We start from the raw sequence: 144,179 nt of genomic DNA on the forward strand, positions 1-144,179 counted from the left end.
GTAGATGGGTGAGAGAGATTACATATGCAACATTACTATGCCTTTGATCCACAAGGCATATAATGAAGTCCAAGCCATATTAGATGGTGGAGCAGGTGTAAATGTCCTATCAAAGGAGCTATGGTTCATCAGGCCAAAAATGTAAAATTCCACATTTATTGGATATAATCATCAAAAAAGAGCTACAAGAAAGAGAAATGACTCTGCTCCAATCACCAAAACCAATTGAGGAGTTGGACATACCCTTCTCACCAATATGGGAGACGTCACCAACTTCTCCTACTATCACATTAATAAGTGCAGATGCCTTAGAAGAAATACCTATTCTGGAGATCAAGATTGAGGAATTTCCCCATGAGATGCTACAGCTCGGTGCACAACTGCAACCAATATATCTCCAACAACAATAGCAACCAGAGCTCGAGGCAAGATTGGCACCAGAACCTGAGGAAAGGTCGGCACTAGAGCCTGAGGCTACATCATCACTAGGACCGCCCATTGATGCCATGCCAGTCGATGAGCCACAAGGGGAGCTAGTGCCATATCAACAGTATGACTATTGTCACACAGAACTGAAATACCATTGAAACAACCTCCCCCAAGTGCTACAAAATCATCGGGATGGCTACATGGCCACCACTTGTATCAACAGTATCACAGTCCTCATCACCATCTATCATTCTCCAACATCAAGCTAGCCAAATGGTCCAAATGTCAGAACTATTCAATAGCTTGGCCAAAGAAGAATATGCAAGAGAATTGGACAGACAGACTGCAACAGAAATCGAAGACCAATTCCAGGCAATTGCCATAGAGGTCAAGGCACTTCAGGCGCAGATAGATGAGAAGGAGGTAGAAGAAGTGCGCATGAACCAAGCTCTTCAAGCTCAAGAGAAGGCAGTGATGGATGTGACCTCCAACCTCCACCAAAGTTAAACACAGCTGACAGTAGTAGTACAAGCAATGGTAATCCTACAGACCTACTATAACTCCTTGACATCCGCTCATGCTTAGCAAACAGAGGTAGTGGCAGACTTACTCTAATTCACAAAGAAGAAGAGCTCCAGGATTGCAAAGACAAGCTTGAAGACATGAAACAATCTTTGGCAGTACGAGCCTTCAGCATTGACGAGCTTACAAGGGAATGCAGAATCTTAAAGGACCAACTTACTACCGCACCAAGTCTTGGACCAATGGTCCAATACCACTGAAGACATTCCTCAATAGGCAAAGGTCACCTTGCAAATGAGAAAGCTTAAGGCGGCATATAAAACCATCTACCAGCAATAAAAAAAGCATGAGATGCACTCCCAAAAGATAATTATCTCCAAGCTTGAACTCCAATTGCTAATGCACCGACATCCCACCCATGCAGTTGATGATCCCATCCCACTAGCAAAAAGAAGTGTTGGAAGATGATAGGGCCTATCTCACATCCAACTTCCCATATCTAACCACTCTCTCTGCCAACCTCATAACCTCACTTACCCTTGCTACTACCACCCTCTTAACCTTTCCCGAGCTCCATCCTAACATCTATTCCCTCCATCGTCTCTTTGCTCATGCCTCTCACCATTTTCAACTAACCCAACAGTCACAAACTTACGAGCCCCTCACACCTAGCTTCTTCCCCTCCCTTGCTAATTCTACCCGCTCCCCCTTCTACAACTAACACTCTTCCATATTTCTCTCCCATGTCCCTAGATTCCCTCCCTGCCCCATCATCACCTCCGACACTACTTGTGCTTCCATCAGTCGAAAATGACACAATATTTGATTTTGAATATCAAGATCTAGATAATCCAATTCGTACTCCCATGCCAAGTTCCAATGATGGGTATGATTTTGATGAGATACCACTTCCCAGTAACCCCATCAAGGAATTTTGGAGCAAATATCCTGATATGAAAACTCGAGGTGGATGGACCCTAGAGAACTTTCCTACCAACCTTCATCAGCGTCAAATTAGTGAAGGTTGGATTAGCAAGTTGGATCCACAACCTGATTGGTGCCATCCCAAGCTCTTTGATGTAATCTTCTTGAAGGAGTACCTACGTGCACCTCCATGTCTCAGAACCCATCCCAAGTTCTATGCAGTTCCACAACATAAAAAATGGGAAGCCAACATACACACTTTGGATGAAGATCGAACCATTAATTAGCCAATGATCGAACCATATTCTAGTGTAGAATGGAATATCCAAGGCACAATGATCCGAGCACTTCAGCAGCATGAGCAAATAATGCATGGCAACATTGATCGCTTCCTTCGCCTAACTACTATATTCTGTAAAACATTGGAATTCATTCTGGAGGTCCCATGTTACCCCTCGATACCCATTTGCCTCCACTCAGTTTCAATCCCAATGAACAGGCCGATGCTCAGATTACAAGCCGACTCTATCAAAGAGTGATCTTCTTAGAAGCACACCACATATCTCTGTTCGAACAAATGGTGGATACAAGCTACCTAGAAACTGAGCAAAAATCGTATGGTGCCAAGGCTTTATAGTAGGATCGACTGGTTCCACAGCCACTGGACTAAAGGCATGGCGATCTAGGTACGTGCTTGCAATAAGCCATAACCTAAGGACAGGTAATAAAATGGATCTGAGAGTATGCTGTCTCTGTGCCAACATGGACTTAGGTAGAACAGAATGTGTGTGTAGAGTAGCAACAAAGATCCGCTTGTATTTGCATAAGGCTAGAAATAATCCCTCTTAGAAATCCAACTTGCATGTTCTACATGCAAGTTCTACATACGATTCCTACATGCAACTCCTACATGCGAGTTCTACATGTGAGTTCTACATGCAACTCTTACATGCGAGTTCTACATACGAGTTCTACATGCAACTCCTACATGCGAGTTCTACATGCAACTCCTACATGCGAGCTCTACATGCGAGTTCTACATGCCACTTCTAAATGCAACTCCTACATGCGAGTTCTACATGCAACTCCTACGTGCAAGTTCTACATGCAACTTCTACATGCAACTCCTACATGCGAGTTCTACATACGAGTTCTAAATGCAACTCCTACATGCAACTCCTACATGCGAGTTCTACATGCAACTCCTACATGCGAGTTCTACATGAAACTCCTACATGCGACTTCTACATGCAACTCCTACATGCGAGTTCTACATGCAACTCCTACATGTGAGTTCCACATGCAACTCCTACATGCAACTTCTATATGCAAGTTCTACATGTAGAGAGAGAATGTCTTACAATTCCTACATGCAGAGAGAGAAGCTCTCCAACTTGTACAAATACCCCATAATGAAATGAAGCCCACACTCTTTGGGGCATTGTGTTGAATTCTACTTTGGTATTCCAAGCAATTGTCTCAAGTATCCATGCTTCCTTGCACTCCACATCCCATGTCCTAACCTTGCAACTCCTCCTTCCCTCTCCTCCAACCTTGCAACCATCCCCTCCCTCTCCTCCTCCCTCCTCCTCCTCCCCTCTCCTCCAACCTTGCAACCCATCCTCTCCCTCTCCTCCTCCCTCCTCCTCCTCCCTTCTCCTCCTCCCTCCTCCTCCTTCTCCTCCTCCTCCTTCTCCCTTCTCCTCCTCTTCCTCCCTCCTCCTTCCTTCTCCTCCTCCCTCCTCCTCCTTCTCCTCCCTCCTTCTCCTCCTCCTCCTCCTCCCTTCTCCTCCTCTTTCTCCCTTCTCCTCCTCCCTCCTCCTCCTCCTTCTCCCTCCTCCTCCTCCTCCTCCTCCTCCCTCCTCTCGCTTCTTTCCCCCATGCTCTTACACCTTCTTCCTCTCCCACTCCTATGCTCCCCTAATCCCTTAGTTCCTCAAGCCTTAACCTCCATGATCTATGAGGGAGACGAGTTCTCCAACCATGTACTTTATCCTAAACCCAGGGTAAATTTTAATGGCGAATTATAGCCCAAAGGTGAATTTAAAGCAATTAAAAAAGTGGATGGGCTATTTTGCATGTAAAAGAATGTAAAAAAATTAGCCCAAAAAACTTACATTTAGTTAAAAACATGGATGTGTTAAATCGTCTGTTCTTTTCTACTTTCTCCCCTTTCACGAAGAAGTTCGCCCGACTCTCTCTCCTTGCTTAGATGTATTTGTCATGCATTCACCTGGGTGGCTTGGCCAATGCACTATTAACTTGCTTCTCACGTTCCAAGCAACACGCTGAATCGCTGATGGTATTAACGTCTACATTCTATAAAAACTTCGTGCGGCTTCTGTTGTTGCTGGCCTTGCCTCTCCATTTTTTGGATTTCCATCCAAGTGAAGTATTGAAACAAATGCTATCTCATTGCCTAGATCTATTCCTGCACTAAATGTTGTGAGTAAATTACATTTTGATGCCTATGAGAGGTAGTTGCTATGTTTGCTTATGTCATGGAGCGACTCATAAATGACGTTTGATATCAACTAACATCTAATTGCTCTTGTAGATCCCTACCTTCTACATAAGCTTGAAGACTTGAAAATGTAGAATGAAGACTTGCAAACGTAAAACAGTAAAACGTCACTTTTTTATTGTCCTTCAAAAACTATGGAGATGGCAAAAGCAATCTTGTAAGTTATAGCATGACTCTACGAGGGAGAAACGAGTTCCACATCTGATAGCCAACACATTCACGTATGCCTTGTGCCATTTCAGATTTAGGTATGCCTTGTGTGATTTCTCTCCCCACATAATATAAAGCCCTCCTTGTATCACTATATCTTGTCCCATGTGTTGAGTAACTTTGTGTGCCTTTCACATTGACATGGGTAGCTTTTTTTTTGCTTACATCTAGTTCATCAATTTGTGAATATTTCATCTCACGTAATCTCAAAACTAATTTCTTTGGGTATTTTTGTAATTGGTTGTTCCATGAGTGAGTGCAGTGCTATCATGTTCTCAATAATTTATAGGAACACTCTATTACATTAACCTCCTCTTTTTGCCTATTTGGAGATGTAATATCAAATCTCAGGTACCTCTACTTTTGTAGACAAGTTAATTTTTGGTGTTTTTGCATTTTTTACATAGGGGTTACTTAGAAAAGCTTAACCACCCTTCAAAAGAGCTGTGGCCACTGGCCACATAGCTCAAAATGACAACCCTGGATCTATTCTAAGTGATGCACCCCTGATGTTGACTATTGCTGCTCTGCATTGGAGAGGATTGTGTAGTCAATGGAGAGCCATGAGTGGAGAAGACGGCTGGCCATAAATGGCTACTTTATGAGAGTCCAAAGATGGCAAATCTAAGGCTAGTTTGGGAGGGTAGCACCCACCCATAGGGAGATGTGGGGTTGAAGGAGATGAAGTAAAAAGATGCCAAATAATGAAGGGAAGCCAGCCCTTATAGGCTATGCATTGGAATCTAAAAATTGGCAAGTTTCATACATATAAGTAACATCAAGTGTGTATCAACCAAACAATTGGCAAGTCTTCCTCCAGCTGACTAATGGTTAGTTGGGGCTCATTTTAGGGCCTTTAAGGTTTGGAAAGATAGGTTCTCAACCAATGGGATGAGGTCCAATGTTACATAGAAAGAAGTAGAAAAAATAGGAAAGATTCGTGAATATTATAATTAATATTTTATGCATCAGCAACTATCGAGTACAAATAAAATGGTCTTGTCAAGGTGACTCGATAGGCTTTCGAGGGGGGGGGACTTGCTGGGCCACTAGTTCCTAGCTAGAAGCCACCATATCAAAGTAGATGAACTAGAAGCTCACACGGGAGGAGAAGAGGCTGATACTGCGAAGAGAGAGGATGGAGATGAAGGTGGCTCAGCCCGGGGGATGGGGGAAAAGGTGGAGGCGAAGGTCATTAATGTCCTGTTTGCCACCTCGCACATTGTCAAGTCTGGAAGAAGGCAGCTCGCTGAATATATGTGCGGGCAGAATGCAGCAAGGCCACTTTATGCCCAACAGTCCACAATCGTGCTGGGTAGGAGAAGCCATGGGCAAGATCAAGTGTGAGCAGAAGCACGGGATTCAGGAGCAGCAATAGCACATGGGGGGCAAAAATTGTTGCAGCTATAGGTCCACGAGGTGCATGACAAGGGGGAGAAGAAGGAGATGAGGAACGATGGCGGGAGGGGAGAAGAGGAAACAATGGCCCGGGGGGGGTGCAACGGCACACAGGAGCTCGCAGGGAGAGAGAGAGGGGGAGGTAGCTTGACAACAAGAGGAGGAGGGAGGAGTTCTCAGTGCTGTAGGCAGGAGGCCCAAAAAAATGTACGAGGTCTACATGAATCAAGATAGTCAGTATCATCATCCAATCTTAGGATTCTCACTGTGTCTCTGTACCTCGGGGACAAACTCTTCAACAATATGGCTTTCCTATCATCTTCATCCGCCTTCGATTCTAGTTCTTCAAGTTGCTTCAATAGGGACTGCATCCGATTAAGAAATGTTCCAAGGTTCTCAGTTTCATCCATTTGCAGGGTGTATAATTCATCCTTTAGTGACACCTTTGAGTGCTTCATTTTGACTCCGAAGACAGCCTCCAGCATTGACCAATTCTCTGTTGTAGTTAGGGTCATGTCAAGATGATGAAAACACTTTCTCCCAATGCAATTCCAAGTAGAAATCAAGTTTTGATGAAGAATGATATGTATCAGACTTGCAATGTCTGTGTCAGAAAATGTCTGATGATCTAAAGGAATCTGAGTTCTGTCAGCCGAGTGCAACTCCCCATACATGTAAAAAATCTTCGAGTTTGCAGACTGTGATCCAGCTAGAACACTTATATCCAAAGTAGAGCAGTGACCTATTTATGTCAGAGATACAAATTGCTTTCACGTTTCCATAACAGAAAGTGTTCTTGTGGGAGCATTGTAATGGTAGCATTTAGTCCTCTTACTTGAAATATAAGGTGAGGCAGACTTAGACCAAGAGGTTGAAATGCTGAAAGTGAGTTGGGATCGGTTTGGGTAGAAATTTAGTCTTGATTTTCTTCATATCAGCAGACCTCAAAAGATTTTAATCCTTGCGAAGTACAATGTATTGGAAATATGATCTTCGAAGGTGCTTTTTCCTGGTGGTGATGATTATCTATGTGGCCCCTTGCATGTAAGCCACGTAGGAGTTATGTGGTGGACTGATTGACTCTCTACAGCAAGGTTACCTTGGTAGTGAAATTATGGATGATAGTAGTGAATTTGAGCGTGGGATGATAGTGATTAGTTTCGTCAATTATACCTCTGGACACACAGTTGAGGATAAGTGAGTCAATCGCCGAGGATGAGAGTCTACTGTCATGGATATACCGCACATATACTGAAGCACTTTTATGGTGATGCTTAGTTATATTAGTTTCATAGTTGAGGTTCTTCACAATCGATGGTGTAGAGAGTTAGAGTTTCCGAACAGAGCAAGGCCAGTAGGCTTGAGTTGATTGAATCAGAATCCTTGAGCAGTGTTTTGTCGATACTCTTGCATCACAATTTCTACATACTATGTTAATTGTTAATTTCCTTTCAGTTGGTATCAGACTAGGATGTGAGGACTCTATAAGCATCTGTGTTGCCGCCACCATCTTTTCTTACAAATGTTGCACCCACGTCCAACAATCTTTTTTCCAAGGATAGAAAATTTCCTGTCCAACAATTGTTTCCACAATGTCTTCAGGTTTGGTACCCTGTCAATCCTGCAATGGGCTAGACAACTTTCAATGGACTTGAATGCATAAAAGAGGCAAGTTATCCTTGTAAGATGGAAGTTTAGTTGAGATCTAACATCAACAAAGTTGTTGAATTGATGATTTTTAGTGCACATCATGTTTTATGCTCTCTGGTAAAGTATGTTTCTAGTTTATCCTTTGGAAAAGCGTTATACATGGCTTGATGTGAAAAGATTTCATTAAAGCATACTTCCTAAGCTTTCCTCTTATTTGATTGGCTTACATCTTCCCTTACATTTTATCTCCAACCATCAACATGGAAATGTACATCTTTCTGTAGGCCAATGCCTAGAACATTCCAAAGGGAAGATTCTTTTTGTACTGCATGGTTTCAGGCATGGTGGGTCTTCCTTTGCATTTTGTTGATGTCTTCACTAGAGCACAACTCGAGAAAAGTTAGCTTTTCAAAAAGGTTTAAGCTTATTCCCATTTGGTGATTGACATCACACCTTGTACACCAAGACATTGGCACTACAAGGTAATGTATCAATAAAAGCAGTGGTTAGCAATGTAGGGATATAAGGCTTCTTTCTGAGTGGCATGCTTATGCTTTGCTACTCTTTATAAGAGCGTGGCTATAGATTATTGCGGGAGTTTAGTGTATTGACACCTCTAGATGGTTTGGCTTGGACTAAGGGTTGCATTTTGAACTGTTGAAGCTACAAAAAGACAACCCATTCAACCCCACACAAGCAGGAAACATGCACAGCCCAATACATTTTGCTGGAGCCAGCAAATAACGGAGGATAAACAACCAACTCTTAGGCCAGGAAATCATCTTAAAATGAGTTGAACTAACAGCTTGAATTGACAAGGTAGATGTCTTTGGCTGAGTTCACTGATAATACTGTAGAAAATTCAAGCATGGAAATAATCCTATGGTGCTTATGAATAAATAAGCCAGAATTGTCATAAATGGTGAGACTTGAAAGAAACAATGTGTGTGGTGGTTTTAGGAAGATCCTTGGGGATGGGCTTTGGTGGAATGGTATGCTAGAGTTATATAGGAACATGCTTGTGGGAGCCTCAACTCTAGCAAGGCCCGAGTGGATCATGGTAGCTTGCATATGTTCTCAGCTTGTTTTTGTTCATGTTCATGTTACTACTAACTAAGTTCTAGTTTGTCTAGGGTTTGATTGGGCTAGGATTCAATAGCAAGTACAAGCAATAATGGTCAGCTAGAATAGTAGAGTTGTCACCAAGTGTAGTAGGGAATTATGTCAAGTAGCAGGGCTTAGCTGAGCATATGACTAGCAGAAAGGGCATATTCTAGAACATAGAATTGGAGCAGTAGGTCACTTGGTTGGCAATGTTTCACATGTGATGACCCATCTGAATTTCAGCCTGTTGGGTTGCCATTAGAGCCAATCAGAAGCTACAGTTGCCCGCCAACATTGCTGCCCACTACGCACAAAGTAGAACAATGATTACCAATGAAGAGAAGGCTCAACCATGAGGAAGAGTAACTACATTCTATTCTATTTAGTATACAATTATTCAGTAATAGATAGTCAGTAAACTGTATACATTGTATTCAACTACTGATTAGTTAGTAACTAGTAATGAGCTATACTAATTGTCTATTAATGAATGTATACTAACTAGTTAGTTGATCAGTAGATCAAAGGTCAATAGATGAGTAGTTAGGATCTAGATCTAGTCTATATTTAGTATCTAGATCCAATTAGCATCTACATGTACAAGTATGTATATAGTATAGCTCCTGCTCATGCTCCCGCTCTCCTCCTTACCCCATCTACCTTATCTCCTCCTCCTCGTCGTGCCACCCCTCTGAATGCGACCCTCCAGCTGTCACCTGCTCCAATAGGCTCTAGCTTTTTCCTCGCCACCCCTCTATGCATCACCTGCTCAGCCCTGCCATTCTATTCGTCGTTGATAGTTTTGCCCACCATTCTGCTCGTCATTGATAGTTTTGCCATTCTGCTCGTCATTGACAGTTTTGCCCGCCAGTCTATTTGTAATCGACAATTTCACCCTTGTCAAGGCCTGTGCAAATTTGCCCTCGGCTTGAAGTTCCCAGACTATGCAGGATGTCTATCTGCATGACTAGACAAACCACTTTGCGCGTCCCCCATCAAGCTGTTCACTAGTGACCAGCTTATGTTTCTGTTCTTGGCCTGAGCGTGCCCAACTTGCATAGGGTGTCTACCTGCATGATCAGACTTCGTGTGCCTCCTACTCATGTTCAACCTATGAAGTGGCTTGCTCATGTGAGAACAGATCTGCATGCTGATATCCAAAGTATAGGCTGTTGCGCAAGGACTCGTGACTTGTGGGCAACTCCTGGTAGGCATCCCTACTCGTAGCAGGTTGTTACCAGCGTGCCTACAGGTAGGCAGTGACTCAGCCCCTTCATCTCTGGATTGAGCCATCGCCTTCATCACCTCTTCTCCTCACGGCTTCAATCCCTTCCCTCTTGCGAGAGCTAGAGTAAGTCTCCCCTCGATATGGCGGCTCCCAACTAGGAACCTATGGCCCAGTAGGATCCCCCTACATCTTAATCTTATCGAGTCATTCTGACAGAGCAACAGACCACCATGGGCGGGTCATAGGGTACTCCCCTTCACAAGCAGAGGTATGGGATTGGCTCGAAGAGACCTTGCTTCTGGAGGATAGTCACATAGAGGATGTTGCCCTCATGGGCCGTGGCATCATTTGGCTTTGACTTTCCCACCCGAGAGCCACAAGATCCTTCCTAGACTGCTCTCCGATTGCCGTGGATGGAAGACTCATCATCAACCTAGTCCTGTGGTACAGGGGCTTCAGTGCAGCTGACTTCGACGAGCGCTTCCACATACCTCACCATCCAGTCACGTTATAGTCCCAAGTCTCGTAGCGGAGCTAAGCCTTATTGTCAGAGACTTGGGGGCACATTTCGGGTGGGTCATGCAAGATACGTTCGTAGATGTGGTGGCTGCCCTAGGAGTCCCTTGAGTCAGAGTAGTAGTCTTAGACCCACATAGTATTTCTTTAGAGCTAGAGATCATGACGGATGCAAGCATTGTGACACAGTCTTATAGTCACAGGCCTTCCTAACCAGTGCTTGAGATGCCATGGTTTTGGACACCAAGCACGGTCTTGCCCATGTTTCACCAGATCAGAGCCCTTCACTACCCCCAGCCCAGCCCGACTTGCAACATAGGATTCCACCCGCCACACTTCTACCCCGCCAAGGGAGGAAGGATGGACAAAGGTGGAAAAGAAAAAGAAAAGACCAAAGAAGAAAAAGGGCAAACCACCTCAGATGGATACCCACCTTGAGAGTGAAGAAGTGGGCCATAGCAGGCAGCGGCAGTTTGGAAAGGGGAAGGAGAAGGTCAGCCAGATGCCACAGTAGAAAACCCCCCCTCATCATCCTCCTCTCCTTTGCTGCCTCCTCCCTCCCCTCCTCCTATGTCCCCCCCTCCTCCGTCACCCCCATCGCTCGTCGTCTCAAAGGAGGCCGGGGCCCAGGGGACCCCCATGCTAGCAACTAATAGTATCTAGCATCTTATTACTAGTGGTTAGTAGTATCTTGTTACAATAGTTGTAGTTATAGTAGAATTAGTAAGTAGTATTTACTAGTAGATACTAGATAGGAGCATCAGTAGTTAGTAGAGTTAGCATTGAGTTACTAACTACTAATGACTGAAGGAACTGTAAACATGGTGGGGATTCTAGGAGGTTGGAATGGTAGAAGCGTATTGACAAGAAGATGGGAAATTGAGTTATCATTCCATGAACAAATTGTTACATATATAGACTTCCAGTCTTGTCCACATGTTAGTCATCACATGATAATCACATGGGTACACATGGTGTGTTCAGATGTCCAGGCATGTGTCCATTCCATACAAAGCAACAAATGCCTTTCAAAAAGTCAACATCTTCTAGAATTCAGGAGAATCTCTCCCTAATCACACACACCTCTAGCATATGAACAACACAAAGGATAATGCTTGCTCCAACATACCCCCCCTCAAGCGTTATCCTAGTTCATGCTCCAAGATAAATCTAGGTTTATGGTTTCTCATGCCTTTCCACTTAGGTCAAGGATAAATACATGGCTCTAGTTTCACAAGGTGTCATGATTGGTTCAGTCCTTGGGGTATTAATAGGTGTTAGTAACTACTAATGACTACTAATGTTCCAACTATTGTCAATTGAACACTTTTCTAATTACTAACCACTGATCAACTAGGTCTATTATTGACGGTCCATTACTTACTAATTACTAGTTTGAATATTAACACTTTGAGTACTATCAAGTGCTAATGTTCTAACTATACTAGTTCAAATACTAATACTAGATACTAGATAGTAGTTCAAATACTTTGAATACTAGTTTGAATGCTAATTGTTTGAAAACTAATTCAAATACTAATTCTTAATACTAGAACAGTAATAGTTTGTACTCATCATTTTCAACTAGTATTTAGTATCTATATATATATATATATATATATATATATATATATATGCTGACTAACAGTTTGTACAGTAACAAAACTGAGATACAACATCTATATATGATTGCTTGTTTCTTTAATCAGTTTGTGTCCATCTCATGTCAGAGAACTCAAACAGGGAGTGCGGCCTTTTAATTTTCACAAGACTTGTGCATCAGTCCAGCCAGCCACATTACCACATATTCAGTGCCAGCAGATATTCAGCCAAGAGCATTGCCACATTGAAATTCTGCCTACCATTTTCAACTATTGTTCATGTAAAAAAGCATGCTACATTTCTGCTCAACAGCAAGGACAACAATGTCAAATTTGTGCTCATTTAGCCAACATAGAAGTGCACATTTTTTGGTTCTTAATAAGCTACAGTCTTCTTGTGTGTGGAGGTCAATGGCTACCATTCTATGTATTCAAGCTATGTGTTCTAAGCATGCATTGAAAGAATGTTTTGAACCTTCAAAGCTGAGAGAGAGAGAGAGAGAGAGAGAGAAAGAGAGAGAGAGAGAGAGAGAGAGAGAGAGAGAGAGAGAGCTCTAATCATTGTAAATTTGTAATTGGGAATTTTCAGCTCCAGGTTTATTTTCATTTACATATGGCTCCAAAAAAGAAGAGTGTTGGAACAAGTGCTAGATGTTTAACACAATATTTTAATTGCATGGCAGAATCCTCAATGGGTTCAAGTAAGTTAACAAGACTTGAGCAAGCTGATCATGGTCCAGATTGTTTATCTAAGGAAAGCCTTGGTAGCAATGAAATGTTACACTCATTGAAATCAACTAAAGTTGTTCCATCAACACCGTCACAAGATGTCCAAAGTGTACGAGTGGATGCAACACAGTCAATTGCAAGGAGCAACCACTTGTCTCCAACAAATCCAAGAGAAGGAGAGTCAATTAGAAAGGAAAGTAAGAGGAAGAGAGGTCAATGGGATATCGGGAGGACATTCCAAGCTGATTGGGTTTCAAAGTATCCAATCATACAACCTTTGGAGTCAAAAAATGAGGAGTCATCAAAGTTTGCTACTTGTATAGCTTGTAGTTGGAAGCTGGGTCAATCTATCAAGCTGCAATTAAAGCTTGACACAATAGAGAAACACCTTGGAAAAGTTTATGAGAAAGAGATGGTTGATGGAAATACAAAAATTGTTGCTCGTTGGAAGAGTAGTGGTGAATGCAGGCATATACAAAACATGGCTGAATATGAAGCTCACTTATTACAGTTTGAAGAGGATAGAAAGGCTGGAGCAACCATTCAACACTTGTATGAGAAAAGGGTCTTGAAGGATTGCCAATCCACGCTTGCACAATTTGCCATTGTATTGCACATTCTCTCCATAGGGAAGCCCATGCCAGAATATTCCAAGTGGGAGAGCCCATTGAGCTTCATTGGACTTCGTGTTCCACATTTTCCAACAAACCATTGGAGTGAAACTGCAGGTTGGGAGTTTGCCTACTACATGGCAGAAGTGGTCAAGGGACGCTTACAAGAGAAATTAGCAAATGCCAAGTTCATTGCTATCTCACTTGATGAGGTAATCACACGAGATAATGGCTCATGGGTGTGTATAAATGCATATTTTGTGGAAGAACATGTGAGAAAGGTATGCTATGTGGGAGTCTCCAAGTTGGAATGTAGTGCGACTTCAAATGGTATATTGAGGTTGCTAATTAAAAGCATGACAACAAATGGTGGGATGAGCTTGAGAGATTTGTCTCAAAAGATTATATGTGTGGGTGTTGATGGATGTTCGGTAATTCATGGGATTCGAGCTGGACTTTGTGTCCAATTGAAGAGGCTTTATGCTCCTTACATGGTTGGCATACATTGTATGGCTCACTGTACAAACTTGGCTTATAAGATTCTCCAAAGTTTTGATTGTGTGCAAAAGATAGAGGATTTGGTGAGAAAAGCATATGCTTTTTTTTCAAGGAGTCCTAAAAGATTCAATCAGTTTAAGGTGTTTGCAAAAGGAGTAAGCCAAGGTAAGAAGCTCTTGAAGCAAGTTGATACTAGGTGGATTTCACTCATTGGTCCAGTTCAGCACCTATATGAAGAATATAAATCAATCATTGGGACTGTGCATGCACTTGCTCTAAAGAAGGGAAAGGGGCGAGAAAAGGCCATAAGGCTGTTAGATCTCCTTAGTGATGCAGAAATATTTTTACATCTTGGTGGATTGCTTCCAATGTTACCAGAGATGAATCATCTAATAAAAATACCACAAGCGCAGGACTGTTACATTATGGAGTATACTATAGCGCGAAAGCTCGCATGCTTGCAATTAATTACCCTCTATGGAGAAAGCTCAAGCTTCTCAAGCAAAGAGTTTGAGGAATGGAATACCAGTTTGGATATTGAGAATGAGAATAGCTTTTTATGCTATAATCAAAAAGGATGTTTGTGCATGAAGTCAAAAGGAAACTTGATAGAACTTCATCTCATGAGAAAGGTGAAGGGAGTTGAAAAGCATCAAAAAGTCAAACAGTCAACTTTTCCACAACTCATAAGCTTTGTTAGGAAAGAGCTTATTTCTGTGTGTGCCACTCTAGTTGATGAGATCCAACAATGGTTTCCTAAAGATGAACTCTTTGAATCATTTGCAATTGTTCACCCCATATATTGGAACAATGAAAAAGACAAAAGAGTATTGATGATTGACTTCACTAACAAAGTTCAAGTCATTTCAAATCAATTTGGTCAAAGTGTGGAGCCGAATGACAATAGAGTGAATGCATTAATCTGTCCCAAAGAGCTCATAAATCAGTCAAGCATCTTTGGGTAGACTATGTGGGAGCAATATAGCAAGCTAGAAGAACCATCAAAGCGTGGATCCATGACTAGATTGTGGAGGAAATTAGAGACAAACTTATATCTAAAGGAGAGAATGTCTGAGTACTTCAAGCTTGTTGATCTATGCCAAACAATGATTCTTGGTTCAGTGGAAGATGAGCAGGTGTTTAGTAGCTTGTCCTTCATAAAGAACAACTTGTGAAATAGACTTGAAAAGGATTTGGATACATGTTTGAGATTGTATACTACCAAACATGACCTTAGCACATTTCCATTTGAGGAGGTGTATGCTTTATGGGACTCAAATTGTCATAGAAGGACTATTAACAAGAATGCATTACAAGATGAAAAGGCCAACCCCAGGACTATTCACGATATGAGATCATTCAACAGTTTAGCTTCCTTTTATAGGAGCTTCATAGAAATGTACTCAGCCATCACGGCTCCCCTCATGCATTTGATGAGGAAGGATATGGCATGGAAGTGGGCAGCCAAGCACGAGAAGACCTTCCAGGATCTCAAAGACGTAGTCACAGCAAAATGAACCTATCTTGGTGTTACCCAATTTCTCTAAGATATTTGAGGTATAGACTGATGCCTCAAACTTGACCATTGGAGGACTGCTTCTACAAGATGGCCATCGGGTGGCTTTTGTGAAAGTAGGATGCTGATAGACCAGGAAACGAGGTATCCAACACATGATAAGGAGATGATAGCCATCATCTATTGCCTCAGGACTTGGAAGCACTACATGCTAGGTAGGTTGTTTTCTATTTACACTAATAATGTTACTACATCTTACTTCATAACGCAATCTAAGCTTAGCCCTAAGTAAGCTAGATGGCAAAATTTTCTAGCTAATTTTGATTTCCAGATCAAACATAAGCCAGGGAAGGAAAACATAGTGGCCAATGCTTTGTCTAGATGGCCATATTTGTCAACCTTATAGTTGCTACAAGGAGCGACCCTCTTAGAAGAAATCAAACAGGGATACATGGAAGACACCCTTGCCAAGCGCATGCTACAAGAAGACACCAAGTTGGCTCGTGGAAATTTGAGATGAGGTGATCTTCTACAAATAGAATAGAGTCTACGTTCCAGCCACTTAGCGGTCTGAGGAGGTGACTCATGAAGGAACACCATGATACTACTTGGGCCGGACATCCGAGTCAAGAGAAGACCTTAAGCTTGTTATCACGAAGCTTTTGGTGGTCTCTTATGGAGAGAGACTATGATGCCTACGTTCGGACCTATGTCACCTACTCACAAGACAAGGTTAAAAGGAGGAAGCCTGCTGGTTTGCTACAACCTCTACCGATTCTTGAGTGTCCATGGGAGAGCGTCTCCATGGACTTCATCACTTGCTTGCCAAATTGTGACAGGTACAAAGGTTTGCTCATAGTGGTTTGTAGACTAACTAAATTCGTGCACTTTATCCCCTTTAAAGCACCTTGTGATGCTTCTAAAATAGCCGGGCTATTCTTCAAGCACATAGTCAAGAATCATGGTTTGCCCAAGGAAATAATCTCAGATCTATATGGCAGATTCACAGGTGCCTTTTGGCAAACCTTGTTTGCTTTGTGTGGAACAACTCTGCAGTTCACTAGCACATATCATGCTCAGGCCGATGGCTAAATAGAGAAGGTGAACCAATTGGCAGAAGATTATCTGTGACATTTTGTACGAGCTGCGACTAGCGAGCCATGACCAGGCCGATTTACTTGGATGCGGCAGAATTTCCATACAATGCATGGCCACACTCATCTACCATATTCTCTCCATTCGAGATCACATATGGCTACCAGCCCCTTGCACTAGGAGAGTCACTGTGCTAACCACAAGTGTTGAAGTGGCTCCAATTGGAGGCTCATTTCATGAGTCATGGGTACAAAGGTCAATTGATGCTGGCAAACGACTAAAGAAGGCCCAGAAGCATATGAAGAAATACTATGATGCCAAGCATCGCCCATAGGAGTACAATGAGGGAGACAAGGTCTACCTAAAGCTAGATCCCAAGCACTTCGACTATCCTAGTGAGATCACTCACAGATTGTTGGCTAGGAGGAATGATGGACCATTTTCCATCACTCACAAAATTGGGTAGCTCACCTACAAATTGGCTCTACCCCCTCACTACTACCACATCCACCCGATATTTGAGAGTGCTCTCAACAGAAGCAAGAATAAAAGAGGGAGAGAGAGAAATAGAGAGCCACACAAGTTTTGGTGGGTGCAAAACACCCTAATCTTCTTTTTCATTCATTTATATATGTGTTTGAGTAGTGTACATAACTGGGGTAAAGGCACATTGACCTTTAACCCCCACAACCTCCCACTTAAAGGACAATGTGCCTTTAAGGGAGAACAACTAGGGAGCAACTATCCAATGCCCATCAATACATGACAATACTCAAACGGCTGACTAGGTAGACTCTTCATCAGCATATTTGAAGGGTTATCATCTGTATGAACCTTAACAAGCTCTATGTGCTTGTCCTCAAGTACCTCCCTGATGAAACGGTACCTGACCTCAATGTGTTTGGTCTTTGCATGAAAGACCGGATTCGGTGCTAGCTGAATAGCACTCATAGAATTATTATGCAATGTCGGTATGCCTATATGAATCCCCAAGTCTCCCACTAGCCGATCAAGCCATATAGCCTCCTTGCAACCCTCTATGGCTGCAACATGATCAGCCTCTGTGGTAGACAAAGCAACGCACTTTTGTGTGCGAGACATCCACGACACTGCACCATCTACAAAGGTGAACACATAACTAGAAGTGGATCTCCTACTATCCACATGCCCTACATAGTCTGAATCTATGTATCCAAGTACATGCATGTCTCCTCTACCAAAGCAGATGCACATCTCCTTGGTACCCTTCATGTACCTCATGATGCACTTAACTGCCTCCCAGTGCCTCTTTCCTGGATTAGCCATATACCGGCTAACAACTCCCACTGCAAATGTAATGTTTGGTCTAGTAGCTATCATAGCATACATAAGATCCCAACCACTGATGCATAAGGAACCTTCAAATGTGACAATTTAACCTATGACAATGTTAACCAAGGTAGTTAATGTGGGAAGGTGAAAAATGTGATAATGTTAACCCCCAGGGGGGTCACTAAGAAATATGTAAGATAGCATGTGCAATCAATGGAAGGGGTTTTATATTTTTATGGAGTTACATAAAATATACATGCATAAGGGGTTTATTAATTCAAAAAGAAAAAATTCCCATACATAAGGGATACTTTAATCATCTCAAACTTTATACAATGGGTATATATAGGCTATAAAAATCCATAGGTAGGGGTTTTTTTTAATACCCCTCGATCGCACATGCTAGCCCTCTCTTCATCTGATTTGGGACTATCTATATGACTTAGTTTCACATATGGAGGCAATGCAGTACTCACTGCCTTTCCCCCCTCCATATTGAAACGCTGCAATACTTTTGTAACATACTCCTTCTATGAAAACCAAAGGAGTTTCCTACTCCGATCATGCGTGATGCGCATACCAAGAATATGGCCTACAAGTCCCAAACCCTTCATATCAAAGGCCTCATGCAACTTGGCCTTTGATGCATCTAGCTCATATATATTCTTGCTAGCCAATAGCATATCATCCACATATAGTGCCAGGATTATCATGCTATTATCCTTAGCCCTTTTAGTGTAGAGGCAGTGATCAATTTCACTCCTTCTAAAACCCTGGGACCGAATGAAAGCATCAAACTTCTAATACCATTCTCTAAGCGCTTGCTTAAGACCATGGAGACTCTTCTTCAGCTTGCAAACTAAATGCTCTTTGCCCTTTTCTTCAAAGCCTTCTGGCTGCACCATGTAAATTTCCTCATGTAGATCCCCATGCAAGAAAGCTGTCTTGACATCCATCTACACAAGCTCCATATCCTTTGCTGCCACTAGTCCAAGCATGCATCTAAGTGTGGTCATCTTCACAACTAGAGAGAATATCTCATCAAAGTCCACACCCTTCTCTTGCTTGAACCAAGAAAGTTGTCTTGACATCCATCTGCATAAGCTCCATATCCTTTGCTACCACTACTCCAAGCATGCATCTAAGTGTGGTCATCTTCACAACCAAAGAGAATATCTCATCAAAGTCCAAATCCTTCTCTTGCTTGAACCCTTTAGTGACCAAATGGGCCTTGTACCTAGGCACAACATCACCTGTGACCTTCATCTTGTAGACCCATTTACATGGCAATGCTTTCTTTCCATGTGGTAAAGAAACCAAGTCCCAAGTCTTATTCTTCATAAGTGAACTGATCTCTAATTGCATAGCATACTCCCACTTGCATTGATCGTCGCACATCATAGTCTCTCTGTAGCAAGAAGGCTCCCCGCAATCAATAAGCATCACATAGTCTACCCCTGGAACAAACCTATCAGGCGGTCTAGACACTCTAGATGATCTTCTCAAGGGCATTTCAGCTTGCTGTCCCACCTACATATTAGCCACATTTGGCTCATCATTTCCATCACTAGATGATCCATCATCTACCCTTGATTGTATACCTGTGGGAGTACTTGGTGATACCATTTCTTGCACATTTGGTGCATGGATAGCTTGCTGTCTATCAACATATGCAGGTGGATTCACATCCTAGAAAGTGATTCTCCTCATTTCCACATCCCTCATGGGTGCCTTATGCATCTTCTTCTCATTGAAGATAGCATCATGGCTGTGTATGATCTTCTTTGCTTCTGGATCCCAGAGATGATAGCCCATCTCTCCACTTTCACCATAACCCAAAAAGATGCATTTCCTAGACTTAGGATCTAGCTTCTTTCGAAGCTCTTTTGGCACATGTGCATATGCCTCACACCCAAATATATGCAAATGAGAGTAAGAGGGCTTCTTACCACTCCATGCCTCTTTAGGAATACCACCATCCAAACTCTTACTAGGTGATCTATAGATCACATGCACTACAGTCTTCATTGCCTTAGCCCAAAAACCACCAGAAAGACTTGCATTGGAAAGCATGCATTGCAACCTTTCTTGAATGGTACGGTTCATCTTTTCTGCAATTGGATTTTGCTCTGAAGTATGAGGGGATGTGAGCTGCCTCTTAATTCCATATGTATCACAAAAATGCTGAAAGTCATGAGAGAGATACTCTCCACCATTGTCAGTCCGTAGGCATTTAGGCATTCTACCTGATTGATTCGCAACCAAGGCCAGCCATTTTTGAAATACCTGGAACACATCACTCTTCCGAGCTATAGCATAAGCCCACACTTTCCTAGTTGCATCATCAATGAATGTCACATAGTATTTAGCCCCGCCTAATGACCGTGTAGGCATGGGACCACATATGGCTGAATGCACCAAATCAAGCTTTTTAAACTCTTTCTTTCCCCTTCTTTTATGGGCTGATTTAGTCTACTTCCCATAGAGACAGTGCTCACAAAATTCAAAATCAGAGAAACTCAAATGCGGTACATAACCCAAACGGCATAAGAGTTTCATCCCATTTTGGCTCATATGGCCCAACCAGCAATGCTATAAAGAAGTGCTTGGCTGCTCGGTTATCGCAACAACATGAGCAAACACCCCTGATACATGTAAGGGATACAAAGTCCCACACTTGGCACCTCTGGCCAAAAGCATAGAACCCTTCTAAATTTTCCAACTCTGAAAGCCAAAAGTGGTGTGAAAACCAGCATCATCTAGTTGACCCACTGAAAGAAGACTCTTGGTCAACTTAGGCACATGTCTCACATGTTTTAAAACAAATGCAGACCCATTTGCAAAAGAAAACTTTATGTCACCTGCTCCCACTATGTCACATGCATAGTCATTTCCAAGATGCACACAACCTGTCTTTCCACTGTCATAAGTGGAGAACCATTCCCTATGGGGAGTAACATGGAATGAAGCACCAAAATTCAAAATCCAATCCTGGGAATATGCATCATCTGAAGTGGTAAGCAACTCTATAGATAAATTAGACATGAAGAGAATGTCATTGTCACTATCATGTGTGACTGCATTGATCTCCTTGATCTTCACTTTTCCTTTGTCCTCCCTTGGACTCTCTTCCTTCTGATTTGCACCCCAATTTGCATTCTTTTTCTTATCCTTTTGCTCTCTTTTTAGCTTGTAGCAATCCTTTTTCATATGGCCCTTCTTGCCACAGTGGTAACACTCAATGTTTCGTGCCCTGGATTTGCTACGAGACTTCCCTCTTTCTTGGGACTTCCCGTTGAACTGTGATCTGCTACCCCTTTGCACATTTAAGGACGCATCTTTCTTGTTGCCGTCCATAGACTTTTGTCTAATCTCCTCGGCCAACAAGATACCCACAACATCATCAAATTTTAGTACTCCACCAGGTGCAGAGTTACTGACAGCTGTACGGAAGGTATCCCATGAGGATGGCAATGAACATAAGAGAAATATTGCCTTAGTCTCCACATCAAAATTCATCTTCTGAGCCTGAAGCTGGCTGAAAATAATATTGAATTCATTCAAGTGAGAAGCAATGGAAACCCCTTCCTTCATCTGCAGCTCAAACAACCTCTTCATGAGGTAAACTTTATTAGAGGCAGTTTCCTTCTCATAAGTGGCACACAGTTTCTTCCATAAATCTTCCGTAGTTTGCTCATTTACTATTGTGAAATAAACTAACTCTGCAAGATGAAGTCTAATAGTAGACTTTGCTAATGCATCCAACTCATTCCAATCATTCTCATACATATCTGTAGGCTTAGCTTCAATACCTGAAGGGTTTAATCTGCTTCTTTTGAATAAGCACATCCCTTATTTGTTCTTTCCACAAAGAAAAGTTTGTCTCATCAAACTTCTTAATGCTGAAAAACTCCTTTTCAGACATGGAAGAGGATGCCATGATGCAAATGAAGCAAAATCCCAAATGCTAGTGCCTGCAAGAGAGAATCATGCCAAATACCAAGTGCACTTAAATGTGTATGCCACAATAGAGTGAAATGTCACCAAAACTCAAAGCTCAAAGCATCAAAAGATACAGCTGACTCATGTGCATGTACTATGCATCCATATGAGCAAATATGGTCCAAAAGAAAATGCCAACTACAATGGCAATCCAAAATGCCAATAAGTGCCAAATGGCTCAAGCATAAACACCATCCATGGGCATATGCATCAATAATATCTCATCCAAGAGAGCATAACACTATCAGTGCATCACCTGCAATGTGTCAAAGCTGTCCCTCAGCATAAAATAGCATCCATGTGCAAAGCGTCCATAAAAATAGCATCCCACAAGGCAATCTGGGCCTATCAGTGCATCCAATAAGGATCACAATGCATCCAAATGGCCTATAAATCATAATCGAACCCAGTAAGAAAATCTACAAATATCTCTCTTCTGCTGGAACTCCAAAATCCCAACCGATGAGTGAGAAATGGGAGTCAACACTTATCCACTGCCATGTGGCATAAATCTAAGGTTTTAAAACCTTAGAATGAAAAATGCATAACAAAGAGACGAAATCCAATACACAGAGATCTATAATTTGAAAATACTCCACCCAATCGCACAAGAACTGATAGGTAGGGGCTTTTAAGCGTCCGAAACGCAATGGGATAGACGGTTTTGGAAATCGTGGTCCCAATCACTGGGTCCAACACATAGACTGAAAAAAGTTTTTGGAAACTGAACTATTTGTAAACTCCACCAAAGTGTGAATGATGACCAACATAGAAGTTTTAGAACCTCCTGAGTCCACCAGAACTGACAGATCTACAAATGGTTACTCCAAACTTGAGTTCCAACACCTAGGTAGAAAAACATAGAAACTGACACAGTGAGACAAAAATCTAATGAAATGATCCCAAATTCAAGAATGAAGGAGTTTCCAAGCTCCTAAAGTAAAATGGACACCAAAAGCAGGCAATAGTTGCCTCTACAAGTTAATACAGAGTCTCTATCATCAAAGGAACAGGGAAAAGCTTAAAAAATGACTTTTTCTTTGAAAACACTTAACAGGCTCTCAAAACCACTTTGCAAAGCCAAAGTTACTTTTCCAAAGGTTCCTCCAAGGTCTCTACACACTTGGATGCAAGTACAATCACCCACAAAGCTTCCCACAGAGCTTCTCCTTCCTCCCACAGAGTTGTTGAGCTTCTAGGCATTCACGCACGCTCAGCTAGATCACTCGGGCTCTGATACCAGTTGAAAGTGCTCTCAACGGAAGCAAGAACGGAAGAGGGAGAGAGAGAAACAAAGAGCCACACAAGTTTTAGTGGGTGTAAAACACCCTAATCTTCTTTTTCATTCATTCATATATGTGTTTGAGTATTGAACATAACTAGGGTAAAGGCACAGTGACCTTTAACCCCCACAATATTCCATGTCTTTATGTTAAAAATGTCAGTGAAGAACGATGATCTCGAGCGGCTCCAGAGGACCTGAGGATCGGCCCTCATTGTGGATAGAGGTGAAGCTGAGGAGCTCGAGTAGATACTCGTGCATAGAGACCACCTTGATCAGTTTGGTGCTAATCACATCTACCTGTGCAAGTGGCTTGACCAACTTTCCACCTCGAACTCATGGAGAGGAGAGGCATCGCTGTGGCACTTCCAGGTGGCCGTGGATGAATAAAACCATCAACATCCCTTCCCTCGACCTCAAGGAGGTTGGAAATTAGGGGGGGGTAACAGGAACCCCTATTGAGAAGTGAATCCTAAAGGCACCTGGGCCCTTGGATTCCTCCATGATATTGACGGCTAGGACACTATCCCTTCAAACTCCCCTCGAGTCAATCGGATGCTCAAATTTTGGTGCGAAGCCATTAAGGCTCTCTTTGCCCTAACCGCCACTACCAATTTGAAGGCATAGCGGACCAACCAATCCGAAACATCGACCAACTAGCAAAGGATGCATGGGGGGCCTCATGATGACCAGATGGCCACACTAGCCCTAACACCTAATGTGGCAGGCCACATGGAGACCCAACCCGGCCACGACATGTAGAGTCCATAGGCCCAAGTGGCACATAGGTGGCACTTAGGCGGCATGGACAATGCTAAGTTGACAATGGATAGACGGCGTGGCATGGGGGCACACATGCCCACAAGATGGATAGGTGGCCACATTTGGTTTGACCGCAGCACTGAGGCAGATCCACAATGTGACGGCTAACCAAAAAACTAACCGCGTGGGACGAGGTCCACATCCAATGGTGAGTCCCCATTGGAGGAGAACTCCACCTCAAGACCCGATGTGGATCCACTCGTAGGCAACGTAGACAAATCGAAAGAGGACCGGATGCTCAATGAACCGCCGGCACACATGTGACCAGGACAACACGAAGGACGCGAGGTGGAGCACGTGCTCTCGAGCCAACCTAAGGGTGACACTCGGCATACAACCAACAGTGCGTGGAAGTCAGAGGACCAACTCGAGGAGAATGTGTGGCTGAAGATTGGATGGTAGACAACCGGATCCAATGACTCTTGACCACACAAGGCTATAAGACCCTGCGCTATGCACAGGAGTGGGGTTGATCAACCAAGGGATGCACAAGAGAGCGGTGCATGCCCAAAGGTTGCAGCAGGAGCTCAAAGGGACAACAAGGAGACCAAGAACAAACGGTGAGGGTCATGAGGATCCTAGCTGGGGAGCGGCTACTTCAACAAACCAACAAACCAAGAGGAGATGTAGTGTGCATGGGTGGTGCTTCGATAGTTGTAACTTGTGAACTGTAAGGACCGCCCTTACAATAGGCGAACTCCTCTTCCAGCCCTGTGTTTGTTTAGTTGTCTGTGGGTGTGTGTGTTCTGAGCATGTGAGTCAGTCGAGAAGTCTGGTGATCATTGCACGCATGTATGCTTCGAGACATTTGCCCACGTGCTCTATGAGTATGTGGTATAGTATAGGTTAGGCTTACAACGGCGAAGGATTAGTTGGTGTCGAAGAGTTCATCTGTGTGTGACCCTCCCATTGGTGGAGAACACTGTCAGCCAGATACCTGAGCAAGGGCAAGGCTATAACTGGCATGGGTGCCTCCTAGACCAACCAAGTCGGGGATGCCTGCTCAGTTAGCCCACCCGCTTGACGTTGGCCACGTCACGGGTTTGAGTCTCAGTTAACCCCTCCTTGCGCCATCAAAATCTGTGCAGTGGAATACAAATATTCCAAAGGTCTCGCCTTGAACCGAGGTCCCCCAATGAGCAAACCTTTATTGGAGCACATATATAATCAATATGTGATCATATCCCATTGCATATATCTCTCATGTGCATATCAAGAGGTCACAGGTTCGATCCGTTGTGTGGAGGTCTACGAGGGAGGTATCAGTGGTGGAATATTCTAGGATGCGTGGCGAACCGCCAATGGTCAGGTGCTGAAGACTCTTTTGCCATGTGCCAAATCCGTTAATTGTGGGCGGTTCTAAAGGGGCTTGGGAGTCCGAACCCTGAGGCACACGGAGGTTAACTTTTAAAGGTCTCGTCAAAATTGGATGGTCGAAGTTCAAAGGGGTGAGGTCCATGGCGTGGTTCAAAAGCGGAGATCGGGTGATGAGGAGATCTACCCACTTGATCGGATGGCTGGGACATGCTCAAAGGACTTAGCCATTTTGAAGGCTCCTTGCAAAGGTCGAGCCTGACCAGAGGTGTGCACAGAGTTCTATGAGTGTAACCAAGACAAACGCCTGAGTGGTGGGCAATAGATAGCGGGATCTCAGAGGGGACGCACGTGAGGGTGTGAGTTTAAAAAAAAAAAAGAGAAATTTTTTTGAGGGTAACTCAGCCCCTTTACAGGGGGCGGTTAAATGAATACATAGTAACTACTCTGTTTAATTGAATATAAAGTAACTACGAAAAAGAAGGGGGAACGTGCCGTTTGTGGACACCTACATCAAATACTGTGCGAGGGAAAACGTGAGGGGCACAGTCACCTGAGACCATGCGATGGAGTAAATTCCAAATGGAGGCTACAATGGGTAGCGCGGTAGAGAATGGGCAGTGCGGCAATCGAGGCTAGAGTAGTATATCGGGGGCAGACTACAGCGGGCCATCGATGAAGGTCATGGTAGACTTGCCATGAGCACACAGCGTGTGGAGTACCAGGCAGAGAGCAGGAGCTCGAATTGGGAGAAGGAGGCCTGAGAAGAGACAACTACAGAGTAGGGGGCTACGGGGTAGACAGTGGGTCCTCGTAGTGAGAGGGGAGTGGGTATGGGTAGGGGAGTAGATAGGGAGTGGGTAAGGGGCTTAAGTAGGAGGAGACGGGGAATAGATGGGAGGATTGGGTTGGCGAGGGGCACGAGGCCCGAGACTTTTGAGAAGGCAGCAGTTATGAAGACTAGGATTTGAATATAGTGATTGAGGAGTCGGGGGATAAGAGTAGTAAGACATGTATGGAGAGTGGGATAGTAAGAGTAGAGGGTAGGGTAGTAGAGGCAAAATTGAAAAACTAAAATAGGTTTAGAAAAATTAATTATTAGAAAATTTAGGAAAAAGAATTTAATAGGAAATAAAAGGAGCAAAGTAAAAGATTAAAAAAGGTGAAAGGGAAAATTTGGAAAAGAGGAGGATAATTTACGGAAACATAATAATAATAATAAAGGGAATAAATTTTAAATTTTAAATTTTAAAGGAAAATAAAGGGGAAACTAAACAAATAAATTTATAATAGTAAAAGGAGAAAGTAAGGGATAAGGAAGGTTTTATTACAAAAGAAAAAAGAAATTAGGCTAGAATAAGAAAAAATTAAAGGAAAAAAGAAATTATTTAGGAAAAAGCTAGGAATTTAGGAAGAAAAAATATAAAAAATAGGGGACAGTAGGAAAAATTAGGGGAAAATGGGAAATTTAGAAATGAGGGAATTTAATAGGAAGGTAAAATTAATTTAAAAATAGAAACATAAAATTGAACAGTAAAAAGAATAAGAGAATAAGGGATAAGGAAACAATTATTAAAAAAGGAAATTGAGGGGAGTTTAATGAATGCAAAAAGTACAAATAAAATTTAAAATTTAAAAAATTAAAAACTTTAAATTAAATAAAATTAACTAAAAATTAAAAAAGTGAGGGGGGGTAAGGTGGGAATATAAGGGAGCCAAGGTTTAAAAAGGGAGGAGAGGAAGGGGTAGGAAGTGTGTGTGTGTGTGTGTATGTGTGTGTGTGTGTGTGTGTGTGTGTGTGTGTGTGTGTGTGTGTGTGTGTGTGTGTGTGTGTGTGTGTGCGTGTGTGCACGTGCGTGCACACATGTGCATGCATGTATGTGTGTGTGTAGGGGAGGGAGAGAGAGAGAGAGAGAGAGAGAGAGAGAGAGAGATGGTGATGCAACGATGGATCATCTGAACAAGATAAAGTTCCCTAATGATAAACTAATCACACTTGGTTTTAAAATAGAATACTTAAAATTGTTAAATCCTTTAAGAGCCACCAAGTTTAGTAGTGATTACCAAATGTATGGCTATCAAGTTGAGTGAAGTGATTAGCCTATCGACCCAAGAGGAGAGTCAAAGAAAAGGATTAGGGGAAGATTATGTTGAGGGCACACTTATAGCAAAGGCACATCATCTGCAATTTAAAGTAGGAAGCCTCATAAGAATTCACATCATGTTAGGAGTTCTTCATCCAAGCTTGGCTTGATTTCTTTGCTAGACCTACTTGATCCTTTGATTGATTCAGTACCATATGTAGTTGAGCTTCCATTATCACTACCCTTGTCAAAGTTAAGCATTTCATCTTTTATATTGATTTCATCATCATGACACCCTAGTAATTTTCATAGCTTTAATGGACCATGCGATTAGAGGACTATCTTCAATACTTCAATAGACCATGTGATCAAATACTTATTGTTTGGCCAACTCCCACATTCAGCAATGAATCTCTTCCTTCCTTGTAAGGATCTCCTTACCTTTTCTTGCCTAGTTTATGTTTCTTAAATGAAGTGTCTCTTCTTCCTTGTTTATGCTTCTTACTTGAAGTGTAGGGTTGTCCTAAGGCCTTTTTGCTTGAAATCATCATATGAACTATGTAGACGATTTTGAGGTTGCTCTTTCCTTGATTATTAAGCAAACTTGGTAATCTAAAATGTCTTTACTGAAAGCCATCAAGGCCATGCTAACTTTTTTTCATTATATTAATTACCATGTCTTGGCATAAAAGACTTGCAAGAATTTGGTGAATCACCATTGTGATTATACTTTTTGGCCTTAGTCCCACCCTTTTAAAATTACCAAAGTGTCCTAGTCCTCAGGTAAGGCAACCTAAATTTCATAACAAGGAAAACATAATATGAATAGAAGGCTCCAACATGTTACATCCCCCATTTCACTAGCTATGCACTTAAGATTACTTGCAAGGCAAACACTTCACCAAGTATAAACCTTTAGTGTTGCTTGCAAGGTAAATACTTTCACCAAGTATGCATGCCTTTTAAGTTCTTGACATCTAAAACAATATTGCAACTAAGATTACTTCAAATGACATGCACACAAGTGTATGTGTGCGAGCGCACACACAACATGCACACATATGCATGCATCTGCTCATGCAAACATATGCACACACATGCATGCATGCACATGCACCCCCCCCCCCCCCACACACACACACATGTGCGCATGTGTGCATGCATGCACACATGCATGTTGTCTTTTAACAGGTTTTATATTTCACCACCAACTAGTACAATGGGTTAGCAAACAATGATTTGTGGACTGATTGTTGGAAGAAGATATACCAAATTTGGGCAATGTTACGACCAAGTCAAATGCCTTTACATTATTCGTGCCATAATAGTCTGCCACCATGCTATTTTCTTCAAAAAAAACCTTGCAATAGGGCTTTATTTCCATGCTCATAACTATGCCGAAGTGTATGTCTAAGGCCCAATCCATCATTTTTTAGACTAGTTGTGCAAGAACATACGTATACCTACGTAGGATGAATCTAAGAGCCTAGCCATCATGTTTATCTTAGTAGACAGGTCGTGTCAAACTCTTCATCCGAGATGCACAAGACATTTTATGCCAAAAATAATTTTTGCAAGGCTTACTTCCAAAGGATCGTCCATAGACAAAGTCTGTACGCCTATCAGTAGGAGGCCCATACCTTAGTCTTGACCATTCTGAGATAACAAAGACTTTGTGTGTGTGTGTGTGTGTACTACTGAGGCCCGTACCTTAGTCTTGATCATTCTAAGATAGCAAAGTCTTCATGTGTATGTGTGTGCATGCGTGTGTGTGTGTGTGTGTGTTTCCTAACTTTTCTATCTTCATTTCTCATTCTTTCCCTTTTTCTAATTCTTTTTCTTTTTATTTATCTTTTCGATCCTATTTCTAATCCTCCATTTCAATTTCATCTCTCCCTTTTATAAAATCAAGTATCCAGATCTCTTCTATTTAGTATAAGGTATCTTCCATATGCATAATATGTTACTTGTGATAGTAAAAGTTTAAAAAGTATCATAAATAGGGGGAACTTAATAAGATTCCTATTGAGCTCCATTTTTAGAGCTTCTCGTATCATAGCAAACCTATCTCTATAAAAAAGATATATCTCACTCTTATGACCAATAAGTTGAGCTTTTTGGTCCATATACATGCCAACTCTTTCCAAAATTTTAGAACATCCATGCAGTCTCATGTATCTTGCTTTCATAAAAAATTCATAAGCTGTATTGTAATCTAGTCATCTCAAAGTTCTAGTAAACTAAGTTTTCCTTAGGAAAGAGAGTCTACTTCTATTTCCATATCAAGTTCAAAAAACCAAAACTGTAAATAAAGGTCTCCATTCAGCTCCAAAGCTGGTAGCCTAGTGGAGTCATGTGATCATGGTTGACGTGTTTTCATTTCTTCTACAAACATCAAATCATTGGGACAAGTGGCCAAAATCACCTGCATCAATCAAAGTAAAAACAAGAGTTAGGAATGTTGTCTTTAACTTGTAACTGTAGGCTTCATAGCTCAGCCATGGTTGTCATCCTTGTCATTCCCAACAATTCAACATCAGTTTTACCAAACCAGAAGTATTAATATTCATTCACATAGTAGGGTAATCTTTGAATATTGTACATATCCAAGTCATGATGGATTATAAAACCCATCTAGACCATAAAGTGTATGGGAATCAAGAAAATGCAATATGTAAGCAATGATATCTTGTTATCTCTGCATTGAGAGTCTACAACATTGTTGTATAATTAAAATCTATGAATGGCAAATGTATAATTTCAAGCATAATAGTAAATTAGATTATAATCAAAGGAAAACTGTTACCAATTTTTTATCATGTTCAAGCATGTAATTGATGATTACTGTCAATGTAATTCCTACACCTAGCAACAGTTTTGCTAGAAAGTGCAATAGTATTAAAAGGATATCATTCCATTCTAATAGCATCTTGATAAATTATATATAAATGATGATTTTCCATCTAAACTTGTGATGATTTATCTACAGCGCGTGGGTCATTCGTTCATTAAACGGATTAGTTTGGCTAAAAAATTGTTATTGCAAAAGCATGTAACTCATTCCATTCCAAATCTGCTTGGAAAACAAGATGACAGCATCAATATTTGCCGAGAATTTTTCTAGCTGAAGGAAATGCATTTTTACTTTAGCTTTTTCATTATGCTAAATGCTTTTTTACCTTTTGATTTTTTCTTGAAAAAGCTACTCAAAGTTTATCCTTAGCTAAGCTACCCTTTAAGAAAAGAGGTGAGTTTAAAGGTATATCGAGAAGGCTAGTCTTCAAAGGGGACTTGTAGAGGCCAATAGTGCTCTGAGACCCGGGAAATCCAAGTATAGGTAGTGTAGCCAAATAACTGTTGTAAGTAGGCTTTCATGGGTGGAGGCACAAATGCCTTATGATCATATAAGAAATTTTATCAAATCAATCAAGTGGCTGCTATCACTGCAGGAATAGCAAGCGTTCAAACTATCACTTTCAAGGACCAGTTCTATCCATTTTGCATGGCTGCAAAGGAGATGATCTACCACAATACATTACTGAAATTTTAAAAAGGCAAACACTATGTAAGTTATTTAGTTTACATGGACTCTTAAAGCAAGTGAAAGTTTCAATGCATACGCTCCCAAATGATGTTTGTGATAGCCATGAGTAACCTTTAGGAGCATGTCCTCGTCAGCCTACTAATCTCCCTCAACGTTCTACGACGGAGTATTGGTGATGCCATGGTCTAGTCCTCGTCAGCCTGTTGATATTCATAGTGGACAAGCGTGGAACAAAGGAGTATTAGCTTAATGCTCTTATGAGGATCCTAGTCAAATCGGTCAACCAAGGTCTACGTGATTCGTCCATGCAATATGTTTCTTAGTAACATGGGATGGGACCTCGTGCAACCTTGCGCTTATCAAGAGTATGTGGTCGATCGTCCAACTGGAGCAAGTCAGTGCTCAATGTATAGCAAGGGTACCGTGGGACTTCCTTCGAGTTTTACTATGGCTAGCGATACCTATTCACATGGGTCGTAAGTATTCGCGTTGGAGAACAGCTCTCGAGAACCATGCTTATTATTAGTGAGGACAATCAAGGGAACAACCAGGTCCTTGTAGCTATTCAAGAGTTACTTACCATCCCTGCATGTATTATTTAGCCATACAACATATCGCACCATGAAGGAATAATAAAGTGATAGTCCAGCGAAACCTGCTCATCATTCATCCCCTAGCTTTGCAACTAGTCCTGGGCCCTTACGTATGTATGTATAATGAAACACATTCGCGGGCTGATGCTAAGCGACCTACTAAGATAAATAGTTCATTGTGGATGCTAAGCAACCTACTAAGATAAACAGTTTGTTGCGGTAAAGATCTGCCTCTTATTTTTGTCAAAAATATCATATCTTTCCTCACTACATTCAAAGCACACTATACAATATCTAGTAGCAATAGGAGCAATAGTTTTTTCATCGGACAGATGCACTTCACTAGCGATCCATGGTTTGCTTCCTGCAGCCAAGAAAGTGCCGAGACAAGGGGGGAAATACTACTGCAACTGTACGCAACATCTTGTTAGAATTCGATGATTCCAAGAAGATCAAGCTTTGTGGAACAGAGAAGAATTAGCTTACAGAGCGCCCATCATGTGAACTCTACCAAAGAAGAACGTAGAGACTGTAGTATTTCATATAAGTCTCGACAAGATGACTAACATGTAGACTATATCAGTGCACAGTCTCCTTGCCACTTCTATGAGCTCGTTTTAGTGCTTAGTGGAAGCTATTTGTCTCAAGGGAGTGAAAATGTATCAAGGTGTGGAAGAAGGTGTGGGTGAAGGGTTGGTGAGCTAACTTCAACCGAGTTTATCCAAAATTGGAGGGAGGGTGAAGTGCAGCTATGGGTGCTCACCCGTGTTGTCTCCATTTCTCGTGAGGGTGTTAGAAGTTATTCTATTGGTGTTGTTCCCAAGCCTCTGCCAGGTTCAGGTACCTGCCACCAGAATCCCATGTACCTTCATGCATGTTTCTTCTACCCGCCGTTAATGCCTTCTAGACTAATACTTTCGGGACGTTCCTCGAAGGTCGATTTCAAAATACTACCGATGGTGCTCCACCCAAGATCCCTTAGATCCCCTTGGTCTCAGTGGTACCTCTTTGCTGTGGCTGTCTTGTTAGTGTGCAGCTTAGTGGGGGTCTTGGATTTTAGGTGCCTTTCCAATGACCGACCGAGGTGGGAACCATTGGTTTCACTGTGCTCCGATCTTGTTCACGCTGTCTTTGTGTCGCTCAAGGTTAGGGGATCTTTAATGTCATTGCATTCCAGGGAAATGGGCATTTTACACCCCATGTCTACCATCCTGGCTGTAATCAAATCCTCGAGATATTTCTATTTCGTGCCTATGGCTTGGAATCCCAAGTGGCCATTGCAATCTATTCTCAAGGTTAGGAATAGAGGTATTTTATGCTGGAAGGCCACCAGGTGTCTTTGCATCTCCACTAGCCCTCATAATACGCTACTTTCCAAGTAGTTCAGATTGGGGTCTTATGTACTCGAAGCTATTAGTATTGGAGGGCTCAAGGAAAAAGACATTAGTTCCTCCATGATTCCCCCTTTTTTTTGACTTTTTTGTTCTTTCTTTATTTTTCATCTTCCATCATTCATCCAATGTCCTTATGTATCTAACATATTCCTTCCTCAAGTGTAGTATATCATTTTTAATATACTGCTCTAATAAAGTTTTTTTTGTCCATTGTATCCCTTTTGATCTTTGCCAATGTGTGCTATCCTAATAAGTTCTCAGCATTAGCCTTCTAGTATAAGTGCATGTCTTCATTTCCCATGGTAGCGCCCCTCAGGATAATTCCAAGCAATCGTTGACGATCATTTCTGAGAGTGGGAGAAGGGTTTCTAATGTTGCAATTTGCAAGGTACAACATGTTAGAGTTAGATGTGCTTTCTTTTCCTATTTTCTTTTCCTTTCTACCATCCAAAGTCTACTGTTTGTAATATATTCAAAAGTATTAAAGGCTCGTGTGCATGCACCATTTCCTTATTTTCAATGCCTTCCTTTGTCTTTTCTTTTGCTTTGAAATATTACTTCTAATCTTCATTCTCTTATTAATAAAACTTCAACAACATGTACCATTTCAATGCATTTTTTAGTGATAACCATCTTTATCATGGTAACTCTTCCCAATGCATATTAACTCTCTTGGGGTCTCCTTGTTGGTTTATTCTCCAAGGTGCCTATTTTTGTTTTTTATCGGACCCCCCAATTGTTAGGGTGGGCCCTTATCCCTCAAGTGGTTTTTTTCATCCCTTTTAGGAGGCAACTTTGTGTGTGTCTATGTGTGTCTGTGGCTGTGTCTATCTATGTGTGTGGGTGAGTGGGTGTGTGTGTGTGTGTGTGTGTGTGTGTGTGTGTGTGTGTGTGTGTGTGTGTGTGTGTGTGTGAGAGAGAGAGAGAGAGAGATAGAGACAGAGACAAAGAAGAGAGAGAGACAGAGAGAGACAAAGAGAGAGAGAGAGAGAGAGAGAGAGAGAGAGAGGGGGGGGGGGTTATGAATGTATGCACTTTCTTCATCGTATTCAACATGTTGCAACTAATCTTCTTAGCATCATGTGCCTATGGGTTTTAGGTATGGTTTAATGAGGCTCCTTGTAATAAATACTATACTTGATCATGAGGGGTTTTGTTGGAATGGTAATAGAAATCATGAAGCTCTATCATGCTACCTAGATGTAATAGTTGGTTCTAGGAGTCATATTTAGAGAAGTGCTTTGCCTAAGGTGATAGCTAGAGTGATAGCCAGAGAGTAAGCGAGCTCATGTATGAAGTATATGGTTGTCAAGACCTAAACGCTTTGGAGTAGCTCATCATTAGTATCTAAATGAATGATAGGACTCTCCTTCAATGGTTTGGCATATAGATAGATAAAAGATGAATACATGATGTATGGGAGGTTTTGGTTTGACGTGTGGATATTCATCATGATTCTTGAATGTGGGCATGTCCCAACACTTTCTTTAGGGATATATGTTATATACAAGGAGACTTGATCCCTCATCATATTGTTTAGCATTTGAAATGGATGGTGAATGAATTAATGTCATGAGAACTATTGTAGGCCAAGTGGAGAATTGAGTATGAGAGGTAAAATGGGATTGAGGAGAGTGTTATGTGGTGTGGGAGGAGTTATCCCACATGTGATGTGGTTTGTAGTGGCCTTTCAAAAAGTGGCTATGCATTCTATTTAAGCGGGACCTTCTTTTTGGAATGGAACATGTAGCTTGTTAGTATTCTATTCATATTTTATTTTCCTTCTTTCCTTCATTTTAGGACTCTCATGTTTGGGATTGTCTTCCAATCACTCTCCCAGTCCTTTCCCCTCTAGTCACTCTAAGGGTTTGAGTGTTGAGGGGGTTCATATAGGGTAGGGGAGGAAAAATGTAAGTAAATCATCAAAAGGTTTCAAGTTTTAGAGGAGATATGAAATGAGACGGTTGACGAATAACAAAGGAGAAAGGTTGAGGGAGAAATGCAAGTAGAAGAGAGGGAAAATATATGATGCATTTTAAGTATGAAGATAGCAAACATAATTAAAGGAATGTAGAAGAATACCAAGAGTTGAGTAAACTGAATTGAAGGAGTGTAGAAGAATGTCAAGGCTTGAGAAAACACAATCACAAAGAGTGTGAGTTGATTTTTTTTAAAAACTTTTTACAAATGACATACAATCTTCTCACTATAGACTTAATTTTTATCTCTAAATTCCTTGATCTAAAGGCATAACATTGACTAATCAAACATGGAGAGTGTTTACATTGTGCTTACGTATTGCTTTTGTCATTTTAATTGTGGTAGTGTCCAACTTAGAATATGTTTTAGAACTGGAGAGATCCTACTCGATGCACAAAAATATTTACAATGCATACGGCCAACCCTTGCAATTTGGTTGCCTACTATGGAAGGTTAAATTTGTTTCTCTTTTGTTTCCAACTTAAATGGGGTCATCCTTGCATGGATCCCCTCGGGATGCCATTCTAGGGACCTTGGCGGAAGTAGCCTTAAAACCCAGGGAGCTTGAAGCTATGGGTGTGGCATAATCAAAGAGTCGGAAACTCTGGATCTCTATGAGTGAGTGTCCATCCAAAGTGTTCTTCCATATGGTAAGGAAGAAGTAAGTTAGGGAGAGAATAGATTGGGTACTGGACAGGCAAATAAGATGGTAACTATGTTATGGCATGCTGTCAAGGTGGTTCACTCGGAGCTGAGTGTAGTTATAGATGATGCTGGTGTTTGTGATCAGGTGTGGAATGATAGTTTGTCTGGGATGTTGGAGGGTGTTTAATGGAGAGTTTCAGATCTGCAAGGATGCATGTTGGCTTCGCCTTTCTATGTGGATGATCTATGGGAAGCAGTTTCAATGATGGAGAAAAATAAGTCACTCGGGCTTGTCAAATTCATATTGGAATTCTTTGTCACCTTTTGGGACATGATAAAGATGGATCGTATTGAGATGAAAAACTATGCACTGATGAGTAGCTACATTTTTGAAGATGTAAATGCCATTCTAATGAAGCTCTTCAAGGCTGAAGGTCAGGGATTAGAGACTAATCACTATGCTTCATACCTCGTATAAGGTGGTGTGGCTAAGGATTTAGCTCTAAGGATATGGGAAATTTGCTCTTAAGTGGTGGTACGAGAGCAGAATGGGTTCATTAAGTCGAGGGACATTTTTTAGAACATTCTTAATGTCTTGAGTGCTTTGGATTATGCATGTGTTGTTGGGGCATTCTATATGATATTGAACTTGATAAAGCATATGATAGGGTGAAATGGGATTTTATGCTTTCAGTGTTGCAAAGTTGGGCTTTAGTGATGCTTTCTACTAAATGGTGGTGACTCTATTGGAAAATGCCTCTACTATTCTTTGTATTAATGGTGGAGTGGTCCGAAGATATGAGCTGAAATGCTCAGTGAGACAGGGTTTCAGGCTAGCACCGTTGTTGTTTGAAATGTGCACAGTGCGTTTGATGGCTCATATTAAAAGGCCTTTGAAGACAAGGCCCTGAAGGGGGTATTCCTCCCCTGGGTAAACAATTTATGCCTTCATATGTTTGTAGATGATATGGTCACAATTTGGTAGGAGAACAAAAGGTATGTGGAGCCCTTACTTAGCATAATGCTATAGTTTTGTATTACTTTTGGGTCACAGTGTAGCTGGTGAAAACATTTGCTATTTGGGTAGGCCCTTGTTTCTCATCCTGTGTGGGAGAATACCCTTCTAATTCAATAGATAAGGAGGGGGGAGATAGTTAGGCATTTGGATGCACCACTTGGTTTGGGGTTTCTCTTAGATAGAACTTTGAGTGGGTGAAGGAGAAAATGAAGTAGAAGTTAAGACAATGGGGAGGTCTCTCACTTGGGTAGAATGCCAAGTTTTTGGTTCAACAACATGTGTTAGTGATGGCAATGACATACATTGCATCAGTGTGGAACTTCAAAAAATCTCATTGGCAAGAGATTGAGCATCTATTCTAAGCTTTCTTGTGGGCAAATAAAATTGACTAGAGAAGAGTGCACTGTATCCCTTGGAAGGCTCTAAAAGTGCCCAAGTAGCAGGGAGGGCTTGGCCTTTTTTATGTGGTGCCAAGGAACACATCCCTCATATGTAAATGGTTCCCTAGGCTCTTTGCATTGAAAACACCTTGGGTGGAGCTCACCCCATGGTTTGTTGGGTAGGGTAGTGACAAGGTAGTGAGATCTTGGAAATACTTGTCTTGGTATGAGAAAGTTTGCACATTGTTTCCCTTGATGTTCTAATTTGGTTGCAAGTATGGTGATGGCGTGGAGGCAATGTTGTATGAACTTGTCCTAGAAAGGGAGGAAAGGTTTACGTGGTCATGGGAGTCTTGCTAAGAGCATATTGTGGGGAGTTGCAGTCAGATATGAGAATCAGCCTCTAGATTTGCTAAGGGCAAGCTTCCATTAGATGAAGGGAAGTGAAGGTTTGCCTTAAATACCTGAGAATCAATTTAGAGCTAGGGTGTATAGCTTTAATTTAAAAGATGGCCCTCAAATGTTGTATGCTCAAAGAGCTCAATGATGAATGAGTGGGTGCTTGGTCGTACGCCTTTGAATAGAATTCTTCTAAAATCATCTACAAGAAGTTGTTTGCTATGCCAGGTTTGTATAATGAATTGGGCACTCAAGAGGGGCTACAAATTGTGGTTGGCCTGAGAGGGTGTAGAAAGAGTGAAAGGTAGGTATGGCTACTTTTCTATTTTGGAAGTTGATGCAGTTGTTGTTGTCGGTCTAAGCTAAATTGACTAAGTGGATTGCCGTGACTCCACTATGCCCGTTATGCAGTTGTGTAGTGGAATCTATTAAGCACCTCTTTTGGTCATGTGTGGAGGTTCAGGGGGTCTGAGCAAAGATGGAGGCAACAGTAAGGTAGTCTGGGCTGATTTTTAGGTTCTACATTCGATCTAGATGGATGTTGATCTTGATGGGTGAGATAGTGCGGCTTCCATCGACTCTAGCGACCTATTGGCTATATGTTCAGGTAGCGTTGGAGTTATTGGTATGAAATATAAGGAATTTGTGGTAATTTCATTCATTTGGTGGCAATAGTGGTTTTAGAATAGAGGCAGGTGTTATCATGAGTGGCAATGTATATGCAAGATTGCGGGGCTCTGTTGAAGAAAACTGATGACCCGGTTGCTTTTCACTTGAAGGATTGGGGCTATGTTTAATCTCTGTACATGTGCGTAGACCCTATGTGCTTACCAAAGTTGGGTCATCATTTGGCTAGGGTCTCTAAACCCCCCCTCCCCATTTTTTGATGACCTATTTAATTTAAAAAACAAACAAATATATATAGTCATGCATGAATGTGAAACACTAGTGAATGTGTAATCATCACATATACAGCATAAGCTTATGTTCTCACCCTTCTGTGATGTTATGTAATCACCCTCGAGTAGTGCCTTTGAATTATTAGGGCCTCACGAGCTATGAACTCATTGCAAATATGGTAATAAGGGAGACATGGAAAGATTATAAGCACAAAACTTGGGTCCTATGAACAATCCTCTTCCCACTGAACAAGCCCGTATCCTACTCCCCTTCTCTCCTACTCTTAGCTAGGCTGAACTCCATGGCCTAGCCAAGGGGGTTAGTTCTCATCTTGGAACCTCCAAGAAGATGAGTTTACTTGAAACAAACTTAGGAGGTTCCTCTTTGACTACCATCTTCCTTAGCTAAACCCAAGTTCTGCCAGGCTATTACTCCTAGCTAGTTTCTTCATGGACAAAGAAATGACCTTAACTTTCCAAGATTTGCTCGGATCAATTTGAAATAATAGGAAATGTTATCCATATAAGATCAGCTACATCTTTGTCTTCTAGGTCAAGGATTAAATCTGCATCATTTGGTTACTACATACATCACAAGAAGTCAGGGTCCTTGTAAATTCCTTTTTTTGATGTGATGAGTGACAAAAACTAGGGAAATAGTATTCCTATAATACATAGCATCACCTCTACATAACACTATGTTGAATGAAGTCATACTTCTTCTCCATCCACAAATTCTCCTTCTCCCAAAGAAGAACAATGAGCTGGAGCACAAAATTCAAGAACTAGAGGAGAGATGAAAGCTGTTGAGCTCAAATCAAACAATCCAACTCCCCCTTAGCTTTCTATGACGACTTAGTCTCTATTCAAATGGAAGAGATTCAAATGAAACTTTAAGGGGGAGATTAAACACAAGCTCAAAGGGCAAGTAAAATACTCCTTAGATGCATAGCTGTAGAAGGAAGTAAAGGAGCAACGTAACAGCAGGTAGCTCAACTCAAAGAAGATAAGAATTGGAGGGCTGCCAAACATTGACTTGAAAAGACTCTAAACTAAATCTTATCCATGCAACAACCTTCAACCTTGGAATTAGCCACAATTTCAACACCATTGAATCAAATATTGAAATGAGAGATTTGAGAGTGTGATTATTGCTCGATGATAGAGCTCTAAGAGATGACCTTTGAGCACAAAGGGTTCATGAATGGAGTAGAGGGTCATGGGAGGAGAATTGCAAAAACCTTAGTAAAGATTTACTAGGCGTTGAGTGGGAAAATTTGACTTTGAGATTGGTCAAAAGGAGTTCATGGAATTCTTCCTTTCAAACCAAGAATGCATATCCTTAAATAGTCCAACAAGTTCAAAAGATAATGTAGATACTTAGATGGTCTAACATGCTGAAAGGACTACTGGCATGGGTTGCAAGGGAACTCACAAAAACTCAAATAAAGAACAAAGCCTTAGAGCTTGCAAAGGTGAATATGGCTATAAAAAATGGCAAATGGGTTGTCTATCAAGATGAAAATTAATTGATCAAGGACTTCAAATCCAAACCAATAGACCCTTGTTCTATAATAATGTATGGTTTTTGTTTGGTTTATCAGTCTAGTTGAACTAGTTGTAATTGAAACTTCGCATGGTTATCTTTTGTTTAGACATAATACTGAATACTTTTCCACCCAAAACAAGATGGTAAGAAGTACTATCATTATTCACCAAATAATCTAGTCCTTCTCCTCCATATATCAATATAACTCTAATCTTTGCAAATCTTACCCAACACTAAACACATGCATTCCTCTAATGACTCCTCACCAAAATTTGTCAAATGATAGCCATCGACCCTCTTTAGCAAATCCTATATATATCCAACAATTTTTTTTACTCTTAAAAGAGTCAATGTCCATAAATTACTCAATAAAACTTCAAAATTTATCATATGATAGCTAGCAATCCTGGTTAGCTATCCAACATTGTTTTTTAATCTTAACAGAATTAATGCCCATCCAATAAGACTTAAAAAATAATACATATTTAAGCATTTCATCATAACAATTTAAAATCTTAATTAAGAGTTTATCTAACTCATTATAGTGCAATTGCTCTATTGAGATGCACACCTTTAACTTTACATACAAATATGATACCATTAGATGCAATGGTCATGGTGAGATTGACCATTTGAAATCTTAAAACATACATATCCCAATGATGAGTTTCATCATGCAATGCTATTATAATGGATACTGGCATGATCTAGCATTTACTTTTGTGAGATATTCCATATGGCTTGATCTTATGGGCTTGCACATGTGTGCTTGCACTAGAAATCATGACCTCATGGCAACATATAAGTCATGCTATAAGTAGAGAAAAATAACTTTTATAGTCTTTTGAGGCCACCTATATTTTGATATACACATTAACCAAGAGCTATAGTGAAATTTAAATTGTAAAGCAAGTATGTATTTCATATTCACTATCCAACATTGTATTTTTTACTTTCTTCATTGTAACCCTCAGGTTTGATTGAGAAGGTGAAAGCTTATAGCAAGAAGCTATGTATTTAAGTACAACGGGAACAAAATGAGCTTTGGCAATTGAGAAATCAATTGCTTGCAATTTTAAAAAATATAGTTTCAGCAAATATACAATTGTTGCATAAGCCATGCTTCGGCGAGTGTAGAAAGCCTTGAGGCATGTTTTGCTCTCCTTCAAATATAGTCATTCTCTTTCTCATCCTTTTCATCCTAACCCGTCACCTTTCAAAACTCTCATCAAGTCTTGATGTGTTCTCAAAGGAGGGTAATCTCTCAACTCATGCTCAATTTCAAGATCTATGCCTTTGCTATTGAAGGTAATGGTAGTCACATCTCGTATCTCGAGAATGAAGGGATTTGAAATCAGGCTCTACAAGTAAGATGTAATGGAATGTGATTGATTGGTTCCTAATGCCCATGGCAAGCAAGAACCAAAGAAGTTACAAAAATATCGACGGTAATTTCGATCATAATATTAACAAATACAAATTTGAGTAAATGCCTTGATGTGATGATTATATTTCTCCAAAGCATAAATGAAGAAATTAGACTTGTTAAAGTTGAAACCAACTCACATGCAGTGCACTAATGATGCTGTACATGAGGAGAAATGGTGCTAGGGGTGTCACATAATGAAATAAACATATAAACATTATAGGTGTTAAAAAAGCAACGATTCCCATCTAAAATTTGACCATGGGGATGTGCTCCTTTATTTGTATGCAAGTTGAATGATTTCAATCCCACATCTTATGTATGAATGATGCATAAAGAATTTATAAGTACCTTTGTAATATGAAGACAATTTGATGTCAAACTCATGGCCATCATTATCCAAGAAAAAAACCCATAAAAGTTTGCAACTGTGTGCAAACGTTTGTATGGTAAATTCAAAGAAAATAGCAATCAAAATGTAGATATGAGTTTTTCCAATCATCAAGGGATGCCCTCCCACCCCACATTTACACCCAATCTTAATACTCATGTTAATGAAGTAACAACAATGGCCGGTTTCTATGAATTTACGTTAAGAAAACATAACAGATACAATATATTTGAAATGTCAACTAGTGTTAAGGATTTCCAAGGGGGTGCACAACTTGAAATTCACATTTTATTTTTGTTAACTGATTTCTAGGTGCTTAGGACAATTTTCCATTATTTAATTAAACATATCCTAGTTTTAAGGCCTAAGCAATTTTCATCTACAATAATATACAAGCGTATATATGAAGCTTCAGAGATGGTGTCCATTTTGAAAAAGGTATACGATAAAGAAGAAGAAAAAGAGCATGTACAATTGGTTTATATGGCATATATTTAGTGCACACCTCAATATGTTAAGGCATGGTAAGTGAGGTTTGTTGTTCAATGCCTGTGATTCATACTTTTGTAGTTTGAAATTTTACTCGCATTGTTTAATAAGTACATGTACATTATTTTATAAAAACTAAGGACATTTGCATGCATTGAAAGCTGAGTCTTTTCGAGTTAGCATCATGAGAATGACAAATCTAGCGCACACTTTAATACACGACATGCGATTAGAGAAAAGGTTAGGTAGCTCACCCCACATTGCCCACATGCAAGCTCATAGAATGAAGAGTAGGTCATGCATTAAATATTAGGAGCATAAGAATTTTACAAAAACAAATGAAAGGGATAAGTTTCACTTTGTGAATAGGATTGCATGCAATAAAGTTAAAACTAAAAGCAAATCAAGTTAGAAATTGGATGATAGATTAGGGAAAGAGGCAAACTTGGAGAATTGTATACAATCATGGACCATAGGTAATGGCCATAAAGTCACAATCAAAACTTGGTGTCCCCTACTCAATGAAGGGGGATGAAAACACATGATGCATGGAAGGGGTTATGCAATAGTGATACCGAAACAGAATCGCAAGGCTAACAAGTGAAAGAAATGAATGACGTTTGTCATTCATAAGGCCCGCTCACCATGTTTAAAACAAAGGAGGTACTGAATGGAGAGAGAAATGGAATGACAATAAAAGCGAGGGGCCCTAAGGTTTGAATGCTCACTGCAAGCTCGTCTCAAAGCCATCAGTGCACTTAACTCCCACTTGATGGCCACCCAATCAAATCATCACAGTTAATGTGGAAGCATATTAATCCTAAAAATTCCAAATTTCCGAGTTACAAAATGCGAATGATTGCGAAGGCTATCCAGAGGGCAGGCCAATGATTCTAAAAATTCCGAATTTCAGCGATACAAAATGAGAACAATTGCCAGGCTAACAAGAGGGCAGGCCAGCAACAAAAAAGCAACCGGGTAGGAAAAGGGGGGGGGAAAGGGGGGGCGGTTGACAACGCGGCAGGATATTATCCAGCTGGCAATGTGTAATGTGCACTTTTTGTGTTCTTCTTTTTTCTTCTTCTTCTTCTTCTTCTTCTGCTGTTTTTTTTGTTTCCATTTTTCTTCCAATTGCCATTCATCACCTCATCCTTCCATTTTTTCCTGCATTCTGCTCGCTCTATGTTTGCAGCTCCTTCTTCCTCTTCCCTTTTCCTCAGTGCTTCCTTTCTTGCATAATGCACAGCCAAACCCCTGTTGATGACCTTCCTTCTCTCACTCGCTGGAGTTTTGAGGTCCCCTCCCTTCCCTTTATCGTCCCCTTCCTCCCCATCTTTTCTCAGCCTGCTTATGTGATTTGTTTCCTGGCCATGCTTGCAGGACTTTGAATCGATGTACGAAATGAAATTCGGAAGGAAATTGAAAAACGGTTCCGTAGCCACGGATGCTGCGACTTGGAATCTTCACGCAAGTGCCGAGGGCACTGAGAAAGATCCTCCTCGCAGCACGACGACTAAAGCGGATATGGCTGTGTACGAGCGATTGATGACTAAGGTGGATTTGTTTTGGAGGATTGATTTGTAGCTTATAAAGAGCAAGCGTACGTGAAATCGATTTGTAATTTTCAAATTGCTTATGTGAACTGCCGCCGTTTGCAACCTCTCTAGGCTAACGGAGGTGCAACAGAAAATTCTGGGGCAGCGAACGGCTCAACGGACAAAATGTAAGTTTGTCTCAAAGATCGGCATTTCATTTCATTTTCCGCTCAACGGACGAAATGTAAGTTTGTCTCGAAGATCGGTTTGTCATTTCGTTCCTTTTAATATAATCGTATTGGCAATTGAAAACTGTTGGAAACTAGAAGCTTTAGTTTGGTTTTCAGCTGTGGTACTTCAGGAGATGCTGACGAATTGTTGTCTTAATTCCTTACAAGGGAGTGTCTAACGTAGGGGATAGAACTCTTCTTTGGATTAAGCTTGAAAATATGCCTGGTTGAGATGCAGCATGTATAGTTCCAAGCTAGCGTATGGGCTCATTAAGTGAGAAAACTGTTGTACGTTATTTCAGTTTTTGTTTGCTATTCCAAGCTGAGGGTCAGCCTTCTGGTAGCCTATATGCATTTTTGAGCTAAGGTGGGTAGAGTTGGAACTCCTTTGTTCTATCATCTCTCTCTCAAGAATTCAATTCTTTATTAGATAAGGTCTCAAGCGGACGGTGAGTTCTTCATCAGTCCTAGAACGTCTCTAGGCTATGTTTTGGAGGTAGTATGTCCTCTTGACACTTTGATGTTCCAAACATGGGCCATCATGGCATTGTTGAATGATCTGCTGCTTGAGTTCATTTTGACTAAGTACTACTATCTTGCCATTTCTTTTAATCATACCACCACGATCTATGGTATATATTGCACACCATCGGCCCTTTGAGATGCCAGGTCATCTACTATTCTAGGGTTAATCACAATAGTGTGTGAGTATGGTTCGCTTGTATGGAACTGAAACTGGAAGTGAGGAGCTGCATAGTCATGGACCATAGATTGAGGATGCCTTTGACTTGTTCTTGAGAGCTTTTTCTTTGGGAGTTGATGGAGCACTTGCTTCGATGCGTGGTGTTGTGGCCCACATGGGATTGGTGAGAGGAGTTGTTGGGATAAGGGGAAGGGGGCCTCCACTGGTCTTATAAAATCCTACATAGTGTAAAAGGAAAGGAAGTAGCACGTAAAAGGTTGTCAAATTTAGCTATCTATTGTGCTTGTACGGGGTGAGCGAGGGCATTTTATTTTTGTATGGGTCGGAGCAAAATGCAGCTAAGAGGGTAGTGCAATGGGAAAGTTAGCAGCCTAAGATTACAACTGTAACTCCAAATCTGAAAGGTGTCCAGTCTAGAATTAAGTATCTTCAAGCTGTATCTATCTATCAGTAGATATTCTGGACTAAATCAACTGTTCACGTTAACACTGGATGAAGATTTAAGCATTCATGGAAACATGCTTTTATGAGCCTTATTAAGTCCTCTCAGCTTTCGAAGTAACACATTATTGTTGGCCTGTACATGTGCATATGCTAAATGGGAATTGCGTGTCTGCTGGTCAACTCATGAAAAGCTTTGCATTTTGATACTCACATCAGCAGATGCTCATTAGCAATGGTGTCTTTGATCATGATTGTCTGGGTGTAATGTGTTATGCTCAGTTTTCTACAGCTGGTGGAACTGTGCTTTGAGCAGTGTCTTTTTTAGATCCCAAGCGATGTCAAATGATTATTAGTTCGCAGAATCACTTTTCTGCTCTTTTTTAAGTTTGTGCTGTAAAGGTAGCTATTTGGTATCATGTGGTTGGCTCTCTTTAAAATATATGTTTTATTCTGTCATGATGTTTCAGACTGAAAAACCTTATACCAGGTTTTGAATCGGTAGAAATGCGGGCATTAGCAGAAAGTATTAGCCGGTATGTTCACTCTAGGCCATTTTGTTGAGCTCTGCCGCTGTTACTAATTCTCTCTTTCTTATTATATATGAAAATGTTTTGCATCTTCCTTTTAATCAATATAAATGAGGATAAGACTTGTAAAGAGCATGTCCTATTTAAATTTAGTATGATATTTTGATGTTGATGTTGTCTGGCTCATCTCTGCAGAGATATTCTCCAAGGAAGTCCTGACGTGCGGTGGGATGAAATTAAGGGTCTAGAAGATGCAAAGCGACTTCTGAAGGAGGCTGTGGTGATGCCCATCAAGTATCCTCAGTAAGTCTTGGACAGATTTTGAAGTGCATCCGACCTTATGGAATGACTTTAGGAAATAATTAGGAAGTTTGTGAATGTCAGTAATCTGCAACAAACAAGTTTTGGACTTCATGAAGTATCTGTATTTATGTTTATGTATTTATGTGCACGCATGTACAAAAAGCCCGCTTCAATTGTTCTATGTCGTGAGGTCACCCATACACACATGCACACATGCACGCACGCACACGTGCATGCCGCACATGTGCGCAGACGTGCACACACATATATGTTGTACCAGAGAGGGCAAGCATACTTGAGAATATAAGTGTAGCTTTGCTTATTAAGTTAATTTTCTTGTTTACTCTTGGTTTTGTTTCATGCCCCTTCTAAACCCTGTCTTCCCTAGTCTCTTTTTCCTCTCTCCTTTGTTCTTTTGCTCATTCAAATAAAATTTTAATATATAAGATTGAAAATATTTAAATTTTATGAATGTATATATAAGCATACCTCTTGGGGAAGCGCAAGGGGTCATTCCAGGACCAGCTTTGAAGAGTCTCACATACATGCATCTGTTGGGATATAGTAGTCACCCCCCACCTGTGAGCCAACAAATGAGGGGGATGTGGGGAGGATGTGCCGCAGTAGGATTTGGGGTCAGAGAGATGCCACGTGGGCAGAAAAGAAGGCTGCCACGGGGGCAGATATGAGTGAGAATGGGCAGCATGGAATGGCGCTATGTGGGCACATGTGGCTGCATGGAAGGGCTGCCTAGGAGCAGCATAAGGCCGCTGCTGAGGTGCTGGCAGCAGTAGACCCTGCGAACACCTTCTCTGGCACTCACCATTGCGCACAGCTTGATCTCGGGTTTAAGGAGTGATTTGTATAGCAATCTCATTTTCAGGATGGGAATGCAACTGACATGACCATGCTTATGGATTTGAATAAAATCTAAGCATGCTCTGTGATAGCAAACTCTGCAGTGCCTCTGATATGTATATAGTGCTAGGTCTATTTTTTTGTATTCCATGTATAAAAAAGCATCAAAGGAAAAATATCTATCTTAAGTTTAATGAATATAAACAAGAAGCTGTGAATATGAAGGTATTAAGAATCTCATGCCTGAATGGAAAGGTCTCAAATGTTATTTTTCATCAAACAGATATTTCACGGGTTTGTTATCACCATGGAAGGGGATTCTATTGTTTGGGCCTCCAGGAACTGGCAAGGTAAGTGCTTCATTGCTCATGCCATCTTTGTTCCATGTGGAGCTCTACATAGGATATAAGAGCATATACAAAGCTTCATAGATAATTGTAACTCTGTTTAGCTGTATGCAGAATTTGCAGCAGTTTTTATTTAGAAAATTTGAATTTTTTGATTCAGCCAATCCTTATTTGAAGTGTGATTCTGTACTTTCATACATCTCAGCCGTAGATTCAGTTTCATGTTTGGTTGTTCAAAAAGCAGAGCCTACATCGAGCGAGCATGATTGTCATGTCAACTGATTTTGAGGATCCTTTGAACGTGCTTTATCCAAGAGTTTAACCAAGGGAGAATTTGATTATTCGTTTTGGCCTCATGTGGCAATAACTTAAGACGATATCCAAGTTCTATGATCACACCCTTTATTCATAGTGGCAAATAGGTTTTGCAGCCTTTGCTCCATTCTCAGATTGTTGAGGTTGATTTCATTAGTTAGCTCCCTAAATTCTTGGACTATAGGGCCCAAACAACTTTGTATTGATTGATTTTGCATTGATTGCATTCGTTCTTGATGGATGGCTTCCATGAAGCCCTGATTATGGCCTTCAGGCTCTTCACTCCTTCAGCCCGTGTTGCTGCAGTAGATCCCAATCCCAAAATGTAAATGCTTTGAGACCTGAGGGGGTCCTTAATTGCCTCACCTTCCCTCTGGGGTCTGATTCCAATAAGCCCTGCCTTCTGGACTTTCTGGTAGGCATTGGAATGCAGAAAAAAACCAGAGCTAAATGATTTTTACTGTTCTGCACACTGAATTCAACGATTCCCCAAATTTTCGATGTACTGGATTCAATAGAACATAAGCAGAGAATAGAACTGTAGATTTCTAAAGTTACTGGGAATTAGCTGAGATTGTAAGAATCTGACAGTTGTGCTTGTCAGCAAGGGATTGGATCCAAAACGATAGAAACATGGTGTTGAGGGGGGGAGAGAGAGAGAAGGTAGGCTAGGGTGAGAGGAAATGGTACACAAATGAAAACATAATGGAAAGGCTTTCATTCATTCAATGATGTGACAAGTGAAGTACAAGCCTTTATAGAGAGTAGGCACACACTCTAGTACCAAATGTATATGGGATAGCTCCCAAAGTGACACGTGGCACTCACACATAGAACCACTACTAGAACTCCTAGTACAACACACCAAAACACACTCTTTGGCTATGATTTCTCCAACACCCCCCTTTAGAGCAAAGAGTGTGAGACCCAATAAGTAAGGAGCAGACCTATCCCCCCTCCACCGCAATATTGCAAAGAGCAAGTCCGCAATATTGCAAAGAGCAAGTCCAACTATTCAACACCTTCCGTGTGATAGTGACTTCTCAGTTAGCTTGCGATTTGCAAGGGTAGACCATCACTCGTCACCCGCCCTTACTCCGAACTGGGTGGTCATACAATCATACCAACGTAAAAGATAATACAATCATTTTTGGGGGACTACCCAGGGAAGAGTACCCTTATTGACTCCAAATACATTCGTTTTAGAGGGACTACTCAAGGCTGAGAACCTTTATTGACTCAAATGAAACACACACATCATATAGGGCATAGAAAGCCCAAGAATCCCAGTCATAATGTTCCTCAAGAGAGAGGCCGTGAAACTCATCTGTGGCTGCATGTATCTCCTTAGGGGCTCTTTAGGTTTAGCTTGATCTTTAGCAAGAAGATTGGAATTGTGCTTTGTCATTGGTCTTTGCTTGGTCGACTCTCTCATTCATCATGTGGACTTCAAGTCAACTGCTAAGGGGATTTGGGATCGCTTTGAGAGCTTATTTGGTAACAAAATCACCAACTTTAAAGACTTTTTGAGACTCAAGTTCTATGGTTTGAAAATGGAACAAAGTGAAGAGTTGAGTGATCATTTAGCAAGATTTGAAATCTCTTGTTTAATAACTCTCAAGCTTGAAAAGCCCGCCTGATGATGAGGATAAAATGGTTGTCCTTATGAAGAGTATGCAAGGGATACCTCGTATTGAGCAGACCCTCCAAGCTCTAGGGCTTGTCACTATCACATTTGATGATATGGTGGCTCTACTTATTGAAATGCCAGCCTCGGTAGCCTCTAGCTAGGCATACCTTGTGTAGATATGTCACTGTCTGAAAGATGGCATCAATTTGCAGTGGTGTCATAGTGAACTCTGCTGTATGATTTGGTGAGGAACCGATGGCTTACTCCTGATCAAGTAAGACCAACAGCCATGTATGCAACACCTTCTCGAGATGTGATCTACCGGCAGCAGCCAAGTGACAGAGATTCAAGAGCCTACAGGTGACTAGGGGAGCTAGGAAGTGTATCAAAAAGGCATCCCTTCGTCGAGGAGTCCGAGAGAGAGTGTATTTCTTCGTCGAGAGAGAGAGAGAGAGAGAGAGATTAGAGTCTTCGGAAGACCGATGGGCCTATGAGATTGTGAAAGAGAGAGAGAGAGAGAGAGAGAGAGAGAGAGAGAGTTTATTAGAGTCTTTAGAAGATCGATGGGTCTATGAGACTGTGAAAATCCTAGTACAAACTAGCTATGAGGGTGGAGCTACTAAATGAGCATCCACACCAATGCAGAGTGCAAAAAATGCAAAATGATAGTACTAAGTACAACATAGTCATGTCAGTGGTGGGCTATATATCAATCTCCTTCTCCTCCTCCTCCTCCTCTTCATCATCACTAACATCAGGACATCATGGTGGGTGGGGGCAATGGAGACATGAAATCAGCGATAGAGTGCTGTCGGCTGCTCACAAGTGTGGCCCTGTGACATCTCCTGGTTGTAGCTTTGCGCCTAACAAGGACTACAGTAACCTCTATCGGCCGGGCTATGACCCTAAAAAGAGAGGGGATATCCCCAAGGGTAATCTGTGCGTCAACGCTCTGTTTGAGCTGTCGAGTCACTGCCTCTGGGTCATGATCATGTCGAGGCCTCGTATCATGGGGATCCCCTGATTGCCTCATGGATGAAGGCTGCCAGGCATCCCTGGTCTGGATAGGAGACAATACCAAATGTGAACTGCTCTTGGTGCATGGTGGCTCGAGATGTATTGAAGACCATAACCTTGGTTTTACCAAGGTTGACCTTCAATTTTCAAATCATGAGACTCATAAAAAAACTGTAGGGTGTCAAGGTGTCTCTGGAGCCCCTCTACTAAGGAATACAAAATTGCCACTCATATGCATACAATAATATCAAGATCAATGTGCCAGCAAGAGAGGCCATTTAAAAGAGCTGCATATAAGCATAGGAGACAGTTAGATCTCAAGGAAGGGGATTGGGTACTTTTAAAGTTCGAGAAAGCTAGGCTCCGCAAGTTGAAAGACAAACAGAAAGTGTATGCAAAGTTATCTCCCAAGTACTATGGCCCTTTCAGGGTTACAGAAAGAATAAATGAGGTTGCATACAGGTTAGCATTGCCAGAGCATTGGAGGATTCACAATGCATTCCATGTGAGTCTTCTAAAGAAATTTCAGGGGCCAGAGCCTACAAAAGCAATATTAGAGGATCCACCAGAAGTGGATGAGCTGGAGGAGGTTCTTCAACCAGAGCAGATGGTGTACCATACCGTACGCAAAGGCCCTTAGGGCAAAGAATTTTATAGGTACCTTGTAAAATTCAAGAATTATACGGCATTGGATGCCAAGTGGATGGATGAAGACATGTTGTCTGATCATCCACAACTTTTGAATGTTTACAAGGAAGCTTTTCAGTTGAGGTCAACTGAATAGAAGCCGAGGGGATGTTACCACAATGTAAATACTTTTGCAAGACAACTCTTTGCAGGGGGGTGTATTCCTTGGACATGCATTTGCACTTTTGCAGCCCATCTTTGCAGAACATTTTTGAAGCCAGCCTTTTGCATTTTTGTTCAATGTTTGAGCAGCCCTCTGTGGCATTTACACTAGTAGACGTTGTTATTTTTTGAGTTTACATTTGCAGATTTGCAGTCCACTCTTGAGCAGCCAGCTCATTGCATTGTAGCATTGAGGCTTTAACATATGCAGGGCAATTTCTCTTGGGGAATTTTCATTTGCAATGGCAATCCATGAGTCATTTGGAATGCTTGCCATTGAGGATAGACTTGATGGTACCAATGATCCCATGTGGTCGTACTTGGTGCACCACCTGTTAGTATCGAGGAATTTTTGGGGAATTGTATCCGGATTAGAGGCTAGACCTGTCTCCTCAGCAGAGGCATCTGCTGCCACCTAGCCACTGCAGGTGGTGCTATGGCTACCATTGCCACTTCTGGTTCATATACCCCATTCTGTTCGCAGTGCCTGCCACAGTGCTTCCCACACCTGAATAGATTCGTTGGGATGAGAGAGTTGCACAGGCACACGCATTGATTGCTATGAATAGCAAAAGGGAGGTTATACCTCACATTCGGTCTTGCAAGACAGCCAAGGCTGCATGGATATTTTGGCCAACCTCTATCAGATTTGGAATGAGGCTAGGGTTGCCTATTTGTGTAGGCAACTCGATGGTGTTAAGATGAACAAAGGGACGGCATGGATACCTACCTCATACAGATTAAGGATTCTAGAGAGCAGCTCATCGGTGTTCATAAGATTGTCCTAGATTCACAAGTTGTGTCTACGACACTTGGTGGGCTTCGTGAGTCATACCAGGGATTTGCTACGACAATGAGGCTAGTGGCAATGGGTAACCTCAACCACTATTCTTTCAATCAGCTTGTTTTCCTACTTATGTAGGAGGAGCAGAGTCGTCAAAGTCAAAATAGAAACATGATTGCTTCTACTCATTTAGATCAAGCATTTGCCACTGATCACAGGGGCAAACACAAAGGGGGGAAAAATAAGAGCAAGCCCCAACCTTCATCTGGCACCTCATCATCTTCTGTTCCTACTGATGGGGAATAAGAAGCGCTGTATACAATACATGCTCCTACTGCCCATCATCACCCTTATGAGGCAGCAGACTTGGCTCAAGATGAGTGGGCATTTGTTGTGACTGGCCACTACAATCTGGAGATGCATGCTTCAGCTTTATCTATTTCAGATTGTAAGTCAGCCTGGTATTTTGACAGCAGTGCTTCTAAACCTGCAAATCTCTATTTCATTCATTGAGTGATGCTCCACACAGGGGCATTTTCACTCATGCAAACAATGCAGCTTATCCCGTAAAGGGATTGGTTAGGTGCAAGTCTAATCAGCGTTAGATGATACAGTGATACTTGTGGAAGTTTCGTATGTTCGAGGTATCAAGAATAATCTGATTTTCTATTTCAGCCATCTCCACACGGCTTCAGAGTTCCTTTTGACGGTCATCCTTGTGCCGTGTATGATAGCCGCCGGCACAATAATTGTATTGTACTCATTGGGACACTTGTCAACGGGCTGTATCACCTTGATATTTATTGAAAAACAGGCTGCTATGGAGGCTAATGCCATTGCTGAATCTGTGATTTTGATACTCACTTATGCCATGAGAGTTTGGGGCATCTAAACTAAACAGTTTGGTGAAGATGCATTCAAAGGACGTGGTGGTAGATCTCCCACTCATGCATGCAATTACAAAACATTTATGTGAGGGCTGCTTATTGGGGGCAAAACATCGGTTCCCATTTCCAAAAGATGGGACCCTTTGGTGCATCAGGAAGCTGCACCTCATAAAGTGATGTATGTGGGCAGCTACATGTTGAGATATCGAGCTCCACTCGTGATATGCCAGGGTGACCGTTGTGCATTTATGTCACCGACTTGTTAGCTGCAGATGCGGTTGGTACACCGTCCCCGAATAATAGCTGGATGACAACTATCCTTATCTACTCTAGTTCGTGGCTCAGTTAGTATGCCACCTTAGTTAGTTGAGTTTGGTTTGAGACCCATATATAGGGTTCTTCTATTTCTTTGTACTAGAGTTCTTTTTGGCTTTCACAACTAAGAAGAGGAAAACTGTTTTCAGCCTCCACCTTTGTGTGTATTTTCCCATTGTGTATGTGAGAAAGCCGCAAGTGAGACTCCTTCCCTCTCTCCCACTATCTTCACATGGTATCAGAGCCTGGTTCGTGGTAAGGAGCTCAATAAAGCAAACCAAGTTTGCGGTGTCCTGGTAAGAGGACCAGTGTTGCTTTCCTTTTTCGAGTTTGGGAGCAAATCTCTGCAGGAAGCACAGCCGGAAGTGCAAGAGTGCTCTGTCTCAGATTGAGACACCCTTCGCGGTGTGGCGAGATGGCAGTATATGCTGCGGGTAAGGGCAGTATATGCGCTGAGATACTGGGAGTTGCAGAATCATCCTTGTTGCCTGTTGATGCAAAATCGTCACTAGGAAGTGACTGTGTGGTCAAATACCACGTTCGTCAGTTTTGCAGATTTGGCCGTGTGAGGCAGAAGCTGTGTTTTTTTCAGTGTCAGAATTTTTTGCAGTGTTCTGTAATGGCGTCTGATTCTCTTTCACAGATTGTCACTGAAAAGCTTGACAAGAACAACTTCCAAGCATGGAAGTTTAGAATGACAAATTTCCTTATGGGAAAAGGCTATTGGGAGTTCATTACAGGAAATGAAGAGGAACCAGTTCTTCCTAATGTTCCCAATCAATAGGAAACGCAGGCATTTAAAGGATGGCATGAGAGAGCCAGAAAAGTTATGTACTGGCTTTCTATCAGTATTTCGGATTCTATGATTGTGCATATTCAGGATGCAAGTACGTCAAAGGAGGCATGGGATACTTTGGCAAAAATGTACAGCACAAATACGCAAGCCAAGAAAATGCAGCTCAAGCAGGAGTTGCACAATGTGCAGAGAGAAAATATGAGCATTAATGACTATCACATGAAAGTGAAGAAAATTGCAGATGCACTTGCTTCCATTGGGTCGCCAGTGGAAGATGATGATCTAGTTTCTGTGACCTTGAATGGTCTAGGAAAGGATTATGCACAGTTCCGGACATCCATTGCCGTCCGTGAAAAATTTCCTGATTTTGAGGAGTTGTTTGCTCTTCTAATTTCTGAAGAGCAGAGAAATGGTGGTGCATCTTCTTCAGGAGAAACTTCAAAAGAAACTGTCTTCTACTCAGAGGCAGAGGCAGAGGCAGAGGCAGAGGCAGAGGCAGAGGTAGAGGAGGCCGATCTGGAGGCCGTGGTAGAAATCAGAATATGCAGCAAACTCAAGAAAACCAGTCCTATGGAGGAGGACGTGGTAACTCTAGATGCAGGGGGAGCCAAAGAGGCCGAGGTGGATGGCAGAGAGGCCAAAATGCAAACAGCAATATTGAATGCTACTACTGTGGTAAAATGGGTCATATGGCTAAAGATTGCTACAAAAAGCAGAATGACATTATGAATGAAAAATTGTAGCAAGGCAATTATGCATCTTCTAGTAGACAGGGTGATGACAGAAATGAGCATCTGTTTATGGTGCAGCACATGATCAATTATGTGACAAGTGCAGATGAAAGAAATGATGTGTGGTATGTTGACTCAGGTGCATCAAACCACATGACAGGTCATGCAGAATGGATGCAGGATGCAAGGAAAATGGAAAGACCAGGATTTGTGGAGATTGGTGATGATACTGCACATCCTATTGTGCAGATTGGTAAAATTCATTTGTCTATGCAGGATGGAAAAAAGAAATATCTGTCTGATGTATTTCATGTCTTGAATATCACCAAGAACCTGGTTTCTGTTGGTCAAATGGTTGAGCAGGGCTTGCAGGTCAGATTTAATCCTCATGGATGCTTTGTTGAGGATATGAAAAATAACGGTCGCTTGATAGCAAAAGGAAAGAAGAAGGGCAGGATGTTTACGTTGGATGTGGACATGTCTGAATTGAGTGTAGCAATGTTTGCACATGGGACCGGTGTAGTTGCAGATATTGATATCTGGCATAAACGCATTGGTCATGTTAATATACAGCGACTTAAATCAATGCAAGCTCAAAATATTGTTGCAGGATTGCCTAAATTCGAGGCTGTCACTATTTTGTCACTTTTATTGATGACTACATTAGAAAAGTTTGGGTGTATTTTATGAAAAAGAAAAGTGAAGTGTTTGGGCACTTCAAAGCTTTTAAAGTTATGGTTGAAAAAGAAACATGCCTGCAAATAAATGCCTAAGGTCAGATGGAGGGGGAGAGTACCTCTCAAATGAGTTTGCAAGGTTCCTGCAGGAGCATGGCATAAAGCAGCAATATTCATGCAGTCATACCCCACATCAAAATGGACTTGCAGAAAGGAAAAACAGGCATATTGGAGAGGTATCTCGGGCCATGCTAAATGAAAAAGACCTTCCAGATTATTATTGGGCTGAAGCAGTTGCTACAGCAGTTTACGTAATGTGAACAGGACTCCCACTGCAGCAATACATGGCATGACGCGAGAGGAGATGTATACTGGTAGGAAACCAGATATTTCTCATCTGAAAATTTTTGGTTGCATTGCCTATGTTCATGTGCCAGATGAGTTGAGGTACGTGATGTTGGTCTCCTTGTACTATCATAGGTTGCTATATCCATCTTGGACGAATATGTGCAACCATGATATAGTTTCTAGGTATACTTGAGATGTATCCATGATATTTCAGCCATATCATGGAGGGGGGTTTGTTAGCACTTAGCCTTGGTATGGCCTTGTAGGCCAATTAGGATTCAGTCAACCCTTGGGTTGACTTAATTGGTCAACTCTTTGGTGGACTTTGGGTCTAGACAGGACACCACATGTAATTTCTTCATATCCATTTGCAGATGTTGTTGCTCCCTTGTATTCCTCCCTGTATCCAACAAAGATACCTTTTCATATAGAGTTATTGAAGCATGCAATCTTAGATGCTAGGTTTGTGTTACAATGTTTCTTTCTACTATAATTAAAAATAGGAGGTTCATCGAAACAATTGGTATATTCCTTACACAAGAGGTATAATCCAAGAAAAATAATGAAAAAAGTACGCACAATCTTAGATATGAAGTCTTTTGCCTATGGTGTATCAGCCTTAGGCATGTTTAGAATGATTGAACGTAAGTTGAAAACAAAAAGCGGGGAGCTGAATAGCCCGTTTTTCTTTTAGTTTCAAAAGAGAGTTTGATTGAGCATGTGCTTTTTGAGAGAGGAATGTAATTTTGCATCTTTGTAGGAAGCGGTACATAAGTGTAAGGGGTCCATTTAGTTTTTATTGTTTTAAATGAGAGAGAGAGAGAGAGAGAGAGAGAGAGAGAGAGAGAGATTTTATTCCTGTTTTTTGGAAGACTTTGTTTCTTGATTCGCTTGTTTATTTTTACTTAGTCACCATGGTTGCCCTCGTTTAACATACGGAACGTCCTGTACGTTCCGTACTGTCCCGTCCCATCTGATCCATACGTTATTATTATTATTATTTTAATTTTTTAAATTTATTATTATTATTATTTGCGTTCATTTGTTTTGGATGGCTGGTTTTGTTATTGGTGGTGGTTCTGCCAAATTGATCTTGGGCTTCCTAAATATGGAACCCCCTCTCTCCGCAGCATGATCTCACACTAAGCATCTACCTCCGACTTTGAGCCTCGACTCTCCCATCTCCATCTCCAACAAGTGACAAGGCTCAAGCTGCATCAAGCATCTCCATCTCTCTCAGTCTTTATCTCCATCAAGCACCTATATAACATGTTTGTACAAGTTTTAAAGCTTGTACAAGTACCTACTCCAAAACTCTAAAATCTCTGTCTTTTTTTTGGGGTATCAAACGTACCATTGGACGTACGCCTAAGATTTTTTAGTTCGTTTAGTACCGCACTAATATCGAACGGCACGCATCGAATGTGATTGTACGTGTCAACCATGTTAGTCACCTTCTTCTTTTCTTCTTTGTTTCTTGCTTTCTTTCTCTTTTGTTTATTTGACGTATTTTAGTAAGCACTGGGTTTGCCCAAGAGACTCTGCGGGTCTTTAGAAACCCAATATAGCTGCTGCTTATGCTTGGGCACTGATGACGACATAAGTGTTGCTTTGGTTGCTAAGTATGTCTTCCTTTTGTTTTTCAAAAAAGTTTTTGTTACCTCTTTTTTCTTCTCTTTCGTTTTCTCTTTTATTTTCTGTGTAGATTTTTGGACTTTAGAACAACAAAAAATCTAAATTTGTATGATTGGATATATTCTAGTCTTACAAAGGTATATATATATTGCTTATCTTTTTGTGGTCTATTTTGACTATGTACAGACAATGCTAGCTAAGGCAGTTGCAACTGAGTGTAAGACAACATTTTTCAACATCTCGGCCTCCTCGCTTGTCAGTAAATGGCGTGGTATGTTTCTTATTCTTAGCAATTTTTGTTACACTATGATATTAGGCTTTAATTTAAAACAATGTTCAATTGTATGAGAATTTGGATTGCCTAGAATAATTTATTTGTGATACGTGTTCTTAAATTTTGAATGGAGGCTAAGCAAGGCTCCTTTTGTTTGTTTGTTTTTTCTCCTTTTTCTCGACGGGGTATGTTCTTGCTAAATATTTAATATACTTGCTTTAGAATTCTTCTTTCTAGGGAAGGAAGAAAAATCCTCGTTAAATGTCTAGGAGAGGCGAAAGTGGTTTGAGATAATGTTATGTTGATTTTTCCTGGGAAGAAAGGAAAATCCACGTTAAAATGTCTAGGAGAAGCGAAAGTGGTTTTAGATGATGTTATGTTTAAGAAAGTAGTTTGATAATGGGAACCTTTGTTTCAACCATTTTTTATGAAGGTAGCTTGCATGATTAGGTAATAGCTCAACCATTGTAATAAGTTTCGGATACATCTTTATATTTTCGAAAAGCACAACCCATAGTTATCGTCGGTGTATGCTTCTGAGAAGTATCACCATGCACACATGCACGAACAATGGAAGAAAATATTGACCAAAGAAATGTGTGTGTGTGAGAGAGAGAGAGAGATGATGATGATTGTATTAAAGTCCGCGTGAGACACTTCAGGATCTAAGGGGAGATCACTATTAAGTAATAGTGATCCCTTACATCCAGTGAAGAGAAAAATCTTACAGCTTTGTCATGTAGTAAAGTACTTGTTGGGCTAGCTTGTGAGCTAGACCTAGTACCTTGTTGTGATGTTCAATCTCTTTTTGAGTCGCTTTGTTTGGTATCCTGTTGTCATTCATCTTCGCAACTTTGTTGAGGTATGCCATGAATTGACACAATGTTTTCCCTTCTAGAGGTATCATATCTGTTTCAGCCAGCAAGATGGGGTGGGGTGTCTATGCCTTAACCCCTAATTCCCCTATTAGGAAGCGTTTATGTAAAGTTTCTATTCTTTCCCAGTGAATCCTAGATAGCCCAGGTGCCCAAGCGGGGCATCCGTAAAGGATTACTGTTTGCACAAGCATGGCGTACATAAACTTTATCATTCCCAATCCCACAGATGTGCCTTCGTGCATTTATTGTGGAAGCTATATAGAGCTTTTAAACCTCCCAAAATCCTCCTTTCGACGCATGCATTCCATTTGTAGTTGTCGGTGAAATCCAGCCCTAAATATTTATATGAGTTGACTATTTCCAGGGGCTCCCCTCCAAATGTGACATCCACTTGTTTGTTACGTGTCCTGACGACCATCACCTTTGACTCGTCTATATTAACCTGCATTCCCGAGTGTTTGCAAAACTCTCTCAGTGCATCCGAATGTGCTTGTAGACTCTCCTTGTTCTTTGCAAAGGATACCACATCATCTGCATATATAAGCATTAGCAAATCGTATCCTGCGATTTGCACACCTTCTTTGCTATGTATTCTCATCCGCTCTTCCTTTTCATCGATAAAAAGACCGAATAGTGTCAGTGATAGAGGGCAGCCTTGTTTAACCCTTATGTCACTCCTTATTACAACTTTCCTCTTGGAGCATGGTCAATCTACCAGCGTCTGCGCTAACTCAGCTAGAACGTTCTCATAGAGTTGGTACGTGGCTTCTTTGAGTTCTTGAGGGACTTTAAGCTTTTCCCATCTTTCCCATAGCCTCTTTCCCGGTACTGTGTTGAAGGCTTTCTTGAAATCTATGAAACAGCAGTAGACAGCCTCGTTCCTATCTTTGACTCCTTCAGTTGCAGCCCGTGTGGCAACCAAATGGTCAACCATAGAGTGCTTGGGGTGAAACCCTGCATGGGATGGTGCCCTCACTCCTTCCGACCATTTGCTGATTTTCTGCTCAAGGATAGTGCCATGTAACTTTGCCATTAGGCTGCTTACCATGATTGTCCGGTAATTCTTTGCCATCGTGCTATCCCCCCCCCTTATGGATTGGTACAATTCTGCTTATCTGCAACTCTAGTGGAAACCCTTCCTCTAGAGACATGTTCATAAGCCTCGTAAGCACTTTCTTTGTTTTCTCCCCTCTCCATGTTAAACATCTCTGCTACTAGCCCTTGTGTGTCTGGAGCTTTCCCATTAGCTAGCTATTTCAGACCCCTTCCCATGTCTTCTTCCGTTATGACTCCATCTGTTGCTTTGACAGTATAGTTGTGGCTGATCTTTTCTTCCCCTTCTCTTTCATAGAGGCTTTTGACAAATCATATCATGTCTTCCCTTTAGGATCAACGGGACTGGTGATCACTATCAACAAATAGTGATGTTTTACATCCGGTGAAAGAAAATACTATAGACTTGTTATGTAACTAGTAATTGCTGAGCTAGCTTGTGTGTTAATCCAAGTACCTTGTTGCAATGTTCCAAAAAACTTCTTTTTAGATATCTTTCTAGCTTTGTAGCTGGCTGCTCTAATAGGATTTTCAGGTTGTCTTTGTTGTCATAATATCTTTCTCTAATTTGTGCATAGGCATAGGGCTGACATGTTAAGAGTACATGCTGCTCATTTTCCACCTCCCTCGTGGGGCAGTTTTTGCATATTCTTTCTTCTCTTGGAACCTAGGTCTTCCCCACCTTTCCTTCTCCACCTCTAAATCATATCAAATGCCTTTTAAACATCGATACGTCTTCCCCAAGGTATTTTTGCATCCCATAGCTGTCCATTGGATTAATTTCCTGTTTGTAGAACCACATTTTAGCCCCTGGCTCCCTGATCTCACATGCATCCTTTGGTATATCAGAAGCTGTTATGCCCCATAATTTCATCCATTTCATCCCATCTTGGTGTCATCCAGTGGCCATACCGAGATGGGTATGAGAGGGGTCATACCAGTAGGATGGGGTAGGGTGTTTGAAAAAAAACTCCCAATTCCCTATGAGAAATCTTTTATGATAAGTTTCTATTCTTTTCCAATGGTCCTAGAGAGCCCGGGAGCCCATTCTGGACAGCCATAAAGGAACACTGTTTGTACATGCATAGTGTATGGAAACTCCCAATTCCATAGGTGTGCCTTCTTGCACTTGTTTGGGAAGCTGTAGAAAGCTTTCAACCCCCTCAGAATTCTTTTTTCTATACGTGTATTCCACTTGTGGTTCTTGACAAATTCCAGCCCTAGATATTTATATGAGTTGATTGTCTCCAAAGGCTCCCCTTTGAGAGTGACATCAGTCTATTTATTGTGAGGCCCAGTCACCACGACTTTTGTCGTGGCTATGTTGACTATGTATGCTTGAGTGTCTGAGAAGTCCCCCGTGTTAGAAATGATGTTGTAGTTCATGCATTAAGTACCCGTGTATTTGCAAGAGGAGAACAAGGTTTTGCATAAAATATAAACTCATGAAATCCGATACCTACAAAGGACTACTGCTCATGCCTACGGGCCTTGTTGCAGTTTACAAAGGACTCAAACACCTCTAAGGACTCTACGGACTCACACGACTTGGAGCAGCTGCTCAGCCTAGAAACTACATAAAGATCTGATAACAAGGAGCGACTCTCATGGGATAAGACACAGTCTCGCAGCCTGGGAAAAGAGTGTGAAGATAGTTGCACTGAGCTCTCTTTGTTGAACACCACTGCTTCCATGATCACCTATGTGTCAAGAGCACGTGCTGAGTAACTGCCATGCAACGTCAGTTCCAGAAGAGTCGCCATGCATCAAAGCCTCGAAGGGCCACACTAGCCACGTGACTTACCATGCAAAGGTAACCAATCATCTCGCATGCCTTGCTTGGTCCAATCACAAAGCTTCTACCAACTTATACAACCAATCAAAGTATGAATCAGTCACCCCCTCCAAACCTTAGTCTGCCTCTAAGTCACCCCATGAAGATTATTCCTACATCCCCCTTAATCTGAATGGGGACGAATGAGGAAAACAATCGGAAGAAATACACTCACACAGAGCCTAAAATCGATATACAATTACTTTATATCTAAAACTGTCTCAACTCCAGCGAGAATAAACATACCCCATTCTCTTCCAAAACCCAAGCAAGTGCCAAAACAAAAATAATCTACCCACTAAGAGCCAAGACTGTATCAAACACGGTGATTGCCCACAAAGAGCGGAGCCACACCAACCAGATTGATTTTTTCAGCCAGATCACATGGACCCCCATGAGATGAGGCCTCAACATGTCCGTGACACTCGGAGCCAGTGACTTTACAACTCAGACAGAGGGTTGACACACAGATCACACTTGGGGATATCTTCTTTATGTTTAAAGTTGGAGCCCGACCGACAGGGGTCACATTAGCCCTGACTAGACGCAGAGCTACGACTAGGAGACGTGCCCGTCTTCATGTAAAAAATTATGTTCATCACGAAGACTTCTTCATCTCCCCCCTAAAACATCATGATGTGGTTTTGAATGCTTCACCACATTATAGTCAATGTCACAATGAGTAAGTGGAATTTGTTTCTCTGACAACAAATACTTAAAGAATAGGTAGGTATGATTAGCCCCTGGAGGAAGAGGTACTATAGTAAAATCAGTGATGCAAGATGTGAAGGTAGGGGATCCCATGATGTTATCAACAACGCTAGAGCCTCCCCCATGTGAAAAGCATGTGAGACCACCTGAGCCGGGCCATCTATCAAGACCATTATAAATAATGAGATCATGCATCCTATCAAGACCATTATAAATAATGAGATCATGCATCCAATTTTATCCAATAGGGCCCTATTGGATATATGATCTCATTATTTATAATGGTCTTGATAGATCAGGCCCTATTAGATATATCAAGACCACGAGGCAATGGGGGCATGAAATTGGCAATAGAGTGCTGTCGGCCACTCAAAGGTGCAGTAGCTCTGCGTCTAACTAGGGGTATTGTGAACCCCGTCGGTCGGGCTCCGACTCTAATCAGGGAGGGGATGTCCCCAAGTGTGATCTGTGTGCCAATCCTTTGTCTGAGCTGTCGGGTCACAGACTCTGGGTCACGGTCATGTCGAGGCCTCGTCTCGTGGGGGTCCATGTGATGTGGCTGAAAAAACTCCGTGATAGAGCACTGAGAGAGATCAGCCAAGGAAAAAGTCTGCTCCTGTCTCCGTGCTCGAAGTATCCTCTCGCGGTGTTTGAGTACCTCATGAATGAAATCTACCAAACATCGATGGTGGCCGGTTCCCTCTGAGGAGAGCTAAGATAGGCTGAACCTCCATCATACATGCTTTGGTCACCCTCTGCATCATGCGTGGTCTCTGTGTCTCTGGCTCACCCACTCTGCCACGCCTCTTCCCGCTGATCCACTTTGCTTTTGTGTTAGCTATCTTCTCCTTAGCTACACCACTCTGTTTTGGGGCTGACTCGAATGTATAGAAGGCTATGACATGTCCCTTGCCCGACTTATCTTTGTCTCGTGTGGTGGTGTTACATCCTATTGTTTGAGTTGCCGCAATAGGTCATCTCTATGGTGCCGCATCTCCTTCAGATATAGATCGATGCAGACGTGGTCATGAAAGTAGATCAGTCGAGAAAGTGTTCCAAAACCATGTCTCCACCTCTGGCAGTGTGCATAACGTACAGATCTGTTGCTCTCTAGGGAGGCAGTTGATAGAGCGAGCGAGGAAAAGTGAGCGGGCCCAAAAAAGGGAGCGAGCTTTTTCACAATTTCCTTGTCAAGGTACTCAACATAGCTTTGTGGAAACCACTATTTGGGAAGATTCTAAAAAATAAAACTTATCTTACTATGTGTAACTATACCAACATTGTGAATTATAGTCTACCTTAACTTCCAATTGGAGCAGTACGTGGGTTTGAAAGAAACCGAATTTTCACTCCAAAGCATAGGATTCCATTACTGATACAACAATTCTTTTGCATTTGAAATGGGTCTTATTATCACAACTCCTTTAATAATCAAAACAAATGTGTTGCTTGATATGTTGAACTTAGTAACGTCTTGATTAATGCTTCTTTAGGCTTGAATATTTAATGTATTAATTTCACGACTATTATTTATGCTTGAATATTTAATGTATTAAGTTCATGACTTAGGATTTTATGAAGTTATATCTAACATGTCCCACATTTAATGGAAATTAATATCCTACATAACACAACAAAGTATCATCATATCCCTTCCCAAAATCATTGCTACTTGGCAACTCTCTTGGCATTTTCACTGCCTTGCGTTTGAGTTAGCTATGATGAAGAATGTTGCCTGCCTTTGCACCCTCTTAGAGTTACCGTCAGCATGATCTAATTTCATGGATCCCAAAACTTGAGACTTGGAGATTCCCATATCACACCAGCGGTAGCTGTCTTGTCCACTCTCTATAATCATAACTTTGGTGTAAAGTGTGCCCATGTTACTCAAATTAATCGAGTGGTTAATCTTAAAGTCACAAAGATTAATTCTCATTCATGAGTTTCGAGTACATATATGTATATTTACAAGACAATTCATTTAGGTGATTTTTAAAGCTTCTATACTTTTGTTTTGAAGTTAATTATCATTCATGAGTTTCAAGTACATATATATATATTTACAAGACAATTGTTCATTTAAGTGATTTTTAAGTATCTATGGTTTTGTTATGAAGTAATGCAGAAGTTGATATTTGCTGAGCTGTCTTGTCTTGAGCATGTGATTACAACATTGTATGTTTTCTATGTAGGTGACTCTGAAAAGCTGGTGAAAGTTTTGTTTGAGCTTGCTAGGCATCATGCACCCTCTACTATCTTTCTAGATGAGATTGATGCTATAATAAGTCAGCGTGGGGAAGGACGAAGTGAACACGAAGCTAGCCGTCGCTTAAAGACAGAGCTTCTCATTCAGGTATATAATTATAACTCATTCGCTTTTGACAGGTTGTGGTAAGCTGTAGTTGATGAGGGCGTAAAGGATTTATTAAATGAGACTATTTATTATTGTGAAATCTAGGAAAAGGAGAATCTGCTGTGCTTAAAGGCCTAGTGAGGCCTCTTTTTGAATGATTAAGAGCAACGGCATTATTTTGTAGTCAAAATTTAATCTAAGCATTATGAATTCAAGAATCTAGGTTCCAGATTGGCCAGTTCACTAGATTTAAAAGTAGGTAGCAGAAGTGGAAGAGGACATCTTCCTTCTTGAAGGGCACGTGCTGAAGCTTGTCATGGTCGACAAAAATAATTGGAAAATGATAGCTTTTTTTAATTGCCTTCTCTTGTTGGGTGATGAAAGGATCATTTTATCAAGTAGAAAAAGAATACATAAGTAGTTGTGTACCCCAATGCAACTTAGGAGGGAAAACAGCAAGTCATTTTGTGGTTTCACAAATGTTGACCATATTTGCCAAAGCAACCTAAGTATCGAAAGCTTGCAACAAAGGATTGCCAAGGGAGAATAGTGCCAATCGATATCGCACGTGAGATGCAATGAACCTCTCAGTAAGGAAGTGATGGTGGGTGCCAACATAAATGATGAATTTGAATCCGACTTCCAACGCTCTCCATCAGCTCAGCAGATTCTTCCACTTAATGGAGAACTTGGATTGGCTGGTTCTCATCTAGCCAGAGCTATAGATAGTGCCACAAGAGTGGAGTCCTCTTTTACATCTTTGGTTTCCCCAACTTTCTAGGTCATTTGGAGAGGGTTCCGACTCCCACTAGCACAAGACCTAGACTAGAAGCAAAGCGATATGCTCAAGTGGGGGGATTCCACCACAAGGAAACTTTCTCCAACTAGAATGATCACCATCACATTGGTTCTTGCAATTGCTGCACATGAGAGATGGCCAATACTTGAGATGGGCGTGAAGTCAACATTGCGAAAAGGTGACCTAGAGGAGGAAGTCTATGTAAAAGTTTCACATCCCAAGAAGTAGAGTGTGTAGACTCTGAAAGGCACTCTTTGGGCTGAAAGAGGCGTGAAGAGCGTGGTACACACTGTTAATAGTCTAGAGTTTGGACACTTCGCTAGGGGGGGTGGGGGGTTGTTGCAAAATCAATCCGACATCTACGTAGGTAGATGCTCACCTATAAGGCAATGCAAATGAGAAGATTCCATGAGCAATAGCATAGGTGGTGGATGGATGGGCAGATATATGGACAGCCTCATGGGCCATCGTGGCAGTTTGGTGTGATGTGGCAGTTTATGGCTGTTGCATGGAGTAAAGGCATGGCATCATGCTAGACCGGCACAACTGATGTGGCAAGGCAACCCCACAATAGGTTGCAATTGACGTGCACAGTCCATGTGGCTACTCATCTTTGTGATAGGTCAGGCACCTTGAATACTGATGTGGAAGGTTGGGATGCATCTAGATGTGCTAGCTCTCTCCTGAGGTCCTTCACATCTCGTGTCTCAGGAATGTGCAAGGAGGCTATTGACATCCAATAGAAGGAAAGCATGGCTACTTGTCTGGTCTGATATGGCTAGCATCTATACCAATATTCTAGATGTGATGGTTTGGGGGTGACGAGAGTCTCTATGAGTCAATCAGAGGGAGAATATGTGCCCCTTGAGGCCTATCAAGCTAGGTCGAGAGCACGATAGGGGTGAAGTTGGGATGCCCCTTGAGTCTCACCAACGCTTTTTGAGATATATATTGAAGAGATCATGACATTCATTCACCGCCTGAGAGGCGATGTGTCGTGGTTGGCCAATGTAATGATACATATACTATTGTATGCAGATGACATAGTCCTTCTATTCTCCTCAGCAGCAGGCTCACAGAGACACCTAGTTGCCCTAGAGGTGTTTTGTAGAGAGGAAGACTTGAGAGTTAACCTTGGAAAAATCAAGGTTATGATTTTTAACACCTCATGGCCCGCACTTCATCGACATAGTGATCATGGAGTAGATTCAAGTTCCATAGCTATTCCTAGAAAGAGAGCCAAAATAACTCCTACTCCACATCAGGTCGAGTTTGGTGCTTCTCCACTCCAGTTAGATGCAGCCTTTCAGACCATCACATATCTACACCGAGTTAGATCATATGGGGACTGCACATGAGGGAGACAGAGGTTGCCATGGTTGACTCTCGATTCCTCCATGAGGTTGGCAGCAGAGGGAGATGAGCGATGCTGGTATGCACGGACTCATAGATGGTTTGTGAGACTAGGGTTTCACATTGATAGGATATGTTGGGGTAAAGGCACATTGCCAACCCTTCATTAAAGATAGGACACCTATGACTGTCTTAAGACAGTCATAGGGTAAAACCTAATCCTAATAAAACTAATGAGTTTGTGGTGTGGCTCATCACTTCACACCCGCACATTTGGAGTCTTCTCTCTTTTTTTTCTCACTCTCTCCCTCTTGCTCTTCTTCCCCCTTCAGGCCCTTCAACTGGTATCAGAGCCACCTTTCCCCTCTACCCTTGACCAGCCACCTTACCCCTCGACCTCTACCTAGCCAGCAAAACAGCAGCGCCGTACGGACGTACGTCGTCCGTACAGCCGTACGGACGGGCTTCGAGCAGCAACTTCGAGCAGCGACGGCATTGCGGGCGCAGGCATCGAGCGTGGGCACGGATCGGATCAGGGCGCAGGGCGGCAGCGCATCGAGCAGGGCAGGGCGGCACAGCAGCGCGCCACTTAGCGGGGGGCAGCGCATTGGCGCATCGCGCAGGAGCAGCCGCAGGCTCCCTTCGCGCGCCGTACGGACGGCCCTGTGCCGTACAGTACAGACTACCGTACTGTAAGCTGACAGGCCCTTCAACTGAGCAGGGAGCTGCTTCCGATTTTTGCAGCAGGGAGGTATTTTTTTTTTCGGGATCTGTGTCAGAGGAAACTTTTCTCCTTGGATCTGGCTTTTGCACAGGTACAGGAAGTATAGCAGGCGCAGATTTTTTTTGTTTGGGGAAGAAAGAGAGGAGAAAGAGCACTCTGCTCTTCATTCCTCTTGATTCAGGATCATCTTTCAGTTCACAGAACCGTGTTTTCTTGAAAGTACAGCAAGTACCTTCATTTACCTCGTGCTTGAGGAAAAGAGAACCACAGTGTGTGGTTGATTGCACAGTTATTTTGTTCTGGGAAGGTAATGCCTTGATTTTGCAAGAGGACATATGCTTTTACTGGGTTTGAATCTCAGTTTACAGGTGAGCAGATCATAGGGCTTTTGCCCGGCAGGTGATGCTTTGTATGCCTTGAGGCAGTGTGGTGCCAGAGAGCACATATTTGTCTTGTTTTCCGCAGTGTCGAGGTGACATTTTCTTGCAGGTCACATTTCTTGTGCAACACTCAGAGAACCTCAGTTGAGCCACGCTTGGCCAGGGCGCATCGAGTTTACTCGGTCCCTAACTGTCCATCGTTGGCAGTGCTCAAAAGGTTCCTCATTGAGTGTTTGTACGTTGGGATCTGTGTATGTCATTTCTACACAGGGCAGTATATGCATTACACTGTTGGATGATTTTGTCAGAGAGATTTTCATATTGCATGCTACCTCAGTGTTGAGGTGTTCTTCACTTGGTTCAGGTGTCAGATCAAGGGGCTTTTGCCCAGATTTTGTTTGATAGCACTTGGGTCACCGACAGAGATCTTCAGATGCATTTTATCCCCTTGGCAGAAGGGTGATTGCTTGGGATTTATCCCATTTTCTGTTGCAGGTTTTGTGACAGGCTGAAGTGTAATTTTTTTTTTGGGTGTTTGCCAAGTGGTTTATGCATATTAACTCAGTGCAATACCTCATCTGAGGTGGGAGAAGTGATCAGTACAGCCAGTACAGCAGTGTTTGTGCTTTGTTAGCTGATTATGCACTGTTAAGCACTTGTTGAGCAGTTGCAGCAGTCTGAAATTACTGTTTTTATGCCTATTTGAGCACGGTACAGTGTTTCAGAAGGTACAGTAACTGGGAGAATTTTCTGTTCTGCTGCAGATTTCCTGACAGTAAAAAACAGCACTATTGTGAGTGCTCCTGGCTCTTAATAGAGCAGGTTTTTTCTAAGAAATCAGAATTTTTATTCAGTCTTTTTACTTCCAGTGAGTCAGATACTTTCCTTATCTGATATGGCATCAGGGGGAAGTGATTCTTCAATTCTGAACATAAAGAAACTGGAAGGAGCACACAATTATGCATTATGGGCAGAACAGTGCTTGAATGTACTTCTATTAAAGAAGATTTCTAAGCCCATAAGGGTGAAGGGTGTCAAGCCATCTGACATGGCAGCTGATGACTGGGAAGAGCTTGATTTGTCCGCAAGGGCAGCTATCATGCTCACTATTTCTGACACTCTTGTGTTCAATGTTCAGGCTGAAAAGACCTCTTATGGTCTATGGCAAAGGCTAGAAGAATTGTATGCCCAAAAGAGCTCAGCCAGTAAGGTTTATTGGTTGAAGAAGCTGGTTGATCTTCGCATGAAGGAAGGTACAGCTATGACCTCACACTTGAGTGAGTTCAATGCCATCTTTACACAGCTGATTGCACAGGGATTGAATCTTGATGAGGAGTTCAAGGCTACTTTCTTGCTGTGTACCCTCCCTGAGAGTTGGGACACTTTCAAGACCACCCTGTCAAATTCGAATGTCACTCTTATTTATGCTGATGTAGAGAGCTCACTCCTTATGGAGGAGATGAGTAGGAAGAATAATGCGAGCAGCAAGTCTTCAAATGCCTTGCAGGTACAGGATAGAGGCAGGACTCAGCAGAAGGGGAGATCTGCTAGTAAGTCCAAATCCCGCAGTCAGTCCCGTGGCAAAAAGGATATTGAATGCTTTTATTGTGGCAAGAAGGGACATGTTAAGTCTAAGTGCTTCAAGTTCATACGGGATCAGAAAGCCAAGAAAGCTGAAACAAAGGATGCAGGAAATGGAAGCAAAGGCAAAGGCAAGGCCAAAGCAAATGACTTGGATGCAGTGAATGTTGCAGCAGAGGACAGTGACAGTGACATACATGATGTTTTATGCTCTTCTGCTGTAATAGCACATGCTTTGGTTATTGATGGCCATGACATGCACACCTGGCTCTTGGATTCAGGTGCTTCTTTTCATGTTACTCCTCATAGGGAGTGGTTTACTTCCTACACAGGTACTCATGGAGTTGTTCACCTTGGGAACAACTATGCATGTCAGATTGCAGGGATTGGCAGTATACAGATAGTATTTCCTGATGGACGCATATTCATGCTTGATGGTGTCCGCCATGTGCCGCAAATCAAGAAAAATCTGATTAGCACTGGCTTATTGGATGACAGTGGTTACCACACCACATTTGGGGATTCCAAATGGGTGATTACTGATGGCCAGGCTGTAATGGCTGAGGGTTTTAAGAGTGATACCTTGTACCCTCTTTATGTTTCGAGTGTGGGTAATCATGTTGTTGCCATAACCGAGCTGCCAAAGGTTTCATTGTGGCATAGCCGGTTGGGACACATGTCTGTTAAAGGAATGCAAGAACTGTCACGTTTGGGTTATCTGCCGTCTCTTTCTTTTTCAGATTTGCCTACTTGTGATCACTGCATATTTGGCAAGCATTCTGTGACTCCTCATAAGAGGAGAACTCCCCAGAATAGGGCACCACTTGATCTAGTGCACACTGATTTGTGTGAGATGCCACAGTTATCACTAGGGGGTGCAAAATATTTTATTACTTTCATTGATGGTGCCACACGCAAAGTGTGGGTCTATTTCTTGAAGCATAAGGGCGATGCCTTAGATGCTTTCAAGAAGTTTGTCGCTCAGGTTGAGAATCGGACAGGTCGCAGGCTGAAATGCCTCAGATCCGATAATGGGGGTGAGTATGTGTCACATGCTTTTGTGCAGTTTTGCCAAGCTAAGGGCATCAAACAGGAACTCACAGCTCCTCATAATGCATCTCAAAATGGTGCAAGTGAGCGGATGAATCGAACTATTCAGGAGAAGGTTCGATGTATGTTGTCTTATGCTGCATTACCCCATGGCTTTTGGGCAGAAGCTGTGCAAACAGCAGTTCACATTATTAACAGGTCGCCAAACAAGGCTTTGGAGTTGAAAGTGCCAGAGGAGGTGTGGTCTGGCAAGCCACCTTCTTATAAGCACTTACGTGTATTTGGCTGCGAGTGCTTTGCTCATGTACGTAAAGAACTGCGCACCAAACTGGATCCAAAGTCTATTAGATGCATCTTTATGGGTTATGGTGACGAAGGTGAAATGGGGTACAGGTTATGGGATCCCGTTAAACGGAAGATTATACGCAGCAATGATGTCATCTTTAAAGAGGATAGTGTACACAAGGAACCCGTGCAACCTGTGGAATACAGGAGGGTTATTTATGATGATGTTGGACAGCAAAGAATGCCCATTTATATGCAGCAGCAGGCTGCTGCAGATAACCCTGTTCAAGAGGGTATACAGGCTGAAAATCAGCCAGATAATTTTGCCAATGATGCACCACTGGATATGCCAGCAAATGAAGCTGTAGCACAGCCAGATATGGTGGTACAGCCACCTGTCATGCATGAAGAACAGGCTGGACAGCAGCCTAATCCGGAACATTTTGTTAGGAGGAGCACCCGTGTACAACGGCCTCCTGCCAGGTTTGTTCCAGGAGCCAATAATGTGGCTGATTTTATCATGCTGACAGATTGTGGTGAGCCTTCCAGCTTCAAGGAAGCTATGGGAAGAACAGAGAAAAAGAAGTGGGAGAAAGCCATGCAGTCAGAAATGGACTCCCTACTTTAAAATGATACATGGGACTTGGTGCAGTTACCTGCAGGCAGAAAGGTTTTGCCATGCAAGTGGGTTTACAAAGTCAAAGTGGATTCAAATGCTTTACCTAGGTATAAGGCCAGATTGGTTGCCAAGGGATTTAAGCAGGAGAAGGGCATTGACTTTGATGAGATTTTTTCCCCTGTAGTCAAGATGACTACTTTGAGAGCAGTGTTAGCTCTTGTTGCTCATGACGACATGGATTTATGTCAGATGGATGTGAAGACAGCTTTTCTTCACGGAGATCTCCATGATGAGATCTATATGAGTCAGCCAGAGGGATATGCTGTTAAAGGGAAAGAGCAGCTTGTGTGTAAGCTCAAGAGGAGCTTGTATGGACTCAAGCAGGCGCCAAGAGAATGGTACAAGAAGTTTGATGCCTTCATGCAGTCCCAAGGGTATCATAGGTGTGAGACCGATCATTGCTTGTACACCAAATGGGCAAAGGATGGCAGTTTGATGCTACTCATTCTATATGTGGATGACATGCTTATTGCCAGTAAATCTCAGCATGAGATTAGTGCTTTGAAGAAACAACTGCATAAGTCTTTTGACATGAAAGACTTGGGTAATGCAAATCATATTCTTGGCATGCGGATTACTCGCGACAGGTCCAAGGGACTTTTGTTTCTGTCACAGAAAGAGTACATTGACAAAGTACTGCAGCGCTTTAAAATGGAGGGGGGGAAGTCTATTAGTACCCCGTTACCTCCACATTTAAAACTCAGCAGTAAGGACAGCCCCAGATCAGATGATGATAAGGCTGAAATGGCCAAGGTTCCGTATGCATCTGCAGTTGGATCTTTGATGTATGCCATGGTTGCCACTCGTCCGGATATTGCTTTTGCGGTGGGAGTCATCAGCAGGTATATGGCAAATCCAGGCAAGAGGCACTGGGAAGCAGTGAAAGGTGTCTTGAGGTATCTCAAGGGTACCAAAGACTTGTGCATATGCTATGGTAGGCAGGATGCATTGGTGCATGGTTTTACAGATTCAGACTATGCAGGGAATGCAGATAACCGGAAGTCTACTACCGGTTATATTTTCACATTTGCAGGAGGTGCTATATCATGGGTGTCTCGGTTGCAGAAATGCATTGCACTGTCAACTACTGAAGCTGAATATGTTGCAGCCACTGAGGCTTGCAAGGAAGCAATATGGCTTACTCGGCTGGTGGGAGACTTGGGCATTACAGGAGATATGCCAGTTTTGCATTGTGATAGTCAGAGTGCTATCATGTTGGCAAAGAATCCGGTCTTTCATCAGAAGACCAAGCACATAGATGTGAAATATCATTTCATCAGGGAGGTACTGGAAGACAAGCGACTTGAGCTTGTGAAGGTGCATACTGATGATAATCCTGCAGATTTGCTCACTAAGAGCTTGCCTACTGAGCGGTTTGCACATTGCCGCCACATCATGGGATTAGGATGAGACCATTCTTATTTTATGGTCCTGTATACAGTAACTGTATATTGCTGTAATTTTTATTCTTTTCTCCCCTTTAGGCACATTGGCCTTTAGGTGGGAGGTTGTTGGGGTAAAGGCACATTGCCAACCCTTCATTAAAGATAGGACACCTATGACTGTCTTAAGACAGTCATAGGGTAAAACCTAATCCTAATAAAACTAATGAGTTTGTGGTGTGGCTCATCACTTCACACCCGCACATTTGGAGTCCTCTCTCTTTTTTTTCTCACTCTCTCCCTCTTGCTCTTCTTCCCCCTTCAGGCCCTTCAGGATACCTCCTTTTCAGTACAGTTTAGATGCCCCTCCGGTACTCCCACCCACAATTCCGATCGGGCCCCACACCAACTAGGTCATTCGAGAGGATCTCATGTAGCTACACACCTTCAGGACTTGGTTGGAGCCGAGGGAGCTTCCAGTGAAGTTGAGTTTCTACAGAGATTACTGTCTTCGTATTTCGGAGGAGGGATTCATCACACCACCGGGGTACACTAAGCTTCATATGCCTCACTCACTATGGATCTCCATCGGACAGTTTCGGGTATCATCACACCGCCTCCGCATAGAGAGCGGCAGAGCAGAGGGGATCCCTAGGGGAGCATCGCATATGCATATTGTGCGACTGTCAGGAGGTTGAGTCGGAGGAGCATTTTATTTTCAGGTGCCCAATGTACTACGAGATCTGAGGTCGCTACCACTATCTCTTCAGAGATGGCTCCGGGCTCCTTTCCAGATTCCTTGCCTACCCAGATCAGAGATGTCTCGCGGCATTCATTCACAAGGGGGTCCGACACAGAGAGTACTTACTCAAGCGACGGGGCTTGGCCACACCATCAGACACCTCTCAGAGCAGGATCACAGAGTACTTCCCATCGAGTGACATTGATCGTTCAGTGTCTAGCCGCAGACGTGACAGAGATCCAGACCCGACGATCGCAACATGACACACAAGACATCGAGGGGACACACAAATCACTTTGGCGGACCTCCCGTCATTGTTTAGACCCATGATACACCCCACGGGAGTCACGGTAGCTCTGGTCTTACGTCGAGTCTCCTCCAGGAGACTGAGATGCACGGGAACCCTTGTTGATGGACGCCAACGTCCTATCATCGGCTATGCACCAGCTAGGGCGACATGACATACGGAGGATTCCGCTCTGCTCCATTCTTTTTTCTTTTCATTGTCATACCCAGATGTATTTGATTATGTTTGATTAGACTGAGGATTCAGCATGGGTGATGATGCTCGATTTAGTAGCTCCACCCTTACTGTGATATGTATCAGGTTTTCTTTCTGTCTCATAGACCCATCGGTCTTCAAAAGACTCTAATAAAATTTCTTTCTTTCTTTCTTTCTCAAGCCTCTTGTCTCACCCATCTAGCGATTTTCATTCATGAGGCAATACGACACAAAGGCGAGGTCAAGGTGCTTAGCCAACCACTCAAAGAATAATCTTTGGGTTTTCAGTCAGATAGCACGGATGAACAGACACCAAGGAGATGACATAGTTGAGGCTCGGAGCAAGAGATAAGACAGACTCTTTAATTTGTCGAGGCACAGACCAAGCTCGTGGATCTTCTCTCCATGGTCACCAAACCATCGGCACAGCCGTCGGGTGTGATAGTGGCACTTGTCCAACGTAGGGCCATAGCGAGGAGACCACAATGGACCACACACACCGACCATAGCTAGTGCTCTATCATGAGTTTTTATGCTGCCATAGTTCCATACATCGCCAGAGCCTCTCATGGACTTAACTCCTTTGCTAGCAGACCACCATTGTGACGCCACACCACAGCTTCCGTCCTCTTCATGGGCTCAAACACTTTGTCCTAGTGTTTTTATGTTTATGTTGTACTTGTCTTGGGTGCAGATGCCTACTTAGAGGCTCCACCCATTCAGCTCATTGTATCTATTTGTCTTAGTCTCATAGACCCTTCGGTCTTTTGAAGACTTTAATAAATTCTCTCTCTCTCTCTCTCTCTCTCTCTCTCAAATGGCCCACCTTATATGGGCAGTTATTGATCAGTATGAGAGGGCCATAGGTAGGGTGGGCACCACATAGGGGTTGTCATAGGAGGTGAGTGTTGGATAGAGCGGAGGACATCCATCACCATAGGGTTGTGGTCTTTAGATGACTATACAAATTTATGGAAATCTTTGGTTAATCTCATTTAGATGTGAACAAAACTCAAATGGGTTATCTCTGGGAAGTGGGAGGTGTGGCTGCCCCTATCAAGATTTCAACATGGTATCAGAGCCATCGTCGGGAATTTGGGAGCTAGGACCGTAACTGGTGTATGGCTGAGGGGGAGTGGTGGATAGACTGGAGCACATCCATCACCTTAAGGTTTTGGTGGTTAGATTGGTAGAACAATTTGTGGAAATCTTTGGTAAAGTGCACTCGGGCGTGAACAAAACTCGGATGGGTGATCTTTTGGAAAGCCTCGGGGAGATATGGCTGCCTCCATCGAGATTTCAAGAGTGAGCAGCCCCATTGGGGTAATGCAGGGGGCAACCCTGTGCCCCACCCTCTTCGGCATATACATAGATGAGTTGGCCTCCTTTGTGGACACATTAAGAGGGCGTGGATCCATCGTAGCGTAGTCGGTTATACCCCATCTTGCTACATGCAAATGAAGTTTTGCTGATATCTAACACAACGGAGCGGCTATACCTGATAGCTTTGTAGGTCTTCTATAAAAACCGTGACATGAAGGTCAACTTGGATAATACCAAGGTCATGATCGTCAGTACAACAAGGCTCAACTCTAGTAAGAGGTCTTTATGCTTACCAAGGAGCCAATGTAGCCACAATTGGCTGTCATGTCGAGATACTCCACTTACTTTACCATGATCAGTAGCATAGACACGATTGACCAGAGGGCACACTTCTTTGGCAGGCGAGAGAGGGCCCACCGGGCAGTAGGCGCCTGCAACAACAGCTACAAGATCCTGGTGAAACAGGTCGGTTTTGCAGCAGACCAACGTGGGCCAGATCTACAGACCTGGTCGTTTTTCAGCAGACCCAATCGGCTCATTGGGCTGGGTTCTGGTTGTCTCATACACTTGTAAATAGGCAGCGAATTTGGTTACCTCTAATCAGCAACTGAAGCCTCTGAAGGCTTCGTGACTTGTGTAGAATGTGACAGATTATATCTTCTACAGATCTTGGTAAGAGCAGCCATTCTTAACTGCGATTTTACCCAGCACTCTGGCTGGATGCTCTTGGCTTTGTGGATGAATATACTGAGTACTATCTCTTCTCAACATTCTACAATATGTGTGTGATGTTTAGTGGGTGTTTGCTGCTGAGATCAGTGAGTGTTTCAAGTTTATTCCGCTTGTGTGTGTGTGTTTGTGCGTGCGCGCCTGCGACCCCTAGATAGGTGTATGACTGCACGATCTCAACTGGCTCCCCTCGGTAAGTGAAGCTATGTCAATGAAGTACTGCGTGTGAGGTGTTGAAGATCATAAACTTGGTCTTGCCAAGGTTGACTGTCAGGTCTCTCTCTTTGCAAAAAACCTCTAGTGTCTCTGTAGGCTTGCCGCTCCTAGGCGAGCGATGAAAGTCATGATCTCATCAATGTAGAGCCCAAAGAGTGTTGGTGAGAGGGGGCATCCTTGCTTCGCTCCTATCATGCTCTCAATCCAATCTGATAGGCCTCTAGGGGCTCGTACTCTTCCTTTGATTGACTCATATAGGCTCATCACCCCCTAGATTATGTCCTCTGGAGGCTAGGATCTACATCTTCTGGAGTCTCTGGGAGACAGAGCTAGACCGAACACAAAGGCATGCCATACTACATAGACTTCTACACGTTCGAGTCAGCACCGGGTCACAGTGGAGTGGAGGAGCCGCCGAGATGAGGATAGAGTGGATTAGCAGGAAGAGGAGATGAGGAGTAGTGGAGTTAGAGCCACAAGGACCACAGAGAGTGCAGAAATAGACCAGAGCATGCACGATGGAGGTCCGGTTTACCCCGTCTTAACATAGAGTGGGCCATTGGAGGTGAGGTATCACTCTTGATATGGCCCATCAGATACAGAGATCACAGGGGCCACGCCTCCGACCACAAGAGAACTTGCAATGGAGGCAGATACGAGATATCCTTATATCCCATTGGAGGATTACCAAGGCATCATGATCATAGCTGACTGCATCTCTTTGTTCTCTCAAGTATTCGAGTTTTTGAGTTTAGGCTTTTTAGTATAACATACTTCAGGGGCCCTTGCGAGCCCTTCTGTCAGCCCATGGCGACTTGTTTGAGATACTATGCTTGAGTGTACGTTGTCTCATAAGCTCGCGAGGCTTCAAGAAGACGTTAATCTCTCTCTCTCTCTCTATATATATATATATGTGTGTATGTGTGTGTGTGTACACACACACACACACACACACATATTAATGAGCTGACTTTCTTCCCTTGATTTGGCCACGTTAGAGTTCCTCAAGTATAAACCGTTGAGATAAAGCTCTTTGTAACAAGGATGAGGGATTTGAATTTGATCTTCTTGACTCTCCAAACAGGCTGCTGTTGAATAATCTGCAGCAGAACTAGTATTCTCTTTCTGTTAGAATTCTGAAACTGCATCCAAGGAATGCAAGATAGTAATTTCAACAGCAGCAGCAGTAGAGAATAAGTATTCTGTTTTTGTAAGAATTCTGGAACTGCATCCAAGGAATGCTTGGTAGTATTGGAATGATAAGGTTATGCCATATTCGTTCAAATTGTGAATGCCCACAAAGTCATTGGTTTGGCACACAGGTGGACTGGCAGAATTGTATGGTTTGTAAATGCGCTGATCAAGATCCAAGCTGACCACAATGCATAGCTTGCATATTTTTATGGAAAAGTGGTTGAAATTGTCTGCCTTTGTAACGCTAGTCTTGTTAATTGGCTACTGCTTCAGTGTCTCATGCTGTTCTGACCAATATTTTATCTAAAAATGCTCATTTGTTTGTGGTGTAGGGCAGATGGATGGTATCATGCAAACGAACGACCTTGTCTTCGTCTTAGCAGCCACTAACCTGCCTTGGGAGCTTGATGGAGCAATGCTTCGCCGACTTGAGAAACGTGTATCCTTTGTTTGACTATTTGTTTTTTCTTTTTTTCACAAACGTAGATCAGTTTCTTTTATTTCCACTCTCTTACTTCAATATTGGAGTAAGCATGTAGGCATACATTCATTGCTGCATCCACTTTCATACATATCCACACATGTATGTTGTCCACATGCATTCTTGTAAGTATTACGTTATCACGTGATTGTGAGTTATTTCCTTCCTTTACTCACCCTCTTGTTTCTTCAGCTGCGCACACATTGCAAATGCATGCACACAAGTAGGAAGGAGAGAGAGAGAGAGAGAGAGAGAGAGAGATGTATTAACGTACGTGGGAGACGTCGCTGGCCTATGGGACTAAGCACAAAGTACACCAAAAAGGAAAATTTCATACCAGCCTCGGTGGGCTTGAGCAAAAGGCGCTCTAGGGCCCTTGCTGAGTGCTAAATTGATTTACAGAGCTCAATAGCTCGAGCAAAAATTAGATATAAATCAAAGACTAGCTAAAGTAGGCTGAGAGCTGGGACTCAGAAACCGAAGCTTGGCACCGTGGTGGTTCATCCGTGAGCGGTGAAAATGTCTTGGATCTGCATCTGTCGGGCTGTCTCACGCTGTGGTCTCCTCGATTTGTGAACCTGTTGGGCTATGTTCAGAGTGACCCCTCGTCTTGGGCGATCTCCTTTGAGGAAAGCTGTGATAGGCTACAGCGGATGCACCCACTGTGGAAGGCAATTGCTCATGCTGAGCAGCCTCATCAGTATCATGCAATGTATCACGAGGGGCACGCTTGGGTGCCATGGCAACTGTCACGAATGCGCGCAAGGAAATGAATTGGACTCAAAGAAGTAGACAGAAAAACCCTGCTGTAATGAGCACCTGATATAGTGTGTAGAACCACGAAAAGGTTGATGGCGAAGCTCGAGAGAAAGATCAACGACGAGGCTTCAAAACAAAGCCAAAATGACTGCCAAACGGGGCTGTGAAAGGCCCTAAAAGAGGTTGGAAATTTCAACTTTTTGCCCCTTTTTTTTGGGATCCCTAAGTCACCTGGACAGTCTAGCCTTGGACTCCTAAGGCAGTTAGGACACTGACTTAGTCTACCTAACCAAACCTAACTTAATCCAACCCTAGTTAGATTTACCTAACCTAAGCCCCCTAACTCAACCTAACCTAGTCCCTAACTTAACTCAATCCTAAATCAGTTAACCAAGTAACCTAACTAAGCCTATCTAACCAAAACTAACCTCAACTAACCTACAAACAGCTTAACCTGATAAGTAATCAAATGATTAAACTAAGGTTTTGCACGCCCCTGAGGAAAATGGGCGGCGATGGGACTAGCGGGGCAGGCAATAGCGACGGCGACGCTAGGTGCAGCGTGGGCATGTCGATGAGGTTGGCAAGGCGGGGCGTTGGCGACGGGCAATGTGATGTTCTTTGGAAAGCTCTCCGTCATAGGGGGTTCGTCGTTCATCGTCAAGCGGATCGTCGTTCATAGGTGTCCACCGTCCATCTCATCAGGCACATAGTCTTGTCCATCAGTTTTGGAGACTATAGCTCGTGGAGAACCGAATGGGCGAGAACTAGACCGATTCACCTAGTTCATGGAGAACGAATTGGTTCATCGTCAATTCCGCTTGGGCAGGGCACGAAGTAGTTGAAGGAATCAAATACATTAAGCGCTGGTGGCTGCTAGTTGCTGTCTGCTGCTGTAAGGCTGAAGCGTTTGTTGATATTGTTGCATGCTTGTCTGTCCATTCTGTGATTGGGCTTGCACTTCCTTTGAGCTTGTCAGCCTTAGTGTAGCAGATTGTAGGGGTTGAGTGTAGAAGCAAAGGTTCCAGAGAGTGGAGCTCTGATACCAATTTAGAAAAGGGGGTAGGGGCAGATTTGGAGAAAGGGGGATAGAAGAGCAAAAGGGAGAGAGAGATAGGGGAAGGAGTGAGAAGTGAGGGAAGGGGAAGAGGGAGAGGAAGGGAGAGAGAGAAGGGTGAGGGGAAGAGAGAGATAGAGAGAGATTGTGAAGGTAGCACGTAGGAGAAAGGAGGCGGGAGATAAGATTAGATGTCACATCAAAAGTGTACAATAAGGGGTGGATGGGGACTTATATAGTCCCTCCACATTTCCCACCTAAAAGGCCTCTAAAGGGTCTTTAAATTGGCCCTTTCCCCCCCTTCATTACATCATTCATGCAAGTCAGAGCAGTCCTTGCTGGTCTATATCTTGGATCGTGTTGCGGACGTGCACCTGCTTTCTAGCGTAGCCCGGATTCCCAGCACAGTCTTGAGGCCCTATGGGCACATTCTGGTGGTATGGGATGCCAGGAGGTTGTGGACTGGTTGGATGTAGATGTTTGTGTCAGCAGCCCAGCTTGTGGCTCAGGGGGATGCTCGGATTCTATGGGTCTTGGAACCGTGAGCATCACGGTTGGGTGGTGAGCATGCCTACGCCTCTCTTTGTGGTTTAATGATCGGTTGTTTGTGCTTGTGTGTAGGTCCGGATTCCCAAGGTGATCGTGGTCGTGTCACATCCCCGTTTCAGCATAGTGCACCCAATGCACATGATTGTACTTCCTTTGACAATCTACTTTTTACATAACCAAATGCCTTGCTGTGATGTATTGTCCTTGCTGTTCTTATCTTCAAAGGACCCGGTGAGCAATTAGAACAATGCATCATCGCCCCCCTACCCCCCTTCATGGAGGAGCTTAGCTGGCCTACTAGCTCCTTGACCTGTTCCTCATCGCCCCCCTTCATTGCCCGGGCAATCTTGTTACCTTCAAAGCTCACCACTCCATCAGTTGCGCCATCAAAAGGCAAATGGCCCGAGATTCATCAGCCCATGCAGTCCATGCAATTCACTAGCACTGCCAAGTGGCAGAAATTCTACCAACCCCCCTTGATCAGATGCCCATCAAGGATTGGTTTTCAACAATAATAGCCTGTCCTTGCCATGCATGATGGAAGTGATGGTCTTTTACTTGAAGTATAGTGAGCTTCACAATTGCATTGTTTTAATGTGTCCCACACTTTGAGTTCACAACGTATGATTTATAAACAACGATACGTGCTTCTGGTCAGTACATACATATGTACATACTTATGACTCATCTACTAGAAGTGATTTACTGTGGATGGTACGTACCTTGTAGAGATAATTCTACTTGATATTTGTGGACCTTCTATGTGTGTTTCAGTTTGCTTTCAACAGGCTGTTTATTTCTCCAGCTCCAAATTGGTATGTTTATTTGGAAACACTAGTTTCCAGACAACATCTAGAGTGTGATCTTGAATGTTAATGCTCCTCGGCACATTCCATTGCGGGGAGCAGGTCATAAGAAGCTCGCTTCCATCATGGTGAAGTAGGACAAGAACAGGGCTCCATTTCAATCTGCTGCAGCCTAAGCAGTCTGGGGGAATGCTTTGGTATAGCAAGACGCTCCATCCAGCAAAGGTTCATTATTTTGGTGGCATGTAGCCTAACTGCGAAAGTGCTTTTGGAAATGTCATATTGCCCCAATGCAAACAAACAATTTAGAGGCCATCCATACCATTACACAGCTCCTACATTCGTCAATTGTGTGGGCCCACTGCATCCTGCCCTTTTCAAAAAATCCAAATCGTAATGGTATTCATTATGCTTTTTCAAGGCCCTAGACTAATGTATAAATGTCCTGTCATTGTATCTCATTCCATGGTCTTTCTGACCATTTTTTAAAGCTCTCTTAGAATGTTTAAGAGACCTCTTGTCATAATTTATTGGAGCCATCATAAGATCATAGTATATTCGCTTTTGTAATGTAAGAAATAACATATATTTCTAGAGCCTTAGGTCCTAGGCTCTCAAATTCGGACTTCCCACAAATATTAGTAATTCACACGTCTTTGCCAAAGAAAAAAAATAGATACTTTTTTCTTCAAAAAGAAAGTGAAATTAGGCAATTCTTCTTCCTCTTCTCTTGATGAGAATGCTTCCTCCTGCCACGTGCCTTCTCTGGCTTCAGTGCCTGCTGGAAAGTACTCCAGTGGTTTAGAGTCTAAGGGCCAATGTCCCTTTATATGGAAGAGGGCTTGGTGTTCCCCTCCCCCCCCCAACCCCACCTTCCTTTTTCTTCCTGCCCTTTTATACAGGCCAATTGGGATCTCCGACTAGGAAGCTTAGCTGGTCTACTAGCTCCTTGACCTCTTCCTCTACTGGCCATCTTCTGGCCGACCAGTCAACAGCCTATACGTGGCCCCTTTAGCCCTTCATTTGAACCCCTTCAGCCCAGTAACAAACGTGCTTCATAAAAAAGCTTCTGTCAAGCCACCTCCTAGAGCAAGAAGGGACCAAGCTCCTGTAATGTGAGTGGCTTCAAGGGTTCTCCAGCTGTCAGGTGTTACTAACGGATTGCAGCTCTTTGGAATTTTGCTGACCATGAGCAAGGCTAATACTGTTACATCTCTGAGCAAGGGTAATACTGTTACATCTCTGAGCAACTACTTTCTGAGGTCTGGTAGATTTGTAGCTTGCAGAAACCTTACCTGTGGCATCCACCTGATCCTTGGCTTCACCTCCACTCCTTAAGAAATCTTTCATATTCCTCTTACAACTCGGTGACTCTAAATTTGTATCTTTCAGATTGGATGGTTGGTCCAATCCAACATTGTTGCCTCACCAAGGTTTGGAATGACATGCGGGATGCCATGTTGGAACATTGTAGAAAAGCCTGAAAGACATTTGGAACCACTACACATTGGCACAAACTTGAAAAATGGCACCCCTTACTGGTTAGAAGTTTCCTTCCTCTCTTGAAGCAAGGGCCTTCTCACTTGTTGGAGTAGATCATTGATGCTGGACTTCCAAGCTCTGATACCATGTTAGTAATTTACAGCCAAACTTGTTGGGTGTTGGAAGCAATGGAAGCTCAAAAATGGAAGCACAAAGGAGAAAAACGAGATGCTGTAATAGATTGCTGCAAATCTGAAGTATGGAGGCTCAAGGGAGAGCCAACATAACAAAACCCTAGGGCTAACTGTCCTAATTGGACTAAGTGTCCTAACTGACCTAGATGGTACGTAAACTATTGTACTAATAGTCCTAACTGATTATAACTAGGCCTACAAGGTACATACCAAGGTATAAGTGGCATCTATGGATAGCCCATGACTGTACAGAGTACAACAGATCAAGTTACAAAAGGTACTAAGTTTAAAGCTTGCTGAAAAGCCTCAAACTTAGGTCGAGGTAGAGCCTTCGTAAAAAGATCTGCCAAGTTGTCTTCAGTGGGAACATAAGACAACTCAATATCACTTGCTTGGTAATCGCTCTCTGACATAGTGATAGTAAACCTCAATGTGCTTTGTGCGAGCATGGAAAACTGGATTCCGTGCAACAGCCAAAGCACCTTGACTATCAATGAAGATGACGGTAGGAGCAGTCTGATATGCACAAAGATCTGCAAGTAGCTTCCGAAGCCAAACACACTCCACTGTAGCTGTAAAAGCTACTATGTACTCAGCTTCACATATAGAAGTAGCAACTATACTCTGCTTCTTATTGAACCAAGAAACACATGAAGTACCAAGCATAAAACATGAAGTATCAGCCCCATAAAGAAGGCCTAAATGGTGAGTGTCTTTAAGATATCTGAAAACACACTTCATGGCATTCCAATGGTGCATAGATGGGCTGTGCATATATCTGCTCAACTATGAGACAGCATACTGTAGATCAGGTCTTATATGGCATAGGTAAATCAAACAACCAACTGCCTCCTGATAGAGAGTGACATCACATGTACCGCTGCCATCCTCAGAAGAGAAGTGAAAACCAGTCTCTAATGGTGTGGATACTGGCTTGCAATCCTCAAACTGAAAACGCTGCAAAAGCTGTCCAATGTACTTGGATTGTGACATCAAAAAGCCCCCCTCACTGCTGCAAATCAATTTTAAAATCTGCAATTTGCTGAGCATGTGTCCTAGTCATAAGCATGTCATCCACATAAAGGACTAAAATCAGCAAATCTGTCCCACGCTTGCGGATGTAAAGAGTAGCCTCTGTAGGGTTGTTCTGAAAGCCATGTGTGAGCAAATGAGTATGAATTCTCGAATACCAAGCCCGAGGTGCCTGCTTCAATCCATAGAGGGCCTTTTTCAAGCGGCATACCTTGCTTTCAGAACCTTCAACCTCAGAGCCAGGAGGTCGGGAAACATAGACCTCAAACTGCAAATGCCCATGAAGGAAAGCTGTCTTAATATCAAGTTGATGTATTTGCCAATGAAAATGGGCAGCAAAGGCAATAACAATGCGAATGGTAGTGATCTTGGAAGTGGGAGCAAAGTCTCCTCAAAGTCAATGCCATGTTGCTGAGCATAGCCCTTAGCAACAAGACGGGCTTTGTAACAGTCCACTAAACCATCAGCTTTCCGTTTGATTTTGTAAACCCACTTAGTGCCAATGGCATTCTTGCCATGAGGCAAATCACACAACTCCTAAGTGTTATTTTGATGGATAGAATCCAATTCAACTTGCATGGCCTTCATCCAACAATCATTCTGAAAGGCATCTTGATGACATAATGGCTCTTCATTGCATGCTGTCGCAACCAAAGCATAAGCAACAACACTAGCATGCTCTTTCCGGACAAGTGCTCTCTTATGGGCTGGTAGAGGTGTGTCGTGTTCGCTGTCTTTTAATGTGTTAAGGAGCCAACGGGGTACCTTTTTAGGCTCCTGAATTTTTGCTCTTTCCTGGCCAAGAATCCTGTGCAAATGATCCCGATCAATGATAGGCACATCAGGCTGAATTTCTGGCTGCACATGTGGCTGCAAATGACCAACAGATGGAGGAGGTACAACCTCAGATGGAACATCATTCCAAGCATCGGATGGAAACAAAGGCATCAAGCTGTCAAATATGTCAGGGGCATCAACAATGGGCTGTTTTTGACAGTCCAGCAAAGACATAGTGGAAGATTCATCAAACACAACATCCCGACTGACAAAACACTTGCCCATGCGGGGCTGATATAGCTTATAGCCCTTGCTCTCTGAACTATACCAAAGAAAAATGCACTTAATAGCTTAATCATCCAACTTAGTGCGTTTCTGTGAAGGCACATGAGCATAAGCTAGGCATCCAAAAGTCCTCATGTGGGAAATGCGAGGCTTACGACCCGTCCAAGCCTCATAAGGTGTGATAGTCTGCAATGCCTTTGTAGGACATCTATTCAAGATGTAATTTGCACACATGACCGCATCCAACCACAACGTATTAGGCAAATGTTTGCCTTTCAACATGCATCTGGCCATTTCCATCATTGATCTATTCTTTCGCTTAGGCACGGGATTCTGTTGAGGAGTATAAGGCACCATGCATCGATGATTGATGCCACGGAAAGCCAAAAAAACAGCAAGCTTCTTCGACATGTATTCACCTCCCTTGTCTGTATTAAGGTGAGCAATGTGTAGCCCACTCTCATTCTCAGCCAAGGCAATAAAGTGCTTGAAGCATGAAGAAACTTCAGATCTGGATTTCAATGCGAAAATCCAAGTGTACTTGGTGTAATCATCAATAAAAGTGACAAAATAGTAGAACCCCCCAAGAGCTGCAACCCTCATGGGTCCACAAACATCACTATGAACCAGATAAAGCTTGCGTGAAGCACCAACTCTCCCATCCTTGGGAAATGCAGCACGGTGCATTTTACCAAGCAAGCATGGTTCACAAACATGTTGGGTAGGCATATGCATTTTGGGAAGATCTACAACCATATCTTCCTTATAACTTCACTAGGGCTCCAAAATTGAGGTGTCAAAACCTCTCATGCCACAAATGAGTATTTGCCATGGTAGGATCAAGAGCAAAGGCATGTGCATCGGCAAGTGCAACATCATCATCCAAACATATGTCATAAGCATCAAGTCTATAAAGACCTCTAGGCAATGTGCCAGTCAAATCCATGGTAAAGGCATGCGTAGCATCATACGCTGCACACCTCACACCATAAAAAAGAACCTGAAAGCCACATGTATGGCTGAAATAGAAATGAGGTTCTTACGAATGCCTGGAACATAAAGCACATGCTTTAGAGTAACAATACCACCAGAGACAGAAGTAAGCAACTTGCCTAATACCTTTCACGGTATATGATGCATTATTGGCACATGTGACACTGCCCCCCTGAGATGTAAGCTTCAATGAGCTGAATAACTTCCTGCAGGAAGTGATGTGCTTGCTAGCACTACTATCAAAGAACCAGGCATCACGAACATCGGAAATTGCCATACAAGCATCATGAACATTAGGATTATACTGACATGTAACCAAGAAAGCCCAATGCTGGTCTTGTGCGAAATTAGCGGACTCATGTCGATCTTCTACACTAGAAGAACCAGATACTGCAAGACCATACTCTTTCTTTTTCTTTTCAGATGCTATGCGCTTCCTGCATTGAGAAATATCATGCCCAGGTTTCCTGCAATAATTACATCTCTTCTTCTTTTTGTTATCCCCTGAAGAAGAGGCACAATGTGAATGATCAGCATGGGAATGAGAGGGTTTTCCAGCTGAAACCTTGCCTTTACCTTTGTGTTTGTGATGGGCTGCAAATGCTTGATCACTAGCCATAGAAGCATTGCGATTCGCACGACTTTGCTCCTCCTAAAGAAGAAGAGCAACGAGCTGGTCAAATGAGAAATGATTGGCATCACTCCCTGCAACCAACCTCAATGTAGTAGCAAAGCCTTGATATGAATCAGGCAATCCATCAAGGGTATTAGAAACAAGCTGAGAATCAGGCATAATCTCATCAATGTTGGCCAACTGCTCTTTCAAATCCTTCACATTAGTGAGATAGGCATCCATGTTACCACCCTCATCAAGCTTCAAATCTTTCAACTGCTTGCGGAGATAGGCAACCCTCGCCTCATTCCACATCTGATACAAAGATGCAAGTTGGTCCCATGCTTGCTTAGCTGTCTTGTAAGACCGAATATGAGGGATTATAACCTGTTTCACTGAAAGAGCAATCAAGGCATGTGCTTTGGCGTCACAACCATCCCACTGAATTTGCTCGTGTGAAGGAGGCAAAGTAGCTGGAGTAGGAGGTGCAGGTGTCCTAGCTGTAGCATTAGAACCATCACCTGAAGACCCATCACCTGAAGAAGCAGAGGATGTAGGTGTAGCTCCAGAAGTACCAGTGCGTGTAGGCCTGGCCTCAGAATATGCCATATATTCTTGGCAACCAAAACATGTCCCATCATGTATGACCACATGGGATAATTGGTGCCATCAAGCTTGTCATCAGCCCCAATCAGCCCAAACAAATCATCTTTGCCACCAGACATGGTGCTGAAATACAAGACAAATGCACCAATTGGCAAAGCAAATGAGAAAAAAGAATAAGCAAAAGCCTTTGAAATGATGGCACGAGCTTCGAGGTAGATCAAGAAGGTAATAAATGCACCAAACCTGCTTGTACAGGTAGTACCGAAATCCGTACAGGTCGTACCCTCAATAAATGAGCCCGTACAGCATTAAAGACAGATCTGCACGCCCATACAGCCTCCAAAGATGCAGTAAATACTGATGCAGAAATTCGTACAGTTCCATAACTGCTGTAAATGCACTCATTGTGCTCCGTACAGCAATAAAAGCTTCTGTACAGTCCGTATAGGACATACGTGTGGCCGAAATAGGTCTGTACTGACATTAAATGCTCCATACTGCATTAAATGCAGTTCTGGCAGTTCCGTACAGTCCGTACGGCTGTACGGATTCACACGTGTGAAGATAATGCAGCAGGAAAATCCTCCGAATGTGCCTCCCTTCGTGGTAGCTGCTCGAAAATGCAATTTTCTCGTGTTAGAAAGAGGTTTTTCGCGACAGAAGTGCTTAGAGGCTCAAGGGAGAGCCAACATAACAAAACCCTAGGGCTAACTGCCCTAACTGGACTAAGTGTCCTAACTGACCTAGATGGTACATAAACTAACTGTACCAATAGTCCTAACTGACTATAAAGGCACATGCCAAGGTATAATTGGCATCTATGGATAGCCCATGAGATGGCCTACAAAACTCCTGCAGTGGAATGTTCCCAAGAACACCAAACATTGAAGATCACACTATGGATGATGAGTGCACACAATTGTTCTCAAACAAGATAGTTCATATCTACAACCAATCGCTGTTGCTAGATGAGTACCCAAAATGGGGCAACTCTGCTCCTACTCTGCTGAGAACTCTTCCTCCTGCGATGTGCCTGATCTGGATCTGGTTGCTGGGAGGTGCTTCAGGGGTCAATGGCCCCTTTATAGAAAGTAGGTTCTGGTCTGCACCCCCAACCCCTGCCACTTTTAGGCCATCTGGGGTTTTGATCAGGGTGTATCAGCAAGCTGAGCTGGTCAACAGCTCCCTGCCCTGGCCAACCCTACATTTTTGGCCCACCGACATGTTTCTCTACTGGCTGACCAGTGAAGGGCCTATAAATGGTCCCTTCAGCCTCAAGCCCTTTGTTGAGCCCGAGGCCTGGCCACCTAGTCCACGTGGCTGTGCCGTTCTTGCTGCCCACATGCTAGGCGTAGCCTGCTCGTATGGCAGCCAGACGTGCTGCCTAGATGGCAGCCCATGATACTGCCCACATGGCGGCCTTCTTCTCTCTCAAATCCGCCCATGTAGCACCTATCTCTTGTGTCCACATGGCAGCCCCACAAGCCTTAGTTGGCTGCAGGTATCTCTCCTCGTCCTTCTCTTATGCGTGGCTCACATTTGGGAAGTTGGTCGTTATTCTCCAGCACATGGCTACAGCAAACATTACAGATATATGAGTTGGCTAGAGTATGAGACTCTAAAGACTCTTGTGGTTTAGAGGCTAAGAGTATTTAGAAGAAGTTTTCAACATCTGGGTAAACCCTAGAATCCCTTATATGTATATGTATCAGGAGCCTATTAGATTTAGAGAATATTTACATCTCTTCTATGTGACAAGCGCATTTGCCCGTCTTCCTTGCTTCAGGTCCATGGCTTTTGTCTAAGCTAGTTTGGAGTGAGCTCCTTTAATATCCAAATGGTCGTGACCTTTAATTTGTGAGTTTGTCGAGTTTTTACATTTGCTGCCTTGTTTTTATAATAGATTCAAGCATGCGACCCCTTCTAATAGTCGTCACATATATCAGCATAATCCCATAAGATGTTTGGAATCTTTTCTATGAGGTTCTTGAACTTATCTTCTATGATGCATTCTTATCATACCATTTCCACTTGGTAGTGCCCCATTTCTTAGAAACATAGCATTGTTGGGACTTGCTTTATATTCTTTGTTGTCCACTTTTACTATGACCTATAACTTCTTGCTTGCCAAAGTCGAAGCTTGAGTTCTTTAATCTCTTGCTGTAACTTAAAGATTTGCTCTTGCGATCCTAAAGTGCTTGTGTGCTTGTCATATTGCCTTTGGTATGTCTTCTCAAACAAGACTGGTAGAGGGGCTGAAGTGATGGCTGAGTATGAATATTTGTGTAGGAAGTCGAGGCAGCAATGTATCTTTGGTTTAGAATTCTCCATTGTCTTTGTGTTTGCCCCTCCGGAGTACCCCTTCTTTGCTAACTAATGGCTGAGCTCAGATCAACTCTAGGTCAAAGAAGGGAAAGGGTGTGCCTCTCTGCATGCCCGCTTCCCTGTCTCCTTGTGGGTGCTACCTCGATCTGAGTGGCGATCCTGAGCTGAGCGATGATGATCTATATTGATGGAGTGGTGGCGACCTGAACTGCATTTGAGTGATGATGACCTGTATGGCTTGGAGCAATGGTGAGCTGTACCGCTGGAGGAACGGTGACATGTACAGGCTGGAGCGAGAATTGTATGGTTGTCCAGGTGGGACAGAGACTGTATGGCGGCTGTATAGGCTGGAGCGGTGGTGGGCCGTATGCGCAATCAACGGGTGCAATATAGGGGAACATGCATTAATTATTTTCCATGCACCTTGAGCAAGATGGGGCTCTTGAGATCCAAGGCGAGGGCCTTTATATAGGAGCTAGAGCCACATTTGGCCCTCGATTTTTCTTTGACACCAGAGAAACTCCGCAGCCGCTCGTGGTCTTGGGCTTTCCGATTGTGGAGCCGGCGTAGTGCAGCTCGCACATTTTTTGCGGTCAAGAACATAGATGTGGTGCGCTTGGGTAGAGAAGACATATCAGGTGGTGTCTGGATCAGGACATCGTAGAGCAAAGTCGCGTACGTGTGCCAGATGCTCAGATCTTTGATGGGGATGGGCGACTTACCCTCAGAGAGATGCCTCATGCAATAGTGGGATCCCTCCTCGAAAAGGTTTGATCACCTCATCCATTCTATGTGAGATAAAAATCCGTCTCTTGCGGCGTGATATCTTCCGCTGTGCCTCAAGCGTTGAAAGGTGTCCCTAAGAGCTCTCATTTATGAGCTGAGATCTAATCTCTCGGCACTCATCATCAAACCATGGGTTCTAGGTCATCTTCCCAGTGGGGGGGCGTGCTGCAAATCGACGTGGTGGGAAGGATCTAGCGTTTGCATGCCGTACCACTGATATCATAGAGTTTGAGCTGCAAATCGACGTGGTGGGAAGGATGTAGCGTTTGCATGCCGAACCATAGATATCAAAGTGTTGAGGCATGGGTGAGGTCTGCATTGTCTCCAAGGGGGTTTGTAGCTCACGAGATAAGTGGCTCATGTAAACCGCATCAAGGGGATGGTCACAATGTATTTGGACACAAGTGGGGGGCTAGAGGGGTCCTATACTATGGCTAGCATGGTGGTCGAGATGCTGAATGCCAGATAGGAACGGCCAGCACCAACGACTGGGGGAGGGACATGAACATCATGTATATGTGACACAAAGGTTGGGGAACGCATCAGGTAGTCCACTGTACTCCTTCTCCCTCCATGTGGAAAATAGGTGAGCCCTCTAGATAACAACCATCTATGAAGACCTTTATATATGATCAAGTTATGCACTGCTTCCATCTCTAGTAGGTGTCGGTCATATTCTGTGACTTGTGGTATAGCCCAAGTGCTCTGCGGAAAGTGCTCCTTTGTCTCGACCGCCCCCATTGTGCACAACCTGCAAGTCCGCTGCTCTCTGGGTATGCGTGCAACTCTCCCTGTCTCGACCCTCAGCTGATGGGACGAGACCTACATCTGTCCACTGGCAATCCTCAGTGCCCCTGGGTCTTGGTGGGGAACTCCTGGTCCCCCCCCCCCCCAAGTGGTCATAGTAGAGCTTGGTCTTGGTGGGGAACTCCTGGTCGCCCCCCCAAGTGCAAGATGTGTGAAGCTGGAGGAGATCTAACCGTATGATGCGGTTAATCTCATCTCGTGGGATCGACTCGGGCGGTGCATCCATGCTATACTGAAACGGGGGAAGCCGATCCATATGAATCCCGTGACTGGTGAACCATGAGGTGATGCGTGCAAACCATGCTGTACCTGCCCCACTGTCGGATAGTCGTATGGAGGACTCTAGTGCCAGTCTCGGAAGTCTCTCACAAGGTAGGTCCCAAACTCTGTGGAGGAAAGTCAATGTCTGAAAGATGGCATCAACTTGGAGAGGGGTCATGGCAAACTCTGCCTATACTATCGGATGGGGGACCGAGGGCTTACTCTATCCCGGAGCCCATAATCACCTGAATCTCTTCCACTCTGCTGCTGAAATATCACCCCCCCAAAACGGCGCCGCATACATGGCGGTCGGCCTCACTAGAGTGTCGAAAAGCCAACACTTCGTCGGTGGATCCTGGAAGTGCGCCTGGAAGCACTGTCGCTCTAGTCGGGGCAAGGCACCATGCCCTCGTGTGAGTCGTGCTCTGGATACGTGGGTCATCGTGAAAACTGGCCTTGTGAAAACTGCACCCAAGTATGTGTAGGACTGCACAATCTCCACTGGCTAACTCTGGCATGTAAAGCTACGTCGGTGAAGCACTGTGTAGGAGGTGTTGAATATCATGACCTTGGTCTTCCCAAGGTTAACCATCAGGTCTCTCTCTTTGCAGAACACCTCTAGGGCATCTAGATGTCTCTGTAGTCCCTCTACCGAAGATGACAGGGGACTATGTCATCCGCATATAGTAGAATCTATATCATCAAGTCCGCTAGTGGTGCTCCCTCGCCTCCTAGGCGGTCTATAAAAGATGTAATCTCATCAATGTAGAGCTCGAAGAGAGTCGGTGAGAGAGGGCACCCTTGCTTTACTCCGATCGTTCTCTCAATTCAGTTTGATAGGCCTCCTGGGGCACGAACTCTCCCTCTAACGGACTCGTATAGGGTCACCACTCCCCAGAAAAGAACCTCTGGAATCTGCATGATCATGTGGGATTGCGGGACAGTGTCGAAGGCCTTCCGAAAGTCTACAAAACAAACGTAGACTTTATGGCGTCTGGACCTCGCTGCCTCAATGATAGCCCTCAAGGTGAAGATGTGGTCTAGAGTGGAGTGTTGTCTCTGGAAGCCTGCCTGCCCTAAGCACGCTGTCCATGTGCCTCTGTATGGCTGCTGATCTCCCTCTCCAGTATCGATCCATAGATCTTGGCCAGCGTGTGGCCAATCATGAGAGTGCGATAGTTCCCAGTATCCATGGGGTCGCCTGCCTTGTGTATCGGTACTATGGTGGTGGTACTCCATGAGGGTGGGAAGCCGTGACATAGGCGTGGTTGAACATCTGTGCTAGTACCGGAGCCAAGACCTCCTGTCCATGATCAAAGTGCTCAGATCGTGGTCCCTCATGGTCCTATGCTCTCCAGTTATGAAGCTGGTTGAGTGCAGCCCGCACATTTTGTGCAGTGAACAAGTGGCAAGTGGTGGGCCGGCGCATAGTGGACATATCAGGTGGTGCCTGCATTGGGATAGCATAAGGAGAGCATGCATAAGTGTGCCAAACACCTGGGTCTATGATGGGTATAGGTGGCTTCCCCTCCAATAGAAGCCCCCATCCAATGGTGGGATCCCCCCCTCGAAATGAACTGATCACCTCGTCCATTCTATGGATGAGGAAGGCCCGCCGCTTACGACGTGTCAGTTGCCGTGAAATCCGTTGTGCCTCAGGTGATGTCAAGTGGCCAAGGGCTCGCTCGCGTAGAGAGAGAGAGAGAGAGAGAGAGAGAGAGAGTTCTTGGCTAAATGATATTGGACTTGACCTTAATTTGCCATGGCCCATCGGGTTGACCTTAATTTTTTGCCATCGGTTAGATCTTGGTTCCTCTCCCTGAGAGAGAAGCTCGGCGTAGCATGTTCAAGGGTTTACTGAAGCCTAAAAATGGCATCAAGCTGCCATACGACTGGATGGTAGAAGCCACTGAAGGGTATTCTGGTTCTGATATTCGCATTGTGTGCAAAGAGGCGGCTATGAGACCTTTACGAAGACTTATGGCCATGCTGGAGGAAATCCGTTGTGCCTCAGGTGATGTCAAGTGGCCAAGGGCTCGCTCGCGTGGAGAGAGAGAGAGAGAGAGAGAGAGAGAGAGAGAGTTCTTGGCTAAATGATATTGGACTTGACCTTAATTTGCCATCGGGTTGACCTTAATTTTTTGCCATCGGTTAGATCTTGGTTCCTCTCCCTGAGAGAGAAGCTCGGCGTAGCATGTTCGAGGGTTTACTGAAGCCTAAAAATGGCATCAAGCTGCCATACGACTGGATGGTAGAAGCCACTGAAGGGTATTCTGGTTCTGATATTCGCATTGTGTGCAAAGAGGCGGCTATGAGACCTTTACGAAGACTTATGGCCATGCTGGAGGAAAATGGAAGTGCACCAACAGAAGGTCCAAAAATCTCGCTTTTCTGGAGCATGAAGTTTTATGCACTAAATAAATATCAAATTGCATGTATTTACAGAATCAGTTATTGTCTTTGCAGATCTGCCTGAGATTGGTCCAGTTACTGAGGATGATATACAGGTGGCTCTAAAAACAACAAGGCCCTCTGCTCATCTCTCAGCTCACCGATACCAGACATTTCATGATGAATACGGCAGTCAAGCTCTTTTCTGACAATAATTACAAAGTATAAATATATTTATATATGCAAAGCAATAAAAGTCTGGAACCAGAGCAACATTTGTTCACAAGCATTCATCGTTAATATTTTCCTCTTGCTGCTTATTTTGTTGGGGGGAGAGGGGAGGGGGGATTATGTGTTGAGGGGGGCGGTATGTATATACATCTCCTGTGTATATACCCCTCTTCTAGGTGTTTTGGGGGTGGTATGTATGTACACCTCTATCCAGCGGTTGATACACCAAATTGTATTCCTGGCTTCAGTTTTTTAAGAAGCCAGCATGATCCAATATGAGTTTTTTGAAACTGGGTATGAATGTGCAATACATATACCTCTTATAGGCAGGAGTTGACATTGATCACTAGCAGTTTTCAGATTGAAAGTAAACTTATTTTTAGTGGACGAATGTGGAGATGTTCCTGGATTTGTCAGATATGTATACTTGCTCTGGTAGTTTTTTAATTTATGGCTCATTTTTCACATCTTCATTTTTCACAAGGATTTATCATTTGCATATGCTGCTCTTTGCCAAAAGCATGACACCCACCAACTTATCCAGATGAATCTCTTGAAAAGAGTAAAGATGGTAATTGCAGAGGTGTGCAAGATTTGCATCTTATGGTGGCCTTGGCAGCTCTTTCCAGTGGTCCTATCAAGGTCTGTGCCACGTGCAACTCGATCACAGACAAAAACGTAAGAAATTTAGACCATTCTGGTCTGAATGATGTTTCGCTTTCAATGTATATTGTTAGATGTTGTGTTTAAATTATGTATGCCGGATGCGAGTTTTGTGATATCATTAAGGGCAGGAACCAAATTCAGTGAAATCTACAACTCTATCAAATAATGGTTGAGACACTAGACAAGGTTTTGCCATTTCTTGAAGATGGCACTAATGCTTGCATGCCGATCTAGGCTAAGAACTGTGCGCTGTATACAAAAGAAGAGTTTGGCACTTTTTCAAGTCTGCCAAGGTTGACTATTTAATCTGAAGCGTTGGAGTGGAGATCAAACAATGGGAACAAAGGTATAGTTTTTGCTACTGGATTTCGAGCTCCCATGTTGAAGCAATTGAAGAAAGCATTGCTTTCTACATGGGGGAGCTGAAACCTCATGATGTTGAACAATAAATTTGAAAAAGATGAAGAAAACAAGTTGAGACACAATCTATTGGTTTGAAGGTGATCTCACGAGTGATGGACTGTTGCTTTTTGGTTTTGAGCTTTCTTAGCACAAGGAAAGAACAATAATCCCACCATTTGATGCATGACTAACCTAGATGAGGCCATAAAATTACAAGCCTTTGTTGTTTGAATACGTTATGTTACTCCATGTTTGTGATTAGAGCTTGATGTAGGCAAATGGGTTGAAATTTGTTCTAGGTTGGAGCATGAACAACTTCAATGACAGACCATGAGATATTAGGCCCTTGAGGAGAGGGAGACCTGAATAAAACTTGAAAAGCTGTTGATGTGAAGAACTCGTTACTTTGCTAGAGCAGCAACATGAACTTGGCAAAGATTTGTGCACATGCAACTCTTGCCTAGCCTATCTTTGTAGCAATCACCTTGTGCAACAAAGATACCATGAACAATCTCAACAAAGAGTATGATCACTTGGAGTCTGCTATTTAAAAAGGGATTGCAATGTTGGGGGCAACTTTGGCATAGGGATCAGTTGAGATGGAAAACATGGTTGGAAGTAAGGAGGGAATTCAGCCTCTCCAATTAAGTTGTAGATTTGGTCACGGGAAGGATGTTATGAGTCTAAGAGAAATGATCCTAAGAGAATTGGTACGTATATTGGTCAAACCTAAAGGAGGAACCTGTGAATGTCATGCTATCATATCTTATGTACCCATAGTAGTTGGAATGGTTGGTCATGACAAGGGATTATAATCCAAACCCACATGGACTTTTGGAAGGATTCCATATGCATACTTCTCAATGAGTTCCAAGAACCATCTAAAAAAAAAACATCATGTTATGTGCGCGATTCAAGTGTAGGAGCGACCAGGTTAGAATTGTATGAGGGAATATACTTAATAATTGGTTCACAATTAACTGGAATTGTAAGAGGGAAAGTCCTTAATAATTGGTTCACGATTAACTGGAGCTCATTTAGAGGAGTTTTAACCAGCACCCAAAGGTTCTTGCACGGACCTACAAAGATTTGAAGGGGCTTAAGCTTGAATTATGCCGGCCAAACTAGTTTGCCAACATCAATGACAAACGAGGCCAGTTTATGCAAAGCTTGTGAAAGCCAAGCTTACTAAGTCAGTAGTGATTGGGTATCACCAATCGTGATACCAGTCGCTTATAGTGATTGGGTATCAACAATTGTGATAGCTGCTAAAAAGAATAAAAAGATTCATATTTGTGTAGATTGTAGACACTTTAAAAACAAAACAAAGGACTATTTTTCCTTGCGATTTAATGACCAAGTCCTCGATAAAGTTATTGAGCGGGAGGTTTACCATTTTATGGATGGGTTCAATGGATATAATCATGTATTAATCAATCCTAAAGATCAGCCTAAAAGCACTTTCACCACTGAGTGGGGAACATTTGCTTATAAGGTAATGCCCTTTGGGTTATGTAGTGCCCCAGCTACTTTCCAATGCATAATGATAGTAGCCATTCAAGATTTTTCCAGGTAGAATTTTGCATCATTGGAAATATTATGGAAATTCCTGACAAGCTAAAACAAGTGTTCAAGCAAATCTTAATTTTGACATCTCCTTGGATTTGGAGAAATGTGTCTTTGGTCTTGAGGAAGGTGTCCTTTTAGGTCATGTGGTTTCCAAAGACGAAATTGAGGTTAGATCTAAAAGATCAGTGAGTTTCCACATCCCCTAAATCCTAAATATTTATGTTGATTTTTAGGTCATGTGAATTATTACCAGTGGTTCAGTGCATGCTTTGGATTTATGCTTTGACTTTGAATACACTACTCTGGAAGGATAACCCTTCTATTTGGAGAGAGGCATGTCCATTCAGGTATACTCTAATCCCCTACCAATCCAATCCCATAAGTGGTGTAGGTACGCCAAACTTAACCGACGCACCCACAACAAACTTTTGATCTTCTCAACTTTAAATTGTTTGAAGTGCCCATATTAATACCTCCGAATCAAACTAAAGACTTCCACATTTATGTGGATGCATTAATGATAGCGATAGAAGGGGTCCTATGTCAAACTAGTGATGATAAGTTGGATAATCCTATGTACTACTCGAGTAGACATTTAAGTGATGCAGACAAAATTTATATCATCATAGAGAGGGAATGCCTCTCTATGATGTTTTCAATGGAAAAGTTTCACCATTATATATTGGGGAATAAATCCATATTCTAGGTGAATCATGAAGCTTTAAAGCACATATTCAATAAGCCTGAATTGTCTGAACGAGTATTTCAATGGATGCTTGGTTTTTATGAGGATCAAGAGGACTCGAGGACGAGTTACCAGATTCACTAATTTTTTAACTGTAAGTGGAAACTCCTTAGTATGTTGACATTGTTAATTTTTTAGTACAACTCAAACCCACTAAAAAAAAAGCATGAAAAGAAAACACATTTTTTAAAATCACGACCCTATACCTCTTTTAGTGGATACTTGTATAAGTTCTTCCCTAGAGAAATCGACAATGCATAAGGGAAGATGAAGTTGCTATTATTTTGAAATCATTCACGAGAAGCCATGTGGAGGACATTTTGTGGAATGCATAGTAGTGTCATCTATTCTTTCCATCATAAAGTAGTTGGTCGTTCATTCCATAGGTGTAGACATCCACTTAATCATATCACTATGTGAATCATTCCGTGGGCAATAGTGTACCTCTTACTCTCCTGACCCATGGTGTTTTGTGTGGTTTTGTTAATGTACTATATCAACTTCCATTTGAGCCCCTAATGGGGCAACACTTTTTCGTAATGCGCTTTTAATAGGGATGCTTTTGGGCCTCTCATCCTCACTTGCACCCTCTTTAGAGTTATTAGCCCCAAATCTAAGGTATCCTCCTTATAACATTCTTTAAGCCATTCTCTTCGTATCACCTCCTGATGAACAATTATTCCCATGTTCCTACTTTAGTTACATTGGGCTTGGAGAAGCCATGGTTGTTCCAACAACATAGGATAGGATGAAATATAAGAAGTACTTTGTACCACCAAGAAGCTTGTTTTAAGTTCTAGTCCCACAATGGTTGTTAAATCTATGGCTCTTAAGACTCCCACTTTTTTGAACTTCTTGAGGTACTACCAGGCCCTCCCTTCTTTTTTGCATTGCATGCTATTCAGGTGTATTTGGAGTCACATGTACACAATTGCAACAAAAACGTTTTAGCATTTGAAGAACCTAATTTACCAGATGCGGTGATGCTCAAACCTCCCTCCGCATCAAAGGACCCACTTTAGCCAAAACACCACAAATCAAGCAAGTGTGGAGAAGGAAGGACCAAGAGCAACCACCACATGCATTACAATATATGCCAACCCATTATCTACGTCCTAGGAATGTGCTTTGTTAAATACCCACCCTAAGAAGAGTCAAAGAACATGCCACACATGACCCAAGCAACAACACAAATCGTGTTGGATTCCCAAGGCATTGCTATAGGCCTAAGGGTCCATGGCAAATAGGACAACCTCCAACTTTGAGTAGTGCATCATAGATATGTCATCCCAAAATCTGAATTTCAGTTTGTTTTTGGAATAAAAGTTGTAGAGGACTTCAAGCTCCATACTTTTCGCTTTTACTTCATCTCTATCCGACGTCCATGTCAAAAGATATCACCTCCACAAGAAGTGACAAACATTGAACTATGGAAGGTGCAGGAAGGTGAGTGACTGCAGGAAGATGGTTGACTAGCCCTTCTTTTTGAATTCCTCTCTCTCTCTTCTCTAAAGGTAGTAGGCGATGCAACAAAGCTCCTTCATGATGATAGTAGCAAGCAGGAACAAAATGGAAGCATAGCAATAGGATCTATTGCTCTAATACCATCGTAAAGACAGTGACAAGAGAGGATAGCTAAGAGCATACCACTAACCAACCAGCCTCACTGCTGTATAGGCACTTTAGGCTAACCTTGGCCATGATAGGGCTAATTCCAGCGATCTAGCCAAAAATAGCCAATCTCCTATGCACAATATGTGCGTGGTACATGTGACCCAAGCCTGTACAAATAATCCTAACTACCATAATGACTCCCATGGACCCCTAACTAATGGACAAAACCATCCAGCTCTCACCACATTCTCGAAATTACCATTGTCGAGATTGTGTGCATGAATTTGTGTGTGTGTGTGTGTGTGCATGCACATGTGCGTGTGTGTATTACATGGGTAGTCTATTTACATGCACACCCACCCACCCACCCACCCAAATTAACCCTTCTTTTTTGAGTTTTTTCAATGTAGGCACTTTTGTGTAATTGTCGTCATCAGCTCACTAGCCCTTTGCACCACTAGTACCTCTCTTGCACCTCCTTCATTACATCAAGTTGGTGATGTCTATTTGTTTGCTTTTTTTTGTTTATAAGGTTTTCACACACACACACACACACACACACACACACACACACACACAAATGCTTTAAATTAATTTATTCTTTAATTAATTTACTCCTTTAAATGCAACTTTAGTCTATTGGTACATTTCCTTTAAAACGAGTTAATCCATTATTTATTAGTTCTTTCCTGTGTGAAAAGTACCCCACCATAATTACTGATTCAAAATTTCAAGAAAACACGCCTCTGCTAATAGAACTAATGGAGAACGTCTTCTAGTTGCACTACAGCTGCTCTGTGGTTTTCTAAGCTCCCTTAGCATGACAGGTAATAGACGAGCACTTGATCGACTGCACAAAATTCTTATGGACATGGATGCTCTGATTTTATCCTCACGGTCTCCTCTCAACACTGCTTTGATACCACTGATAACTTTTATGAAATATTGATTACTCTTAAGAGTGTATCTAAAATGCGCAATAGCTCTCAAGGCAATAGAGAAGAGATATCACACACAAATGACTTCTATATATAAATCTTGAAGGGACAACTTTGACTCAGAATCGGCCAACGACTCAGGACTACCCTCACCACTACTATGGATTTTCGGTATTACAAGACCATAGACTAACGACCCTATAGAGCAACTGCTTGTGACTAGATTGCAGGCTGATAGCCTTCACAAAGAGACATATTGACTCCTCTATTTTGATATTTGAAGAGGTAAGAGTAGGAGGCACTGCTTGTGATCACTGCCATATGGAGAAGCTCCCAGAACCATCATGTACTCATTTGGAGGTCGACACTGATCACCAAGTGGCATGCATGTAGTGGTCCTATTGCATGGACCAATCAAGCTTCTCTTCCAGCAAAACAAACCGACCAGGCCACCTTGACTGCACCTCTATCCTCGCCATGCAAGTTACTACGTTGCCCTACCAATCACATACATGCTATTGGTCGACCAAGGCGGTGCAACCCCCTCTAACCCTTAATCACCTGCAAGTCTCCCCCATGAGGTTGACCTAAGAATTCCAACAAACCTCTTCTTATACCATCTTCTCTATGGGATTCCATCACCATGGATTTTATTTTTGGGATCCCATGAACACCTCAAGGAAATGACAAGATTTGGGTCATTGTTGATAGGTTCAACAAATAGGCCCATTTCATTCCTTGTCAAACAACTCTCCAAGGACCTCTTGCAAAACGACTATTTTATCAAATAATCTTTGTACATCATGGCCTTCCTTCTGAGATTATTTCTAACCATGATACATGCTTCGTAGGAAACTTTTGGCTCTGCACTATTCAAAAATCTTGGCACCAGTCGATAGTTCTCTTCTTCTTTCCATCCTCAAACTGTGGTCAAACTAAGATCACTAATCTCGCACTTTTGGATTTATTGAGATCTTATGTCAATGAGTAGAAAGCCACTTGGAAGCAATATCTCCCTTTGATGGAATTTGTCTATAACAACACCATTCCTTCCTCTATAAGAAAAGCTCCAAATGAGATAGTTCAAGATCAAATATTGCCTATTCCTATGGTAAGATAAGGTATCTCTAGCCAAAGAGTTTACCATAGATTTTGCTCCCATATAGTTAAAGACATGATCCAAAATTCCCAAGCAAAACAAAAGCAAAAAGCTGCTAGGCACTTGCGAGCTTTGAGATCAAAGAAGGTGATTGGGTCCTCCTCCATTTCCACAAAGCACAACCAAAGCACAAGAAACAAAACAAGGCAATAGTGTACCTACATCTAATGCTCTAGTGCTACGGACCTTTTTGAGTGGTCAAGAAGATCAATGAGGTAACAATTTAGCTTTGTCTTCCTGACCATTGGAAGATACATAATCCTTTCCATGTTAACTTATTAAATAAATTCAAGAGTCAAGAGACTTCACCTCTCATAGTTACAAACTGGGTGGCCACCATTGAGTCCTTGACCCCCAACCATCATCAATGTTATCTAAAATCGCAAAAAAAACTCTTAAGGATAAAAATTAAAGAAGTCAGTTGAAGAAGAGACTTGTCTTGACTAGTGACATCAACCCCTAGTTGGGAAATCAGCTATCCTAAGCTAAAGATTTTGTGTTAACCTTCCAAAAAATTAGTTAATAAAAACCCCCGATTATCCTTCTCCCAAGAGAATCAAGATAGACTTTCAATATATGCATATGCACATTATCTTGTGGTTAATGCGGGTCCCCATATCATTGCTACCCTGGTGTCATCCCCCTCTCTCATCACCTAGAACGTTTGTAATCCTCAACCAATTTTGTGCTTTGATATAATTTCTTGGAGGAAGTGCTATTGCTTGTTTTCGAAACTCAACGGCTTGATCAAACCAAGATTTTGAAGCCTTCGGGTCTCCCTATTGAATGGCCTACTCACCCGATCGGGATGGCGTGAAAATCTGGGTTGGATTCAGTGTCCCTGGCTTTTCCGTAGGTCAGGGTGTAAAAGTTCAATCATACCTACGTTGCATTGTTTCGTAGCGGCAGCTCCTCTAGAAGAACCCTCATCACGAGCCTCTCAGCTGACGAAATATCGGCCATGGTATTTCTCATGAACCCTTCCATCTAAGGAGATCTACAGTAGCTACGGCGTCAAAAATGCTGTCGAGAAGTAATCTGAAGATGAATTCGAAGAATTCCATAGGCAATCGAGAGAGATTCTGTTTCCCACTGATGCAAAAGGAGTGCCATGCTAGTCACCAAGGATGTTAACAAGATTCCATGAAACAGGAGTGTCTCTTTCCCTTCGGAGGGGTGTTATAAAGAGATCATTCCTATAATACAAATGGCTAAATCAACCGTGGGTAAATAGAGTTACTAAATGTCCGATAGCCTGATGAAATGTGAATTGAAATCATTCTTGAATATCCGAGGAAGGTTGAAATCACAAATCATTTCTATTTCAGGCTCTGACTTTACATAAGATGCCTCGTATCTCAAATACATCAAGTGGGCAGGCCTAGTAGCAGCTGCAAGGGCGGTACTTAATCTATTCCAATATGTCCGATCCTTCAGACTCATTAGAACTGGTTAAATCAACTATATATAGAAAGATGTCCAAAATAATGAGTAAGCAGGTAGAATTGGAGGATGAAATGACTGAACTGAAACAAGGTGAATGATATCTAATCATTCATAAGGCCTACCCAAGATCTAAAAAGCTGAATAGAATACATTGGAGATGGTGTGTAGGAAGAATGCAGGAGATAAAGAAGGGGAGAGAGAGAGAGAGAGAGAGAGAGAGAGAGAGAGAGGGGGGGGGGGGAGGGAGAGAGTAGAGAAAAAGGTGGAGGATTTCAAGGGAAAGAAATACAAAGTGGGGAGTTGGACCAATCATAAAATTTAGGACTTTCAAAAAAGAAAATTCTAAATTTTGGCTTCACTGAACACACACTAGTCATTATACCCTTCCCCCCTAGGGCAGGCCAGATATATAATTGCCATTTGAAGTGGATCTTTCAAAAGTAGTTCTATCAAAATTGTGTACTGTTTGAATGAGCTTTGATAGACACCATTCATAACTATCTTAGAGCTAGAAGCCTTGAGTGAAATTGAAGGAACTACTTGTTGAGTTGGAAGCCCTGGTAGAATTGCACCACATAAGATGACACTAGAGTATTCATTAAGTTGCAGTCTTGTTGCCTGTTACTAGAAAAAGGTATCCATTATTCTTGAAGTTACTGTTTTAGGGCTTACAAAGATTAATAAAGGTTATGTGCTGCTCCTTATTACCCATAGCAAGATGAAACAAGTCTCTAACCTTAGGTTCATAGGCCTTGTATGGTCATTCATCAACAGTGTATCAAGATATTCATGAAGAATATAAGAGCAAACCTTCATACTTACGAGCAAACAAGGAGTTGAGAGTCTTTTGATGCTAGGTCTCACATTTTGTTGGTGGTTTGAGTTAAGTAAACATTTAACTTGAAGGATGTACCCAAATCCTTGAACAGTTATTAGTATATGAGGTTCCACGATCATGGCCAATCTCATTGAGTAAGATGGAAACGACGTACTTTTGAAGTATCAAACGTTCTGTTTTCTTTCGTTTTTGTTTGTTTAAGTCTCTTAAGTTTCCTTTTACTTTTCCTTATTTTCAATGCCTTCGTTTGTCTTTTCTTTTGCTTTGAAATATTACTTCTAATCTTCATTCTCTTATTGTCCTTATTAATTTTGCTTCCACTCCTCCATCCCTCTTGTGTCTCTATTTGTCATAGAACATTTATAGGAGTATGCTTTATGTATGTCAAACTTATTGAATAGCTTTTATTGGTTTTAAAGAATATGTTGGTGTAGCTAACAAGATTTCTTTGCTTGATCATTTAGAGCCCTTATATGCAACTATGAAAAAAGTAGGTTTCGAATATCTTGTTGCTTCCCTAAGAGTTTTCCAAGGTAGCTTGGCCTTGTGAGGATGACTTTATACATAGTTTTTCTCCGCCTTGTGAGGATGACTTTATACATAGTTTTTCTCCTAAAGGAAAGTCAAGCTCTTGTAGAAGCAATTGAAATTTCCAAAAGAAATCCCTTCATTTCAAGAAATCATTCAAAACTTCAAATGTTTCTCCTTATTTGTTGTAATCGAAGACTTCTGTGGAAAGAAAACTTCATTCCTTTACTCATTCCCCACCTCCTTTCATTCCTTGTCATCTTGGCTCATGCTTTAGAGGCACTCTAAGATTTTAGAACAAGATTGCAATATTTAAATATAATCTTGTGTTTGGGAACATTTTCCATGAAGTTCTTTGATATATATAATGTTAAGGTTCTTTTCAAACCTCTATATACTTTCAAACACCTCTTTCCAAGGTCGTTAACAATCTATATTCCATTGAATGGAGACTTTTATTGCACAATTCTTGAAGTCTAAACTTTTCACACAAAGCAACTCTCATGTTGTGAGGAAAGCTTTGGATCACTTTCAAATAACACGTTGATGATAGGATAGGTTTGATTTCTAAATTAAGGTTGCAAAAATTCATGAATGCTCTTTAGAACAACGTTTCAAAGGACTCGTTTGTAGTTGCTTGGATGTATGCAAAATCTAAAATAGATCAAAGCAATTTCAACTGTTTCGACATATCTAAAGGGACTTTAGAAGGGAACTTTTATTGAATATGTCCCAATGAAAACTTGACTCCATGCCTTCAAGCCCATCCCATGCACACCACATCCTATTCCTAACTAGCGCTCACTTCCTTGTTGGTGGTGTCGGTTGATGTGCTAGTCCTTTTTTACCTTTTGCTTGTTTGCCTTCTTTGTCCGACAGTCCTTGATAAAACGTCCCTTCTTGTCCACAACAAAAGCATTTTTTTTCTTGTGATCGACCCCTGAGCTCATGCATGACATGGAGTAGCATGCCCAAGAGAATAGCTAAAATCTTCAAGAAAATCCAAGAGCAAATGACCACAAGCTCATTGAGCAACGCCATGTGTGATTGTTCTTTTGAATTAAAGGATGCTTTCATAGCTCTTGTGGAGAATATCATACAAGTAGAGGCCGAGCATAAAGCACATCAAGAGGATATGTTGGCCATGAGGAAAGAAAATGAAGAGCTCAAAAAATCACAGGCTGACTTGTTGCCTATAATACAAAACAAAAAAGATTAAATGTGCAAGCTAAAGAACAATATGGAAAGCGGGGTACACCAAGATGCTCTCCTAACCAGGGCCAACATTAGGGGCAAATATTAGACCAGGATGAATTTAGAGGCTTTTCAAGGTCTGGGCCGATTTTTAGAGCTCCAAATTTGGTAAGTTCGAACCAAAAATACATATGGGCTAGCTTTTAGAGCTTTAAATTTTATAAATTCACCCTAAAAGTGGTAGCAGGGCTACTAGTTATAACTCTACATGGGAAAAGATTTGCCTATTGACCTACACTTTCATAATTGTGTTCCCTTACTTTTACCTGCTCCTAATTGAGCTGAAATGGCTAAGGGAGGGGAAAGATGTACACAAGGAAGTCAAGGGCACTCAAAAGGACATGGCAAAATATTTCAAATGGGTGGAAGTAGTGAAGCGGAAGAAGCTCCTAATTGAGCTGAAATGGCTAAGGGAGGAGAAAGATGTAGTACACAAGGAAGTCAAGGGCACTCAAAAGGAAATGGCAAAAATTTTCAAATGGGTGGAAGTAGTGAAGCGGAAGAAGCTGAGGTAGTTAAAAAGAGCTAGCTAGCACACACTTAAATGAGATTGTGACAAAGAAGAGAAAAGATGAAAAATTAAATGGGGGGTCACAGAACTGCCCACGAGAACCTCATCAAAGGAAGACCAAATTTAGCTCTGCCAAATGATGGGCATGGAGAAAATACGAAATTAAATGTGAGGGTTATAGAACTGCCCACGAGTACCTCACATATGGGCACAAAGGGGGTTTCCATCGACATATGTATGGAGAAAAAGAAAAGACCCACTTAGGGAATCCCCATTATTTCTAAAATTCAAGGATGCAGATAGACACATCTTGAAATTTTTTAGGAAGCACGACACACTAAAGGGCACACAAACATACATTGGGGATGACTGAACCGCATTAAGTGGGCAATGTATAGAGGTAGCTGAGTCATCATTGTTGGCTAGGGACGCGAAGTCTATGAGACCAAGGAAACACTACATATGGCCGCAAGGAATTTCAATGATGCCCTATGGTTAGACCTAGGGGCTTTGCAACTGGATGAGATGTAACGTTCTATACAAAGACACATCAAAGCCTTGAGAGAGGGTTACCAACAATTCAAGCTATGTTTGGGAATCAACATATAGGAACCCTATGGTGGCATTCAAGGATCAAGAGGTGTGGCAATCTTATTTCGGCTCCCAATACATATAGCAATCTACTACTTCCCACCACTCAATGCAAGATGCCCAGTTCCTATATAATCCCCACTTTGACATACTCCTTTTGGGCAACTTCAATGCCGCAATAGCTAGTGGACACGTGCAAATTTATGACTTTCATGCAAATCCAATGATCGTGTCAAAGATAGATCCGACGAAGTTGGGGACACAAATGTTGCCTAGCACATTACCAAATATGGTATTTTGAAGATGGGAGCTCTCACTATTCCACCACCACTACTTTTATTTGGCCTAACTTGAGAGTATTTCAATCCTAAACCACAAGCCTCTATAAGTTGCGAACCTTGCACAATGTGTTCACTTGGAAAAAGTGCCATACATTCCATATGGTGGGCCTAGTGGTACTTCAAATGTAACCTCTAGATGCATCTCTATCGAGCACCTATTGGCACCTTCTCACATTTGTGGGAAGTACATTTTTTCTTTAAGATCTCTATGAACCAAGGTTTTTACATTATTCCGAAATAAAATCTCTCGAGTACCAATACTAAGAAAATTAATTGGTAAGTGATTGTAAGGCTAAGAAAATTTGAAAAACTCCCAACTTCAAAAAACCTAATTGAGAATTTGATGAATGGAAGGCTGATGCAATGTTTTCCAAATTTTATATGTAAGCAAAAATTTAGTCATCCGTTGAAGTCATGCACTTGCAGCTGCTTTGTAAGGGGCATGTGCCCAACATATGATGAGTCCTGGTTGTGCACCTGAGGGCACTTGCCCATTGTGTCCCTACTTTGTAAAGGGCATGTGCACAACATATGTACTCCTGAGTGGTGTGCACATGACGGCACTTGCACTGTTCTGCGTTGCCAATCCCCTGCAACACCCAGTTAATAGACCAACATACAAGAGTAACAGAACATCTATAGCATATCAATAGAGCGACACTGTATCACATGCAGCTTCCAATATTGACAAACAATAAGAATTTGCTATAAAACTAATGCGAGCAACAACTCTGAATGGCTCAAGTGCTCTTTCCATACACCAAATGGCAATAACAAGCAAAATTAGGCAACTGTGAGAGCAATGGGACTTCGAGTGCCAAGACACACAAGAGCAAGAAAGAGATGTTCGAGGATGTGAAAAACAACGCCTCTAGCACACACAAGCACAGCGAGGAATAGATTGATCAAACATGGAATTGTAGCAACCATATATCTTTGAAAAATGATCAAGCAAACTACTCCCATGAGCCTCAGAATTAACGGAGAGAAGAATAGATGGAGCAACCAAGCAACCGAAGATCTTCAAAAAAAGATCAAGCAAACTCCTCCCATGTATCTCAGAATTAACAGAAGAGGCAAACTCCTCCCATGAGTCTCAGAATTAACATAAGATATTAGCCATAAATTGTAAGGGAAGCAAAAGGGTCTATTGTATTACATAGGCAATTAACAGAAGACATTATCCATAAATTGAACGGGAAACTGAAGGGTCTTATTGCCATTTATTTTTATACAAGCTAGTGCTGTCGCCAAAGGACAGCTTATTGTAGAATTCATGGACCCTAATAACTGCTAGATCTATTACAGATATTCGCTCCACAATCAACAAGTCCTAGCAGATCACTGAGAGGCCTGACCCTTCGTTGCACACACATCTTTACAGCCCACCACGAAGGCGAAGCACAAGATGGAGAGTTGATTCCTTCTGAATATTGTAGTCAGCCAAGGTACGCCCATCTTCCAACTGCTTTCCTGCAAAAATCAGGCGCTGCTGGTCGGGGGGAATGCCCTCCTTATCTTGGATCTTTGTCTTGACATTGTCGATCGTATCAGAGCTCTCCACCTCCAAAGTAATCGTCTTACCAGTCAGGGTCTTGACAAAGATCTGCATGCCACCCCTAAGACGCAGAACCAGATGAAGGGTAGACTCCTTCTGAATGTTGTAATCAGCAAGGGTGCGGCCATCTTCAAGCTGCTTGCCGGCAAAGATAAGCCTCTGCTGGTCAGGGGGGATGCCCTCCTTGTCCTGGATCTTGGCCTTCACATTATCGATCGTGTCAGAGCTCTCAACTTCCAGGGTGATAGTCTTACCAGTGAGCGTCTTGACGAAGATCTGCATACCACCCCTGAGACGCAGGACAAGATGCAGCGTTGACTCCTTCTGGATGTTGTAATCGGCAAGGGTGCGCCCGTCTTCGAGCTGCTTGCCGGCGAAAATCAGCCTCTGTTGGTCGGGAGGGATGCCCTCCTTGTCCTGGATCTTGGCCTTGACATTATCGATGGTGTCGGAGCTCTCGACCTCGAGGGTGATGGTCTTTCCGGTGAGGGTCTTGACGAAGATCTGCATGCCACCACGCAGACGAAGGACGAGGTGGAGAGTGGACTCCTTCTGGATGTTGTAATCAGCGAGGGTGCGGCCATCTTCGAGCTGCTTACCGGCAAAGATGAGGCGCTGCTGGTCAGGGGGGATGCCCTCCTTGTCCTGGATTTTAGTTTTAACGTTGTCGATAGTATCGGAGCTCTCGACTTCGAGGGTGATGGTTTTACCGGTGAGGGTTTTGACGAAGATCTGCATGATGGGAGATGGGAGGGGAGGAAGAGGGAAAATTGGGAAGAGGGGGGGGGGGGGGGGCGGAGGGGAAGGCTGGCTATGGCGATGGGAGCTTCAAGGGGCTGCAGAAGAACTAATCAAACAAGAAGAAGAAAACTCAAAGAAGAAGATGAAGATATATGAGGCCGTTGTTTCTTTATATAGAACATTCAGGCCTCCCAGAAGGGTCTCTTCACACCGCCTAAAGCTTCCCGCTCCTCTCAAAGGGTGTCCCTTCCTCCTCACCTTCCCCATGCCCTTCATATTTTTGCAATTTTGTTTTTTTAATGACTCTCACCTTCCCTCACTCACGATGTGCCCCCCCATTTTTAAAAGTATTTTTCCAAAACCATTGTTTTGCAGAACCCAAAAAGCCACCTCCGTTAGGTAAGGTTCGCCCCCCCCCCCCATTTTCGAAAACCACGATTGTTGGAAGTATAAAGCAAGAATCACAACTCAGGTTCTTCCCCCCCCCCCCCCCCCCCCCTTTTTCCTCCTCACCTTCCCTCCCCCCAGTTTTTTAAAAGATTGTTTTGCAAGTATAAAACAAGAATTGGAAAAGCCATTTTGCTGGCTTTTGCGAGTTTGGAAGGAGTGGTTTTTTGAAGCAGATGAATGGCATTCTATTGTTCACATGGCTCAAGGAGAGCTCACAAAATGAACTAGGCTACCTACCACTAAATAAATAGTGCCCTTAATCTTTACAATTGAAAAAATATATATATTGATACATGGTATGGGAAAGAAAAGCTAATGGCGAGTAACCTTTAAGAAACGAGGGGAGGCGATTGGAATAACATGCTCGGGTCCCCCAAGTTGTTGGGAAAATAAATGAATTTGAAGCACAACAAGAAGTATATTTGATTTATGTCCTCACCAATTTTCAAGCGTAAGATAGCTTTTAAAAGCCTGCCATCAAAGAAAGAGTCTAACAATTGAAAAGAATGCAAAAATATATTAAGTAGTGGAAAAGCGAAGCACGGAGGGATGGAATGCCAATAATTCAAAAATACAGTCAATGTGAGGCAAAACAAATTTATCTAATGGGAATTTCCAGTTTTTCAACATGGTGGGGACATACTAGCAAGGAGAGGGGTAAAGAGGTGAGGGGAAGACCCTCCTCTTATATTTATGAGGGTAATGCTTCTACACTTTCTCTTTCATAACATCTTCATGTAGCCTAGTGGTAAGACCTGGGTAGTAGATAGTCTTCAATTCAATTAACTGAATATCTCAATTAAGGTATAAAGGTCTTTTCAGTTACTTTTCTAAGCTACAAGTATGGCATTAAGGGCCCTTAGAATAGGTACATGGGAAGTGCATATGAGCAAACTAATGGAGGAATTAGATCAAGTGTCACCAAACATGTGCATTTAATGCCTTCACCATCCCCACCATGGGGAACTTTTCAATGTCATATGAGACAAGCCGGGGAGATACCAATGTAGAATCAAATAACATAATAGCATAATAGATAGAGATAAGCTGAGGAGATATCGACACAATTAAAAAAACGGATAACATAATACCATAATAGGTATGTATATTAAACTCCTCATTATTTTCAAAATTGCACCACTAAATATCGAAACAAAGCAAAACCCATCGCAATTGTCTGGAAAATGTTGAAGAAAAGTAATTTTGAACTCTAATAGATTTGGGCTACTATGCACAACATAGATTAAAGCACAATAGAGAAAGAAATTAGCAACAATCACAATATAACATACAAGCATGCATGCTCTCTTGTTTCTACATGGCAACCAAAATTCCTCAAACTCATTCTTTTTTCAAGTCGGATATAATTCAATCACTACCATTCTTTGATTGGTTTTTAATCTTTCCTCCTCACACTGGGTATTATATCCCCCCTATAGGGACGTATGGTATGTTACTAGAACAACTGAGTCAGCATTCTTTGAAATCACTTGCATGAAAATGACCACACACAAACCCATAAGCATTAACTAGTGGTCCTTTTCTGGTGGTACAATTGTAGGATAATGTGTAGATGTGTAATGGATGCCATGATAACCAATTACACATTTGCTTTTATTTGGTCTCTCAACTATTGTGGGGATCTTCTTATATTTAATAGAATGCAAAATTTACGGTTCTTTTAATTTGAGGAGTAATTCTTCCATCTCACCATGGGAATGTTGCTTGAAGCTTCACACCTATCATTTCCCTTGGTTAAGATCATCAAATTTCATAGAATGACGGGTGACAACATGCAGCCAGTTGAACCTTGGAGGGTGGTGGGTAAGAAGGGAAGTCTAAGCTGGTCGAGACAAGTGAGAAGCTTACTCAATGTGTTGAACCGGTGCATGAAGTTTCCATAGACTTGGCGAAGGAAATCTATGAGCTAGGCCCAGCCACAGTGGTCACAAGATGTTCAGAGGCTTTGCAGCTTGCCGTGTATGGCAATGAAGACTTGTCGGATGCAAATAATAAGAAGTGCCTCTTGGAAGTGAAACCTCAAGAGGAGACACCTCGGGAAGATTTGGCTAGGTTTGAGGGCTTGCCCCTCCTCTCTCAGTCTTCGGCAAAGAGTATTTCCAAGAGGATCAAAGAGCTTGCCAGGTCGGCGGGTACAAGGAAAGAAAAAAGGTTCAATTTTTTTAGAGATGCCTATAAGCTCCTTGTGCAATAGTTATTGTTTGGGCAGGAGGAGTAGGGGTGTTGGTATTGTAGTAGTGATGTCTTGGAACATTAGAGGTTGGTGTGACAAAAGTAAACAAAAAGGTTGTCTCGCAATTGTGAAGAAATTGAGGCCCCAAGTGCTTCTTCTTCAAGAATTGAATTGTGGTCGAGATGAAAATTGGTGGTTTGAGTCGGCAGGTTGGGTTTTGAAGTATTCTCTAACTGCCCTCAGAGATGTAAAGGTGGTTCGACAATGTTGGTGCAAGGTAACCTATGCCCTAAGGAGCTATACAAGGATGTGGCAGTGTTTACATGTAGTGGGGTTCATCTTCTGGGTTGCTTCTGTCTACGGCCCGTACTCTCCTTAAGATAGAGCTAGCTATTGGAAGCACCTCGAGGGTTGCATATGACATGATCACTGGCTAGTCAGGGTGGCGATTGGAATTTTGCGAGCAATGAGGCAGACAGATCACACCTAGTCTCTCAGATCACTGAGTCAAAACGGGATTTATGGGAGTAGTTGACGATTAGCAAGGGCCTTATAGATTGTGCCGAATTGGACTCCGAAGTTATGACTGGGTTCTCCTAGTCTAATCAAAGAAAGGGTGAAGAGTTAGGGGCTGCTAGATTGGACATGATCTATGCTTTTGAATAAGGATGGTGGTTGAGTTTGGTCCTTTGGTGTCCCGGTGGTGGCGATAGGTCATTGGGCATCTCGTTCAAATTTAAGAAGTGTCACTTGGAATCTAAAAAGTTTTGCAGTGAGATCAGGCAGTTAAAATCTAACTACAAGGCCAACTCCTCACGCCCATGTGATAAATGGAATGCAACCAGCATGTGTATGTCAGAGCTAGGGATGTGGAGCGCTACCATTCTAGGGTGAATAGGAAGAATGATGGGGGCAATCAAATTCTAGCTCGAAAATGCATGGGGGCGGCTTTGGCCTTAAGCTCCTACGGAACCTTACCTTTCGACCGTTATGGTCGCAGTCGAGTTAGCTTTGCGTGTTGGACATCTCTGGGTTATGGTCAAGGACATCTCTGGGTAGTCAGTCAAGGACTACCCCTCTAAATTTTATTTCCAGGTCGTGAAAAGGAAGAATGAAAGAGACTTGGTTGACAGAGTCATAGACAAGGAGGGCCACTGGTTTTACTAAGTTTTGGCATGTAGTAGAGGTATTCAGAAATGAACTAAGTGCTATTATTGGAGAGGAGGACATTCAAGATGATCATTGGCACAAAGAGATGGCTGACTTAATGGATGGAGTTCAACCCAAAATTATTGAATACCAGCAAGGGATGCTAGCCAAACTATTATCGACAAAGGAGTTGGAGGAAGCACTCAACACCATGGAGAAGAATCGGGTGCCAGGTCCTGACGACCTTCCAACAAAATTGTATAAGGAGTTTTGGGATGTAATGGGGGATGACATGAGAGACGTGGCCAACACGGCAATGGAAAAAGGATCCATGTCTGAAGATGTGAACGTCGGCTCAGCCAAGTTGTTTCCTAAAAGGTAGGCTCGCATCAAGGTTGGTGATTGGTGCCCAGTAACAATGCTGAATATGGCATACAAGTTGATAGATAAAGCCATGGTGATCAGGATCAGAGAAGTCTGCTCAGAGACCATGCATCAAGACCAGAGCCTCTTCGTCAAAGGATGGAACATCTTCAACAACATCTTGAAGGTTTAGCTTGCTCTAGTCCATGACTTAAACTCAAGCCAAAAGGTAATTCTCTTTGGCTTTGATCTGATAAAGCATACAATAGGGTGGGATTTCATCCTTGCTGTGTTAGGTCGTTTGGGCCTTGGAGTAGGTTTCATTAGGATGATCTTGGCCTTGTTTGGTAATGCCTCGGCAATCTTATGCCTTAATGGAGGGGTAATCGGCACGTACTCCCTCCAATGCTCGATTTGCCAAGGCTGCCCTCCTACCCCAGTCCTGTTCGCTATTTGCACTGTTCCATTCATCCATCAAATCAAAGTCTATGTGTCACGAGGAAAGATTAAGGGGGATGTCATGATCTCTTTCTTTCTAGAGGAGGAGTTGAGTGTAGCCAATCTAATGGAAGTGATGGAAAGATTCTAGGGAGCCTCAGGCTCTCAATGTAGTCTCACAAATCCTTCTTAGAACAAATCCTGAGCCCCTTCCCCTAGGTGGCTGAGTATTCTTCAAGCTATCATCAACCCGAGAGGGGAAGTGGTTAGATATCTAGGAGCTCTATTGGGCATTGGGGATTTGCTCAAGCGAAGATTTGACTGATTTATGGAGCGATTTAGCATGGTCTTCAGTTGAGCTGGAATGCAAGAATTATGGTAATCCAGCATGTTTTATTGGCTACCTCGATGTACTTAGCCACCATCTGGAAGTTCTCCAAATCGAACTGGGATGAATTTGAATGCAGGATTTCCCATGGGTAGAGTATGGGAGGAAGAGAAAATTACACCACATCTCATGGGAGCCTATTAAATCTCCAAGGGTGGGCTTGGAATCTTGGACATGAGGTTGCAAAATTCGTCGCTTATCAGCCAAATCTGTTTCATGGTCGCTCCCCCTGGGTTGACATCTTAAAAGATCTAATTTAGAAGGGCAAAGGGTAGGGTGTGGGCTCTTGGACTGAGCTATCTTGGTAAAATCTTGCTCTCACAAGGAGTAGCTTGGAGTGGAGGCTTCATCGGCATCTTTTCAACATCCCCATGACACGTGAGTCACGCCGAGACCCACACATTTTTGGCGCCGCTGTCGGGGATAAAAGGTATGCTTTTGAATTGCACTTGTCTTCCTTCGTTATCTACCCATTGCACAAGGTTTCAAGCTTAACTTAGAGCTTTGTTAGCAGAGTTATAGGAGAAGAAAGAGTAAAGAAGTGAGAGTTGTGGACGAAAAAGTAGGAAAGCTGTCATTTTGGAGCTTTTGAAGCTTGTTTTTTATGCTTTTTAGTGTTTTGAGTTGATAGGAACTCAGTTTGTGAGATTGCTAAGGAGTGTGTGATGTCCAAACACCTCAAAAAACAACAAAAATGATGATTCTTGCTGAATTTCGAAGTTATTTTGTGTTCTAGAACTCACCCCTCAAGAAATTATGCATTTTAGCTTGCAAAAAGTGGTTTTCTTCCAAGTTTTTTTCATTGTGTAGGTAAACTAGGTAGTGTAGCACCCCCCTAGCATAACAAAACTAGAACATAAACTCAAAATCTCCCAAAAATCCTAAAAAAACCAGTCAACGACATAGTATTTCACTATCCCCACGAGTCGTCGCCATAGAGCTATCCTGTTGAGCGGCGCATTAGTAGTATCTCATCGATCAAACCACGTTGACCCGGTGCGATAGCCGTATCCTGTCGACCTAACCTCTGACCACGGCCTAACCCGCTACCTTGATTAAATTCATGATAGAGTTAGCTATCCTGCCAACCTAACAACCATTGACCCGTGGCCTTAGAGTGATCCTGCCGACCGTTGCTATCTTGTTATTTCACCGATTGCTGCTCTACAAGTATCTCGCCGTCCGGTGTGATACCTTATCCCCACACCTGTGGTCATATCTGTATTCTGCTATTCATCGCGTTACGCCTATCACACAACCCATCACCTAATTACTCCACCACCCATTGCTATTTTCGATCTCCACGTCCATCACCATAACTGTACCGTTGACCGACGCATTGATCCTTATCCCGTTGACCCCTTATCCCACCATCCGTTGTCTTAACTTTATCCACTACACCCATAGGGATACCACTTATGTCTTATCCTACCGAGCACATGGCAACCACGACCAACCCCACAACAATGTGTGCGGGGTGTGGGATCGAGCATCTATTCCAGGACTGTCCCATGAGGGGACCGACAACCCCAATCATCCCGCCAAAGAGTACCCGTCTCAATCTGCTTAGCATCGAACAAGGCTAGGTGGCCGTAGTGCCCCTACAAGTCATCACAAGGATGCAAGCTAAGGCATTAGGCAAGGTAATGAGGAAGCTGGCAAGGAAGGATAAAGGGTCCATGTCATTAAGTCCCGAGATCCCCCAACATCGCCTAACCTGGTCCAAAAAGGCCACTCGGGTATGTGAGGGCTCTAACCAAGTGCTCATCCAAGATGGTTTTGATGAGGAGACAGGTACTCTCACCACCTCCTCTGCTTCTGAACATGCTTCCACCTAGGGTGACCCTGAAGTGCCTATGAGCCTAGAGGTAAACAATCCAATGCATGCCCAAGGCCTAGCCCCCTCACACTCCTATATGGAGACCTATCCTGACCCGGTCCTAGAAAAGCAATATGTAAAAGATGCCCAAAACTTGGTACGGGATTGCCAGGAGAAGTTCGAGCATCGACTAAAGGTGAGTAGAGGGTCAGACACTATTCATCCATCCCACCTGATGGGCCACCGAGGGGTGAAATCTCTCAAGTTGCCAGAAAGAGTGGAGGAAGAGGAACACCTCAGCTTCGATCAATTAGAAGCTCTGGATCTGATGCAAAAAATGTTCCAAAATGACCAAGTATTGCAAAACCTCCAGGAGGAAGGAGATCTATATGGCTTCTAGGACATGTTGCCCATGGAAGAAGATGCTTCACAAGAACCCTGTGATAGTGCTGAGTTGGCTGCCTTCTTATTGACAGAGGTAAAAATGCTGATCGCTTCCCTGCTAAGAGGAAATCCCATCCTATGGCGCGACTTGTCCAATTGGATGAACAGACTGCTCTTGCCCCTAGCCCCTGCCATGCCCTAAGCCCAACCAATCATTGCCAGAAAAGGGGCGGAACCTACCCAAGGTTCTCATCAACAAGCTAGGCCAGTACTTTGAGGGTGATGACATGAACGACGCTATCCCCATAATCTATCAAAACCAAAAAGTTGAAGCCATCCTGAATGGGGGAGCGGGAGTGAGTGTCTGCACCAAGGAATTCTGGATGAAATGGGGAAAACTTGCACTCGAGCAGACCCATCTGGTAGTAAAGTTAGCCGATGGGGGAACTGCCGAGCCCTTGGGAGTGCTTACTGGCATAAACATTTAGGTATTTGGATTCACGTACCGTGGTTCATAGTCATGGACTTCACTCGGCACCCAAGATATGAAGCTATCCTAGGCAAACCCTTCTTGCGAATGTCCAGACGTGCACGACTGGCATAATGATCACACCTACTTGCGGCATGAAAAGCAAACCATGAGTGGACTTGAACACCTACAAGGCCCACCCATTGTTAGGACACCTCTTTGCTGTAGAGTCTAACAGCACCGCCCAAACCACTTCTGTGAAGCTATTCCAACCCTATGACAAGGAAGAGGATGAAAAGGAGTCTGATGACTTTTGGTATGCACCATTCCCCGAGCTAGAATTTTCACAGAACAGGATGCACATCTTAGCCAATATAGATGTCCCAGAGAGGATAGGGTTTCAGATCACCACCCGAGAGCTCGAGGGTCTGACCCCAGTGGTTCCCCTAAGAATGTTTAACATGCTCAAACCTCGAGAGGTAAGCAAGGGAACCATGAGGGTAAAATCATATCTCCACTGGCTATCATACGTGGGTGCCATGACTGCTCACCAGGAATTCTCCTCCAATTGGGGAACCACGGTGAGTAAGATAACCTCCCCGGTCGGCTCTATAAGCGCAATGGAAGAGCCCCCTTCAGGTCCCAAACCCCCTGTATCCAAAAGCATAGCTAAGGCCAAAAGGACCTTAGCTTTGACATAAATAAAGGAGGAAGCTAAAGAAAAAGAGGACCTACGGCAAGTACCAGCCCATTACAAGGCCTACACGATTGAGGATTGTAAGATCTTATACTAACAGGCCAAAAGGTCTCAGGAATATAGATGCTCCCAAGGGTATGACGGGCTAGCCCTAGTCAAGGACGTAAACCTAGCCCCGAAACGGCAAGACCCCCAACCTATATTCATAGTCGACGATCTCACCCCTAATGAGGAGAATGCCTTAATAGCTCTCCTACAAGAGTACAAGGACTGCATGGCCTAGAAGTACACTGACATGAAAGGGATGCTTGCTACAAAAGTAGTGCAGCACACAATCCCCATGCTAGGCCAGTACGTCATACACCGCTACGCTATGAATCCCAAATACGCACTCATAGTGAGGAAGAAATCTAGAAACTCATAGATGCGGGATTCATCTATGATATTGAGCATATGGACTGGGTATCGCTCATCGTAATAGTCCTAAAGAAAAATGGAAAAATTAGAGTATGCATGGATTTGAAAAAGGTTAATGCTGCCACTAGACGTGACCACTACCCCTTGCCATTCACGGAACATGTTTTGGAAAGGGTAGCCGAAAGAAAGCTTATAGCTTCCTAGACGAATTTTCGGGTTACAACCAAGTGTTGATCGCCCTATAAGATCAACATAAAACTGCCTTCGCAAACTGAGTGGGGTGTGTATGCAGCTAGGGTGATGATATTTGGATTAACCAATGCCTCTGCCACCTTCCAATGGATGATGATCATGGTAATCAAAGAGTATCCGAGAGACTTTGTGGAAGTCTTGTTGGACGACATCTGTGTGAACTCGACGTGGGATGACCACCTGAAGTACCTCAGACTAAAATCCTCAATCTAGCTCTAGCCACCGCACCAGTGTTGAGGTCACCTGACTCGAATTTAATATTCCACATCCATATTGATGCCTCGAACTTTGCCATCAGGTGTCTGTTAGCCCAACCTGGGGAGCATAATATGGATTACCCGGTATACTTTGCAAGCCGCCAACTAAACAAGGCTGAGGTTAACTACACCACAACCGAGAGGGAAGACTTGGCCATGGTCTATGCAGTCAAGAAGTTTAGGCACTACTTGCTAGCTAACAAGTTTGTCTTCTTCGTGGACCACCAAGCATTGCTATACTTGGTCAACAAGCCCTGCATGACTGGACGCATCACCAGGTGGATGTTAATCCTTTTTGAGTTCGACTTCACAGTTGTTGTACGTAAAGGGAAAACCCACATCGTAGCTAACCACCTATCGAGAATCCCAAACGATGAAGCCCCAACGGGAGTAGAAGATGATCTCCTCGACACCTCTCTTCTTCCTCGATATCATCCTTGAATGGGACGCCAAAATCAACCATTACTTGGCGAACGGATTACCCCTAGGCCAGATCGAGCCCGAAAACTCATTAAGGATGCAGTGCCATACCAATTGATAGCAGGCCAACCATACCGTAAGGGCAAGGATGGCATCCTACGAAGATGTGTGTGCGAATATGAATACATTGATGTGCTTGAAGAAGCCCACTCAGGAATCGCAGGTCATTTTTCCGTTGATGTTATAGTAGGTAAAGTGTTGCAAGCTGGTCTTTGGTGGCCGACACTCTTCGACGATGCAACCAAATTCATCAAATGATGTGACCCTTGCCAGTGTATCCAAATCCCACACAAAGTAAACATGATGCCCTTGATCGGAATCATGACTGATCAACCCTTCAAGAAATGGGGCATCGATTTAATTGGACCCATAAGCCCAGAAGATTAGGGAACCAGGGCTAGATACATCATCCTAGCTACTGATTACTTCACCAAGTGGGTAGAAGGGAGAGCCACGGTGAAGGCCGATGCGAGATCCACCACCAAATTCTTATATGAACAAGTCATCACGCAGTTTGGATGTCTATTGGAGTTAGTCAGCGACCAAGGAACTCACTTCCTCAACGAAATGATAGGAATCCTGACTAGTGAGTTTATGATCATACATAGGAAGTCAACGCCATACTACCCTAGGGAAAATGGCTTGGTCGAGAGCTCCAATAAAACGTGATGTAAGATCATCACATGTACAATAGAAGCCAGTCGCACCAACTGGGAGCATAAACTCATAGCAGTGTTATGGGCCTATAGAACCTCCTACAAAGTGGCCATGCACTGTACCCCCTTTAGCCTAGCCTTTGGGGTGGAGGCGGTAATGCCAATGGAGTATGTAGTGCCTAGCCTTCATCTTACCGTTAAGGAAAGACTTATAGAGAATGTGTTAGCAGAACGACTAGTTGACCTTGAATGGCTACTTGACCATTGAAGAGACAAGGTTGCATGCAGCCTACTCTCTCTGGGTAGAAAAGGCCTGATGTAAAAAGTGGTTCGACCGCAACCTCAAGAACAAGGACTTGGTAGAGGGAGATTTGGCGCTCCTATATAGCATCCGTAATACCAAACGCAAGCTAAAGTACCGAGGTATGGGTCCCTACCGCGTGGTTGAGATCACTCCCCAAGGGGCATGCCGAATAGCCACCCTTGATGGGACAGAAATGGATGGCTACCTTAACGGGAGCAAATTAAAAAGATACTATGGGTCGGTCACTCTCTCCACCCTTCAAGCCGTGCATAGAGAAAAAGAACTCAAGGCCGAGGTGGCGAGGATGAAATGCCAGGCCATCGAGGAAGCTAGAGCCTGTAATGCTAAGCTCTGATAGCATAGGCAAATGACACTACTTAAGGCAATGATTGAACATGTAGAACTAACGGGTGAACTCACAATGGAGCCAGCTAGGTTGCTTGTTTAGCTACTGCAGGTTCCGTGCATGTGCATCAAAGCACTTGTAGATCCAGGAGTGACTCGAGCCACAACTTCATCTCCCATGAGGTATGGGAAAAGCTACAGGTACCCCCACCGTCGCTTCAGTAAGAGCTATAAATGGCCAACTCCCACAAACTTTGGGTTTTTTAAATCTAAGTCTAACAGTTGTTTACCAGGCAGTGGAAACATGATTTTATGTTCTCCCCACAAAAGCTACTGACGAACAGATTGAATTGGGAAGAACCTAGTGCTATGTCGTGAATTGTCCAATTGATTGGCGTGCCCAGACTGCTTCACTCACAAATGGTGGCAAAACAGCAGTAGTCCCACTGTGTGGATCAAGTCCTACCCTTCAGTTCCACCCTCATTGGTCCATGACAACGAAGCTACACAAGAGGGCGAATGAGAACCCCAGCCACCTCCAACACCCCAACAAAAGTCCCACCCCGAAGGAAGAAGAAAGCCAGTCGCAGTAGTAAACCGGTGCCATTGCCCGCTCCACTATGACTACCGTCCTCCACTCAAAAAATTTGTGAACAGCAAGTACAAGAGGCTATCCTCTATGCCCAACATCACTTCAATCAGACCCGACACCCATAGGAAGTCAAAGCAGCACACAAGACCCCAGTCGCTTCAGGAACATCTCTTCTAAAACCATCAGTTACAAGAAGAAGACCACACCGCCAACTCGTGCTTTGAACCTCAAGCATCACTCCACCTCATCCACTGCCACATCCCCCCAACAGCTCTATCAGCACCAAACACTTGGACAGTCAAGGCAAGAAGGTCGCCTAGGTCCCGAAGACAAGGGTACAAGCCATGAAGGTTTCAAAAGTAGCAACACAAGAACATGTGTCGTCCCGAGATGTAGTACCACAAGAACCTACCGAAGAATTGAATGTGGTAGACCAGCTCCAGAGTACAGAGTACGCACTATCACCACGAATAGTCCGACTCAACACAAATATCACCAAGGGCAGCTAGGGAGAGCAGTGCAAGTTCTGACCCCTCCCTTGCCAGGTGTTACACAAGAACCTCCCTCCTCTAATTCTGAAGGCAACAAACCCTCGGAAGTATTCATGATTGTACCACCTCCAATGGTACCAAACTATGCACAAAAGCAAGGGTCTTCGCCAAGGGCAGTCTCACAAGAACCCATTTGCCCCAAGAAACCAGACCACAGCAGCATATGCAACGGTGAAGGAGCTAGAGGTGCAGGATGCACTCAGAGTCATTGGCCTGATCAAAGTGGCAGACCATCTTCCATGCCACCTGGACATGAAGCTGCCGGAAGAATTCCTCCAAGCGTACAACAGCAACACCAACGTTGGCATCCTGGGAGATGCAATAGGCAATGCCTACCACTACTAGATCAATCAGGATGTCGTACCTACAGCCTTCGGCCTACCAATCCTGGGAGACGCACGGGAAACTAATCGGCAACCCCATGCTGCACATGTCGATTCTCTACTACTTGCTACAGTAGCATCCACTAGTCGGCTTCGGGTTGGTCGAAAAATTCGCCACCATAGGGCCAACGCAAACAGAGACCGAAGAGACAAAGGTCAAGCCCAAGCAAGTGAGAAGAATTTTCAACGTTAGGTCACAAGGCAGGGACCGCCAAATGCAAGAATTCATGAGCTGACAACTACGATTCCAGTAGGGAATTCTTAGAACAAGGGCAAACAGGTTCAGGAGGAGCCCATTCTGATCAAAGACCTTCTCGATGATGAAATAGTCACCATTGGCCTCCATCCTAGAGCCAAAGCCTTGCCGACCACTCTCGCTATGCCCTATGTCTCGGTCTCCACAACATCCTAGGAGACCACATCCTTCGCCACCAGTACCTCTTCCTCTCCATGGGCAAGCCTAGTAGAGGCCCTACAATTTTGCAATGTGCCCCAATGATATAATATTGAGCCAAATTAAAACATCAAATATATCTTTGAGTATATGAATTTCTCATTTCATTTCCTTCCAAATGAAACAAAATGCGTTTAATCCTTGGGAATTTGGAAAAAGTGGGAATTAGGATTTCCCAAATTAGTAATACGGCATCGTGTCGGATGGGGAAAATTTGGGAGCTTCCAATCCAAGTGAATTCCCTTTTGTATACCAAGTAAGTGCCTCCTTTCCATTGAGTCTCTGCCTTCCAAATATCTATCCTACTCACATAACCAACTCCTAGGATTGGTTTGATAAGGCAAACTCCCTCCTAATCTTAGGCAATGTTTTCCATCCCATGTCTGTCCTTTTTCGTACTTGTCCCCAACTTTTGGGACCCTTTCTAAAGAGGATCCTCGCTTTACCAAATCCATTTTCACTATTGGGGTTTGTCTTTAAAAATTTTTGGTACCGAGATGGAATTAGTAGCCATAAAAGCTCCCTTGCCTGAGAACACTATTTGGCTCTTGATTTTCTCAAAAGAATTCCAAAGAGACTACCCTTGGAGCTATAATGCTGAAGATTGCACAAAGTAGAGAAGGTGGAAAATCCCACATTCTCCACTCTCCTTCCCCTATTGCAATACAGCTACAAGACATAAGGGAGAAGTACCCTTTCAGTGACCTTGGGTTTGATAAGTCTAAGGTGATAGCATCCAACAATATTTTGCATCTACCTCAAACTCCCTTTTTCTAGGAGGACAAGATTTTTGACATGCTATCTTTTTTCCTTTACCTAGCAAGGTAAAAGACGACTCTTTGCCAAGCAGGAATGGACCCCAAGGAAATGTTAGAGGAAAAATTGGGCACCTTTTTTCTCTCACTTAGGCCAACTATCCAGGCAAATAGAGGTTGACTTTTTTCATTCCTAATCCTTTTAGTACTAGAGACCCCAAGCAGAAAGGCAAGGAGAAAGCATATGTCACACAAGCTAGCCTCAAAGATCCCCTAATAGGACAAGGTAGTGGACAAAGCACTCATGCAGAATCACAAAATCTTTCTCTGAAGGGCAAAGAACCTTCAAATGTGCCGGTGCCTACTTCTCTTGGTATGCATGTGATCAAGACCCTCATTGATGATCTCCTATAAGACTCTATATAATGGATCATGATGCATGTTCTTTTTTACTTTTTGCTAGCTTCCTCAAGGACCTAATCTTGGAGACAACCAATCTCTTCTGGACCTAGTTTTACCTCACCCACGTTTCTATTCATGGATAGTAAGATTTCTCTTGATGGCAATGAAAATATCTAGGTTAGTATATGGTACCTAAAAAATAGAACTACATGAAAGAAAACCAACTATAGTGGCAAAAGTATCCCCAATTTGAGATTATTTACAAAAGAACTATATATGGTAGGAAGCAACTCTTGTGATGATCCAATCTCTTATACATCATCTTATAAATTGGTTAAATATTGTGAAACACTCCATTATGTATGAAGGTCCTTATACAAAGTGATGTTATGTATACAATGACAGTCACTTTATTTATGGTAAAGAATTGCTAAATCTCACATTATTATCTATGTTATGCAATCATGATTATGCATCTCCTATATAAATCACATATACCTTACGATAGGAGAGGAAAGTGCATCTTGCTACTTAAACTACCAAGTTAAATGTAACACATTTATGTCACAACAAGCCATTTGGGAATAAGTGTGATAATCCATGATTTTCTTCATTTTACAATACCAATCAAATGGTAAGTATTTTACGTTACATTAAGTCTTTTTGGAATAAGGGTGATAGTCCATGACACACATTCATGACACGCATTCAAAGGGTAGAGTTCATAAAAAGTAGAATCCTTTTCTATAAACTTGGGATTAAATTAAGGGAGGAGAGATAAAGCATCATATCTTTGGTCACCATTGAATACTTATGTCAAAATTGTGAAAGTACTCTTTATCAACTCTTAAAGATATATTCTAAGGCATTAGGAAAGACAATGATGTCTTCCATCTATTATAAGTAGTAAAAGTCATGATTAGCCTTTGTATAGAGGGAAGAATGTTACCACATTAGCCAAGTAGTTGTGATCGTTACTTCTTTGTATAGGTTATAAGTAGCTAGGCCATAGCCTATTATGTACTTTTCCTGATTCCTTTACACAGTTTATTCATTACAAAAGTGCACAATCGATGAACATGTAACCACCTACAGAGAATATCTTAGTCTACTCAAAGATTTTGTATCCCTTGTCCAGAGTGCCACATGCATTCATTTCCCTTTTTACTACTCTCACTAAATCAACACAACTAATTTAAGATATTATTAAGGATACTTAAATTTATGTTAGTTTAATGTCCCATGAGATACATCTTCTCAAGATATCATTGAAGCTATCTTACATGTTATCTGCTCATAAATGTGCACTAGTGCAAGCTTCAAGCGAAAATAAATTCTCAACATGAATTCTAAAGTAACTTTAGACTCATGTTACGATAACAAATGCTTTCTAGCATTTTGTATAATATCTTTGACAGTAAAATATGGAGTGATGACTTTATGAATGCATTCTGCTAAAGCACACATGGCTTAGGTCCTTTCTTAGATTCCATTCAAAGATTTTGTAGCAATTAATGTGATCGATGAAGTCAAAAGACTTCTAGATGCTACAGGAACAATTATGATAACTATCAAGATAAAGCATAGTTCACATGCTCTACATTATTACTATATTACTGGATACACAATTAAAGATCATCAACATCATGGTCATGAGGAGTTGCGAAAAAACTCAACCTTTATGCCTTTACTAAAGGAACCATAAATTAGGCTAGTAAGTATGCTAAATTTGTTAGTACTTGCATGGCAATTATTTATAATCAGATTGGGGAAATCATAGTGCTACAAGAAGAACAAATGCCTAAGACTGATATTGAAACAAGATCATATTGAGCTTGATAAGAAAGCTACAGGCTATGTGGAAAGTTTGAATTTGTTTCGTTATTCATTTTCAAGCCATGGAGGAAAATTTTTGTGATTCTATAAATGGCATGTTGTTTTGTGATGCATGTAAGTAGAAGCTCACAAGTTTTGGACATGAAGGAATTGTGCACAAGGGGCATAGCCAACTTGCCTCTTTTCACACACAATTCAAAAAAAGATGCACAAAATTAATTTAAATACAAAAGATTTCCACCTCGGAAAACAACCATTTGTCCACCATTACATCTTCCCCCCACTATGTTCCACCTTGGAATACTAAGAGAGACAACTGTTTGTCCACCATTATACAACATTATCAACAAAAAAGTGATGGTGCTTTTTCTTCTACCTAGATCACTCTTAACCACTCCATAAAGCTTATTTTACCACATCAAGTCAAGCCTATTGGGAATTTCCACTATCTTTTCATAAAAAACCTAATTAGGATGACACAATGCAAATCTTTTTTATCCATGAGCTACGAATATCAATGTGGATACAATCAAGCTTCAAAAAAGGATCCATTTTTGCAACTAAGTTAGGCATTCTAGATTAAGACTTGAGTTTTAAGGAATAAATGGGTTCTTGATTTCATTTAAGGCCCTTTGACATTGCATAGAAGTGGAGCTTTTCAAAGTTGAGTTTGTGATAATTATAACTCACACTTTAAACCATAGTAAATTGGTCCTAATAATAATGTCGTTGCAAGCTTGCAAATGGAGATTTCCACTCTAAAATTACCAACTCAAAAGAATCAATAGAGAAACCACTCTTTAAATTAATGAGTACTCTATATAGACAAAGAAATTTGTTTTTATACTTGTAGGCTATGCCAAACCATCAGAAGGTGGTGAGGGAGAAGCCTTCATTGACTAGTGTCCATGAAGCCCTCATGTGGTGCCTCTTCGCTCTCAAGGGTCAAACCACTAAAGTGGCTTGAACATTGAAGCTAATTGAGATACAAATGGTAAGAAGCAACATGGAAAAGAGAGTCCTGGGTGGGCCTTTTATATACCGAGGACTACCCACCTATTGTTAATGGATGGATCTAATCTAAATGCTCCATTGGCACTCCCTTTACACACTTGTGTGACACCTCTTGCCTTACATAAGAGATTTCATGGGTAGGTGCTCAAGCTTGGGCACCTATTGCCCAACCGATCAAATTCAAGTAATGTATCCTCCCCCATCAAATGCTACCTTTTGTAAAAGATTGTTGCCTAAGTTGTTGTGTATAAGCCCCTTGCTCATTGAAGACTCTCCAAGACATTTTTGGGCTACCCAAAGGTTGGGCACCAATGCAACATTGTCTAGCAAAGTGGCGAGTCGTGAACGAGAGAGGTGAGATAAGTCCACATAGGAAAGATCAATGCTATAAATTTTTTTGCTATGCCTTTAGAATAGCAACTGAGATTTTGAATATATTAGTGAAAAAACCGTATGTTTTGAGACTAAAACTGGCATGCCTTGCTACCTGTTTCCACTTAGGGCCAAATGCCAACATTCAATTGAACACATCGAGCTCAACGAGTTTCCATGTGAGGTTGCCATCTCTGCATTCAGTTCAAAAATAGGATCCACCAAGAATTTGTGGATCAGTTTTGCCATTCAAATGTTGGCACCCGCACAACACTAGTCTACGTGGAAACAGGTCATTGGAGATTGCCCCGTAATTTGAAAATTTTGGCCTACCCTTACAACGTAGCCTTGGCAATGGTTCTACTTTGGCAAAGCTAAAATAGGAGAGTTTTTAAATTTCATAAATTTCAAATTTCTCATTGACCTTTGTTAAAGCTGTCAACCCAATAAATGGGACAATTATGCACAACTAACGATTTTGGGTCTCTCTCTCTCCTTCCCTAATTCCACCACTCGTCCCTAGCCTACACACCCTTCGCCTCCCCATTCTCTCTCTTATTCCCTCACTCCACCACTAGTCTCTCTCTTAGAAGTTAGCTTCTCTCACTCCACCACTCATCCCTAGTTCCCCCCCCCTTGGCCTCCCCATTTAGTTTGGGCAGGCCTATTGAATGACATGTGTCATTCATCTTTTTTCCCTTGTTGCTCTTACTAGTAACATGACCGGTTATTTTTCCAGATGTGGGAAAGACGTCAAGCTGGAAGGGAAGGGGTCCATACTCCACACGGAGTAGTGGCATACGTGTGTGGAATCTGGATCATTTATCCAACAAATGAGGTGGTGCTCCACACGTGTGTCGATGATGAGCAAGGTTGACCTATATCCTACACAAGTTAACACGTTGTACAAATGGGTCGCAAAAAGTTCTCATAAATACATATCTATCCAATCATCTTGAATGCCGTGGAACTGCTATTATGATTTTGACTGAAAAGTTATGGTCAGAAACGATCAAAGACGGCCATGAAAACATCAACGTAAAGGAATCGCACAAAATCATTCACAGAATCGACGGAAGGAATTCAATGAGGGGACTTACGAAATCGACCGGGATTTCTTTCGTAATGAACATTGCGGAGAGAAACGATGGAAATCATGGACGAAAGCGACCAACACAAACATCGCTACGTAAAGAGATCATTCGCTGATCAATATCAACGGAAGTATTTCACACTCGACGCTTACGAAATCGACGGAATATATTCGTTCAGAAACGACGAAAGAAAGCGACGAACTAAAACAATATCTACTCGTAGAATCAACGAAAGGAATTCAGAGAGGCGACGCGACACTCGCGAAATCGACAGAACTTGTTCGTCAGACACCCCGACGACATTCCCATGGGGATTGTGAACTGAAGACCCTTTGAACAGCCTCACGTTTGTCGAAAGGTTGGGCGTCTTTCCCTAGATTCATCTCGCACTGATCACATTCTTACACAAGAATTTATCCGGCACTCAGGTTAGTCTCTGTAACATCATACTAACATGTCCTTTCCACAGACGTGCCAACGCACACAAAACCCTTAAGATTGAATTCCCAACCCCGACCTACTGTGCGCAGCAAGAATGCTCGCGGCGCTGATGAAGAGGATTGGCACACTTCACGAATCGTCTGCGACTCTGAATTTCTGAGGAATCATAAACGACGCATGTAAAAGTGCAGTACCATTTTTCTAAAGGTCAAGCCCCGCACGTATGAACGCATCCTCATTCCCCAGTCAGTAGTACTCAGTACTCCGATAAACATTCGTAATCTCAAACTAGACGATGGAAGAGTGTAAAACGAAACTGTTCTGGGTCAGTTCAGTAAATTCAGAACAAAATTTTGATCCTCGCGAGTCGCGAATCGCCAGTGATGCGACTGGCCGCAAGTGTACTCAACTATCCATATCAAGGCTGGGAGGATCAGTGGAGCATTGCGACTAGTTGACGATACCGATTAGCGACAGACGGAAGGTGTTTTTCTTTACTAGGGGCCACGCTTTACAAAAATTGAGTGGCGGACAGGCGGTGAGCAGGCAAAAGGAGGGAGGAATATCTCGGACGGAGGGCGACGGAGCCAAATCTATCGTGGAAAGGTGACAATATCTAAGCATATGCGCACGACGTGTCGAGCTCTGTGCATGAAGCATGTTAGGATTGAAGTGGCGTAACTGCGCCCCGAGCCTGCGTAAGGGAAAGGAGAAGGATCGAGATCGTCGATATGCATAGTTTCGTTATAATTTTGGATCAAAGCTCGCCGGAAAGTCTGAATGAGCAGCGTCGTGCTCGCCAGAAAACGTTGGATTAGCCGGCGAACTTGATAGTGTAGCTGGAGAACGCAATGCAAACGATCGAAGATGATGATTCCCAAAATCAATCCGTGCAAGGATGCATCGAAGCTTCATGCAGCAAAAATGCTAGTTGGCAGCAGAAACCACCAATGCTTGATGGGCGGATGCTTTGGTCACAGCGAGCAAATTCATCTGCTTTGTCTCCGCGAGCAAATTCACCTGCTCTTCTTGCACATTGCTACCTTCCTTGCCTTCCCAAGAGTGGAATTCTATCACAGCAGCAGCTGCGTCAGCTCCTTTGGCGTCCATGGTTGCATTCAGTCGCCTCGCGGCCTTCGACACCTCGAGCCCCCAATCGCTCCTGAACACCACGTACAAAATGGAGCATGCACATGCACACTGCGCAGCAAACATCCCGTACCACAGCCCTGCGAATCCCACCTGCATCTGAAACGCAATCACAACCGCTACTGGCGTGCCCAGCAGATAGAAGGACCCCAGGTTGATCCTCGCCGCTACAGCAGGCCTTGCACTTCCCCTCAGAACTCCGCAGCCCGTCGTCTGAGGACAGTTTCCCAGTTCGCATAGCCCCACGAGCGGCATCACCAACGCTGTTAAGCCCAAAACGCTCTCGTCTGTCGTGAAGATTCGACCCCATCTGTTCCTAAATATGGACGTCCATATTACGTGAATCAGAGCCACCACGAACGCAACGCTCAACGCAACGAATGTCGCAAGCCTAGCCTTGTCTGGTCGGTTTGCCCCTAACTCATTGCCGATTCGTGTCGACACAGATGCGCTCAACGCCAGCGGGATTGTGTACATGAGGGACGTTGTTTGGAGGAGAATGGCGGTGCTTGCTACAGCAACTTTTGGGTTTGGAAGATAGCCCGCGAGCAACGTGAGGATCTCATACCACCACCACTCCAAACAAATTGCAAAGCAACTGGGAAGCGCAAGGCTCCAGAGAGGCCACCATTCCTGCAAGGCAGCTATCGACCAGCCCGTCCATGTTCGCTTGTATACGCCAGAGAAGGAGAGATATGCCAAAAGAAAGAGTACCATGTTGAGATTTGTGCAGCACGCTGCAATTGCAACCCCGGGCACGCCAAGCTTCAGGACGAAGACGAGAAGGATGTTCAGAGGAATGTGAAAGAGCACAGCCAAGGCGGAGCACCACATCATTGGAGCTGTGATGCCTTGAGAACGTAAGTACACCCGTAACGGTTGCAACAGACAGTTTACGAGCAAATCTGGCAGAGAGAAGAGGCAATATGTGCTCGCCACAGCCGTAATACTAGCATCTTGCCCCATCCACAGCAGAATTTCCTGGAGATTGATCCATAAGAGGCTGATGGGAATACATGCAGAGAGCAATATTAAAATGGTCCTCTGCAAGCACAGACCGATCAGAGGCCAGTTCTCTGCGCCGAAAGCCTGCCCACATATAGGATCCATGCCAGAAGCGAGGCCAAAAAGGACGGAATAGCCTGTTATGTTCGTGAAACCAATAGATAGTGCGCCGCCCGCAAGTTCTAAGCCCCCAAGTCGTCCGAGACAAAGGACAGACACCATCGCTCTCACAAAGACTACAAAGTTCATCGCAGTGACGGGAACAGCGATTCTCCCGAGCTTTTTCAATTCCTCCAGGACCTGCATTTTATGGGCACACGTGAGGAACCAACACTCTTCCGTCTCTAGGAGATATGAACCTTTACCCAAATGAGCAGGCCATTCCACAACGCTAACTGTAATGACCCAATTATTTGGAAAAGTAAGGAGTGAAGAAGGAACCTGGTATAGGCCGGTGTCTCTTTCGGAGACATTAGCGTCGCCATTCGGAATCCTGTGTTGGCGTTCCGCAAAACTCCCCATGCATGCGTCTGGGGGGTTCGGGGGGGGGGCAAGGCTGTCGATGGGCAGCTAGAGGACAGTAAGGTTCGAAATAGGAAGCGAGAAGCCAATGAAAGCATGCCAATGCAAGTCGATGGAAGGGAGCTGTTCAACAGATTTGAGAGAGAGTTGGGAAATATGGGTACACTTGTTCTGTGAAAGAAGACATGAAGCAGGAGTTCAAGGAGACTGTTCCTAAGAGAGCGAATTAAGCTGCTTGATATCCAGCTACAGCCAGAGACAGAACTCGAGTATGTGCAAGCCGGAGGAGAGGAATACGGAGGTTGGCGTATGGGAAGAAGCTAGGATTCCATGGTTGGGAGCATAGTCTGCAAGCAAGAGAAACCGGAGAGACAGTTTAGAAGGCTTGCTGTTTATATAAAGCATGAGACTTGAGGAGTCAGGACTGCAGCAGCAAGCAATTTCTGGAAGAGAAAAAGTTCTGAGTACTCTGAGTAGAGGAGGAGAGATGGAATGCTCGATGCAAACCACGCAACGGCTGAAGGAGCTAAATTGGACACTGGAGTGCAAGGGGAGGGAGCACGGCCTGCAAGCAAGAGAAACCTCAGGGGCAGTGTAAATGGAAGGTAAAGAGTTGCTGTTTATATAAAGGATGAGGGCTGAGGACTGGTCACTGCAGCAAGCAACTTCTGTGAGAAAACACAGCACCGAGTAGAGGAGTAAAATTATAAAATGAAGCTGGCAGACAGGAAGAAATGCAAATTGAATGTGCACGTGTGGTTCAGATGAGTCTCTGGGGTGAGGCCCATGAGGGCATATGGCAAGGGAGCGAAGGGGGAGAGGGCATATGGCAAGGGAGCAAAGGGTACCCGTAATTTTCCAGTCCAATGCACAGTATTTATATCTCAAGAAGGACTGAGCTTTCCATCGTATCATTGTCTCTCAGGTCTCTTGTAAGGATTTCCAGTCCAAGGGACTAAAGTCTGAGCGTTGATTATTAACTAGTTTGTGTTTCAGTTCCAGAATCCACAGAGGCTTCATGATCCGGAGGATCAAATGAGCAGAGATATGGAAGTGGATTCATCGAATGCAATACGTATGATAGCTTTGCGGTTACTGTGCAGCAGCCAGCTGCTTGAATGACCAACAAGCCATAGCCATGTAGCCATAGCCAGCAGGATGGTGCGCGCTGCAACATCTCCCCACTTCCCAACACAACATCAAGATTGAGCTCAGAGCTGCAAGGGGGTGGCTCTCCCCTGCTCCTTTGTCCAATCAATCAATCAATCAAGAAGGCCTTCATCACTACTATCGCCTATCAACATTATTCCCCCCTGCTGTAACTAGAAGCATCAACCGAGGAGCCACCATTACTGCACTCAGTGTCTTGAGTGTGAGGCTCCCGCAGACATATATATACCACTGACCAGCCAGCTTTCTCCGTCTTTATTAACTCTTGCTTTTATATCGTAGCAGTTGTATATGCATCGCCTTTTACTCAAGACTTCACAAGTTTACATCCATATATATTATATATAAGTTATGTTCATGGCGCCTTCAATGTATGGCGGGATATCCTATTAGACTTTGTCAATGAGCATTGACTTGACGACACATTGCAATTTGCCACATCCTCCACTCCGCTCTCATGTCTCATCCACTTGACTTGACCCACGTTGCTTTAATAAGGTTTGGGTAAGGTTAAGTTCCTAACGCACCATGATTCGAGCGACTATGCACCATGATCATGATCAAAGCTACTACACACGTTGCTTTATTGAAGAGTTGGATCAGGTTAAGATCATAGCCCACCATGATCCTCTAGAGTGACTATGCACCATGATCATGATCAGAGCTACTACACAAGTAGTATCTGATTTCTTATTAATAAAAGCGGGCATATTCTACCCCCCCAAAAAAAGTTATGGTCATTACAAGGCCTGGGTAAATGTGGGTAGAAGCAAGAGCATCGGCAACAAGATTGTCACAATCTCTAGGACCAAGATAATGAGCCTATCAACATTGCTTACCCATTTGACATGAACATAATAGGTATTCCACCAAGCTTTGTGGCATAATGGTGTCATCATCCAAGCACAACCTTTGCCTTAGGGCCAAGGACCCTCTCAGTATAACTTTGTTTAGAGGAACTTCCTACGTATTTTATAGTTGCTAGAATATGGCATACAAAAGCAACAGCCTAGTGCTACTGAATATTTTCTCATGCCTGTAATTCCATGCTTCAGCCATGATTAAATAAGGAAGTCGTGCACCAAGATACAAAGGTGGAGACTGATAACAAAGCCCACAAAAGAAGATTAGAAGGCAAGCATGGGCTTATTTAAGGGCAGCTAAGCATTCATCCTTGATGCCACTTTTGCAATGCCAGCAATAGAGAGTGCTTATGCTTTATCACAGCATCATTGTGTTAGCATCCTTGTTCCAACAATTTGGGCCACGCTCAGTTTATTAATACAATGGCTATTTGAATGCTTTTAATAGGCCCGACCAAGAAATCATGTTTCCTAGCATCTCCATCACCAAGCATATCTTGCTAGCAAGGACATGGAGATGGAACATAGTGGAGGTTGGCAATGCTACACATGAGGCAATTTAAATAGAGTGTGGTACAACCTGGCATTATGGTGGGCATTCTTTCAAGAAGATCCTCCATGTCATGGCTAGCATTTTAAGCATGATGGGCTTGGCCTCCCTAACCCAAAGCAAGTAGGGTCACCATCAAGGCCAACAAGTTCTCCCTTGCTAATCCATCCTGACTACATTGTTGATGTCGATCATGCTAATCCCAAGTCGGCCACCTGTTTTCATTCTATGAGAGAGAGCAAATGGATATTACAACTTGTATTACATCTTAGATTATAGTCATGCGTGTAGACCTCATATTCGTGTGCATTTGAGGGGAAAGGTGAGGCACTTTTTGGCGAGATAGTTCATTTCAAAGGATTGAATGAAAGCAAGTAGGGTCACCATCAAGGCCAACAAGTTCTCTCTTGCTAATCCATCCTGACTACATTGTCGATGTCAATCATGCTAATCCCAAGTGGGCCACCTGTTTTCATTCTATGAGGAGAGCAAATGGGATGTTACAACTCTTATTACATCTTAGATTATAGTCATGCGTGTAGACCTCATATTCGTGTGCATTTGAGGGGAAAGGTGAGGCACTTTTTGGCGAGATAGTTCATTTCAAAGGATTGAATGAAAGGAAGGGCTATGCCTCCAACCTGCAAGACTGCATCGAATGGAGATTAATCCAATGGGACTGTTGGATGCAATTGTGCCGAGATGCAACCATATTCGTAGTGTGCAATGATGAAGATGATACATTAGAGCTCATTCCTAAATGCGACAAAATGACATTATTTTTGTGTGCATGCACCATTACTACTAGGTTGCCCAATTTTAGATCTAGATATCTTGAATTGTGTAAACAAAGTCGTTTGGAGCTATCCCGATAGAGTGGATGGGGGGTTTTGCGACCTCCATTAAGCCTCCAAACCTCCATTATGCTCTCTAGGTGGAGTCCAAGGCAAAGAAGATACGCTGGGTGGAGTTCAAGGCAAATTTGGCACCTCTGATTATAGCTGTGGAGATTCAAGAATGAGTCTCGAATGAGTCTACTGCATGTGGCCGCGAATATCCCCCTGAAATGATTATTTTCTCTCCCTATTTGAGGGCTTGTGGCCGGGCTCTTATCTCCATCCCAAGTGAGGCCCATAGGATTTGGGACAACCTAAACTGTAGTCTTGACCTTAATCGGGGCATTTTCATGCTCAATCATTTGCAGGACTCTTTAAAGGACTAGCTCACAAGTGAGATGGCGCCACGCTGGCGAAAGGCAAGTGTGGGAATTGAAAGCTCGTTGCTTGCATTTTACTTCATATGTATGACCGTGAGTCCGGGACTGTGTAGTATGTACTAAGTAGTCTGATGAGTGGAGTTCAAGGCAAATTTGGCACCTCTGATTATAGCTGTGGAGATTCAAGAATGAGTCTACTGCATGTGGCCGCGAATATCCCCCTGAAATGATGATATTCTCTCCCTATCTGAGTACCTGTGGCCGGGCTCTTATCCCCATCCCAAGTGAGGCCCATAGGATTTGGGACAGCCTAAACCGTAGTCTTGACCTTAATCAGGGCATTTTCATGCTCAATCATTTGCAGGATTCTTTAAAGGACTAGATCACAAGTGAGATGCCGCCACGTTAGCGAAGGCAAGTGTGGGAATTCAAAGCTCATTGCTTGCATTTTACTTCATATGTATAACCGTGAGTCCGGGACTGTGTAGTATGTACTAAGTAGTCTAGTTTTTAGCTGATGAGACATGACTTGCTTTCCTTTCGTTCATGATTTATAATAATCCAACATCATCATAGGACCTCGAGAGTCGAGGCTCTTGCGTTTTGTGTGCTCTTTTGGCAAGTGGATTCTCGGACCCCTGAAATTTGAAGGCCTGTCCTAAAGTTCATATTGAAGGACAAAATCTATCATTGGCCTTTAAAAGTAAGTAAATAGGGGTAAATACATGTATTTACATGCAAAGATTTGCAACCTTGTTCAATTGTTGGCCTTCATTTGCAACCTCCTAGAATGCCTAAAGGGCTTTGAAGGTCGTGGAAGGCTTCAAATTTCAAGGCCTTCACCTTTGTACTTGCAACTTGGCTTCTTTCGCCCATTATGAGACTCCAGCTTCCAACTTCCGACATCCAGCCTCAGTCGCAGTCTCGTCGCACTCCAGAAATTGAAGGAGACACACTCACTTTTCACTCTTGTTGCGTTCTTGAGATGGGCCGATTTTTGTGCGCCGCCCTCCAATTACCGCACTGCAGAAATTGAAGGGGACACACCCACTTTTAAGCCCTCCTTTGCTTTCTCATCCTCTTGTTGCGTTGTTGAGATGGGCACTCAGGCAGTGCAAGAACTACCTACTGCTGTTTTTTGTGCGCCCTCGAACCACAGACCTGCCGATCGAACGACGGATGGACGGAATCAACGGATCGTTGTCAACAGGACCACCCATTGTCACCACTTATATTGTTAACAGGAAAACCCATCGATCCCATATCCGCTCAGTGGATCGGTCGACGATCGTCTGCAACTAGTTGCAGGGAAAGATCCAAATTTTGATAAGCTATTCCGAAGACAAATCGTCCCCCAATTCAACGCGCTTGATTACCCACGTGCAGGCCTTTTAGGAGTAATTTGATCCGGATAAGAACTGAACTTTATCTTTATGCTATGAGCAACTTGGTGAACTTTATCCTATATGTTCATTCATACAATAGTAACCTCGTGTTGCTTCTTGGCTCAAGGCATGCCTACATGCTTGTGCTTGGTATGAAGTCTCTACTTTTTCCACTTGTATACTAGCACTACCTGGTGATGTGGTAAAGTAGTATGAGGCTCAAAATTTGACTTCCAAAAGCTATTACGCAACTCGAAAAATTGCTAAACAACTGGTATGAAGCTACAAAATGGATTTTACAGTTTATGATGTTTATTCTGAGAAAGTCGCCGAAATTGGGGAAATTTTTGCTTTTGAACTTGAAATATTGTTAGGAATATCAAATATGCAACTGAAAATACTTCTACAAAGGTATGAAACAAATTATACAATTGGCAAATTGATTATGATTCTGGTTTCGGAGATAGAACTCTAAAGAACTATTTATAATTGCTAAACTTCACTAAAAAGCTCTTGATAAGTTGAAAAGCTAGCAAAGTAGTAATATTAAGGTGAAAACTATAACTATATTGCATTTGTTGTATGTGCTGAAGCATGGATTAAAATTTGAGCTATAAATGATCTTTCAAAATGCAGCTTATGTATGCTAAGTGCATTTTGTGTGTGTGTGTGTGTGTGTGTGTGTGTGTGTGTGTTTAGATTTAATAATCCCATCAATAAATGAACCATACAATTAATTCAATCATTTGGATAACTATAAAAAGTTGGATATGAAAAACAAATTTGACGTAACTTTTGACAATATTGCAATCCAAACATTTTTTTGGTAAGGACTTGAGCAACAAGATTGGAAATAGATTTTTTCTTTATGTTGAGTTTGCAAATTTTAGCAAATAAACAGCACAAAAGTGTCGAATCCATTAGGTAGTCCAGGCGTGCATGCGTACACACGCGTTCACGTGCGTGCATGTGTGTGTGTGTGAATGCATATGCGCACATGCACATGCACATGCACGTGCATGCGTGCATGCGTGTGTGTGTGTGTGTGTAGAAATAAGTGTTTGTGTGTGTGAGATATAGTTACTGATCAAATTTGTGTGTGTGTGTGTGGCCCACCCCCAACCTAGAGGATAAGACCACATGGTGGGGAGTAAGCCCACCATAAGGAACTTACTCCGCACCTATTGACAATAAGTGAATCAAAGTGGATCTGTATGATAAGTGTCAATATGAAAAAATGATGCCAATAGTAAATGTGTAAACCACTTCTGCAAAATAGATATAAAAGTTAGTAAAAAATAAGGCGGATCACAAAATGACTAGGGATTATCCATGCTAAAGAATTATCCAGTGGATGTGAATTAACAGTATGGCACTAGCACCAAAGGCTAGTTGGGAAATCAAAGCATGTGTTTAGATTAAAAAGTCCCATCAATAATGGAGCCATACAATTAATTCTATCAATTGGATAAAAAGTAAAAAAAGGGAAACATATAAGGAAAAAATGTTTAAGACATCTAAGTTGAAAAATGCAACAACTAGAGTTTGCAAAAATTTCAGTCAAAATTAAGAATTTTTAATAATATTGAGTTTGATAAACATAATATTGAAAAAATATGTGGAATCCTCATGTAGTCGAGGTTCCAATAAATTTTTCCAAACACTAGGACCTTTTATTAAGACATAATATAGTCCAAGGGGGGGAAATTTTACCTAAGGAGAGAAGGGGTAGGCTCATAGAATAAAATTAAAAATAAGCTTAAAATATGGGTGTTTAGCCATATCAATTAATTAGAGAAAAAGGTGCAACAATACTCAATAAATTAAAGAAGATAATTTAAGGCCTAAGGTATAGATATAAGGGGGGGGTGTTAAGTAAAGGTGAGAAAGTGTGTGCACACATAATGAGTGCATGTAAGTAAGAGAAGTGTGTGTGTGTGTGTGTGTGTGTGTGTGTGTGTGTGTGTGTGTGTGAGAGAGAGAGAGAGAGAGAGAGAGAGACTAGCGCATAGAAATATTAATTAAAATTTAGTAAACTAAAATATTTTTTTCATTTATTTATTGTTTCAAATGAAACCTTAGAGTAGTTTCTAGAGGATTGGCTCATATGGTAATCGATGTTTGATGCGTCAAAGGTTATACAAAATGTTTGCATGTAGAGTATATTGATTGGAAAAACACAATCACATGGCATATAAATTAAAACGTTGATATTTGATGCATAAAAGGTTATCCAAAATGTTTCCACATAGAGCATATTGATTGGAAGAATAGAATCACATGCATATAAATTATAGATTCTTCATTCGAACCTTCCAAGAATAAATATAAAGTCTCATTTTATATCTTGGAGTATTTTTTAGATTTTCTTTCAAAATGCCAATTATATTAAGAGTATGGTCAACAGACCTATATACAAAAATTAAGCCCAAAAATGGGCTTGAGCCTTAAGGCCTACATTGCGAACAGTAGCACTAGCTTATAAGGAGAAAACTTTCCACATGCATCATAGCAGCACCCACTATGGGGTCTTCCTTGAGTAGTAACCTTCCAAAGTCCCTAAGATACGATTTACATAGCACCGTGATGACTGGGACCCTAAAGTTGATTTGGACATGATGCTGGAACACCTGCCTATTCCTGACCCCCCAAATGCTAATAAGTGTTGCAACTCTAAGGTATGGCCAAGTAGTAGCAAGCATCGACAGAGGCTTCCAAGCGTCAGCCAGTAGTGGCATAACCCAATGAGACCCTAACGTGAACTTCGTCATCAAGCCTGATTGTCGAACTGCTTGCTCGAGCTTCTGCCACAAACTTCTCGAACTATTGGGCATTTTCACAGCAAATGATGAAGATCTTCCACAGGACGCAAGAAGGATTAACCTGGAACCTCTTATGCAGTTTACCCCTAATAGGTAGCCACTGATTCATAATTTTCCACAATAAAAATTTTGCTTTGCCACTGCACACCCTTTCCATACATCTCTTCGATGGGCTTTCCACCATGCTTGACTATGTCTCAGACCCCAATTACGGTTCAAGAGTAGCGAACATTGTTTTTTGTTACTCAACGGGGGGTCTTTCTTATCACCCACTGACGATCCTTCACCCCTTGTGCTGCAATTACATTCGACAGCTAGTTGTTGGGGATCCGTTCCAACATAGCTCTTAGGAGGTCAAATTCTCCATCAGAAAGGGGAAACTCCACAAATGACTTCCAGTCGGCTTTGCAATCGTCCCAGACATCCTTCCAACATCGAATCCCTTTTTTGAACAGTCCCCTTGCCCTTACAATGTCATGGGATGTAAAAGCCTCACCTTCCTTGCCTACTACCCTGCTCCACTAGATGCTCTCATAGAGGCTTCCATCCCCTTTCAAGCCTTTTCTGCCTTTCCATGTAAACAATTCCTACACGTGCTCCATGCACTTACCAAACTGGTGACCAAGTTTGAACCCACGATGCGAATTGGAAAGGGGGAGAGTAATTTGTCATACCATTCAAGCCCTCTCCAAGTCCCCATGCCTTGCTTTTGGATCTCTCTATGTAGTCCTTAGTCACTTCCACCCATGGCAACTTTCTATCGAACATGCGTGGGAGCCATTTCCCTATTAAGGGTATATTCTGAATCCTTGGATCCGCTAGACCCACTCCTCCTTGAAGTTTAGGAGCCTTCAGTGGCTCCCACAGAATGTAGTGCATCCGCTTTCTGCCATCTTCTTTGGCCCACATGAAACCCCTAAACAACGCCTCTATCTCTTACCACTGAGTCTTTCTGAAGTGCCATATTGAAGCCACGTAGGTCATGGATGTTGCTAGGATGTGCTATATTACCAGACAACAGGCATTCCAGCCAATCTTGATGCCGCTCCATGCTTTCAATTTTGCTTTCAACTTGGCTTTGAACCAGTCAAAGCACTGACAGAGTGTGACATCCAATGGGAGCCCTTAGATACCGGATGATTTCCCCTATTGGAACAATCTGAACTTCCAAGTCCTTAAGGGGGGAGGGGAGGGTGTCAGAACTAGTCCTCAAGGCAAAAGTCTTGGACTAGCTGCATTTTGAGCTGGAAGCTTTGCATAAGACTTTGAGAGTCTCTAGGAGGTGCGAAACAATTGTCATAAGAGGCACCATGCACATCATGAATAGCAAGGGAACTACCGGGCACCCTTGTCTCACCGATCTTTGGAGTTTGAACCGACCAATAGCTCCCCCATTGATAGACAGCATAGCAACAACGTTCCCAAACAAACAACTGACCTTGTCAATGAACAACTGCCCAAACCCAAGATGCTCCAGAGTCACTAGGATGAAGTCCCACCTTATTCTGCTCACAGGCATCTGTGAGACCTGCATTCCCACACAATAGCTCCCAAGCCTCATGCTCAACCCTAGAAATGACCGCCCATTAATGAGCTCTATCAATAAGGCTCCCAATACTATTCTAGTCTCCCCCAAGAACCCAATGCACATAAGATTCCACCGACGCTAAGAAATTCCAGCACTCTATCCTTTCCTGCATTGAAATAAGGGCATATACACTAGTGACACCGAAATCAAAGCCATTATGACAGACCCTCACCCCTACCAACCAACGCTTTTGGTTTCTAAATGATTCCTTTGGTTGTAAATGTTTATAGACAAGCACTGCTACTCCACCCCGCCCTCTGTTTAGACAATTAGAAAAGATAGAATACCCCAGACGATTGAAAGCAAACTAAAAAGTGTCCTCACATCCACACCACTTTTTAAAGTAGAATGGTACTTGGATTTATCCTATGCATGACAGCTAAGTAGCCTTTCTGTTTTGCCTTGTTAGAACAACCTCTAACATTCCATGAAAATACACAAACCAATGCCCCCACTGACACTACCTTCAGCACCCTTTGCCTAGTGTGTGAGCGCTTTGTGCATACCTTTAAAAATTTTGAATTTGTTTTCCCTACCCACACCTGATTCCCTGATGGCCTCCTTAATTCCTTTGGATAGCGTCCTCATGTGCACCACTTGACTACCCTCGGTTGTCTCCAATGGGGTTGGCTTTTTTGATACTTTTCTTCAATTGGGTCTCTTATGATGGTTCACATCGGGCATTTCCTCATCTCTAGGATCACCATGATCGTGGTGCCCCAAGATCTGCCATGCCCAACTCTAAAGATGTAGAGTCTGGCAGCATAGACGATCAAGAGACTATCACTGATCCAAACCAGCATTCTCCACTTTATTTCCCTGGGATCATGGGGAAAGTAAATGCATGCCAACTTCATCATGAACTAATCGTGTCTTTTCTTTCTTTTTGACTGTTCTCCATTGGTCATCAACTGATCAATTAGCCTCACTTGACATTGCTGCTTCACTTGGGGCATCCTTCATGTGGATAGGAAGTGGAAGGCATTCTTGGCCTGTCAAATTAGTCGTGTGCTCATTTTCCTTTTCTTCGACCATCTTGTTAAGAGTTTCCAATCCTTCCTTGCCTTAAAATTCCAAGGGATCAGTTCTTTTGCCCAACATCAGTGCCGTATTGCTCGTTTTCAAGGGGTAATTCCTTACGAAGTGACTCAATCACTTACAAACAAGACATGCATTCGAGAAAGGATTAAACCTGAACTGCAATTGGGGGTCCCTCAAGAAATTTGACATCCATAAATTATGGAATCTCCTATGTTCTGTCCCAAAGAATCCATACTCTTTTCCTCCCTGTTAACACTTGCACTGAAGGTGGGATTTGTAGAATCTTTCCAAGGGTAGACACTAGCGTCCCCAGCATATTTGGACCCATGACGGTAGGCTAGGGAACTCATTTCATACAGGACAATCATGCAAGAGAAAATGATCAACACTAAACTCCGAGCTCCATGGAAGAACCAAAACAAGAGCACTGGAGAACTGGAATGCCCTCCCAACTATTTCATTACACAACACCTCCGCAATGCACTGCACCAAAAAAAACTCTCAATGCTCACCCCAAGAATCAAGATGAGTAGAAGTTGGCCAAAAGATCACATTCAAAGAGTGTGAACTCGGCCAGCTCATTTGGGGACAACGGTATTCGGCCTGTGAGAAAAAGATACACCTCCCTTGACGAGGCATTCAAAATCAAGGCGCAAGTCTATTGGTTGAAGCTCACAAACATCCTAGTGACATTTGTCAGTCTCATACCATGGCTTGTGTTCGACCTCCTTGGTGCTTTAGGCACCTATGCCAAAAGCACCCTCCTGAACTCTTCGTCAGGGAGTGGGGAAAATCCTCCTTTGAGTTTTTTGGCCAGCACATTTGTATATGATGGTGTATCTTCCTACATGTCCTTGGCATCTTTTCCTCCTTGTTTGACAGCTCCATCTCATCATGCATCGGCTTCTCATTCAGAGCGACTGAATGATCTCCATCGCTCTTTTCGCTCATCTTTTCAATGAGAAGATCATTCTAGTAGGGTTTTCCCCTAGTGGTCCCAAATGGAGCCCCATTAACCAACTAGTAGCCCCTAGTGGTCCCAAATGAGCCCCATTAACCAACACACTGAGAAGATCATTCTAGTAGGGTTTCCAAATGGAGCCCCATTAACCAACTATACGAGGTCAAGCAGAAGGAGACTGAGTCCCTTCATGATTACATTACTCGAATCAAGCACTTGAACTCACGGTGCAAACCGCATGAGAGGATGAGCAATGCCCAAGATTAGTATGCTCTTTGAAGAGGCAAGCATATCTAATCTTGTAATCATCCTATTAATGCTAAATTTAAAATCAAGATATGGATGTTTAGACATGAGCATGACCACCCTCTTTCTATAAGTATTTTGATTAGATTCTCTTTGCTTATGCATTTGACCACCCTCTTTCTTCAAACATTCTTATTGAATTTGATTTTTAGGTTACTTTAGCCCTTGCTTCCAAAAGGCAATACCATTTTGTCATCAAGAAGCAAGGAAAAGAAAATTTTAAATGCATTGGGAATGGAGTACAACAAGATTCATGCATGTCCAAATGATTGCATCATTTTTTTAAGGTACATATGAGCACATTAGAGTTTGTGCAAGCTATAGTGAATTCGACTACAAGGAAGACACAAACTATAGTGAATCCTACCACAAAAGATTTAGAGGTACCTAAGAAGGTTTACAACACATGTCAATTGTAGCATCCATTAAATATATGTTTCGATGTGCATCATTGTGATTGGCTCAACCTATGGACTTGTATGCATTCCATGGATGGAAGACATGCTTCCTCATAGGGCCATGGGACTCCAAGCTCCATGACCATCTCTTTGTAATGAATGCCACATCATTTGAGTTGTGCAGCAAGACTGCTATATGCTTAGGTGAAAATATGAAGGAGAAAGGACAAGGAGAGAAATCACAAGTAGCTTCATCAGAGGTATCTCAAACTGTGAAAACCACAAACTTGGGTGAAGCCAAGGAAACAACCCAACCCACCAAGGGCATCAATATGGAAGAGTCGACTACCAACCTGCTGAATCACTTGAGCTAACAATTAAAGAGAGGAATGGCCAAATATACCCCTAGTAATCCCTCAGTAATCCTCACCTATCTCCAAGGCATGATAATGTGTGGTGTGACATTGCACGGGGAATCATCCAACCAACGAGCATCCTGGCCTTAGGGTTAGGCCTACACTCTATTGTGACCATTGTGCTGCACGATAGGGGAATCATGAGACATCAAAATGTCAATATCCTAAAACCATTCCCCAACCCATGTACCAACCAAGGCCACTGCTAACATTGTTGGTGCCTCCAAATCCATCCAACTAGGTACAATTAGCAATACAAGGAGCCATTCCTGCCATACAAGGGCAATTTAGGGCTCAAAATTGCCCATTACCCCCACTACTAGGACCTCAACCACCTCCACTGCGAATCACTTCTATGAACCAAGTGTTAGTGGAGGAACTTCTTACTAATTGGGAAGAACCTGATCATGCCCTTAGTAGGAGTAGTTACTCCCAATACAACAATACTATGAGTCACTCCAACTATATAAGTCATTATGTTATTGCAGGGTGACCAATATATTCCCATCTACCAAATGGCTCCTATCTCGTAGTTGGTAAGCAATTTGAACATATTGACAAGGAGACCATTGATTCAATGCTATACGTGTCAAGCTTCTCATAGGGCTAGTGAGTGTCCATACAAAACAATACCAACTAGCTGGTATCTTGCTACAAGTGCCAAGGACCTCACTTCTTAAGGGATCTCCCATACAAGGATGACCAAACCATAGCAGTGGCAATCGCATTTAATAGGGGTGCACCTATGTGTTCTGGTTGTAGAATGGATCACCTTTACAAGGACTGCTCAATGTAGAGACTAGCAGCATGGCTACTGCACCTAAGAAGTCAAGCCTTAATCTTCTCAACATTGAGAGAGGCCAAATTTCCTCTATATCCTTGAATCTAATTACAAGGGCCCAAGCCAAGGCCTTCTGTAAAGAGTTGCATAAACAAGAAAAAAGGGACAAGGTCAGTACGTTGCAACCTAGAGAGGCAACTCCTTCTACTCACAAAATGCTAAAGGTGCCACTAAGTTTGGAAGGCACCATGATAAGGTAATCATCCAGGATGCATGTAATGAAGACACTTCCACCGTAGCTACATCATCTTCTTCGAGTGGTGCTTCCTCAAATCGAGGCTTGACCAATCTTCCTCCCAAAGAAGTCAAGGAATCACTAAGAACCCTAGAGACACCATGTCCAAAGGTTACGATGAAAACCCAAACCCCTTGGTAGAGAAAGAATGCCTTATTGAGGCTCAAAACCTGGTGCGTGAGTGCCAAGAAAAGTTTGAGCAAAGACTTAAACCAAGCAAGGGAGCAGATATGATCCATCCAAGGCACCAGGTAGTCAATCAAGCCCCTAAATCCTTGCAAGTGCCTAAAAAAGTGGAAGAGGAAATTACCTCATGCTATTCAATGGAGGGGTCCACACTAATGTGGACGTTTCAAGAAGAGCCCACCA

General features: G+C 42.8%; 3 protein-coding genes across 3 annotated transcripts; 1 reads left to right on the forward strand and 2 right to left on the reverse strand.

The window, feature by feature from the left end:
* Positions 1–43,080: 43,080 nt before the first annotated feature.
* CCP1 (P-loop containing nucleoside triphosphate hydrolases superfamily protein) lies at positions 43,081–93,576 on the forward strand. The gene is made up of 11 exons (XM_087388392.1): positions 43,081–43,372; positions 43,458–43,631; positions 43,745–43,800; positions 45,457–45,522; positions 45,712–45,819; positions 46,961–47,027; positions 57,195–57,279; positions 63,951–64,111; positions 77,388–77,489; positions 93,019–93,235; positions 93,330–93,576. Exons 1-11 carry the CDS (start codon positions 43,127–43,129, stop codon positions 93,461–93,463), a joined length of 1,416 nt encoding a protein of 471 aa, XP_087244518.1. The 5' UTR covers positions 43,081–43,126; the 3' UTR covers positions 93,464–93,576.
* A 13,678-nt stretch (positions 93,577–107,254) lies between these two features.
* LOC147892022 (polyubiquitin-like) lies at positions 107,255–108,510 on the reverse strand. Its single transcript, XM_087388168.1, has one exon. It carries the CDS (start codon positions 108,381–108,383, stop codon positions 107,466–107,468), a length of 918 nt encoding a protein of 305 aa, XP_087244294.1. The 5' UTR covers positions 108,384–108,510; the 3' UTR covers positions 107,255–107,465.
* Positions 108,511–128,066: 19,556 nt separating this feature from the next.
* Positions 128,067–130,018, reverse strand: LOC147892023 (protein DETOXIFICATION 54-like). The gene is made up of 2 exons (XM_087388802.1): positions 129,938–130,018; positions 128,067–129,796 (listed from the first exon to the last, which is right to left on the reverse strand). Exons 1-2 carry the CDS (start codon positions 130,016–130,018, stop codon positions 128,270–128,272), a joined length of 1,608 nt encoding a protein of 535 aa, XP_087244928.1. The 3' UTR covers positions 128,067–128,269.
* Positions 130,019–144,179: the final 14,161 nt, after the last annotated feature.

This window comes from Dipteris shenzhenensis, chromosome 17, assembly GCF_047967505.1.
Source record: "Dipteris shenzhenensis isolate YYH24624 ecotype China chromosome 17, Dip_SZ_1.0, whole genome shotgun sequence".
Classification (NCBI taxonomy): Eukaryota; Viridiplantae; Streptophyta; class Polypodiopsida; order Gleicheniales; family Dipteridaceae; genus Dipteris; species Dipteris shenzhenensis.

What these genes read in the sequence shown, in the direction of transcription:
- CCP1 (XM_087388392.1), top strand. Translation starts at nt 43,127, where the DNA reads ATGTGCACTTTTTGTGTTCTTCTTTTTTCTTCTTCTTCTTCTTCTTCT. An exon ending in ACGAGCGATTGATGACTAAG is followed by an intron (nt 43,632 to 43,744) that starts GTGGATTTGTTT and finishes CAACCTCTCTAG; the next exon opens with GCTAACGGAGGTGCAACAGA. An exon ending in TTCGCCGACTTGAGAAACGT is followed by an intron (nt 77,490 to 93,018) that starts GTATCCTTTGTT and finishes GCCATCGGTTAG; the next exon opens with ATCTTGGTTCCTCTCCCTGA.
- LOC147892022 (XM_087388168.1), bottom strand. Translation starts at nt 108,383, where the DNA reads ATGCAGATCTTCGTCAAAACCCTCACCGGTAAAACCATCACCCTCGAA.
- LOC147892023 (XM_087388802.1), bottom strand. Translation starts at nt 130,018, where the DNA reads ATGGGGAGTTTTGCGGAACGCCAACACAGGATTCCGAATGGCGACGCT. An exon ending in GAGACACCGGCCTATACCAG is followed by an intron (nt 129,797 to 129,937) that starts GTTCCTTCTTCA and finishes CATAAAATGCAG; the next exon opens with GTCCTGGAGGAATTGAAAAA.